Raw genomic sequence first — 144,179 nt, forward strand, 5'->3', positions numbered from 1 at the left:
TTCAGATGAAGTCTCTGCAGTATCTGATTCTGCACCGCGTCCATCACTCACTGCACTTTATTATATTTACATCATCACAGTGTGGGTTTGAATTTAAAGCTTCATTTATGACTTTTATCTTGTTTTTTTTTACAAATCTAATGTGTGTGTTGCTGCAGGTTTTCTCCCATATCTGCACAGTTCGTGTATGTGTGTTGCACAAGTTTGATTTCACACACAAACCTTTATTCAATGCTGTGTGTGTGTGCGCGTGTGTGTGTGTGTGCGCGCGCTCAGCTTTGCATTATTTTGAATTATTTATTGAATATTTCCTCACAGCAGATGAAGCCCTGGACTCAGTCCACTCCTGCAGTGTTTTTTTTTTTTTGAGTTATTTTCCAACAATAGAGCAGAATTTAAAAATCAAATAAAAACATTTAATTTGGAGTTTTTTGTGTGCTATTGCAGCACTTAAGTGTTTTATTTATTTATTTATTTATTCTCAGAAAACTTAGAACATTGTTAGCGCTCCTGCACCTTCCTTTGGTTTACTGTCATACTGCAGGTCAGCATCACCCGCAGTGACCGCCACTGCTGCTAGGGGGCGGAGTTACAACCAAACTCACCAGGAACCATCCAAAGTGTTGCAGTGTGAAATATTTCTTTTTTTTTACACACCAACTTTAGTCCGTTTGAAAACAAACAGCATTTGTGTGAGAATGCACTAAAAGTGCGTTTTATACCAGATGTTCTCAACTTGTGGGTCGGGACCCACAAGTAGGCCACTGACCCTTTTTTAATGGGTAGCTGTCTATGTCCTTGGCTCATTCAAAGAACAATATATAGGGTCCAAAATTGACTTTGGTCGTAGAAAATATAGCTAATGCTATGTTAATGTTTATGCTAATGCTATTGCTAGCCAATGCTGCATTAATTTTAAAGTTAGGCTAACATTAATGCTAGGTTAATGCTAATGCTAGTTAATGTTAATTTAGGCTAATGCTAATGCAAACGAACATTAATGCTAGCAAAATGCTAATTCTGGGTGAATGTTACCGATAGGCTAATGCTAGCGTTAACACTAGGCTAATGCTAACGTTTACATTAGGCTAATGCTAATGTTAACACTAGGCTAATGTTAACGTTAACACTAGGCTAATGCTATCGTTAACACTAGGCTAATGCTAGAGTTAACACTAGGCTAATGCTAGCGTTAACACTAGGTTAATGCTAACGTAGCTCATGTTTATGCTAATGTTAGCTAAAGCTTATGCTAATGTTAGATAAAGCTTATGTTAATATTAGGTTAATGCAAATGTTAGTCTAATGCTAGGCTCATGCCAATGTTAAACTAATGCTAGGTTAATACTAAGCTAATGTTCATGCTAATGTTTTCCGAGATGACGGAAAGTTGAAAGCCCAACGTTAGTTGTAATCTCTTAAATGTTTGGGTGAAGCAAAGCAGACTAACGGTCGGCCGTGCAAAACACAACTTTGGATTTCATTTCGCGAAAGGCGTCCAATGTACCGGTGCGACTTATAGTCTGAAAAATGCAGCACTAACTACCTACCGCCACCTACTGTTAAAAGTGTGAATTTATCTACATAAATACAGGAAATCTCCTTCAAAATAAAACACAAGCTCTTTTTATTTTTTGTTCTTTTCTTTGATAGCGAGAAAAAGAGGGAAAATACGAAATAAATGTTGTTTTTTTCAATTAAGAGTAAATTACTATCTGACAGCGAATATAGCCTCACATGCAGTTTATGGAACAATATCATTCATACACAAGCAATTATTGTTCATAAACAGGTGGACAGAGTAGCGCTAACTTCAATTCTAGCACACAATCTGATGTAAAATGAGGCAAGGTTAGATTTTTTGCCCAAGAATTGACATTTCCATGTCTCTGACCACCTGTGTATGAAGAATAATAGCAGAAGTTTTGCCAAAACATGAATGTGAGGCTATATTAAGTGTCGGATTTTAAGTTCTGCTAGATTTTGATAAAAAAAAAAAAATCATAAAAAAATAACGATATTGCCATTTTCATGTTTTCCGCAATTTTGCGCGAGAAGTGTTTCTGACCACCTGTTTACGAAGACTAATTCCATGTAAATGCGTGACATTTTTCCACATTGTAATTTCTGCTAGATTTTGATAAAAACAAAAGAAAAAAACAAAAAAAAACAAAACAATATTGCCATTTCTGTTTCAAGAAGTACATTTTCTTGTCTGTTTTCCAAAATGACAGAGTATCAAAGGCCCTGTGATGATTGTAATCTCACTGCTTAATATAAACAGTCGGTCGTGCAACATAACTTTAGAATTTACGACAAAAATCATACATTTCGTGAAAGGCGACCAATTTACCAGTACGACTTATAGTCTAGAAAATGCAGCACTAACAACCTACTGCCACCTACTGTTAGAAGTGTGAATTGATCTACATAAATACAGTAAATACAAGCTCTTTTTTTAGATTAATCTACGATCTACTTTCACGTTCTGACCCATGATTTGAGAACCTCTGCTTTAGCCAGAGCTAAAACATGCTGTGGAACATTGAGGCAGGAACGAGTGCGTGTTTATTTCCTCTCCACGCTGAGATGCTAATGAGGCCGAGGCTTTGTGTAACCATGTGACTCTCGTATCGATCACTTTCACGTGGATTCAGAACGACTTCGCCCCCCCCCCCCGTGGAGCGAACGCTCGTTCCGTCGAGACCCTCCTCGGTCTTGGCTCGTTGATCCCTGAGCAAGCAGATGGGATATGGGATGCGTTGCTGTCTTTGGACACAAAGCAGATGATGCCACAGCTGCACACGCCACCATCTGAGATGTAAACACAAAGTGAGAGATGGAGGCTGGAAACGGGAACGTGTTTCCTGTGGGTTTGAAGCTCGAAGACTCGCTAACAAAGCCTCAGGTTCGACACATTCCACGAAAGGAAGAAGAAGGAATTTTCTGTCTGCGCTGCTTCAACTAAGTTTTCTCAGCTCTCATACTGTACGGAAGAGGATTAGGGCCAATTCTGATGGAGAAAATCATTTTGGGCAAATAAAGTATGAAGTTGAAATTTTGAAAATAAACTGAAAAGACAATATTGTGATAAAAGTCAAAGGTGTGCTCATAAAGTTAAATCTACAGAAGGTGACTAGAGCCAACTCACCATATACGACAACAGTCTCCATCCAAAATGTCCCTAATGTGTTTCCGTAGCTCCTCAATAGCCACAAACGGACTGAATGCTCCACCTCTAACAAAGCACTGATTTTTCCATCTGAACAGATTAAGTTTTTGGCCAATATCTCTTTAAAGTCCTTTAAAAAATGACAACGCTGTGTTTATGAAAGAATCTCTTTGTAATTAAACCCCACTTCTAAGTTTAACGCATTCATTGATCTACGGCATTTTGTAGACGGCCACAATCTGCTGTTTGTTGTACTGTATATACTGAATTGGCCCTAGTCAGCTTCCGTAGATTTGACTTTATTAGCAAACCTTTGACTTTTATCACAATATTGGTTTTTGAGTTTATTTTGGAAATTTCAACTTTATTGTGGACATTTCAACTTTAATCTTGACATTTCGACTTTATTGTGGACATTTTAACTTTATTGTCGACATTTTGACTTTATTCTCAACATTTCAACTTTATTCTCAACGTTATTACTTTATTCTTGACATTTTGAGTTTATTGTCGACATTTCAACTTTATTCTTGACATTTCAACTTCATTCTCGATATTTCGACTTTATTCTTGACATTTCGACTTTATTCTTGATTTTCCCAAAATTATTTTCTCCATCAAAATTGTCCCTAATCCTCTTCCGTGCTCTAATCCAGATGCAGGTGCTTTAGTTTAATATTTTGGCTCATGATGCTACAAACGTTGAGTTTTCTCTGTAAACTTGTCCTCCATCTTTTTCTGAAACATTCCCACTGTGAAAGTCTTCCTCAGATACTTTGAGCTTTCTTGGCTTCGAATTCTGATGTAGTAATGATCGTTATAATTTCACAGAGAACATATTGGCTTATTATTTTACTTTTAAAATTTTACCAAATTGCCTCTGAGTAAAGCAAACTTTCATTCATTTCTCATTTGATTGTAGTTACAGAAAAACCAAATTTCCCCAAATCGTCATATCAAAAATTCTTTAAAAGGAATTAAGTTACATCTAAATAATTGCATTTTTGATGCTCCAGAAGTGAAAACTGAATGTGTAAATTGCACAACATCCTGCAAAATAAAGGCTAGAGTCGCCGATTTTCTGTTTTCAATTTTCCCAGTTTTTGCTTCAAGGATTTCTCAATTCCATTTTATTATTTGTATCCCTTATGTTCCTCAAAATCGTGCCAAAAATGCTTCGTGTAGTTAAAATCTTGTTTATAATTGTAAATATTTAAATAAATAAGTAATCAAAATAAATGTAATACAAACACAAAATATATAAAATAAAAAATTGGCCAAAAGAAAGAGATAAAAGCACCTTAAACAGTGACTGTAATGGTGCATTTAAAATACTTAGTGCCCACTTGCAACTATTTGTCGAAGTTGGTGTTACCAAATGTTTTTTTGTTTAATTTACAATCTTGGCGACTTCTCACTCAAAATGTTTGAGTAAAATGTACGGGACGCTAAAAACAAATGTAAACCAAAATTCTGCACTATTCTTTCTTGTCTGTCACGGCTGTAATGCCTCTATTTTTACTGCGACAATTCAGAATATCTTCAATGCTGACATCTTTCTTTCTGCTAAATGCACAGAAAGTCATTAAAACATGAGTGGGTAATGCATTATTCAACAGTGTACTGTTACATCACACTGCATCACTGCATGAGCGTCCACGTGTACATATGATTTGTTCGTCTCTATAACTCCTGCGTGTATCTGAAAAGCAGCTGCTAATTTTCCTCTCCATCAAATTCCATAAAAGTTTGTGGGGGCTTGTTCGGGATCTGAATTGAAATGTGTCATGCAGCAAATAGACACAAGAAAGAAACTTGAAAACAACAGTATTTTATCCAAAAACGTGTATTCTGTGTAATATTACTATTTCCAATTCAAGGAATTAAATTCCGTGAATTTCCTTTGTTCTGAATTCTGTTTAATTTCCGGATTACAGAAAATTGCAGGTGCTAATTGAGTAAAACTGTTTTCTATTACTGGAGAGGTTCGATGTTAGCCTTGTGCCGAAATGTTGTTTGCTCGCGTCATCACAACATCCTGTTTCGGGTGGCTTTTATCAGTGATTCGGGCGAAAACCGAAAATGCGCTTTTCGGCCATTTTGGGGTGAAAATTTTTGGTGGACGAAATTTCGATGCATCAGTATCAATGTTGTGCAACAAACATGACACATATTTTTCTTACATAGTTTGTGCACGAGGTCCATATCGATTGAGATAGCTTGCAAGTAAGCATTAGCTTAGCGGTTAGCCCGTGTGCTAGTTAAACTAGGATCTATTACTGAGTCAAAAGCCTGAAACACATCATCAACACTTTTAGACATTACACTAGCCACAGATTGGAGGTTAACAGGATCTTTTTTAGAAGGTATGAGTGCGTTGCCGGGATACGTTGCGGTACTTGGGGTTTTGACAGTAATGTGACCCGTATTGAAAGGTCAGGTGTTCCCTGCAGCATAGACACAAGAAGGAAACTTCAAAACAAAAACAAAAACTTGCATTCTGTCATGTTACCCTTTCCGTTTCAAGGAAGTGAATTCTGTGTTTTCCGTTTGTTCTGAATTCCAGAACATTCGCTTGTTTTCCATGATCAAGAAATATTGGCGGTGCTAATTAAGTAAAACTATTATCTATTAATAGAGACGTTCGATTTATAGCTTTTTGTCAAAATGCTGATACACTAAATTGGCGATTTCCGATGTTAACTGATACAGATGTATACAACTACCTCCCCCACCTAATTTTAGGTGACATTATATGTACTATACAGGTTAAGCCTACTTTTATTGTGATGCCCCACTGGATGATTTTCCCAAATAAACATCATGAGTGAAAATACTTATTTAACTTAACAAAAGGAAAACGTGCCACATTGTTTTTAATCTGTTGTTTCAATAAAAGAAACCTTTCAATATTGTGGAACAAACATTACGTGTATATTCTTATATATTTTGTGCCTAAGGTGCAGACCGATGGAGAAAGCTAGCGAGTTAGCATTAGCGTAGCGGTTAGACCGTGTGCTAGTTAAATGGGGTCTATATTTTTGCGTCAAAAGTCTGAAACACATCATAAATACCAACTGAAAACACTGACAGACATTACACTAGCCACGGTGTTGTAGCTAATCCCGGACAAACCCCCAAAATGATTAACGGACATTGTGAAACTACAACAAATAAAATGACCAGGCAACAATCAAATGCATCACTTCATAGACGACCAATCAGATTAAACGTAGTGCACTGCGCCAAAACAGCTTCGAATGGAGGTTATTTTCTTAGTTTTAGAGTTGATAAATGTAGCTAAACTTAGAGCCTGATCATTTTATTATTTTGAATTGAATTAATTTGTGTTGTTTTATTTGAAAATGAATTGTACATTTTGACAAACATTTTATTCTATATAGATGCCTTTGCGGAAAATAAAGAAGTTCCTTCTTAAGTTTATACATGAGATGTTTACCGTACGCAAGGAAACTGTGGCAAGATTTATTACCAAAAATAAATATGGGGTTAAAGTAATGAGTAACTTTTACTTTGAGTACTATTTAATTGAACTACTTTTTTACCTGTACTTGAGTATTTTATGTGTTACTTGTTCTAAAGTACAATTTTAATCAAGCAAGAGTACTTCTAGTAAGATATATCTATATCAGTTTATGATACTGATCTCTTTACACCTCTGTTTTCAACCGATATGACATTTTTTTGGCAAATATTGGCTGATAAAGTATAACGCACGGCTGAATCACTGTGGTCTATTCATCCACTGACCGTTATTACTTCTCACGTTATCGGACAGAGACCAGTTGAACCCATGACCCGGTGCATTCGCGTGTTTGAGTCCCGAGAGTCACGGGGATTTCTTCTCTGACGTGTGAGTATGGAAACGTTGATCCTCGGGCTGTGATTGGTACGTCGAGTGCTTCTGATCATGGATTCATTTCTACTGTAAAGATGAGCCCGGTTATTATCGGCCCTCCATGGACGGGCTAGGGTAGCGCTTTGACAGCCTGTCTCCTCCAGCTGAAGTCCTGTCACCCACTGCCTCATTTCCTCCTCTTTCTTCTCTCCAGCTCCTCTTCGCCCTCCCCTCCTCTTCCTCCCCATCCTCCTCCTCCTCCTCTCTTCAAAAGCACCACTGTATTCTCCTTAGCAACAAGCGCGAGGACTCACGCGTGCATGAGGCGGCGAGGGAGTAAAAGGAAAAAAAAAAAAGTGTAGGGATTGAAAGGAGTGTTCAGGGATGTTACGTAATCCGTGTTTGGCCGCGATAACGCTTCTCACATCTGGTTGCTGGGATGTATTTTAAATTGTTCTTTCTCTGAGCTTCAGATGGAGCGAACGTAGTCCCAGGAAAAGCTAGCACTCTCATTATGCTGGTAATTATCACCCCTCCAACCCCCCCAACACACACAAAAGCCCCCCGACTCCCAGCAAGCTGGCAGGGGATAATTATCCAGCTCCGAGTTTGAGCTCAAACTGGTGTAGTGACTCCAAGAAAGTCGTGGTTTTTCCTCTATTCCAATCTGTCTCCCTCCATCTGTCAGATCTCTTCTTCTCTTTTTCATCCCTTCCTCCCCATCCGTCCCCCACCTACAACATCTGGCGTGTCTGGAAATCACCGGCTTCCCCCTGCTCCTTCATGGAGGTATAATCCCTTTATTTTCGTCTATAAATACATTTCTGCTTGGCTTTTAGAAGCTTTCTCTGACAGCCACCACTTCACTAAGCCCAATGTGAGCCTTCAATGGAGATGCTTTACGCATCGTCTTTCCCATTGTCCCTCTGTGCCGCTTCCCGTTTCCGACTCTAATTTTCCCCATTGGGGTTTCATCGTTGACGTCATCACTGCTGTTCTGAGATTCACAGAAATCAGGCCACAAATGCAAGACCTTCAGATTTCGTAAGGTTTCATAGTATGAGATTTCATGGTATGAGGTTTCATAGTATGAGATTTCATGGTATGAGGTTTCATAGTATGAGTATAATCATGGTAGTAACCTCACGGTACGATAACTATTGTGATATTGTGTGGAAAGCTCAAGGTTTTTCAGGAAGCCACACAGTTGGCAGCAATGCTAACAATAACAAGAATGATGACCATTGAGAAAGTGTTTGTTCACTATTTTGACAGTATTTCTTGTCATACTTTTAGATTAAAAACATAAACGTAATACTGCTGACAAATACAGATTCTTTAGCTAAAGTGCAATCATTCTAATGGAGTCAGGAACACTGCAACACCGGCATAGAAACAGTAACAAGACATTAAATAATAATTAAAAAGGTTTCATAGTATGACATTTTATAGTTTGGGGTTTCGCAGTATGAGATTTTTTTACCACTTTTTAACTGTTTTCTAACTGTTCTGTAGCTTTGAGTAGTAGTAGTTATCTTAACTCTCTCAGCCTTCTCCATGGACTCTTTTACTTTAGCGGACCAAGTTCAGTCTTGATGAAGATCAGAGGATCTCTGTGAAACGTGCTGATGTGTAGGGATCTGTGTGTGGACAGGGGGCTGTGCGTCAATGTGACAGGAACATAAATGACGTGATCCGTCTCAATCTCTGCTTAGGAGAGGCTTTACTGCTCAGATGTGTTGAAATTTGGCCGCTCAACGGACACGTTGGCTTGTATCCAGTTAAGCGCACGCTGACCTCCATGTTTGTTCGCTCCCCGTTTTATCACTGCACACAACCAACTTACAAGTTGACAGAGCATCGGCGTTGTCCGCCATCTTGTAAACAATTATTTCGTCACCTATTGAGTTTCATATCGCCATTGTTTTAACATTCCTCTATCCATCTGTCCATTTTTGGCCACTCTAATTTGAAACTTTTAACCAATTTCTCTGGTTTTTAAAATCCCATTTCACCACATTTCCACCATTTTTGGTCACTTTTAACCCATTTTATTCTGATTAAAACAAGGATTTACATCTTTAATATTACTATATACTATGGAGCAAATAATACTGAACTTCCTGAATAACAGTGGATATTATTCAGATGAATAAATAAATGTGGTTATCACAGATTCATAGAACAATAGACCATCATTTTGCTGACTTTATGGATGGACCCCAAAAATCTCTCCCATTTATTCCCCCATATAGATGGTCCTTACATCTTTTTTTCCCTTCAACAAATGATCTTGGATTTATTGATTTATGTCTTTACTGGATAAAAATGATCATTTCCAGCAGCGTTAACAACAGAATGAATAAAACCCCTTTTTTTTCACTTTGTAACAGTAACACAGAGGCTGTGTGCGAAGCCTTGAAAGCACGAGTAAAGAGAATCATCCTTTACCGTGACTTTCCCTCCTAATGTTCCCTCTCAGTCCATCCACCCTCCGTTATCTCTTCATTCCTTCTGGAATTCCAACTATTCCTGAGCTCCTCTCAGCGCCGCTCTTTCTAACTCACTTATGTAAAGCCATTACGGACTATTTTTAGCGGACAGGTACAGCGTGTTTCTTCTCCGGAACAGAAGTGGAACAGATGGAGGAGCACGATCCGATCACGGAATGTGAGCCACGTTTTAACCGTTGGGATGAAAAAGATGAGGATTTAGCGTTAACAGGTCAAAGGGAGGTATTAGAGAAGAGATGGGCAACTTTTATCACAGCTGGGCCACAAATATGTAACTGTATCTGATCCGAGGGTCACATTATCAACGCTCACGCAATAATGACCAATCTAAGAATGAACACAAGAGAAAACCAGGCTTAATTTGTTCTGTTTTTGTGTAGTTTTGTTGTTTTCTGAGTTTTTAGTTATTTTGTGTATTTATCTGTCATTTTGGAAATTTCTGTTGGTATTTTGTGTATTTTACGAGTCTTTATGTGTTTTTGTTATTTTTTGTGTGCAATGTTTTGCATTTTGTTAATATTTGTTGTCAAACTGAGGCCGTTTTGTAGTTTTTTTCTGTACTTTTGGGTATTTTTTCTGTAATTTAGTGTAATTGTTAGCATTGTATGCGCCTTTGGAGTCATTTTGTATATTTCTTGTTGTTTTGTGTGTTTTACGAGTCTTTTTTTTTGTGTATTTTTGGAATCTTTTTTGTGTATATTTGGATTCTTTTTTTCTGTGTTTTTGTTACTCCTTTGTGTATTTTTCTTGACATTCTGTGCATTTTGTTGTCATCTTGAGTATTATTTGAGGATTATTTCGTGTATGATGTTGGGCTTCTTGTTAGTTCAATTTTTGGTGTATTTGTCTTGGGGGCCGCACAGAATTAGACGGAGTTATGTGGCCCCTGTGCTGCCAGTTGACCACGTCTAGATTAGAGTCAAGGGTTCAGAACTTCATTGTGCTGCTCGTTTTACAAAGCAGGTCATTGCTAGTAAGAAGATAAGCTTTGCTTTGTGATCAAACCTCATCAGGGTCACTTACAGCTAAAAGCTCAGACTGTATTTACATTACGTGTCATCACCACTCATCCGTCACAAGTTGGAAGAAGTGAAAACCTGAGTGTAGGCGAGGACAGGAGTGAGGAGAAGAGAATAGATGAAATCAGCCTTGGTTCGTTACATAAGGAAAGGAGGCAAAACGAGGCCGGAGATGGACGTGGAGACAAAGGAAGCCCCGGCTAACGCTGGCGTCCTTTTATACCTCAGCACAAGAAGAAAACTCGTAAACAATGGAGCCGCCCACGCGTGATGCTGCGTCATCCTCATCCTCGTCCTCCAGGCCCTGGAAAACCACGTGAGTGCACAACTGTAGAGTTTTAAAGAGGCTCCTCGGACCTTCACCATCTCCTAAGAAGACACACGGGGGGTCCAACACCGTTGCGACGTTAGCTTCTTCAGCTCAGTGTGTGTATATGAATAAAGTTTACTTACTGACTTACTTAGTTAGGGAACGCATTTCAAACTTGAGGCTCGAGGTAAAGTAGGGGTGTAACAAAATAGTCACCTCACGGTATTAAGATACAAAATACTCACGATACAATATAAACAAGAAGACATAGTCATCAACATCCCCCGCCAGATTGGTTGTCATTATAACTCTCAACTTTTTCCTAAATGTCCTTAATCTAAGAACTTAGATGTATAAATTTTATCACATCAGAATCTAAAATTACTAACTATCTTAAATGGTTTCTAAGAAAAGCTGTCCCCAATGAAAATGCCTCAGGTTAAAAAAAAAAAAAATGCAAAAAGGTCAATAACTCCGGAAAAAATAATAGCGCGCTTCTCATTTTCGAACTTCATCAAGGTATTGATACTTATATCCCCCTTCACCCTTTGTGGCGGGGGATAAAAATGCAAAAAAATTCCCAATGAAGTGTAAGAAATGTACAACAAATGTTTGTTGATGGAAAAACTACTTGACTGCTAAAGTGTGAGACCGTGTGTAGGAGTGTTTCGCTATACAAACAAAGAATGAAAATACATTTCCCAATCTAACTGTTTTATTCTTATTATTTCTCATTTCTGTAACATAAAAGTTGGTAAAGCTTTTGTCTTTGGGCCTTTTTTCATTGTCTTTCAGTACTGCACCGATGTTTAGGCCTGTGTGTGATTCAAATATGGTTCGTGTTTGGGGCACCAAGCTTTTAAATTCCCACTCATGGGTATGGTGGGGGTGTGGGCTCTTACTGTTCTGTAGCTTTGAGTAGTAGTAGTTATCTTAACTCTCTCAGCCTTCTCCATGGACTCTTTTACTTAAGCAGACCAAGTTGAGTCTTGATGAAGATCAGAGGATCTCTGTGAAACGTGCTGATGTGTAGGGATTTGTGTGTGGACAGGGGGCTGTGCGTCAATGTGACAGGAACATAAATGACGTGATCCGTCTCAATCTCTGCTTAGGAGAGGCTTTACTGATCAGATGTGTTGAAATTTGGCCGCTCAACGGACACGTTGGCTTGTATCCAGTTAAGCGCACGCTGACCTCCATGTTTGTTTGCTCCCCGTTTTATCACTGCACACAACCAACTTACAAGTTGACAGAGCATCAGCGTTGTCCGCCATCTTGTAAACAATTATTTCATCACCTATTGAGTTTAATATCGCCATTGTTTTAACATTCCTCTATCCATCTGTCCATTTTTATCCACTCTAATTTAAAACTTTGAACCAATTTCTGTGGTTTTTAAAAACTATTTCACCCCCTCTTCCACCATTTTTGGTCACTTTTAACCCATTATTTCTGATTAAAACAAGGATTTACATCTTTAAGATGACTATAATAATAATACACTTTCTGGATAACAGTGAATATTATTCATATAAATAAATAAATGTGGTTATCACAGATTCATAGAACAATAGACCATCATTTTACTGACTTTATGGATGGACCCCAAAAATCTCTCCCCTTTATTCCCCCATATAGATGGTCCTGTCTCCACATGACTGTTCTTCAATGTTCATGTTCAACCACCTTCAGCTACAGTGGGGGTCCCTGGTTTCTGGATCCTTTATTTTGGGGGTCGTGGGTTGAAAAGGTTGAGAACCTCTGGTTTAAGGGACAATAAAGTCATCCAGACGAGGAAACGGAAACGTCCATTTTGGGATGAACATTTTTTAAAAGCCACAGGAAAAGGAGACAGAGGCTCCGCCCACCTCTGGGCCCTGATTGGAGTAATTGAACGTGTGTTTATTTTTGGCTGTGAGACCAGTTGGGAATGAAGACGTGTGAAGAAAACAGCTCAGAGGTGTGTTCTTCAAAGACTGGCCTTGTAGATGAAGTGAGGAAGAGGATGGGGGGGAGGGGGGTGGGTGTTGCTCAGTGTTTCCTCAGTCCTGTGTACGGCATGTTCCACTTTCCTGTTTGTCTTTATTAAGGCGAGCTGTGGCTGCAGTGCAGTGTGTGTCTTCCTCTCTCTTTCTATCACCTCCTCAGGCTCCCCAGGGCGCTCGCTAAACGCTGCAATCTGTCTCTGTCCCCCCTCCACCCCCGCTGCCCCCCTGCCTTCACGTTCATACTCTCAGCTTCTCTTCCAGGCTCGCCGCTCTTGAATCACACGCTAACAACCTTGTGTGAAGGAGGGGAAACCCCTCCACTGAAAGTAGGGCGAGAACAACCTCCCCCTTCAGGGTGTGAGAGTCCAGGAAGGAGGGTGGGGGGAGGGGGGCAGCTCCCACTGTTAGGGATCCAATCAGATACGTACGATCTCGATCAGATTTCAATGACACAAGAACATCTCCGCTCTGTGGATTTGTGTTCTGGATTTGTGTTCTTTCTATAGTAACATAATGTCTACGATGTCACATGATCAACATTCATGTCAGCATTAGAATATTGACTGATCAGAGCATTAACACATGAAACAACAAATGGTTTGTGTGTTTTTTTTCATTTTTGTTGTTTTGTGTATTTTTGTTTCATTGGTTTTTGGTATAATTTTGTGTGGTTTTGAATTCATTTTTCACACGTGTGTTTTTGTGGCATTTTTATGATTTTAGTCTTGGTGTATTGTTATTAGTTTTTTGCATTATTGGAGTCATTTTGTGTGTTTTCTGAGTTGATTTGTGTGTTTTGAATTCATTTTGTTTGTTTTGTATTGTTTTGTGTGTTCTTAGGAGTCATTTGTGTTTTCTTTCGATAAGTTTGTGTTTGTTTTTGAAGTCAGTTTTAGCTTTTTTTATATCGTTTTGTTTGTTTTTGGTGACATTTTGTGTTCTTGGTGTCTTTTTGTGTGTTCTTGGTGTTATAGTATGTTTTTTGGGTTCATTTTGTGTATTTTCTGAGACATTTTGTGCAGTTTTTTGCGAGCTGCACAAAAAACTCCAAATTGAGACTGAGGGCCTGATGTGGCCCCTAGGCCATCAGTTGTTCATGTCTGGTCTCGACTGATTCAATGACAAATGAAAAAACACTGACGTTACAGCTAAAAGAGAAAGTAGTATTGGTGTTTCAGGTCCAAGGTTCACCTCTAATCAGATTCCAGTCCACTCTGGTTCCATTAGAGCTGGTTCCAGGAAGCTACCGTAGCATTAGCATTAGTCCAGTGTCTGTCACTGGAGCAGAAGTGGGTTAAGTGGCCTTCAGAGCTAATGGTGGAGAAAGGAGGGGAAGTGTCTCCAACCACAGCTTTGAAATCCTTTTCTACACATGCTCAGCGACACATTCATGATAGTTACACTTTTTCTGTTCAACCTAAAACCATTCAATTACCAACATTTGGGGTCACGAGACACAAGGAGGGGGTCGCCAGAGCCCATTTTTGCTTATTTTCACCATTTTTCTGCAACTACACCAAACTTTCCATATTTTAACCTATTTTCATCTCTTTTTCTTGCCATATTTTTGCTCATTTTATTGCATTTTTGCTACATTACTCCCATTTCTGCCACTTCTACGTCACCTTTCAATGCCTTTTCTGCACATTTTTTTCCACTTTCAAGACATTTTTCAGCTCTTTTAAACCCTTTCCACCACTTTTTTCACCTAATGTCACATATGTTGATCAATTGTCACTTTTAACTTCTTTTCACCATATTTCATGATTATCTTTTGTCAATTTAACCACATTCACCATTTGTAATAACCATTATTTTCCAGTTTAAAACTAATTATTTCAATTTTGACGCTTTGAACCCATTTTAACCACTTTTTCTGTCCGTTTTTTTGGCCACTCTATTTGTAACTTTTAACCAATTTCTGTGGTTTTAAAATCCCATTTCACCACCTTTTCCATCATTTTTGGTCACTTTGAACCCATTTTATTTCTGATTAAATCAAGGATTTACATCTTTAAGATGACTTACTATGAATACTATAAATAATAATAAACTTCCTGGATGACAGTGGATGTTATTCAGATCAATAATGTTAGTAGATGGGGACAATTTTGTAACTTTTAATAAGAATTAATGAGCACAAATCGAATTGGATTCAACCAAAGGATGTCGTTAGTAGTTTATGTTCAGTGTTGGAATTTAAATGTATACTGGTTGGTTTTTAAGGGTTGCATGCCCCTCATTTTGTGTTTATACATGTAGAGCTGGATCATTACAGATATTCTCATTACTGTTGCCTTTCTGTCGTCCAGTACAGTTCATTGATTTAAAGACAATAGGCATGGTCTGAATTATGGATTTAAATTTTTCATATTTTTAAAGAAATATTTCTAAATTGTGACGTAAATTGCTCTACACGGTTTCTCCGTGCTTGGGATTGGTCTGATACTGTAATAATCTCCACCTGTTTCACATGAACTTATTCTGGCTGAAATCCTCTCGCTCAGGTGAACGTGTTTAAATCCTTCTTCGTAGTACAGCTGCGTTGTGACAGAGAATGTTTGATTAGGTGAAGCTAACGGAGAGATATTAGAATACACTTATCTGGCCTGCATAGTACAGGCCGCTAAAAACACAAAACAACAAAAAACACACAAAAGGGACAACATAAATACACAAACGTGACTCCAAAATCACAGAAAATGCTATGAAATATACCAAAGGATGACAAATTATACATTAATTCTCCAACACAAAACGACAACAAAAACATGCTAAAATGACTCCAAAACCACACAAAAAAATACATAAAAAACACCAAAAGCACATAAAATGATTAAAAGCACACATATGAATGAAAAAAATACCCAAACATGACTTAAAATGCAAAACACACAACAAAAACAGACAAGAGAGGACAACTTAAACACGTGGAAATTACTCCAAAAACACAACAAATGATAGAAAATAAACAAAACGATGACAAAATACAGACAGGAATTGTAAAACACAAAACAACAACAAAACACATGACAACATAATTACTCACAAAAGACAACAAAAAACCCACACCAAATGATAGAAAATAAACAAAAAGACAAGAAAAATACAGGAAAAGGAATTTTACAAACACAAAAACACAAGAAGGACAAGTTAGACACACCAAATGATAATAAACAAAAGGATGACAAAACACAAATAATTGTATAACACAAAACAAAACACACACACAAAGTACTCCCAAAGCTGATAAAATGAAAGAAAAAGACACCAAAGGTCAACATAAACACACTAAACGTCTCTAAACACACAGTTCCTTTGATGTTGCCTGTGCTGTGCTCTGATTGGTCAATATTCTAAACGTAAAGCGTTGTTGACTGAGTTTCTTCGTTGCTCAGTAGTAGTGATGTGATTTTCTGTCCCGTTTTGTGGGGTCGACTCATTAAGCGTTGTCGGCTCATCACGTCTGTGAGACGGACTAGAGGTCAGGTCAAGGTCGCTCTCACTTCTTCTTCTTCTCTCTCTGTGTGACTCCTTCAATTATCTGTCATTCAATCTCAGTTTGCAGCAGAGCAACGACACACACACACACACACACACACACACTGCAGTGTTTCAGCCGCAGACACACTCACTCATTCCTCTGCAGCTCTTTCTTCATCCTATTAGAAGTGTTTCCGTCCCATGTTGTCACTGCTCAGTGTGAGATGTTTGCATCAACGTTAAATGCAAAACACTTTCATCCGTGTTTTCCATATAAGTGAGTGAATTTCAAAGGGAATCAGGGATGTTTATTCACTAGATTATATTTCAACCCTGTGAAGTTTAAAGAAGGAATAAAGGAGACGCTAAACAACACCTGATGATAAAATATGGAGTCCTTGTAAAAATGATTAAAAACAAACCATTTACAAATAAACATAAATCAAAAGCAAACAGCCAGAAAATGTGTTTTTTTTTCTAAATGCAAAAAAAGAAACAAATTAAAAGTATTCTTCAAAAATACTTTTCTCTCTTTTTTTATACAAAGAAAGGCAAGTAAAACAATAACATATATATTGATATATCTTGTGGGCGCTTCACCTGCCCCTCCTGTACAGTAGCTTGCGGGGAGGGAGGTCGACAGAGGGCCAACGAAGGCGTTGAAAATATAATGCCTTCACTTTATTCTGATACAGTCAGATGACGTGTGACGACATTGAGTAGATCTGGGTCAGAAAACAAAGTTCCAGGTGGCGGTGGGGGAGGAGGAGGAGGGTGACGTAGCGTCTTTCTGCACAAACATCCTGGTGAATAGATGAGACGACTTTGATGGCTGGTTTTGGGAGCCAATGATAAGCGATTTGTTTTCAACTCAGGCTAGCACAATTTTTATATCCTTGAGTCCTGGTCTCCAGCAGTAATCCAATACGGCGGCCTTTAACTTTCAAGCTGAGCATTAAGAGAATTTAAATTAAAATATGCACATTTTTATTGAATCAAGAAAATATATGAGCCAACAAACAGACTTGTCTATAAAATGTAGGGGCGGGAGGGAAGGTTTTGAAGTTTCCTTCTTGCCATATTTGTGCTTCACAGACAGAGGTCTGAGAAATGACAGCGAGCATTGTTTTATTTCTTTGTGTTGTTGAGCTTTCACATCTCATTAGTTCCTCCTGGTCTCAGTGAGGATGAGGATGAGGAGCATCTTCCTCTACCTCACCCGTCTCTCCTGTCACATCCATTCCTAGTGTGTCCGCCTCTCTGTCGCAGCACCTTTATCCTACATCCTCGTCTTCCTCCGTCCTCTTCATCCTCTTCATCCTCTTCCACAGTCCATGCTAAATGTAGTTCCTTTTGGTTGGTGACCACGTGCTGCCAAACTCCCACTTAAATTTGTCACATTAATACACACACACACACACACACACACCACACACACACACACACACACACACACACACGCACACACAGGACGGTCCATGTTTATCTAAGAAAATGAACAAAATGACTCCAAAACGACAGAAAAGGACCACAAAAATACACAAACATGTCTTAAAGCTTGAAACAACAACAACAGCACACAAAATGACAGGGAAATATACTACAGGACAACACAAATACACAAAATGACTCCAAAAACACCAAAACTTACAGAAAAATACATAAATGGACAACAAAAATACACAAACATGACTTCTAAAACAAAAAAAAAACAACAAAATACCCAAAAGTACTTAAAAAAAACACCAACAAAATGATGTAAGAAAGAAAAACACACACGGAATGGAAGAAAATTAACAAAAGGACAACAAAATCCACAGAAATGTCTTCTAAAACACATAACAAAAATGATTAACACAATGATTAACAAAACACACTTAATGAAAGGACAACAAAAAAACCCAAACATGACTTCTGACACAGCAGCAGATTCACAGACACACACACACCGGAAGCTTGTTTACTTCTGAATCCCAGAGCGTCTGTTCCCCAAAACCTTTTGACATAATAAACCCTGTGTCAGCATCTGACCAGCAACCCTAAAGCTGGACACCGTCTCATTCATCAAAAAGCACCATAACAAACGAAAAGAAGGAATGTTGGTCATTTTTGTGCTGCGAGACACAAATATCAAACTTGTGTGTTTTGATTGTAAGTTATCTTGTTATTACATTTAATTCATGTTTTGGGTTATGATTTAACGTGCAAATGTGTCGTGCAGCACGAAAAGTAGGAGAAAATTGTGCTAAAAATGACACAATCCATTTTTTTTGTGACTTTTTCACCAACTCTGTGAGACTGGCCTGATATTGTCTACGGTGCAAACTACCTCCCCTTCTTTAATGTCAAACATATTCATCATCTGTGGCTTCTGTTCGTTTGGTGGGCGGGGCTTAAGTGGCTCTTATGATGATGAAGACTGAACGATAATTGGTCAAATGTCCTCGTGTCTTTACTTTTTTTTAGAGGTGTTTGATGTTGAATAATGTCCTCAATGTTATGAAAATGAGTATACACACACACACACTCTGACACACTGACAGGCCTCTCTTCACCAACTCGTTCACGGTCCGTTAAATTCGGCCCATTTCCCTCGCGCATCATAAAGCGCGACGAGGTCGGCATTAAACACAGCGCGCTAACGCTAGCTCTGACACATGCCGACTCCTTAGCTTTAATATTTCATGGCTCTGCTGTCAGAAGCCATTTTTAATTATTTTTTTAAAAAAAATGAAGTTAAATTTTAAATATTTTTTATTACAGTAAATACATGAAACAAGTTGAAAAAAATAGCAAAAAAATGGGAAAAATAATTGTATTTTTAAACATTCTTTGAAATCCACCCCCCCCCCCCCAAGAAAAACAAAACAAACAAACCCAGATTAAGTTAAACTTAAAAAAAAAAAAAAAAGCTAAATGATTTCTTGCATATATTTATTAAAAAAAAAAACACCAAAAAAGAAAAAAAAAAGCTAGGAAACAACAAATATTTATTTCGAAGGCGACATTCACATTTTGAAACGTTTGGAAACAACAAAATAAGAGCAGGGACGAAGCTGTTGGCTGCAGACAGACCTAATGCTAAATGTAGCGCCATCGCCCGTGTGAACACCAGTAGCCATAGTGGAAGCGTATGCCAGCAGCAGACTTTCAGAGGCGAGACGCTTTGGCAGGATGTGAGCAGAACAGATTTTTCCACAGTGGGAGTCGTTATTAATAAAAAGACTCTGAGAGGTTGATTCCCCCACGTTAAAGCGTCTGAACGCTCACATGTTGTTGGACTGATACTTATTATTATTAATATTAATAAACTGTTCCTCTTCTTCTCCTCCTCAGCTGACCTCCACTAACTCTGCCAACAGCAGCCAGACGACCACGTCCGACAACAAAGGTAACAATACTAACCTACAATTTCTTGTTTTCTTGTTTTATTAGTCAGTTTTTTTTCTTTTTTGCAACTTCTAACGCCACCAAATCACGTCTCAACTTCAGCATTTAAAATCCAAGATGAATGCATTATTTTTCTCCACTGCATTTAATCATTTCATTGTTGATTTAAAGTTTTTACTGTTGATAGAAGTGTCACGATTCGTTTTAATGATTCAGTTCAAATTACGATTCGTTGTTGCCGACTCGATATTGGTTAATTTAGAACAATTCGATTCAAATCAATTCAATGACTTAAAATGGATTCTGGAACTTTCATCCAAAATAATAATGCAACCAGTGTGATTGTGCAATAATTCAGATTCAGAATACTTTATTCCCAAGGGGAAATTCAGTTTCAGTTACATCCCGTCTAAAAAAACATGAAAAGACAATCACATATAACATGGGAGTACAGGAGCGGAAGTACTGTGGGTCACAAGCCATGAAGGCAGCGCCCCGTATCTTAGATGAGAAGTGGAAAACATGAGGTAAGGAGAGGGAAAAAGGCAGGTCCCACACTGTGCTCCTTTATGGATCCCACACTGTGCTCCTTTATGGGGCACAGTGTGGGATTAGAAAACAAAAAACCTCGGCACACACAGAAGCGCGAAAAAGACACAAATACAACAAAATTCAAAGACAGCAAAGAAGGCGTTGAAACGTGATGTTGTTTGTACTTTACATACTTCATATGTCATTTACAGATGAATTTTTACTTTTACTCTTTACTTTTTTAAACAAATATCGCTACTTTCTACGTTACTTTTAAGACCTTCGTAGATGACGTCACGATATAAAAAAACGCAAACATTTTCAAGTTCTTAAAAATGTTAAATCAAAGCTGTTTTGGGTTTTATTGAGCATTTACACTTGTTTTTTCTTGACACATTTTATTTATTATGAGTGCTAAATTCTCCAGGTGTTCAAAGGTAACACATTCCTTAAAACATGAAATGTTTACATAAAAATGTACTTTTTTACTTTTACTCAAGTAAGGGAGAAACTCGTACTAGTACGTTTGCCACTTCTGGCAATTGGTCACAAAATGAAGGACATTTAAATGTAGATATGTGACACTTTATATTGTTGGTACTTTACAAACTTCACATACTTTAAATGTCATTTATACCTGGAAGTGCAAACTAGTGTTAAAACAGCTTGTTTTCTTCACTGATGGGCCCAATTTGTGCCCCACTTTAGTTAAAACTGCTCCGTATTTGGCCCCTGTTCTAAAATGAGTTTGACAGATACCCCTGGTCTAAAACATGCAGGACAGGAGCTCTCCAGGACCGGACCTCATGGGTACTATCATGGATCTCTTGCGTCGCTCTGCACCAAATTGGAGCTGATAAATTGGCTCCGGCTCAACTTTGGTGCAGTTCATTAATAACTCAATACGCAGCCCGAGTATTTCCCATCACTGAGCCACTGGACCTGCACGTGGAGGCAGTCTCCCCCCCGCCTCTTCTATGGTTCACATTATCCAGAATATCCTCGCTCTCTGTGCACGGATCGGCCAATAAGCAGCTGTGCGACGAGAGTTTCCCCGAGGCGAGGCTCACCAGCTGCATCTCGCCATGAAACCACAAACGTGCAGTGAGAAGTAGCCCGAGGTTATTCACCGTACCGCACTGTGCTGTGACTCACACCTGGCACATCCACTCTGTGCTGTGCTTACATAAAGTGATGATGACGCAGCCCAGGTCAGAGCTGACCCGCTTCTCTGTAGCAGATGGATCGAAAAATAGAGACGAGAGGCTTCATCAGTTCTGGAGAAAAATGGGAAACTCGAGGACCTTGGTTTAATTTTATGCGGCCCAAAAAGTAAATCTCCCAAAAATTATATTTCAAGACATTGAACGGAATATGAAACACACAAAATAACTCCAAAAACACTCAAAGAAACAATGAAAAACAAACAAAGTACAACAAATATATTGTTAATATTATTAAAAACACACAAAAACATTCTGAAAATACACAAAATTACAATAACATTGAATAAAATAACAACAAATGTACAAAACAAAAACAATTTTACAGAATAGCTCCAAAAAACACTGAAAGAAACAACGAAAAACAAAACAAAACTATTGTTGTTATTATTAAAAACACACAAAAAGACACAGAAAAAACACAAAATTCCAAAAAAAACATAAACAAAACTAGAAAAGCACTCGGAGAGCGCAGATCTCCGCCAAGCAGCTCATTTCCACCCATATTGTGATTTCCACTCTATGTTTGTAGTCATGTATTGATTTATAGACTCAGATTCATTGATAATCGAAACAGACCTTTAGCATTTAAAATAACAATGATTGAAATATTACAACCTTGTTACAAATCATGTTCTGTGAGGCCCAGTTATGTTCTTCTTTTTCTAATTGGAACACTGATCACATCATCAGTGAGAACCTATGACCTCAACTACAAGAAGTTCCACAATGTGGATTGGAAACGTAGTGGGATATATATCTATCTATATATTTTCTTTTGGTAGCCAGAACATCACCAAAATACAATCACCTGTTCCTTGTCCCATTTATCGATTTTCCTGAACATTCCATCCAAATCCGTTCATAACTGACAGACAGACAGAGGGTTAAACATAACCTCACCGCTCTGTGCTTCGCACATGGCAGAGGTAATTACAACAAACACACAATTCAAAAAACAAACATACAAAATGGCTCCAAAAACGCACAACGAAACGACAAAAAAAAAAAAACTATTGTTATTATTATTAAAAAATCCACAAAAAGATTCCGAAAACACACAAAATTACAAAAAACATGAAGAAAATACCAACAAACACTCAAGACAAAAGCAATTATACGAATAGCTCCAAAACACTCAAAACGCTCAAAGAAACAAACAAAATGCAACAAAACTATTATTATTGTTAAAAACACACAAAAAAGATGCACAAATTACAAAACATTGAACAAAATTACAACAAAGACAATAACAAAAAAACTACAGGGGGAAGACGGAATAACAACAAAAAGTAAACAAAATGACTGCATAAAACACACAAAATAACCAGAGACAAACAGAACACAGAAAATATATGAAACAACAAAAGTTACTCAAACAATTCCAAAGAAATACACAAATACCCACATAGAGAAATACACACAACAACAACAAATACACACAAAACCCTTGTTGTCAATTTCATTTCCCAAATCCGTATTATTTCTGTTTTATCGGCTTTCCCTAATTAGATGTAATTACTGACAACTTAAAAGTTCCACAATCACGCTTAATATGGATCAATTTGGTTAAACCCTGTAAATATTTGTATTTTTTAATTTTTCAGAAGTAGACATTCAAATCTTGCAAGATCAAACGTGATCTCACAAGATTTTGTTTCTCAACATCTTGCGCAGCATTTGACAAGTTTGTTGTCTTTCAAACTTGCGATACATTCATCCACTCATGTACTAGAAACATGGTGAACATGTGTGATATTCTCCTAAAGGCTAGAGTATATTCTGTGTCATAGCCATTTCCATTTCAGGAAGTTGATTCCGTGCTTTTTCATAATCGCAGAAAAACGGAGAAGTTCTAGAAGTAACTTTCATACTTCTAGCAAATGTGAAGCATTTCATTTCACACATCTACAGACCAACAGAGAGAAATGTAGGCGTGTGGGTTTCAGCTTCAAAGAAAGTAGTTTTTATAGATGATCGAGTCTCAAAAATACAACTGAGCCAATCAAGCAAATTCTTCGATCCGATATGAGGAGAGTTCAGGCCTTTGCAACAGAAGTTCTTGAGACTCTGACGGTTCTCTGTTGTCCTAGTTACATTGGTTTGTGAGGAGAGGTTTCACTTCTCATCCAAGAAGCTCCTTCACTTCTGAAACCGACGAGTTGTGAATCCTAAATCCCAGTACAAAGCCAAACTAGTCAGTTCCAGAACGTAATGAGTCTCTTCGATGAGCGGTGAAACGCCTTCAATCAAAACGTCAAGTCCCGCCCTAGAATCTACTGAAATCTTGTTTCTACCTCTCCATCTTTGCTTTTCCAGAGAAGGGTTGTTTTTTTATATACTTTTCAGAAGTCGACACTCAAATCACACCAAGATTTGCCAAATCAAAACGCGATCTCACAAGATTTTGTTTCTCAAGATCTTGCGTCATTTGACAAGTCTGTCGTTTGTCTCTTCCACACACTTGTTACACAATTATCCACCTGTTTAATAGAAAACATGGTGAGAATGTGTGATTAGCATTTAGCCTGTGTTAACTGACATGATCATGCATTATCAAATTCAAGTTACCTTTTGTAGCTTTTCAAATACATTAAATTAAAAAAATTATCTTCTTTATATAACGTGTTCATGTAAACTGAGATGCGTAAGAATTTGAAGATGCAAGACACTGTTTTGTTATTATTTTTTATGTTCATTTATTTTATTTTAAACTGTTTTTAAGTTGCCATTTACATGATCAATACAAATTAAATTAAATCAAACATTATTCTATATAATTTTAACTGTATAGAATTCAATACACTGTATTGTCTTCATTGAGAAGGTATTTTTTCATCTCAGGAAGGACTTTAATCCAGGTGAGATGAGACAAAATGACACCTTTGATAGTAAAGGTCGCTGTTTTATGCCATAGTTTTTTTTCTTTCAGGAAGTCGATTCCGTGCTTCTTCATAGTCGCAGAAAATCGGAGACCCTACATTATAAATATAAAATTCACAAAACTTCTGGCCAATGTGCAGCATTTATTTTTAAAAAACATCTACAGAACAAGAGAGAGCAACGTAGGTGTTCGTATTTTAGCTAAAAAGAAAGTAGCTTTTATAGATGATCTAGCCTCAAAGTTTGCAAAATGAGGAGAGTTCAGGCCTTTGTATCAGAGGTTTTTGAGTTCTCTGTTGTCCTAGTTATGTTAGTTTGTGAGGAGATGTTTCACTTCTCGTCCAAGTAGCACCTTCAGTTCTGAAACTGACTAGTCGTGAATCTTAAATCCCAATACAAAGCCAAACTAGTCGCTTTCAGAAAAGAAAGACTCTTTTCGCCTTAAATCAAAACATCAACTCTTGTCCTAAAATCCACTGAAATCTTGTTTCTACCTCCCCCCCTTTGCTCCTCCAGAGAAGGCATCGGCAGTGAAGCCCCAGGACCCAGAGGAGGAGGTCGACATTGACTTGGAGGCGCCGGAGACGGAGAAGGCGGCGCTCGCCATCCAGAATCAGTTCAGGCGTTTCCAGAAGAAAAAGAAGTAGAGCGATGGACTGAAATGAACAAAAAAAGAAAATATTCAAAAAAAGAACAAAAAGATGTACAAAATGCAGTAAGTGATTGTGGGTGGGCGGGGCAAAGGGTTTGGATCCTTCGGGGTTTGTCGACACCATATGCAAAAGTGAAGTAGTTAAAGGCCTTTTTGCATGAGGCGGATACCCAACGACGACAGAACGGAAAAAAGGCACTGATTTGGGATTTATTAACTAGCATGATGAAATACTGTAACATTAACCTTTGCAAACGTCCCCCACCCCACCCTCACCCCACCTCACCTCCCCAAACCCCCCGAACCCAAACATGACCCCATGAAGAAGCACACATCCTCTAACCAAGCGCACAAACCACGGAACACATTCCTGCGGCTGCACAGAGACAACAGCCCGGGTGTGAAAGCCCCCCACCCCCACCCCAGCACACATATCAGATAGCGGCTGCTCGTCTGATCCCACGGGTGACGGAGGTGCGTGGTGGTCATGGAAACTGGCTCGACTGTAATCAATGTGGGACAGGAAGTAGCACTTAGTGTTTAAGCCGTCTCGATTTGAATCCCTGTGAAGAAACTGGTTTACCAGGCAAATCAAAAGAGGCATCACCAATGGTAGCCATGCTAACTGCTAGCTTCTAGAGCTTGCTAACTAGCACTTATGCTATCTGACAAAAATTACAAAAACTAACACATTAAACATCTAAGAACATGACATGTGAAACTATTCAAAGATTGTCTTTACAATGTTAGGAACAATAAACAACATTCTTCAAATGAGTGAGTACAAGACTTCAAAACTCTTTAAATCGTAGAGCGTGGGAAGCACACTCCAACATAGCCACAACTATGTCCATGTAGTCTATACTGTAAATCCCTTAGGTCATCTCTTCTAATAAAACACCTGTAATAACAAAAACCAAAATATGGTTTGCTAACTGCTAACTCCTAGAGCGTACTAGCACTCATGCTATCTGACAAGCATTACAAAAAACAACACTTTAAACATCTGAAGCTACTCAAAAACGTCATCTCTCCTAATAAAGCAACACCTGTAGTAACAAGGAACTAAGAAAGCTAACATACTAGTGCTTATGCTACGTACAAGATATTCGGAAAATGTGTTCAGACATCTAACAACGGTTTTAAACTTGTTGCAGATTAACTTTACAATGTTAAGAACAAGTGTGAACCAGAATTTAAAGAGTGTTGTGACGCTTACGTCAACAGACCCATTCAGACACAAGGCATGAACTGAAACTGTAAAAATTGAATGAATGACACACCCGGCGCTCGCTCTGCGACATACGATCCATCCAAGGACGTGGTGGAAATGTCGTCAAATATTCACAGCCTACTGCTATAGAAGGTTTAAGGTCCTTTTGGTGTCATCGGATCTGTAGCAGGTTTGGTGTCGCCTGAGGACACAGACCTGTGATGGATTACTCTCAGTAAGAGTTTTGAGTTGATTAAGGTACAACACCTGGTGTAAGTGAAGCTAACCGTTACAGGACCCGATGAACGGCGTGACTTGATATCTAAAGTGGTTACTCGATGTTGGCGGCTCGTTTCAAAGTCTAGATCACTTTTTTTTTTGTGGTTTGAAGCAAGTTTTTCGATGTATGAAAAAACACAGTTACGTCTCCTCTTTCAATGTGATCACATTCGTGTATCGTGAACCATTTCAAGGTGAGACGTAAGGAGAAATAATCTCCTTTCTAGCCTTGAGTTGTGTTGTTTGGGTAAACCTTCAAAGTGGGAAGAAATAACTCTTATTTTTTGATTCAAAGCAATAATTAAGGTGTGAAATGTTACGACGTACAAAGAGGACATATTTTACGTCTTCTTATTTCTAAGAAAACAATGCAAAGAAAAGAAATGTAGGTTCAATTTTTGCCGTAATTTTGCTTCTGTCATATTTTGAAAAAATGTTTAAAATCAAAATACAATCCCATACAATTGTGTAGTTCCCATATAGCCAAATGGTTTTGCACCCAAACCCTTTAACATCCTCATCAAAGGTGGCCAGCTACAGGGCTTGATCACCCTGTAGCTGGCCACCTTTGATGAGGGTGTCTAGTGTTTAAAGGGATCCTACACTGTTTTACAAATGTGGCCTAAAACTTTAGACATATATCTTCTAGTAAGGACATTTAAAATAAAACGCATTATTTTGCACCATATTCGTTTTATTAACTTTTAAAACTAAGACTATTTTACCCTGTGCACCGCCATGTTGAAATGATGTCATCGGTGATGTAAATCAACCCTTTTAGTCCATTGAGTTCTATAGGAGGAAGCATTCAAGATCATTTAGCAGCTTTTTCAGTCAAAATAACAACTTGTGCTGCTTTGGGTTGCTCTAAAAATCAGTAAAAGTTGATGTAAACCTCTTTGTTTACCGTAATTTGATAAACAAAATCTGTGAGCTGAAAAAATCTGTGACCGCAGGGGGCGACAGTTCCAACTCTGCTGTTTTATAGACGCCATGAAGAAGAGAAGCAAAAAAAAAATCTAGACTTAAACCATTAAACCATACCTTCAACCATTTCTTTGCAACAGACAGATTCTACTTGGGTCAGCATTAATGAGCATTGGATCCTGGTTACCTGTATTTACATGCGCGGAGCTCTTCTTCTCTGCTTCATGGCGTCTACGAAACAGCAGAGCTGGAACTGTCGCCCCCTCTGGTCACAGATTGTTTTGACTCACGGATTTTGTTTATCAAATTTCGGTAAACAAAGAGGTTTACATCGACTTTTACTGATTTTTAGAGTAACTCAAAGCAGCACAAGTTGTTATTTTGACTGAAAAAGCTGCTAAATGATCCTGAATGCTTCACCTCCTTTAGAACTCAATGGACTAAAAGGGTCGATTTACGTCATCAATGACGTCATTTCAACATGGTGGCACACAGGCTCTCAAACGGTAAAATAGATTCCATTTTTAAAAATTAATTAAATGAAAATGGTGCAAAATAGCGTGTTTTGTTAGGCATAGATCTTCTAATAGGTACATTTTACAGGTTTTAGGCCACATTTGTAAAAACAGTGGAGGATCTCTTTAAAAGGCCGAAACACCCCCTGATTGAAAGGAACACTACTCATGATGAGTCCCGATATTAACATTCTTCCCATATCAGATACAAAGCTCCCACGCCACTAAGTCTCAAATGGTAAATCTCATGTTACTACCATTTTTGGCACAAAAAGGGTTTAACATCACGCCATGAGTAGGATATTCATTATGTGACCTTTTGGCCAATTTCTAACCAACTGCTTTTAAGGCTGATTAATTTATTTATTTTGCAACGGTTAAAAATAGGATGATGTTAGAGTATAATAGTCGGTCTGAAACTGTAAAAAAAAAAAAAAAAAAATGTATCTCTTAAAGTTGAACATATCTCCAGAATTAGACTTGTTAACAAACAAAGAGAGGAAGTTAGCAGCTGTGCCGACCTTGCCACCTTAAAGTAGACCTTGTCCTTGTGTCCTCGCCACCTTTCTGCTATCTTTACCTTTCTGCAACCTTACCCGGCCGAGGTCGTATAGGCCGTGTCTGAAGTCGCGGGCAGGCGTCTCCACCACGTCACGTGTGTCCGCTGTGAGCCGGTGTTTGGTTACATTTGACTTCTGTCGGTAACTCAAACCTTCACACCCTTAAATAAACACTTGACGGAGAAAGAGCCGTGAACCTGAGCTCCCTCAGACTGCACGGGGACGGATAAAAGCACCCTCTACGTACAAGAAAATTGTACAAATGGAATAATAATACGTACTCACCCTTCTCCTTTCTTCTCCCGACGTATGTAGCACAGAAACCCAGACTCCTCCTCTCCATAACTTCAATAACAATCTCACTAATTACTAGAATTATTAAAGGAATGTAACCTAGTTTCTATTTCGAGGGCGGGAGGCGACTCCGTATCCTCCCTCCGTCCCATCGGGCCTGGGTTTGTTAACGAACTGCTCTCTCCCACTAACTAAACCTCATATTTAACCACAGTATGAATTTGATTTGGTGCACGAAGCTTAAAAGATATCTGTTCTGCCTTGTCCAGTTGGCTCACTGTGGTGGGATTCCATCTGTATACGGTAAGCGTGACACAAAATAGAGCTAAGCTAACAAGCTAACTCAGCTAAAGGCAATTCTTCTTTCTTCTCATAAAGCACAGTGCTTTCTGTGAAGGCTCTAAACACATTTCACATCACAAATATGTTACGTTTTGTTGAATTTAACCCATACAAACCAGCAGTGGTCATGTGACACTCCAAGGACTACTTGTTGCTACATTAGCATGTGCAGCCGAGCTAGCCTGGATTAAATGCTGTTTTTCTGTTGATTAATGAAAAATATTATGTTATAGATAAATGTTACTTTTCACGTAAACATCTTTTTTCAACCTTTGTTTTAATATAGATTAGAATAGAAAAATATTTTTTGGACGTGGTGCAGAAAATAGTGTGATTTAGCTTAAGTTAGCGGTAGATGTATATTTTAACTGTAATGCTTGTTTATTATTGTGTTTCAAAACTAAATAAAAACCCCTTAATCCCTAATACAGTACTGTACAGTACTCCTCTGTAAAATGAAGGAAAATGTATTCTATCTATGATTCAACACAGTTAAAACCTATTGATGTTTTTGCTAACCGTGAAGCTAATCAGTTCATGTCTGCTAACAATCGCGACAACTGAACCAGGGTACATTGTGGCAAGTGAGTCACCAACATTATTAACAAGTGACAAATTGACATTTATATTTGGAACTAACAAAGTAAAATTGGACCATTTTTCCAGGCACACTGTACGCTAGCTTCTAGCTACAAATTTAGATCACTACCTTTCCGTTTTTGATCTGCCCAAGCTTAAAAATGCCCATTTTGCTAAAGCCTGATTGAGTTTTCCAGTTGACTGTGATGTTTAGCCCTTCTTCCATTGTGCTAAAGTTGGTCCGATTTAGCTCTGTTTAGTTCAACCGCTGTCTTTACTGAAGGCAAAGTTCTCGCTGTAAATGATATAAAGTCTCCCTGCTGTGATCTCTAGTGGTTTTGAACTTTTCTGGTTTCAGGACCCACAACAACCCGTTTGTAACAAGCTGTGAACCAAGTTTCAAATTTGAAAAGACGAAGCAGTCAAAATATAGAATGATGAAGGTTTTAGTTTTGTGTCAAACTCAAGGCCCTTTAGAGCAGGGATGGGCAACTCTATCACAGCGGGGGCCACAAAAATATGTGATTGTATCTGATTCAAGGGCCACATGATTAACATTCATGTCAGCATTTAGAATATTGACCAATCAGAGTATTATTACAGGGGGAAAAAAATTTTTTTATGCTTTGTCAGTTTTTTTTATCATTTTGTGTGTTTTTGGAGTCATTGTGTGTTTCTGTAATTTTTTGTGATCTTGTTGTAGTTTTGTGTATTTTTCTGTCATTTACTGCATTTTTCTGTCATTTACTGCATTTTTGCTGTCGATTTGTGCAACTTTGGGCTCACTTTCTGTATTTTTGTTTTCGCTTTCTGTATTTTCCCGTCATTTTGTGTCTGGATATGTTGTTTTGTGTGTTTTTGTAGACATTTTGTTGAAGTGGTTGTTGTCTCATTTTATGTTCTATGAGTTATTTGTGTAGTTTTTGAATTTTTTATGCAATTTGCTGACATTTTGTGTTATGGAAGTTATTTTGTGTATCATGATGGGGTTCATATTCTTTTCAACTTCTTGAATTACGATTTTTGAGGATTTGATTTGGGGCCCACAAAAAATTAGCGAGGGCCTTATGTGGCCCCCGGTTGCCCATGTCTGCTTTAGAGCATCCAATTCGACCCACAGGAGGAATTAAAAATGACCAAGAAAAAAAACCATGAATAATTGTGTAAATGACCAACTAGTTCCGTTGTAGATATCTCAGTTCCTCTAAATACACAAATTCAATGAAACTCCACAATATTTGCACAACTTTTTCCAAAATCCTGTAGTTTTCCCTCAAAATATTCCACAAAATTTCCCCAATTTAAAGATGTGGTCATTAAAATCAATTTAAGTGAAGATCCTGGATCCTTCACTAGAACAAGTACAAACTAGGGAACATTATTGTTGAAATGACTGTTTCCCGCCTAAAATCTGTGGCCCACTTGAGATCAAACTGGTCCAAATTTGGCCCCTGAGCTAAAAAGAGTTGGACACCCCTGGTTTAGAGAGTGTGTTAGAAAAAAGGGTTCATAGTAAACATTTATAAACATACCCATCTGTTTTGGCCAGGACAATGCTTGGAACATTAAGAACCTACATTCGGGTCCTGAACCACAAGATGAGAACTGCTGGCTTAATATAGAATCTCAATATCCTCCAAAAAAGCTCCCGTGACTGATGTTTGGCGAATGTGCAGCCTTGGCTTTTGTACGTAACCATTCTCCCAGGCTTCTGATCTCCATTCACTTCTTTTCCTGCTTGACTAAAGTGATTGAAAGGACTACTCAGAGCCGTGAGCTCAGCTTTACAGCCTAGAAGTGACATCAAAGCCATACTTTAGAGAAGAGAAAAACAAAAGAAAGCATATATTTAGATATTTTCTCCTTGTACATCAACTGTTTCGTTGTCTGTAGTGTTCGCAAAGCAAACGTGAAGCTACCCAGAAGAAGACTTAAAACCATTAGTTTGTCTTTGAGATGATTGTACGTCCACAGTGTGGCATTGAGGCTTTCGCTGCGTGGCCAATCAGTGACCACCGTTGTTTCAGGGAGGCATCTGCCAATCAGGAAGCTCTACAGGGCCCCCATCCCACAACCCACCAATGGTTATTCCTCGTTATACTCAATGTTTTATTTCTTTCTTGTCGATCGGTTCACGTTTCTACGAATCTTTGTGTGAAACTTTTTCCGATTTGTTTTATGTTGTGACGGCATGTGAAATGTGTAGACGATGAATTCCCCCCCTTTGTGTATTTTTGGACATTTTCAGTCTTATGATGTGTTGTTGGACTATCAGAAATGGTGGCAGAGGTGGGAATGCACAAAAAAAACACTCCCTGTATTGTGTTTTCTGCACTGAATAAAATTTGCTGCGTACTGCTTTAAACTCCATCTGCTTCGTTGCTCCTGTTTATCTCAATTTTTTTAATCAGAATTTATATTTTTATTTTACACTTCAACTTCACATAAAACTACAACATTTTTCACCCTTAACCCTCTTATCCACTGACCCAAAACAATGACTTCCACCTATAGTTTCGACATTTGACTTTCGACTTTTGAACTTTGGACTTTAGAGACAAGTCTGATGTCCAAAGATCTAAAGTCCAAAGTCTAAAGTTTAGACTTTGGACTTTTGAATTTTGGGCTTTAGACTTTAGACTTTAGACTTTAGATTTTGGATTTTGGAATTTGAACTTTGGACTTAAGACTTTGGTGTATTAAATTTAATATAAATATTTAAAAAGTCTAAAGTTTACACTTTTAAACTTTAGACTTTAGACTTTAGATTTTGGATTTTGGAATTTGAACTTTGGACTTAAGACTTTGGTGTATTAAATTTAATATAAATATTTAAAAAGTCTAAAGTTTACACTTTTAAACTTTAGACTTTAGACTTTGGAATTTGGACTTTAGACAATACACTTTAGATTTATATGAATATATAAGAATAGGTACAAAATCTATATAAACCAGTGTAAATGAGCAATGCCTATCAGCTTTACGGTGACATTTATATTGACACGTTATGATAACAATGAAAACAAACCATACAGTTATAGATTACTGCAAAATATAACAAAGATAATAAGAAATATTCAGCTGAGATGAGACTTGGTTGAGTTTCCTTGGTGCCTGTAAATCAATCGTTGTAGACATCCGGTCTTTTTTCACTGAGACGGAACAATCAATGGGTTGTATCTGTTTCCCCCAAGAATAAAAGAAAACTAACTCCCATGATGCTGTCCTACACTAGTTGATTTCGTCTAATGCAATATGTGATCCGTGCTAATGGAAAAGTTACAGATATCTCTGAAAACCAACCCCTGATTCTTTGTCTCGATTCCTTTTTTGTTTTTGATCCATGAGCACTGACTTTAATTTGAAAAAGTTTCACAAGAATAGCCAATCACCAAGTCTATTGATTTATAATGATGTGTTTAGTTACTTTAAACATAAAGCTCCATTCTAATGCTTCAAACTGATATATTGAACCCTGAAAATGTTTTGGTTCATCTATCAGGTCCCAGGAGAAGCTACTCTCAGTCTGGTTCCCCTTTGGGTGCTGGTCCAGTTTAAACGGGATCGCAGAGGACGCTCATTACGGTGCAAGAATTCAGAAAAGCGAGAACACGCAGTTACATGTTGAGTAAATAGGACGCCATGCTTTTGCTTATCCCCTTGACACAAATGATTAGACTCGCAGGTTTCCAGAAAAACAAAACCTTTGGATTATTTAACAGAATAAGCTAAACTCATTGAAACTATGTGGAATGGGTGGACCAAAGAGGGGTGTAATGGCAATGTCCAAATTTTGTTCCTCTGTTCCAATGATTTCCATTAACCCACAGGTAGGAGGATTGGGACTCTTTGTTCAAGACTCTGCTTTAGTTCAAGAATCTTCTTCAGTTCAAGACTCTTATTTTGTTCAAGACTCTTCTTTAGTTCAAGACTCTGCTTGAGTTAAAGACTCTTCTTTAGTACAAGACTCTCTTTAATTCAAGACTCTTCTTTAGGTCAAGACTCTTATTTAGTTCAAAACTGCTTTAGTTCAAGACTCTTATTTAGTTCAAGACTCTACTTTAGTTTAAGACTCTTATTTAGTTCAAAACTGCTTTAGTTCAAGACTCACTTTACTTCAAAACTGCTTTAGTTCAAGACTCTTATTTTGTTCAAGACTCTTCTTTAGTTCAAGACTCTCTTTAATTCAAGACTCTGCTTTAGTTCAAGACTCTTATTTAGTTCAAAACTGCTTTAGTTCAAGACTCTTATTTAGTTCAAGACTCTACTTTAGTTTAAGACTCTTATTTAGTTCAAAACTGCTTTAGTTCAAGACTCTTATTTAGTTCAAGACTCTACTTTAGTTTAAGACTCTTATATAGTTCAAAACTCTGCTTTAGTTCAAGTCAAGATAAGGCAAATTTATTTGTACAGCACTTTTCATACACAAGGCAACTCAATGTGCTTTACGTAATCAAAAAGTGCAACAGAAAACATTCAACAGCTTAAAATCAATAAAAACATTTAAAATCATCAGTAAAATTAATTAAAATCATCAACAAACACATGACATCAACAACATGACTAAAAGTCTCTCTCTCAATCATACGCAGTAGAGAAAAAAGTGCCTTTAACTTTGATTTAAAAATGTTCACATGTGATGCTGACTTCAGCTCTGCTGCAGTTTGTTCTTCTTTGCAGCATAACAACTAAAAGCAGCATCACCATGTTTACTATGAGTTCTGGGCTCCACTATCTGACCTGTGTCCATAGATCTGAGAGACCTGCTGGGTTCATACCTGACTAACATGTCACTGATGTATTCTGGACCAAACCCATTCACAGATTTATACACCAGCAGCAGAACTTTACAGTCTCCTCTGAGGTTGACTGGAAGCCACTGTAAAGACTTTAAAACTGGACTAATGTGTTCTGACCTCTTTGTTCTGGTTCAGACCTGAGCTGCAGCGTTCTGAACCAGCTGTAGATGTTTGATGAAGACCATTACAATAGTCCAGTCTGCTGGAGATAATGTCAGATCAGAACACCAAGGTTTTTGACTTGGTCTTTAGCTTTTAAAGATCGAGACTCAAGATAATTGCTGACAGCGGTCCTCTTTTCCTTGTTACCAAAGACAATCACCTCCATCTTGTCATGGTTTAGTTGAAGGAAGTTTTCACTCATCCAGCAGTTTACTTTTTCTAAACAGTCACACAACACCTCAATGGGACCATAGTCATCTGGGTTCAGTGATAGATATAGTTGTGTGTCATCTGCGTAGCTCTGATAATTAACCTTACAGTTCTGTAAAATTTGTCCTAAAGGAAGCATATAAAGGCTAAACAGAAGAGGTCCAAGAACAGATCCCTGAGGAACCCCACAGGACATTGGTAATCTGTCAGATTCAAAGTTTCCAATGCTTACAAAATAGCTTCGCTCCTTCAAGTAGAACTTAAACCATTGCATTACTTTTCCATTTAGTCCAACCCATGTTTGCAATCTGTGCAACAAAATTGTATGATCTACAGTGTCAAATGCAGCACTTAGATCCAATAGAATGAGAACAGATACTTTTCCTGAATCAGTGTTCAACCTTATGTCATTGATCACTTTGATCAGAGCAGTTTCTGTGCTGTGATGAGAACCAAAACCTGACTGAAATGTATCAAATATTTTGTTGAATGTTAAGAATTGACTCAATTAGTTGAAGACCACCTTCTCAATGATCTTGGCCATGAATGGAAGGTTGCTGATTGAGTCTATAGTTAGCCAGTATCACTAGACTGCTTTAGTTCAAGACTCTCTTTAATTCAAGACTCTGTCTCAGTTCAAGAATCTACTTTAATCCAACAAGACTCACCTGATTGACCGAGGGCAGAGTTTTAGTGTATCTGTCCCTCACCTTGCTGCTACCTTTCAACATCCAACCCTCTGGGAATGTGTTTGAAATATTTATGCATGAAAGTTGCGAATCAAAAATATTTTATGATCCCCGTGAAAGTACAAATGTATGACAACAAAACACAAATATTTCTATTTGAGAACCACAGGGATAAAAGTTTGCCACATTGTGGTTGTTGTGTATCAGTCTTTGTGCTCTCTAACCCCACTTATTCCTGTACGCAGTTCTGCGGGTGTTGGAGTTCACATTGGACAAACCTATGACAGGAAGGCAGTCTATCTCATGGCCAACACGCAGAGACAAAGAACCATTTGTCAGTGCACCTGACACCAGGACAATCCTGGTAGGGCCTCCGATATTCCATGATCACAGAAAACAGGTGGAAAATGTGGAATTCACACATGTGAGAGCTGGGGTTTAAAAAGGCAAAGGAAGAATTAGCATGTCATTGAAATGTAGAGAATCAACTTCTAGCTCTTTTTCATGAGGCGCAGAATCCTCTGTGTTTAACTCTAGCAGGGCTCTATATACTACAGCATGAGATGGAGAGAGATGGTGAGTGCAGAGAGACTGCAGAACAAAAAAAGAGGAAAAGCACAGGAAGCAAAAAAAAAGAGAGGGGATATATCTTCTATTTTTAAAGCTTGGACGAGCTTATGGAAAATAAAACAATAAGAGGAAGAACAAAAAGGGAGAGAGAGAGAGAGGGAGTGGAAGATGGAGGAAAAGCTGCCATAGAGAAGAAAACGGGGGAGGAGGAGGAATACATTTACCTTGACTGACACTGCGACAACCAGAAAAAGCAGAGCCACCCCCCCCCCTCCCCACAACGCCCCCACTCCAAGAAAACTGTAGCTCCATATCATCATGTGACATCATCTCTGCAGTGCCGTGGGGTCGATGCACACACAAGCAAATATAAGCCTAGGTGCATAAGACTGTCTCCACTGAGACGTTTTAAAAGTCCTGCAGGGAGCGCTACTCTAATGCTAATTATCAAACCCTGGAGGACGACAACTGCGATATGACACATTGAATATTTCAGTTAACAGACAATCTCAAGAGTCCAAGGACCCCAATGAGATGGCGAGATGACTGCGTCGGAGCATCGGTTTCAAACAAACGTGGCCTAAGAAGTGAGGAGATGAAGAAAATTTCATTAAAGAATACCTTCAAAGCATACGTGGAGTTTGCGGGGGCAGGAGGAGCATTACTCAAAATTTTTCAATACAGTTTTCCCCAATTAATTAAAAAAATATATAAAACAGTTTTCTGCTGCTTTGATTCGAGCTTATTACTGTTACTTTCATGTCACAGATGTTAGTTCTACCTAAATTTTCAATGAAATGGTCCCAGACTTTTGAGACTTCAGGTTGGTTCATAAAGTAAATGGTGAACTGGCACTGCACTCTAGCATTAGCATGTTTATCATTAGCTCTTACCTTCTTTCATTGACTTTCCATGTTCTTTACTATTTTTTTTCATTTCTTACTATGAACAACACTAAGATGTGTGTCGGAGCTTCTTCTGACGACGATATGCACACGTGACGACTGCTGTAGATCGCTCTGTGCGACAGGAGTGAGATCGGACGTCGCGATGGAAGAGACGGTGGGAGTACACTCGTGATTCCCGTGAGAAGATTTCCACTGGATACGAGCCTGATGGCATATTCTTAACAAAGTTGGGGTGTCACTCCCAGCCTGTGAAGGAGGTAAGATGGCGCTGAGCGCTTGAGCACCTGACGCTGCTTCTAAAGGAACTGTTATGTATTTACAGAACTCTCTCCTGGTCAGACTGCTCTAAGCAGGCCAGATACCGTCGTAGACTGATAGCATTCACCAAGGCCTCTGCCTGAGGAGGCTGCGCTCTGTTATCACGACCACTACAATGATCTTTGGATAGAGCTTGTAATTTGTTACCCTTTCAAGAGCACCTGTTTCTAAACCAAGACACATTTTCAAAGGCGCAAATTTCAGTGCGTGTGTCTCAGTGAATCTGCTGCTGTTCAGTGTTCTCAGCGTTATGTATGTTGCTGATAGCTGTAGTCATAACATAGCAAAGCCTCCTCAAGCAGAGACCTTGGTGAATGCTGTCAGTGTACGTTGCTATCTGGTCTGTTTAGGGCAGGAGAGAGTTCTGTAATTCCATATCAGCTGACATCTGATTTGATTAAGTGTTCAGCCTCTGTTGATTAATTTAATGCAAATATAGTTTATACATTTAAGATTCAAGACGTCTTTATTTGCTGGGTTGAGGTAAGAAATAAATCTTGTGTAGGGTTACATCAGACATCAAGTTTTAAGAAGTTATGAAAGGAACTAGTGATCGAAAATTACAGTTTTCTGGTCTTTTTTTGTGTGTATTTCTAATGTTTTGTGTATTTTTGTTGTTTTGTGATTTTGTTTAATGTTTTGTGTAAATTGTCTTGTTATTTTTTGTATATTTCTGTTTTGTTGTTTTGTTTATTTCTTTTTGTCAGTTTTGTGTATTTCTGTTGTTTTTTGTATTTTTGTTATAGTTTTTTGTATTTTATGTAGTATTTTGTGTGATTTGGCTAGTCATTTTTAGTGTATTTCTGTTGTTGCTTTGTGTATTTTTGTTGGATGTTTTGTGTGATTTTCTTGTCATTTGTTTTTAGTGTATTTCTGTTGTGGTGTTGTGTATTTTTGTTATGGCATTGTGTGTCATCATTGGATGCTTAATGTGTGTTTTTTCAGTCCTTTTGCATGTTTTTGTTGTCCTCCGTGTGTAGATTTTTGTAACTGCATATGTTTTTGTTTTTCTTGTATTTTTCTATAATTTTTTTGTGTCTCTGGAATCATTTTGTGCATTTTTACTGTTGATATTTGTGTGTTTTTTTTTGTAATTCTGTGTGTTTGTTTACCTTGGGGGATGAACTAAAATTGTCAGTTGCCCATGTGTGATCTAGAACATGCAGGACAGGGGCTATCCAGGACCAGGGTGAATAAATCCACAGGTTCCTGTAGCATTAGTTCCAGCCAGTGTTAGACTGCCTACTAGTGGTGGAAGGACAACACAGCAGCTGTATTTACCTTAAAGCTCCACTCACTCTTTGCCTTGATTCTAACATTTATAAACACATGTTTACTCAGTATTTGGTACTAAAGGTCAAAGACAAAAGTCTAGGATGCATTGATCTGAAAATAGGCTGAACTTTAAAGGTGTGCTGTGGTATCTGCAGCAGATCCCCTGCTTCTCCTGAAGTCAATCTTGTGTGGTGGATACAAGAGATGGAACAATTTTATGCACACAACAATTAAAATGCTTTTTTTTTTTTTTTTTTTAATCTTTTGACCTTCAAAATAAAATACTGCATCATATTGAATCCAACATCTTGCAGCTGATGTATCGTGAATTCAAAAATAAATGCACAGAATGACAGACAAATACACACAACAGCAAAAATACACAAATTGAAAAACAAAAATACACACAAATGAAAAGACAACTAGACGAAAGGATCTAGAAAATAACTGAAAAATATACAAGAACAGAAAAGAAGACTCGCAAAACTCCAAAACAACAAAAATGCAGAGAATGACAAAAACTATACGACAAACCGGACTCGAAAAAGACCAAATAAAAAAACAAAAATACACAGAATGAGACTCGTAAACATAAACAAAACTAGAAAAGCACTCGGAGAGCGCAGACCTCCGCCAAGCAGCTCATTTCCACCCATATTGTGATTTCCACTCTATGTTGTAGTTCTACATTGATTTTATATACACTATTATATTCATTGATAATCAAAACATACCATTATCATTTGAAATAACAATGACATTATTAATTGTCAAATAGTTATTAAAATATTGCAACCTTGATACAAATCATGTTCCGTGAGGGCCAGTTCTATTTTTTTATTTATTTTTTATTTAAAAAGTAAAACAAACAACTTCAATATATTTGCAAACAATGACAATATATATATATATATATATACAAATAGATAAATGCTGTATCATAGTCTAAAAAATAGCAGTCTGCAACAGTGATGTCAGGACGCTGATAGTTGTTGACATAAAAACATCCAATAGAGTACAGTACTGAAACCAAACTGGTGCACGATTGTCATGATTTGGTGTTGTGGGGACTCTATAAGGTCAACATTGAAATCGCCCAAGACGACAGTCGGAACATTGTTTGAAGATTTAAAAAGCGTCTGGGTGAACGCCGCTGCGTGCGAAGCGTAAGATTCTGTCTTTGTACAATTGGTTTTTGGCATGTTTACATCCACAGGCTTATTTAGAAGAGTTAATGTTTGACATCAGACATGTTCTAATATACCAGTGTCATTACTGTATCGGTAGGACTGATGACATCATCAACAGTGATGATGTCAGAATTTTACAGAAGTTCCACAGTGTGGATGGGAAATTAATTTTGGTTGCCAGAACATCACCAAAATGTTATCACCTGTTCCTTTTCCTATTTATCAGTTTTCTCTTTTTTTAAGTTATCTTGCTAACAGACAGATAAACGCAGACTGATAAACGCGGACAGATAAACGCGGACTGATAAACGCGGACTGATAAACGCGGACTGATAAACGCGGACTGATAAACGCGGACTGATAAACGCAGGGTAAAACATACCAGAAATACACTATATAAGATATACATAAATTCAATGATGACTTAAATACACAAAGTGACTACCAAAAAAATACACAAAATTACAGAAAAATGCACAAAAGGAAAACATAAATATACAAAAATGAAATGATAAATAGACAAAAGGATCTAAAAAAAATTAATGATAAATAAGATTAAAAATGGACAGAAAAAACACACAACAAAAATGCAGAGAATGACAGAAAATATTTTTAAAAAATGGTATAAAATGACACCAAACAGACATAAAACTACAACAGAAATCCGATATAAAAATGACTCCAAAAACAACAGAAATACACAGAATGAAATCTGAATAAATCAAATAAGTCAATGCAGAAGAACAAAGAAGTATTTTTATGATCAGGTGTGTGTGTCTCTGTCACTTTGACTCTTCTGTTTCTCACAGGGTTTCTGTAAGACCATCCAACACATCCAACACATCCAACAGGCAGTGATGAAGTACGACTGAAGGTGACGTGAACAGTTCCTGTTCATCCATCCACATCCATCAATGCACCAAACATCTCCTCTGTTGATTTATCTTCTCTGCTCCACCACAGGCTTCAGAACAGACGTAAGGAACTCTGCACAGTTGCTCTTTGAGAAGTTAGTGGCAGAAATCACTGGGTGGAAAAAGTGAAGGACAAACTCAGCACTGCAGTTTTCTCTGTTGGTCTCTGAGACCAAAGGAAAGGAAATAATCTATAGTAATTAACCTTCCTCTGTGTGTGGAGGTGTTTAGCTTCATCTGATTGTGTCTGAAAAAACAGAAATGGCATGTATAGACACAACCACGTGTGTAACATGTACAACGAGAATGTTTGCATTTCCTGAAGGAAACGTAAGTGTGGATGCAGATGCTAACTGCGTCGCAGAACCTGCATTATCTTAGCATTCGCCTAGCATTAGTCTTAGCCTAGTATTAACATTAGCAAGCATTAGCATTAACCTAGCATTAGCATTAATTAGCTTTAGCACTTTACCTCGTGTGAGCATTCGCTTAGCATAAACATTAGCTAGCATTAGTATTAACCTCATATTAGTATTAGCATAACATTAGAGTTAGCTTTAGTATCAACTTTAACCTAGCATGAACTTAGCATTAACATTATCTTAGTATTAGCCTAGTATTAGCATTAGCCTAGCAATAACATTAGCCTAGTATTAACATTAACTAGCACTAGCACTAGCTTAATAATAGTGTTAGCATAGCATTAGCTAGCTTTAGCATTAACATTAGCCTAGCAATAGCATTAGCCTAGCATTAGCACTGTCAGTGCCCAATACTTTCACGGGCCGAATCGTTTCAGATCCTTTCAACGCATTAGCATAGTCTACGTCACTTCCTTTACTCGCAATCCTTACGACAGAGCTACTGGGACGTGATATTTGAATATAAACCACCCATGCAATGTTTGTTAAATATTTTAATAGTACACATTTAAATATGTGACTGTTTTGTGGTGTTTTTAATTGTTAATTTAAAAAAGAAAAGGGATAAAAACACAATACAAAACATTGACAATAAAAAACCAAACGAAAAATAAAGTAAAAGCCAAAATCAGTCGTAATTCACTCAAAACATAAATTTCTACTTCTTTTTAAAAAGCAGGGTTTCAACCTTGTAAATAGTACCAAACTGACGTGTAATAGTCCAACCAGATGGAGGCGGCTTTTGCGCATACGTTGGAAGGATCTGAAAGCACTAACCTAGCATTAGCCGAGCAATGTTTTTAAGTGTTGCTGATTTAGTTGCATTACTCAACAACAACAAAATACACACAATAAGATGTATTTCACATGAACAATTCTATTTGACAATTTTCAATTCACGTATTCACCATGTGATACAGGTCTTGTCTGGTTTTATGATTAGTTAAAAGTTGTTTGTTGGTAACTAGTAAAATAGGAAGATGGCGATTTGGAATAGAATATATTTATTTATTGATCAAATGTTTCAGCAATAATATTAAAACTACAGGACAGGCATAAATGAGAGAAAACTGAATCAAAAATATCTAAACAAAACAAATCTGCAAATGACAAACAGTTATTCAGTTTTATTTTATTTATACATACATTAGTTTACATGTTTTAAAATGAACCCCGCATTCAAAATGTTGTGTTCTGGTAATGTACAACAATGACAACCAATGAATCTTTTTTTTTTTTTTTGTTTTTTTTTAAATATTAGTCCTTTTAAAACTCTTTATTTCCTAATTTAAAGAATGTTTGAATCATTAAAATAATGATACTTTACTCAAATATACCGTTAAATGTCAAAATAAAATACAGTTAAGCTTTGGTTTTCCAAATAGACGGTCGTATCTAGGCAACGCGGTGACGTCACTATCGTGTTTCTTTCTGGTTGCCATGGTAACGAATAGTGCCGGCTCTCCGTTCCTGTGGCGCCTTAAAAACACAGTTTTTATATAAGTTAGAAACGCGTTTTTAAAGCTTGAAGTTAAAGATAAACACAGAGTTTGTTCAAAAATCTGTGTTTGTTACAAACTTTAGCAACTGGCAGCAGAAAAATACACAAAATCATAATAAAACACACACAAGCGCTGAAAAATACACAAAATGACAACAACAAAAATGTGGCTTTTCCAAAACACACAAATGAAAACAAAGTGACTAATGAAAAGCACAAAACAAAAATTACTCTGAATTAAATTACAGAAAATTAATCAAAATGATAACAAAAATACACAAAAGAATAAAAAAAAAACATACAATTCACCAAATTAAAGAATTTCTTGTTGTCATTTTACATTTTGTTGTAATAAATCTGTACGTTATTCAAAATGAGAACAAGAATACAAGAAATTAGTCATTACTAAAACACACACACACACACACACACACACACACACACACACACACACTATGAGATTACTTAAAAAAGACACAAATCAAAAACATAAAAATGAACAAACAAAAAAAAAAAACAAAATACAAAAATTCTTTCCAAAAACACAAAAACACAACATATCATAAAACGACTCAAACAACAATTTAAACAAACCAAATGAGAGAAAAATATACACAATGACAACAATATTACATAAAACGACTCCAAAAACACAAAAAAATCATCAAAACACACAAAATCTGAGAAAAACACATAAATCGACAACAAAAAAATACTACACTACAAAAATACACCGAATGATTGAAAATTATACATAATGACAACAACAACAAAATCACACAAAGTTACAGAAAAACATACAAATTGACAACAAAAAAGAAGAAATATTTTCAACACACAAAATACAACAAAAAACTGCAAAAATAAACACATAAAATGAGAGAAAAATATACAAAATTACAAGATTACACGACTTTAAAAACACACAAAATAAGAGAAAAACATACAAAATAAAAATAAATATTTTCAAAAACACAAAATACAACAAAAACAACAAAAAACTGCAAAAAAAAAAAAAGACGAGAGAAAAATGTACAAAATTACAACAAAATTACGTAAAACGACTCCAAAAACACAAAAAATTACATCAAAAACACACAAAATGAGAGAAAAACATATAAATCAACAACAAAAAATACAATAAATCTTTTCAAAACACAAAAATACAACAAAAACAAACAAAATGAGGGAAAAATATACGAATGACCAGAAAAATACACAGATTGATTGAAAATTATACAAAATGACATTACATAAAATGACTCGGAAAAACAACAACAAAATTACAGAAAAACATACCAATTGACAACAAAAAAAGAAGAAATATTTTCAAAAACACAAAATACAACAAAAAACTGCAAAAACAAACACACAGGAAGAGAAAAATATACAAAATTACAACAAGATTACATAAAACGACTTTAAAAACACACAAAATGAGAGAAAAATATAGAAATGACAAAAAACAAACACGCAAAACAATTGATATGATTCCATTTTTGTGCTCTCTCTCTCTCTCTCTGTCTCTCTCTCTCTCTCTCTCTCTCTCTCTTTCTTTCTCTCTCTCTCTGTGTACTTTGGGCGCGCCACGCTGAGATTGTAAGCCCCACCTACTGCGGAAGCCCCGCCCACTGCAGGTTTCAGGAAGTCTTTGAACACCTGTCGTCAGCTTCAGATTCAAAGTTCAGTGTTTGAGAAGAAGAAGAAGAAGAGCTTTGACTTCAGAGGAAAACATGCAGAGTGAGTTTTTATTATCTTTCCTTTATTTCTCCTCCACACCAGTTCATAGCAGTAGTTTCACCACTAAAGACACTAAAAGCTCTGGAATGTCACTTTGTAGCTCTTTTAGGATAAAACTTCATTTCTAACATTGAAAACTAACACCACCACAAACTGTTTTTATAGGTTTTCATCCAGAAACTCCCAAAATAATCCATTTTATAGTGAAAAAACCTTTATTTCAGCAGTAGTGAGAGTTAAAACCTGTGATAGCCCCCTCTGGTGGTGGATGTTAGATTACAACTCATTGAAAATACTTCCTGAAAACATTTCTACTTTTGTTTACATCGTATAATGACCATTAAATTACATTTTAATCTAATAATTAATTCATTAAGTTTCAATATCGCAATAATATCAGAGTTTTAAGATTTACTGTTTGGCGAAAAACTAAAAAATATCTCTGTTCGATATTGATTATTTATTGTTTTGCACTAAAATATGTGTTTCCCCTTTGGTCACAAAGCAAAACTGCATGAAATTGAATTAAATGTGTGTTTTATGTTTTAAAATCAACTGTTATGTTGTTGTTTTATTAGAATTTTTCGGGGATTTGCATTAAAAAAAAATTAAAAATATCAGTTTTGAACATTTATTGCTCGACGGAAAACTAAAAATATCACTGTTAAATAATTATTATTTATTGTTTTGCACCTAAACAATGAAAAAGGTGTTTTTTTTTATTTCTAAAACTGTTTTTATAAACTGTCATTTTTTTTTGAACAGATGAACACAAGTGAAATGAATTGTGTGTTTATTGTTTTAACTGTTCTGTTATTATTCACAGTTTTTCGGGGGATTAGTTTTAGAACAAAAATAGAAGAAATGACTCATTACTAAAAAAAACACACAATATACAACACAACGACTTATGACACACAAATATCAAAATGACTCAAAAAACCCCGCACAAAATTACAGAACATAGAAAAAACAACAACAAAAAGACAAATGATATTCCCGAAAACAGACAAAATACAAGAAAATGATTTATTACACACAAATAAAAAAGAAAAGTACAAAAAATGACTAAAAATTGATACACAATTACAGAACAGCATACAAAATACAAGAAATTACATAAAAAAACCCCCACAAAATACTAGAACATTTCACAAAATGCAACCTACAAAATATAACAAAAACACACAAAACGACTCACGGATACGAAAAGACACAAAATCACTCTAAGAAACACACAAAATTACAGACACATAAATCAAATGACAACAGAACATAAAGAAATGACACAAAAAAAACACAAAATACAAGAACATTTCACAAAATGATTCATGACACAAAAAACAACAACCAAATCACACAAAATTACAAAATAACAAACAAAAATAATACACAAAATACAACAAAATGACTTATGACACACAGATGAAAAACAAAAGTACAAAAAATGACTAAAAAACAATACAAAATTACAGAACAACATACTAAATCACAACAGAATGCAAGAAATCTTTTAAAAAACACAGCAAAACGACACAATACAACAAAAACACACAAAATGACTAAAAAACATTCAAAATACAACAAAATGACACAGATAGAAAACCAAAGTACAAAAAATGACTAAATACATACAAAATGACAACAGAATGCAAGAAATCTTTTAGATAACACAGCAAAATGACTCAAAAAAACCCACAAAAATTATAAAACAACATACAAAAAACAAACAACCTTTCCATAAACACAAAATATAACAAAAACACACAAAATGACCAAGGAAAAAAACACACAAAAAACCACAAAATGACTTATGACACACAAATAAACAAAAGTAGTAAAAATGACTAAAAAACTAATACAAATTGACAACAAAAAAACAACAGTAAAAGTTTGACTGTTTTCTGTGGGCGTGTGCGTGCGTGTGTGTGTGAGCAGGTTGTGTGTCATTCATAGCTCAGGCAGGTCTGGTGGACTTTCAGCATTCCTGGGATAGTTTGTGCACCACCTTTAAAAAGCCCCTCCCACTTCTATTCCATAATGTGTCCCTTGTGTTCCTGCTGTGTCATTTTGTGTTAAACTACTGTTGTTTTTATGTGTTACGAAATGAGTCGAAATGATTTCACCAAATTAGTTGACTGTAAATAAGTAATTAAAACTCAATGAAACACCATTTAAATCACAACATGTAATCATTTGTTAACAGTATTTAAGCACATAGAAAATGTAATAATAATTTAATAAACCTTTTACTTTATTTTTTCTTTTTTTTCTTCTTTTATGATCATGTGACCTTTGTTTGTTTATTTTGTCTTTATGACGTAGTTTGAACTGGACGTTAAAAGTGAGCCGTTAAACGTTTTTCCAACAAACAACAAATTCCTACATTTTTCTTTTAAAATCAAAAAAAGGGCAAATGCTGTTTTTTCAAACTAATAAACTGATATTATTTATCCTCCGTGATTGTGGGAAAAAGACAACAGATATGATAGATAGAGAGAAACAGAAATGGAAATAGTTATTATCAGTATTATTTTTGAATTTGTATTTGTTTTTTTGTTTTGTTTCTCGGAAAATATTAGGGAAATTTTCTGGTTCCTGGTTCCAACGTCACTGTATTAACTGTTTTCTAGGGAAAAATACCGTAATTCTTCATTTTCTGTCATTTTTCCTTGAATTATTTAAAAAAATTATATATTTACTTTTGTTTGAATTGTTTAGTGTTAAAAAAAGAAGAAAAAAAAAAGTCCACTGGGTTCTCACCAGGAGGGTTCTTGGGTTCCAAAACAAGAGTAAAGGGGTACTTGGGTTCCGTAATAAGAAAGAGGGGTTACTTTGTTTCTAAATAAGGAGAGGGGTACTTCGGTTATGAAATACGAGAAAGGGGGTTCTTGGGTTCAGAATAAAAAGCTTGAGAAACACTGATTGAAGATACGTAAACTTCACGCTTTGATCCTAAATGATCAGATCTTCCTTCTGATTCCAGGCGTGGCCTCTCCAGGAGCCGGCCAAGGCCTCACAGAGGACCAGTTCACCTGCTCCATCTGTCTGGAGATCTTTGTGGAGCCCATCTCCACGCCATGCGGCCACAGCTTCTGCAAGGCGTGTCTTCAGGGCTACTGGAACCACAGCAAGAAGATCCTCTGCCCCATGTGCAAGAAGACCTTCTCCAGAAAGCCGGAGATGAGCGTCAACCGCGTCCTGGCCGAGATCTCCTCCCAGTTCCAGGGTCTGATGTCGTCGGGCGGCGCCGAGGGGATGGGGTCCCCGGGCTCCACCCTAAACCTGAGCGCGGTCGGGACCCCCGGCAGCGTCAGCACCCAGGACACGGGGGAGTTCGCCCGGCCCGGAGACGTCCCGTGTGACGCCTGCATTGGGAGGAAACTGAAAGCTCACAAGTCCTGCATCAACTGTCCTGGATCGTTCTGCGAGTCTCACCTCAGGCACCACAAGAAGGTCTGAGAACGTTGGCTTTTCACTCGCTGTGTCACTTCAGCTGTGCAGAAAACGCTGAGTCATTAGTGGCTTTACATCCTTATTGTGCTGTTTTTAACAAAAAACTAGACTACAGTAAGATAGACTAAAATAAATTGATAGACTGAATAAAATTAATAGAATTAAAGATGGTAGATGAGAATAAAATAATAGACTAAAATAAAAATGATAGACTAAAATAAAGATAGTACACTAGAACAAAATAAGACTAAAACAAAATAAAATGAAATATTAAACTAAAATTAAATTAAAAGACTAACATAAAAATAATAGACTAAAAAAATAGTAGACAAGAATAAAATAATAGAGTAAAATAAAAAATAATGGACTAAAATGAATAGAGTTAAAATAAAAATAGACTAAAATAAAACAATAGACTAAAAATAAAATCTGACTAATATTATTAATCATTCAAATTATTTATTATATACATATGTTTATACTATATTTGTTTATTCTTTCATCTATTCTACCTCCTATATATCTCTATTGTTTCTTCTCTTGGCCATCCCTCTCCATACTCTGCCCTCTGTGGTAATTTAAGCTCCGCCCCCTCTGATTTTGCTCTAATTATACCATTTGTTTTGCACATTGTGCTGTTGTGGTGCTGCAGGTGAAGACCCTGACGTCCCACCGTCTGATCGAACCCACGTTCCACCTGGAGGAGAAAATCTGTAAGAAACACGAGCGTCTGCTGGACGTTTACTGTCGCTCTGACCACGTGTGCATCTGCTCCGCCTGCGCTGAAGCCAACCACAAGTCCCACGACATCGTCTCCGTCAACCACGAGTTCAAGAAAAAGGCGGTGAGTTAACCAGAGCTTTGATCTGGTTTTGGTTCTGGTTCTGATGGTGGACTGATGTGGTTCACAGAGCACTCTGGGAAAGAAGAGGTCTGAGCTGAAGATCCTGATCAAAGAGAGATCAAAGAAACTGGAGGAGATCAAACAGTCCATCAAAGTCATCAAGGTACCATCAACACACAGTTAGCCACTGTTAGCAAGGTAGCATCAACATACTGTTAGCCACTGTTAGCATGGTACCATCAACACACAGTTAGCCACTGTTAGCAAGGTAGCATCAACACACTATTAGCCACTGTTAGCATGGTAGCATCAACACACAGTTAGCCACTGTTAGCATGGTACCATCAACACACTGTTAGCCACTGTTAGCATGGCAGCATCAACACACAGTTAGCCACTGTTAGCAAGGTAGCATCAACACACTGTTGGCCACTGTTAGCATGGTAGCATCAACACACAGTTAGCCACTGTTAGCAAGGTAGCATCAACACACTGTTAGCCACCGTTAGCATGGTAGCATCAACACACTGTTAGCCACCGTTAGCATGGTAGCATCAACACACTGTTAGCCACCGTTAGCATGGTAGCATCAACACACTGTTAGCCACCGTTAGCATGGTAGCATCAACACACTGTTAGCCACCGTTAGCATGGTAGCATCAACACACTGTTAGCCACCGTTAGCATGGTAGCATCAACACACTGTTAGCCACTGTTAGCATGGTAGCATCAACACACTGTTAGCCACTGTTAGCATGGTAGCATCAACACACTGTTAGCCACCGTCAGCATGGTGCCATCAACACACTGTTAGCCACTGTCAGCATGGTACCATCAACACACTGTTAGCCACTGTTAGCATGTTAGCATCAACACACAGTTAGCCACTGTTAGCATGGTACCATCAACACACTGTTAGCCACTGTTAGCAACTATTTACTAAGACTTAGAGCAGGGATCCTCAACCTGTGGGTCATGAGCCTAAACTGGAGCACAAACACATTATTAGATTGTTGCAGACTTATATTTTGAAGGGGTGAACTACTGTATTTTCTATGGTTATGATACTTGTTTTTAGTTTGAAATCAAATTTTCATTGCAGAACTAAACAAAAAAAGAAAGAAATATTAATGGAAAATAACGGATTTAAATTTAGTACGATTCATTTATGTACTCATCTATTAATTCATTTATTTATTCGTTCATTCAAGTATTTGTTTACCTATTTATTCAGTTCTTCATTTACTCATCTATTTACATATTTATTTATTCATCTATTAATTCATATATTTATTTATCCATCTATATATTAATTTATTTAGTCATGTTTCATAACCACTTATTTTTACAGGTATACATATGTTTTTTTTTCTATTTTTAATGTTAATATTATACAAAATTATTACTATGTTCCTTAGAAGTCACTGATTATTCTTTTTTTTATTTATTAAAAATCTCTAAAAATCTAATATTGGCGTGCGTGCGTATGTCACATACTGGTCCAACCGGTGAGATCGCCGCGAGCTCACCGATTTTCTCACATAGTGAGACACGCCTCAAGGCCAGTCTTTCAAAGGACCTGTGTGTGTGTGTGTGTGTGTCTGTGTGTTAACGTTAAACAGGAACCCTGACGTTCCAGTTCAGTTACATTTTCTCCTCAACCATGATTACACAGTGTTAGATTGCAGCTGTGTGTGTGTGTGTGTGTGTGTGTGTGTGTGTGTGTGTGTGTGTGTGTGTGTGTGTGTGTGTGCGTGTGCGTGTGCGTGTGCGTGTAAACACTGAAACACACACACTGATGGACACACATTGGATCATGTGGACAAACAGTTCTCATTGTGTTTGTGTTGTCATTTTGTGTGTATTTGTTGTTTTATGTAATTCTCTTTGTGTGTTTGTGTTGTCATTTTGTGTGTATTTGTTGTTTTATGTAATTCTCTTTGTGTGTTTGTGTTGTCATTTTGTGTGTATTTGTTGTTTTATGTAATTCTCTTTGTGTGTTTGTGTTGTCATTTTGTGTGTATTTGTTGTTTTATGTAATTCTCTTTGTGTGTTTGTGTTGTCATTTTGTGTGTATTTGTTGTTTTATGTAATTCTCTTTGTGTGTTTGTGTTGTCATTTTGTGTGTATTTGTTGTTTTATGTAATTCTCTTTGTGTGTTTGTGTTGTCATTTTGTGTGTATTTGTTGTTTTATGTAATTCTCTTTGTGTGTTTGTGTTGTCATTTTGTGTGTATTTGTTGTTTTATGTAATTCTCTTTGTGTGTTTGTGTTGTCATTTTGTGTGTATTTGTTGTTTTATGTAATTCTCTTTGTGTGTTTGTGTTGTCATTTTGTGTGTATTTGTTGTTTTATGTAATTCTCTTTGTGTGTTTGTTGTGTGTGTATTATTTGTTATTGTTGTCTTTGTGTGTATTTTTGGTCTTGTTTTGTTTGTATTTGGTTTAATCTGTTGTGCTTTTGTTGTTTTGTTTGTCTAGAGTCTTTTGTGTCAGTTTGTGTATTTTTGTGGTTTTGTGTTATTTTAATATTTTTTTCTGGGATTTTATTTGTTTCATGCGTTGTTGTTCACTTGTGACTTTGTGTTGTGGTGTTTTTTGGAGTTGTGTATTTTTTTCGTAATTTTTTTTTTTGTATTTTAAGTAATTTTACATCTTTATAGTCTTTGGTGACAATTTGCGTATTTTTGTTTTTTGTGTATTTGTGTCGTCTTGTGTGTTTTGAGTAATTTTGTGTTTGTCATTTTTTGTATTTAAGTTGTTTTGTGCTTTTTTATGCTTTTGTTGTTGTGTGTTTTGTTTGTTTTGGTGTTTTATGGAGTCTTGAGTCATTTCATGTAATTTTGTTATTTTTTGTTTTTATTTAAAAAAATTTATTTTTTTGTTGGCTCGTGTGTTTTTGAAGTCATTTAGTGTATTTTTGTTGTGTTTTGAGTCATATTTTGTATTTTTCTTGTCAATTTGTGTGTTTTGTTGGACTTGTATGTATTGTCATTTTTTTGTACTTTAGTTTTTATGTTTTTGTTGACTCGTGTGTTTGAGTTTTGTGTGTTATTGGTTGCATTTTGTGTATATTTGTTGCTTTTGTTGTTGTTTTGTGTGTTCTTGAGTATTTTGTGTCAATTTGTGTATTTTTGTTTATTTATTATTAATTTGTGTTTTGTGTTTTGAGTAATTTTGTGTTTTTGTTATTTTTTTGTATTTAAATTGTTTTGTGCATTTTTGTTGGCCCGGGAGTTGTTTCTTTTGTTTTGTCATTTGATGTATTTTTAGTGAAATTTCTCACATGTTTTTTTTTTTTTTTAGGCTTTCAATGTTGTAATTTTGTGTTTCATGTATTTTTGTTATTTTTTCTGTATTTTTGTTGCCTTGTGAGTTTTTGTTTTCATTTTGTGTGTTTTGTTTTTGTTTGTATTAAACAATTGTGTATTTTTGTTATTTGGTGTATATTTGTTTGTGTATTTTTGTTGTCATTTTTTTTTGTTCTTTTGTATTTTTGTTTGCTCGTGTTTTTAAGTCATTTTGTTTGTATTTGGAATACTAATGCCTATTTTTGTCGTTTTGTCTCTTTATAGTCTTTGGTATGAAGTGTTTTTGAGAGTTTTGAGTCATTTTTTTGTATTTCTGTTGTGTATTTTGTGTGGTGAGCAGTCCCACGTGTTTTTGTTACCTTAGCACGTGGCGACGCTGGCCGAGCAGGGTATAAAGGTGAAGGGGCGGGGCTATGTGATCAAACATGAAACCATTGATGTAATGGTTCCAAAGGTTGATAAATGTGATGGTGATGGTGCTGTGTGGCCCCTACAGGCCAGTTCTCAGAAGGAGCTGGAGGAGAGCTGGCAGGTTTACGCTGAGCTCCAGCGTCTGGTGGAGCAGAGCCAGGCGGAGCTGGTGGAGCTAATCTCTGTGAGGCAGCGAGAGGCCGAGCGCCATGCCCAGGAAGTGGCCCGAGGTCTGGAAAATGAGCTCAACCAGCTGAGGAGGCGGAGCCACGAGCTGGAGGTGCACGCCCAGACCCAGGACAAAGTGCTCTTCCTGCAGGTACGGCATATTCATTAATTCATTAATCATTTATTGTGGAGAGAAAGAACAATGTTAAAGAACGCAGTTTGATTTACTCGCCCTTATAACGCGCACATTCAACTGGAGGCTCGGGGGCCACATGCGGCCCTCGGTCTTATTCTGTGTGGACCCCAACGTAAATTATTCCAAAAACACACAAAATGACAAAAAAACATACCAAACACAGCAAAAATACACAAAAAAATGACAAACACTACGAAAATCCAGAAAAATTACTTTAAAGACACACAAAACAACAACAAATATACAAAAAACCCAACAAAAAAAAATACACAACAATTACTTACAATGAAATCGTACAAAAAATACATTGAACAGCAAGAAAATAATACACAAAATGACAACAGAAATGCACAAAAATGACTTTAATAACACAAATGAACTAAAACAACAAATACATTTACAAAATGTCAATATACAAAATGGCAGCAAGAATGCACTAAACAAAAAAAACACAAAACGGCAACAAAATTACATAAAATGGAAACAGAAATACACAACAATGACTTCAACAAAACATAGAAAATGACTGAAAAACTACACAAAACCATCAATGAAAACATGCAAAAAACCCAACAAAAATATCCCAAAATAACAAATATACGAAATAACAGCTAAAACACACAAAAATGACTCTAAAAACGTACAAGTCAATGAAGATAACTGAAAAAATACACAAAACAACGAAAACATACAAAAAACAAGAAAGATACTGAAAAATCACTCAAAAAACATCATCAAACGTAGAAAATGAGAGAAAAAGCACACAAAACAAAAAAGCAACAAAAATACATAAGATGGAAATACACAAAATGACAAAAAAATACAGAAAGATTACTTTAAGCATAACATAAATACACAAAACTACAAAAAAAAAACCAATGACCTTAATGATGGGAAAACACATCAAACAACAATAAAAACACACACAAACCCATTGTTGTGTCCTACGGTAACGCACAGATTGGTCATTATTCTAACATGAATATTGATCATGTGGCCCTCAGATCAGAGACGATCACATGTCTGGCCCTCGCTGTGATAATTGGAGGAACCATCTCTGTGTTCTTTGAGCTGCTGTGATGTGCACACTCAGCTGTTTGAGCAGCGTGTGGCCTACATACGCACAACAATTAATATGCATCGAGGACACACGGGAAGAGCTCACTCAAATATTTCCAAGTTGGATTTATTTCACTCGCCTTTGAAAAACAATCTTTCTGAAGTTCCGACATTTGGAAAAGAGCAGGAAAAGTCCCTGAAGATATTTATCGTTCTACTTTATAAAATGAAAATAACAATAAATACTTAAATGAATATGAGATGGGATTAAACCCATGTTCAATAACATTGAACGTTGATTTATTTTTTAAATCAAAAGCAATGATTTAACATTACCATTAAATATTATCTTATATATTATGTATATATTACGTTATTATTTTTTCAGGAAGTTTACTTTGATCTCCTGAAATGTTTGGACTGACAACTGCCCATAAATTTCTTTTTAAAAAAAGTTGTCCAATAAAATGAAATCTTATATTATTAAAAATAATTTTCCTGGAATTATTAGGTGAAAGTCAAGACAATATCTAAGTAATCAGGAGACGCCTCTGAAGAAGTCTGGCAGTTGAAAGTATCAAAAACATCATGAGATCAAAGTAAACTAGGCAAGACCTGTATTCGCAAGGCGAATACCTTTTTTGGCACTTGAAAATTGAAAAAATTTACAAAAATGACAACCTGTGTCTGGATTTGTTGACAAGTTTGTTCTTTTTACGAATGAAATTGAAAGTAATAATGCAGGATAACCAGAAGACTGACCTTGACCTTAAATATGACCTTAAGTGGAGGCCAAGGTCACACATTGGAAAGAAAATGTTGTTCAATGGTACCAGTCTGAACACTATCTCAATTTGTGGCCAAGTTATTATTTTTTATTTTTTTGTGACATCATGAACTTTGACCCCTATCGATCTTTTTACTGGTAGGTCGTACAGCTTTGGTCCAATTAAATAAAATATTCCACTTGAGATGAGCTTTTTATAAATGTAAGAATAAAACTTATAAATATTCATAGAGATATAGAAAATGTTGGTTTTTGATACCTGACGCAACCCTGACCTTGACCTTGACATTTTGGCTCCAAAAAACGTTGACTGCACATCCTTGACATTGTCCTATGAGACAACACACGTACCATTAGTTCAGCATTAATGGCCTAGGAGGAGTTGAGGAACAAAAATAATAACAATGTATTTGTCAATTTTCAATTGCCAAATACAATTTTCTGAAAAAATTTGTCTGAATAAATGAAACCTTAACATATTATTCATGAACTTACTGGAATTATATGCTCTATTGTCATTTTTTATATTTGTTTCAAAATGAAGATTTTGTGTATTTTAGTTTTAGGTTTGGTGTATTTTTATATTATTGTGGTTGTTTTCAGGGTTTTTGTCGTGTAATCTGGATGTGGTTTTGTGTGTTGTTGTATTTTTGTTGTCATTTTATATCAGTTTGGTGTATTTTTGGAAGGAACTTCATACCAGAGACTAGTCCCACATGTTTTGGTTAGCTTAGCTTAGCATCACTGGCTAAGCAGGGCCAAAGAGTAAATGGGCGTGGCCATCCTTTTGTGTCTGGTGCATCTGTAAAAACAACAAAAACACACAAAACGGCAACAAAAACTGACAAATTACTCAAAAACAACCACTAATATACAAAATGACAGCAAAAATAACATAAAAAAACATTTAAAAAATACACAAATCAACAAAAACATATAAAATGACTGGAACATTACACAAAACAATGATGAAAACTACCAAAAATATATTAAACAGTAACATAAATACACAAAAATGAATCAGCATAAATGCGTAACAAAAATACACAAAATGACAATAAACATACACAGAAATATCTCCAAAAACAACAAATATACACAAAACATCATCATCAATCTTTTTGTAGTTATATTGTATCAGTAACTAATGTACTTCCTCTGAGACTGGTAAGGAACTTCATACCAGAGACTAGTCCCACATGTTTTGGTTAGCTTAGCATGTAGCATCACTGGCTAAGCAGGGCCAAAGGGTAAGTGGGCGTGGCCATGCTGTTGTGTCTGGTGCATCTTTAAGCCACGCCCTTTGCTGTTGGATGTTTATTTATAGGCAGGAGTGAGTCCTGTTTTTCTTTTTTCAAACTGAGTTTAAAAACTGGTGTTTTTTCCTATTTTCTGGTAGAACCTCACTGCTCTGTCACCGCCACCGGAGCCTGCTGATTGGTCAGGAGTTAGCATTAACACAGACATCTACCTGGAGACCATTCGCTCGTCTGTTAGTGGCCTCATCGACAAGTTCCAGGACGAGCTGAAGAGGCTGTACGGAAAAGGTGAGATACTGTTTGATTAGCAATACTTAAGCCAGTTTTATTTATCTATCAACATTCATATCTGTTCGCTAGTTAGCTTGTAAGCTAGTTATTTACTTTGTTTGGTGGCTAGGTAGCTAGCTGGATATCAAGGTAGCTAGGTGGTTAGGTAGTTATGTAAGAAAGAAACACTGGAGCTAAGAAAACAACGATACATTCTAAATCAAGCAAGGTTCATTAATAATTGATGTATTTAAATGTAATCAGCCTGTTTTACCCAAGCAATACAATCATTAATTTAGCTTGTTGTAATAAATCTTTCAGATTATTTTACATTATTTTACTTTTGTTCTATTTAGTTCTTTGTAACTTATTTGCTGTTCCTAATTTATTACTAGTTTTTTTTGTTGTCTTGCCAATTTTTGTGTGTGATCAATTTGTTTAAACAATATTCAAAAAATAAAATATAAAATGAAAGGATAACAATCATAATATTAATATCAATAATAAAAATTGTCAAACAAAAGGTCAAAGGTGAAATGATGGCATATGGAGGATACGTCCTGTTGCAGTTCGTTATTGTTATTATTTAAAAGTGACAAGGCTGAAAAAAGATTGGATTTTTTTTATTTTTTTATTTTTTTTATCATCCCCACAGGGACCTATAGTGTAAATTATATATTATTTATATCATCGAATCACAAAGTTTGTTTTCCACGATTTACTTTTGTTGAACTTTTTCCAAATCCAAGTTGTAAGAAATCAGATCTAAACCATTTGTTTGTTTGTTTGTTTTATCCAGTGAACAACATCTAAATCAGACATATGTAGGACAGTGTGGGAGCACTCAGGAATAGAGGAGTGACTCACCCTCACACACACACACACACACACTGCAGTTCATCCACATTAACGTTAACATCTATGGATCGTAGCGACGCGTTGACGGCCGACACGTGTCGTCTGCTCTGTGTTTTTTGACTCGTGAGTCGAGCGACTCGTTGACTTCTCTCTGATTTTGTGTCTTTGTCCTTTTCCTGACCCGCAGAGCTCCGGAAGGTGCAGAACTACTCAAGTGAGTGACAACTTATCACTGATCTTTGTTTTCTTGTTTAGATGTTGAAGAAAACTCAAGTTTTTATCATTTGATGCAGTAGGTCAGTGATTCCCTACTATGGGCCAACAAAATAATATCAACATTTATATATTCTGAGTCCTACATTCTCTGCATTTATATTTAAATGTAATATTTAGATTTAGATTTAACATTGACATGTTTTTACGAGGAAAAAAAAAACACATTTTTATGCACAAATAAACAATTTGTAAGAGATGGATAAACAAATTAACTTCCTCATTGTTTATGGGGTACCGATTGAAAAAGTTGCGCATGCTAAAATAAATAGCAACTTTTTTTGCAACATTTAAAGAAACGTGAATTCTTTTTTTCACATTACTTTTGACCAGATTTACTGCAATATTTGTGAAATTTGTGGTGTTTTTTTTCTTATAAAATTATTATATCAATGTTAAATATAATTCTGGCTTGTTCACATTAATGAGCCTTTTTTTTTGGTACTTCTGGTGAATTTGCATATTAGCTAAATATTTTGTGACATTTAGATTTAACATTTAGACTTAGATTTAACATTTAGAATGAACATTTAGATTGAACATTTAGATTTAAATGTAGCATTTAGATTAAATATTTAACATTTAGATTTAGATTTTAGACAGACCCCCACGACTCTGAAATAGGACAAAGCAGGTCTCAAAACGGATGGATAGATTTTTGATTTAACGTTGATATTATACTTTTACGAGAAATCACAAATTTCACAAATGTTGCTGTAAATCTGGTCAAAAGTAACATAAAAAAAAATTCACATACGCTTTTGCAAAAAGTGGCTGTTTATTTTAGAATGTGTAATAGGCACCTCATAATTGTTGGTGCGTTACAAACCGGTTCAGATGCGTCTGCTGACGCGTATAAACACAAAAGAAAAGCTAATGAGTAATCATGACTTGACAAAAGAACATAAACGACACTGAAATGACAAAAGCTGTCTCTGTTTTCCAATATTTTTACTCATTTTGTCAAAACATTGCACCTTTTGTTATTTCATACGTACCTTCCCGATGAATATGGAACCAATGAGCAGCCATTTTTTAATCTAGTCGTTTACATTGTAGCTCGGCAATAGGAACCAAAAATCATATCACAGTATTTGTTTCTTAGTACAGTCTTACCAGAATGAGGATTCTGGGTCAAAGTCCCTGGTGAAATGATATCCTAGCAAAATAACTGGAAAGCTTAAACAGTTAGCTTGAACCTCTGGTTGGGAATCACTGCTGTAACTAAGGCTACGTTCACACTGCAGGAAAATGTGACCCAAATCCGATCTTTTTGCACGTATACGACATGTATTTGATCTGTTAAAGACACCCCACATTTTTTGCAATACGACTGCATTCTGCACGGCCGAGGCACTTTCTGTCCGACTCCTTCATCACCACCATGTGAAAACGTTAATTCTGAGTCCCAGGAGAAGCCTCGTGGAAAAACAACAGAGTCCGTTGTACAGATGTAGCAGCATCACAGCAAACGGCTGGAGCGATGAACCTGGCTCTCTTCTTTTTCACTCTCCTTAAAGTTATGAAGTGCTGACTTCTGTTGGAAAGAAACTTTCTCAGCGCGACACATTTTTACTTCAGTTGTGTGTCACCTTATGACCTCTCCTGCGCATGTGGATCACTTCAAGGTCGCATTCCGTTCATACTCCAAAATGATGGAATACGCATTTTATAATATGTAGTACGAAACGATCTCCAAAAAAATGTACATTAAGACCTGCAGTGTCAACGTAGCCTTACTGTGTGATTGTGGCCTCAAGAGGGCGCTCTTCTAGTCTGGTGAGGTCCTTTTTGTCTTTTAGGAATGAGGTTTACTCGAGCTTAAATCTGTTGAATCTTTGGCGTTATACTTGGTCTGCGTATTTGACTCTGCCCTGTCGGGTTCAGGTGAGGTGATCTTGGACGCCTCCACAGCCCAGAGGAACCTGGCCGTGTCTGACGATGGCCGTCAGGTGAGGTACGAAGAGCACAGAACCTCGCACACGGAGGCCCCGAAGCGCTTCAGCCCGGCGCTCTTCGTCCTGGCCCTGGAGGGTCTTCGGTCCGGCCGACACTACTGGGAGGTGGACGTCACACGGAAGACAGCCTGGACGCTGGGCGTGGCCCGCGCCTCGGCCCGTCGCAAGGGTGAGATCCGGCTGAGTCCGGAGGGCGGGTACTGGTGCCTGTGGCTGAAGAGCGGAGAAGTGAAGGCCTTGGCCTCGCCTCGTCTGCCCCTTATGTTGCCGACACAACCCAGTAAAGTTGGAGTCTTCGTGGATTACGAAGCTGGCCTGATCTCATTCTACGACGTGAAGACACGTCTGCACCTCTACAGTTTTAAGGATAAGTTCACAGAGAGCCTGTATCCCATCTTCAGCCCGTGCCTCAACCAAGACGGGAAGAACTCTTGTCCACTCGTTATCACCCCGGTCAAACACAGCTAAGGCCGCCAATCAACATCAACTCAAAATCAACAATAGTTGGACTTGTTTACAAAGACTTTTACTCCCCAAAGAATTCTTTTGAAATTACGGGAGGTTGAAGTAATCCTTTTTTGATGCGCGTTTTGGTCCCTCCTTGGATCTACGAATACTAAATAAAGAATAACGTTTTGTTATAAGTTTTGCACCTTTAAAACCATGTGAAGGAAAAGTTGTTCTGTAGTTTGACAAATGTGATACCTTGGGATTTTCTACTCTCATGTTGTTACTAAGAGAATTCGAGCAGAAATTCTCAAGGTTTTTGCGCGACGGCCACACATTCGGCATTTGAAATTTGAGGATAATTGACTTGTTTTTAAATTAGTTCCTGTTTTTAGATCTTATTTTTTGTGCCGCTAGGTTTGTCTTGTTTACAAAGTTTTTCACCTTGAAGAAATTTCATTTAGTCAATTCAGAAACTAGCGGAGATTAAAGTAAACGCAGAGTTTGTAGATGTTGGCGCATCATTGGAACTGTAATTTCTAAATGAAGATGAGATTTCACATTTGAAACCATGTGAAGGTAATGTAGGATCTTAGCTTAAGGCGATACCGCAAAATCATCTACTGCCACGATTTTAGTTTGAAGATCTAACAAAGTCAAAAATAACTATGAGAACAAACTAAATCAACAATAAGGAAGGTTTGGTTCATTTTCTAAATTATCGTTTTTCCCTGACTGTGGCTGCGTTAAAGTTGTTTGCTAAACCGTTATTGCAAATACTAGTTCGCAATCAAAAACTGCTCAATCACCATTTGAACTCTGTGACTCATTTGAAAGCCTTGACGAACCACGTTTAATGATCTATTCACAATTATAATTCTAAATGAAGACAAAATGTTCCATGTTTTGCACGTTGAAACCATGTGAATTAAAAACAGTTCCTTAATTTGACCAAAGCAAAACCTGGTGGCCACTGTTGGTTGTTCCTTAATCTGTAACTTGGACCATTGAATTAAACAGATTATCCTACATTTTAGGTGTTTGTTGCCTACATTGAGCTGTCGTTTTCCAGCAGCCTGGGTGGAGTCATACCGGCATTCCTTACAGTTTTGTAATTGCTTACATTTGTGATGTCTAAACAGTAACGTCGTCATGTTGTTTTATTCACCACGATGAGTTACAGTAGTTGTGCCAAGAAAGATTGTCTGAGATAACAGAAGGAAAGAGACCTGCTTCCTAGATGTGTAAACACCATCTCTGTGAGTATGCTGCCATCTAGTGGTATAAACAGCTGCTTTATAACCTACATATATGTTATCTTTAAGCTTGGGGCAAAGCAGTTTTTTTTCAAGGGATTTTTTTTCCATGTTTCAGAATTTATATCAAGAGCTGTAACTTCATTATTCCTGTTGTACTATATATATATTTTAAAGTCCTTTCTTTATATTAGGCTTCAGCCTTTTTATAGCCTTGTTTAATAAAGAGTTTTACTCACACATACTGTCTATGCATTCACTTACCCTACACAGAGTTTTACCTTTTCTTCAACATTGATTCTGGATGGATCCTTTAGAAAAAGCAACTTTTATTACAGCAGGGCCACAAAAATAGGTTTGTATTTGATCTCAAGGTCACATGATCAACATTCATGTCTGCATTTAGAGAATGATGGCGATACAGGAAAGACTTTTGTGGTTGTTTTGTAATTTTTGGCCTTTTCTATGATTTCCTGTCTTTTTTGTGTTATGTGTTTTTGTTTTTTATGGTTTTGTTATTTTTGAATATTTTTATTGTAGTTTTGGTGTAATTTTGCATAGTTTTGTTGTGTTTTTCTGTTATTCTTTATTCTTTAATTTTGTTCTTTAATCATTTTGATTTGTTTTGTATAATTTTCATTTTTTATTTGTCATCTTGGGTGTTTTTGGCTTAATTTTGTGTATTTATTGTCCTTTTAGTGTACACATATATATGTATTGTAATTTACGAGTCATTGTGTATTTTTGTTGTCCCTATTTTTTATTTTATTTTTTGGTAATTTTGGATGTTTTTTTTAGTAATTTTTTATTGTTTTGTTTGAGTAATTTTGTGTGTTTTTGGAGTGATTTTCAACGGCGAGTCGCACAAAACTAGAGCGAAGTAACCAACATGATAATACAGTATTCCCGGTTTCCTCGGCATGCTTTAGCGTTGTGGTTTTCAGGTGGTCGTGCTCCAGGAGCCACAATTGGGATGAGCTATGATGACAAGTGCTTCTGATTGAGGTGAGTTTGAATAAAAATGTTTTATTTACTCTGCTATTAACTGTAGATGCCGATATTACATGTGGTTTCAGATTAATTTAATCAATTGTTCTAATGATTTTCTTCATCTTTCCCATAAAGAGTGGGAATTTTGTCCATTTGGATCATGTTTATGTTTCTATAAAGGGGTACAGATTTTGTCCGTTGGGATTATGTTCATTTTTCTAATAACGAGTTGGGATTTTCTTAATTTTCTGATAAGGAGTAAAAATTTTGACACTTTTTCTAAAATGTGGGATTTTGTCACTTAAAGCGGAAAAAAAAGTTTGGAACTTTGTCTGTTGAGATTTTTTCTAAAAGTAAGTTCAGATGAACTACGGCCGGGACCGCGGAACATCTCCGCACCGAATAGCACGTACTACGTATCCTAGAAATTAGTCAAATGACTCAGTTCCAAGGACCCCGTGGCACATACGGAGTATGGGCCCCATTCATATATTGGTATGTGTCAATGATTGGGTGTCACCAACTCTTGCAATATTTGACTCACAAATAAATGAGAAAACAAATGTATTTGAAATTTCTGGAAAAAGGGGGGGTGGGCCCCAGTGGGCCCCTGGATGAATTGTGCAAGGTATAATCGTAATCTATGTTGAACTACCTTTGAAATGATATCTCACGACTATGTTCCCATACATTTGTAAATTACTGGAAATGAGGGGTAAACAAAAAAAAAATAGCGTTTAATCATACTGTATTCATTCATAGAGTATTCATACCAAACTGCATTCCGATCTAACAAGAACTAATGGAGCAGTCGTCATTTGAAAAATGGGGCCCCAAATCAAAAATTGGGCCCTGATCGTTGATGTGTCCACATCCATAGATTATAGCTACCAAATTTCAGCCCGATTTGTTAACGAGTAACAGAGGAGTAGTGAGTCCGGTAGCTCAGCTTAAAAAAGTGGTTGGTATTTTTTTTCCACTTTTTCTAAAACACAGTTGGGATTTGGTCACTTTAAAAAAAAAAAAAAAAGTTGAGATTTTGTCATTTTTCTAAAAAGGGGTTGGGATTTTATCTTTCTGTTTTTAATGATTTTGTTCATTTTTCTAATTAAGAAAGCTGCATTTCTGCTCGATAGTGGAGGGCTAATCTGTAACCAGTGAAAAATGCTGAGTTGCTGTCTTTTAGCTCCTCCTGGTGGTTATATTACGATATAGATTCAATAATTTCAACCTGTATTACAAGGTTTACAGCATGTTTGTAGATTAATATATATATATATATATATATATCGTTACATTTCACATAACGGTTCTTTCATGTGATGGATTTGATAGTACATGGACAGGAGCTGGCTGCTACGTTTCTTCTTATATCTTTTTATACAAACCAGGCCTACATCAGATCTCTGACTCTCGTCTCTGTAAACCATGGGTGTCAAACTCATTTGAGTTCAGAGGCCAAATACGGACCATTTATATCCCAGGTGGGCTGCAGGTTTTAGACAGAAAAACGAACAATTTCAACAATAATGTGCCCAACTTTGCACTTCTATTCATAAATTAGACAAAGTCTGGAAGGCATCAGCAATATCTAAGAAATAAGTGACAGATATTTCAATGTCCTTTTTAGACCCATTTTTATTTCATTTGGGGAGGTTTTTTTTTGAAAAATTTGAGGAAAAATGTCAGGATTTAGGAAACATTTAAAGTTTTTTCAACAATTTACAACTGAATTATTTGTGATTAATTTTCACTTTCTCCTGCAGGCTGAATCAGATGCTCTAAAGCAGTGGTTCCCGTGTAGCGCCTTCGTATATTTGTCAAATCATGTGTACCCCTCTTCATATCATAAGTACCTCTCTAGAATTTCATATGCTTTTTCATTTGTGGAACAACGGGCTCTCCTAAACCCCTAAATGTGTCTCGTTGGTTCACAACATTGGTTCCCTAAGGCCTAATCTACAAATTTAAAACAATGAGTGGAATTTATTTTAAATAAATACCATGCAACTTTTATGTGATTACTTTAATTGTAAAATTCAGTTAATTATCAGAAGTGTGATAAAATGGTCTCTACATAAAATAATCACGTTTCAATAAATGACACGAAAATGTAGTATTTTTTTTAAGCAAAAGTAATGTTTGTGGTGAATTTGTCCAAAAATAGCTTAAAAAGGAACTATGAACATTTCATTTCCCAATTATTTTTAAATTAATTGTTAAATCTTTCGGAGTACCGCCTGCATTGTGCTCCTGTACCCCTAGGGGTACACGTACCCCTGTTTGGGAACCAATGCTCTAAAGGGCCAGATTTGGCCCCCGGGCCTTGAGTTTGACACACATCTTGTAAACGGATTCAGTTGTTTAGGGCATGATTTGAGTTTGTGAAAAACCCTTTCCATGTCTCTGTGGATGGATCAGCTGTTGGGACAAACAAAGCTGCTCTGAGGGTCAGAGCCAGGAGCTGGAAATGTGTATCTGGGCTAAAAGAAGAGGTTATATTTTGGGTCTGGTGTGTGTGTGTTAGAGGGGGCAGCTTAGAAAGCCTGTCTCATATGTCAGTGTTCAGCAGAGTGTCGAGGCAGCTGCTCCCTGGTGAGTGTCTCCAAATCATTGAATTGTGGTGTTTTTGTTGGAATTTTAGCTTCTTTCCATGGTTGCGTTTACCAAAAGTCTGACTAACGGTTGTTGTACACACTGCGTCAACTTTATTACAAAGTTCAGTGACAAATCAGGAGGATTTCATCCTGGCTCATGTTTTGATTGATTTGTTGGTTCGGCACAGTTGAGCTTTTAATAAAAAGTAAGAAATCTTGGTTTAGAGAGATCGTAAGTTGGGGCAACCTTGATGACCCTTTGCCATTCACTCTATCCAGGGCAAGGGTTCACAACTATTCTGTCCTTGGGACTCAAAAACCTTACTAAATGCCAGCTGTAACCCGAAACCAAAAGACGTTGATGAGATTTAAACTGTAAGGAAATAGAAAATCTATGTAGGGAATGCTGGGTTGCCAGATATGTAGTTGGCGAAGACCGGCGTCTACAAACAAGCAGCTTTAAGAGTCAATCCTGTGTCTTAAGCAAGTATCTCATCGTTTTGTTTTTTAAAAAAAATAATTTTGTTGTTTTTTTTTTTTTTTCTGGAGTATTTTTTTTTCTTTTAAAATTTTGTTATACTTCTTTGTATTTGAGTGTGTTTTTATGGTCATTTTGTTTGTTTGGAATTTTGTCCGTTGGGATTTTGTTCATTTTTCAAATAAGGAGTTGCAATTTTGTTTATTTTTTAATAAGGAGTAAGGATTTTGTCACTTTTTCTAAAAAGGGGGTTGAGATTTTGTCTTTGTTTTTAGAGATGTTCATTTTTTTCGAGTTTTAATTTTGTCCTTTAGGTTTTAGGTTTAGTTTTTTGTTGTTGTTAATTTTGTATATTTTTCTGGAGTAATTTTCTGTTTTTTTTTGGTAATTTTGTTCTACTTTTTTTGTATTTTAGTGTGTTTTTATAAACATTTTGTTTGTTTACTTTGGGAGCAACACAAAATTAGACCGAAGGCTGCAAGTGGCCACCAGGTCACCAGTTGCCCATGTCTAATATAACTGGTTACATTTCTTTTAGTCTGAGAAATACTTTTATGTACTTTGGAAATAAACTCTTGGAAAATGGCAAGTAAATGTCATTCATGACAATAAAATGTGAAATATAACTCCTAAACCGTCTAACCGCAGCAGGTTTGATGCCCCCTCCAAAGGCTGGTAGCTTTGGCTGACCAAAATGACGCTGCCTCTCCGCCGTGCAGGAATGGCCTCGGCTGGGAACCTCTCCGAAGAGCAGGTTCACTGCTCCATCTGCCTGGACGTCTTCACCAACCCCGTGTCCATTCCCTGCGGACACAACTTCTGCCAGAGCTGCATCCTGGGCTATGGGAAAACCAGCCCTCTGTACCAGTGTCCCATGTGCAAGAAGTCCTTCTACAAACGACCAGACATCAGCGTCAACACCGTGCTGAGGGAGATCGCCGAGCAGTTCAAGGAGATCAGGATGAAAAGTGCAGAGGCGAAGGGGAAGAGCGACGATAGGAGGTGGACGATGGAGAGGAGGAAGGACGAGGATGAGGAGAGGCTTCTGGAGAAAGACCAGAAGCAGCTTCTCCTGGAGGAGTTGAAGCAGAAGCAAGAAGAGGAGAGAAGAAGGAGAAACATGAGTTACCCCCATTAATCCCTCCTTCAACCCAAACTCCCGCTGATAGTCCACCTTCCCCCCAAATCCCCAACTCTCCTCTTCCTCAATCCTCCTCCTCTTTGTCACTTTCCTCCTCGCTCTCCTCTCCGGCGTGGGAGGAAGTTCTCTGCGATGTGTGCTTGGGCGACGGCCGGCCTCCGGCAGTCAAATCCTGTCTGGTGTGTCTGACCTCGTACTGCGAGGAGCACCTGAAGTCGCACGCCGCCCGTTTCACCAAGCACAAGCTGATGGAGCCAGTGGCCAACATGGAGGACCGCATGTGCCCCAAGCACGAGAGGCTGCTGGAGCTCTTCTGCAAAAAAGATCAGATCTGCGTGTGTGTCCTTTGCACCGAGACCGACCATCGGGCGCACTACACCGTCCCGGTGGAGAGAGAGTGGATGGAGAAGAAGGTAAGCAGTACACTCCAGTACAACCTTTGACCAAAAACAAACACACCTTCAAGCGTTCAAGTCCATTCAGCCAATACATTTTTACTTGATTTCCCTTACTTTCCATGTTGTGTTACCTGGAAGATGGTTATTGCTTTATTGGTAGGATGTAGTTGCTTTCCGGACCTGATACGCAAAACTGCCAGATTCCGCGGATCCCAGTTTTTTGCTGCCATCCTCACAAGATTGCCAACAAAAATCAATGATGGTCAAATGCTTCCTCTCTGTGCGTGAGTTGATGACTCTACGCTGTGATGATTCTCTAAACCAGTCAGTGTCTGCTTTATGCCTACGTCACATTTTCAGACCCGGGCTGCTTTTTTTGGAACCTCAACAAAGAAGAAGGCACTAAAAAAGGCGGCACCAGATACCACGGAGGAGGTACTTTTTCCCAGTGGAAACGGGAAAAAGGAGAGTAGAGCCAAGCCGAGTAGAACTGATATTGCCAGTGGAAACACACCACTATGACATTTTCGTCATGTTTTTTCGTCATGTGGCGAAACTCTTGACCAGCGGTTCTCAAACTTTTTTGGCTCAAGTACCCGCTTTGTCCGACTAGATCAATTTGCTTAGAAAACTAATTAAAAACAACTATAGAGCACAATGATGAAATGAACACATTTTAAAGAATCTCATTTTGTAAATAAGTGGAATAAATAGTATTTATGGCAGTGGTTCCCAACCTTTTTTGGATCGTGACCCCTTTTTGATATCAATAATTTCTGGCAACCCCAAAGACATATTCTCTCTAGAATTAGTTTTTGATCATATATGTATATACAGTATATATTACTGCGTTTTAGTTTAACTAGATTTATATTTTACAAAGTTAAAGTATAGTAATACAGCTTTTCAAGATAATTAAAAACCCAACATGGGGTCCTGACCCTAAGGTTGTACTATTACATGGAAGTAATTTGAACTTCAAAGGAACATGAGTGTAAACAGAAATGAGTTAAACATCAATTTTAGTTTCAGGGTTGGTTTTTTTCCATGTTGTGTAGTCTCAGAATCCGGTCTGACATCTAGTGTTGGCGAACCAATGACTTTATGATGATCTTCAGGCATTGCTGAAGCGGACCGGCATAGATGTCCATCAAATGATCCAGGACAGAGTGACCAAGGTGGAGGAGATCAAAAAGTCCCTGGAGCTGAACAAGGTGAGATCAAATTGGAAGGAATGTCCAACTTTGGTCGTCCTTAAGTTGAATACTTAGCACCAGTTTGTTCTCTTCTTATAGGCCAGTGCTAAAAGAGAGGTGGAGGAGAGCACGCAGGTCTTCCAGGAGTTGGTTCATGCCATCCAGAGGACGCAAGCCGAGCTGGTTCTGGTCATTGAGGAGAAGCAGAATGAAACGTCGAGGAGGGCTGAAGGTCTGATCTCTGAGCTGGAGCTGGAGATCGCAGAGCTGAGGAAGAGGAACGCAGACCTGGAGAATGTAGCCCGGGCCGACCACATCCACTTCTTGAAGGTAGAACGAGGCTGCTTAGCTTTTAGCTGTTACACTGTTTTACACTTTGAGACGGTTTGACTTTGCCCATTCTCTAACTTTTCAATGCAAGTACCCTCTTATGTCTGACTACTACATTTTGCTCAGAATTCTGTGAAAAAACAACTCTAGAATATAATGATGGAATGAATGAGTGATAACACACAAGAATCTCATTTTGTAAATAAGTGAATGAAACAGTATTTAGTGCCACCTGAGTAGATTTATTTCTACAGTTTTGATCATTTTCTGTCATCTCCCTCATGATGTGAGACCAAGACTGACTCTATTTTTAGTTCATGTTCTAATCAATATCATTTCCATAATAATTTTGTGTTTTTTGTGACATTTTGTGTATTTTGTTGTTGTTTAGCTGTCCTTCTTCTTATTCAGTATATTTTTTTAATCTTATTTTGTGTTTTTGTTGTCGTTTTGTTTGTTTCTCTGTTATTTTTTTGTGTATTTTCTTGTGATCTTGTGTATTTTTCTCTCATTTAGTGTGTCTTTGTTGTCGTTTTGTGTGTTGCTGGTAATATTTCGTGTGATTATCATTTTTAACTAAAATAAACATATTTCTCTCCCTCCAGAGCTACCCGTCCCTCAGCACCTCTCCATCAGTCAAAGACTGGACAGACGTCAGCGTTCCCACAGACACGTGTGTCGGGATGATCAGGAGATCTGTGTCCAAACTGGAGGAAATTTTGAATGAAATGATTGACAAACTTTCGGAAAATGGTGAGAGAAGTCCTCATGAGGTTTTTGTGTTTCTAAATGACGCTGACGGCAGCATCCCTGAAGCTTCTCTTTTTGTTGCAGAGCTGAAGAAGATTGCAAAGCACACAGGTAACGTTGAATTTTCTAATCCATCCTCTTTCAAGAAGCTGAATTTACAGATCCTGGCTTTGTTGAGGCTAAGGCTTGCTTGTCACTTAATCTTTCAAGATTGTAAATTCAAGATGGATGCCAACTATTAGCTTTGAGAGTTCCAAAGTTTTAGACATTTTTATTATCACAGAGAAAGTGTTCCATCTTCTCGTAGGACAAAACGGGAAGAGCATTCCAAATAAGTATCCAACGCCTTAACAGAAACTTTCATCAGGAGAATGGAATTGGAAGTTTCATACATTTCTTTGAACAAAAGTTACACAGTGTTGGAGAAAATTCGCTATTGACGGTCCATGAAGTCGCTAGAAGAGTATGTATCTATTGCGAGTTGACGACTACTGGAGGTTGATGATGGGAATTTGCTGTATGGTGCAGAGGTTCTCAACCTTGGGGTCAGGAGACACTGGGAGGGGGTCACCAGATGCCTTCAAGAAACAATTTGAGCTCATTTTTGCTTATTTTTACCTTTTTTCTGCAACTACACCAAACTTGCCTATTTTTATCGCTTTTTTTGCCATACATACTTTTGCTACTTTTAATGCATTTTTGCTACATTACTCCCATTTCTGACACTTCCACATCACATTTCAATGCCTTTTCTGCACCTTTCCTCCACTTTCAATACAATTTCGGCACTTTTAAACCATTTCCACCACTTTCCAACCGATTGTTGCATATGTTTACCCAATTATTGTCACTTTTAACCTCTTTTCATCATATTTCAAGCTTATTTTTGCCAATTTAACCACATTCATGGTTTGTTACACCCATTTCTGCCACTTTTTAGCCAATATTGACACTTTCCACTATGGACGTAATGATTAATTGTAAGGCAGTTAAAAATCAATTCATAGGTATCACGGTTCATATCGATACTCTGAAAATTGAATCGCATTATTTTTTTTGACAGCAGGGGGGAATTGCCTACTACTCTTAAACATGTTCATAAATGATTCCTTACCTTTTTAGCGCCGACAGAATATCTGTAATATTACGTGAATATCTGTAAAGCTCTGTCTGCTAGCATAGCATCTCTTCTTCACTGCTAGAATAGCTCCATGCCAACCGACCACTGGGTTACCAGTTTCCTCTGCTGATCCAGACAAATATTTGATGTAAATACAATGCAATGACTTTTTTTTTTTTTTTTTTTTTTTAAGTCCAATTGTTAAGGCACAAAATACATTTTCAGTTGCACTTTTAAAAAGAAAAGGAACTATTATGCAGTTTTGCATTGTTTACTATAGAACCAGAATTTAAATTAATAGACTTCTTCTTCATTTGTATTATTTCTTTATTTTTTTTATTCAGGATTTAATTTTAGTTAAATGTCATTGTTTTGAATAGTTTATCAAGGGATTCTTTTGACAATGAAAGATAAAGGAAAATAGTACAGTTCTAGTTTATTTCCCAATAAAAATGAAGGAATAATTTTCAGTCATTTGTCTACAGTCCCATTTTGTAAAATAAATCGTGAGAGAATCGTATCGCGAACCCAGTATCGCGAGTCGAATTGTATCGGGAGTTGAGTGAATCGTTACATCCCTACTTTCCACCTTTGCTGACTTTATAGGTGGACCCCAAAAATCTCTCCCCTTTATTCCCCCTTATAGATGGTCCTGTCTCCACATGACTGTTCTTCAATGTTCATGTCTGTGTTCAACCACCTTCAGCTACAGTGGGGGTCCCTGGTCTCTGGAACCTTTATTTTGGGGGTCGTGGAGCTGAAAAGGTTGAGAACCACTGCTTGTAGTACATACTGTAGTCCTTCTACAGATAAACTAATGCTGGTATACAAAAACATCATGAAGTAATTCTGAAATTGGAGTATGTTTTACATTAGTTCCCCACCTTCTTGAAATAAATAAATGTTCTTTTCTATCTTGAGGCTGTTTGTCGTCCTGAATCTGTTGAATGTTTCTGTGTAGTGGACGTGACCCTGGACCCTGACTCAGCCAACCCGTGGCTGCAGCTGTCTCAGGACAGGCATCAGGTGAGACACCTCGGGGCCTGGCAGGACCTCCCCGACCACCCGGACCGCTTCGACACGGTGGTCATTGTTCTGGGCCGAGAGGGCTTCACCTCAGGCAGACACTACTGGGAGGTACAGGTGGGGGAGAAAGATGACTGGTATGTGGGTGTGGCCCGGGCCTCTGTCAACAGGAAGGGCCGGATCTCGGTCAGTGCCACCCAGGGCTACTGGGCTCTGGCCATGAAGAAAGGCCAAGGCTACCGGGTGTCCACGTCCCCACCGTTACTGCTCTCCCTCGAGCCAAAGCCCAAGAGGGTCGGGGTGTACGTTGACTTTGAAGAGGGCCACTTGTCATTTTATGACGTGAAAGCTCGGACCCATATTTACACGTTTGAGGACACCTTCACTGAGAAGATCCTGCCCTTTTTCTACCTGTACTGCTGCGACAAAGCCTCGGACACTATGGTGATCTGCCCCGTCAATGAGAAAAGTGTCATCAAGCAAAGCTAAAGAACAAAGTTAGGCCTCAATGAAGGTTTCCTTTTCCGCCAAGGTTCTAGACCAGTCATGGGCAACTGGTAGCTCTCTAATTTTGTGCAACCCCCAAAGTAAATGCACAAAAGGACTTCAAAAACACAGAAAATTAAAAGACATCAAAGGACGACAAAAATACACCAAAGTGACTCCATGTTCCCAAAACAACACCAAAAATGACTCCAAAAACACAAAGAATCACAGATGAAAATATACTCCAAAACAAAAACAAAAATGCTCAAAAAATACACAAAAGAACAATAACAGTGTTGTTACCCCTTTTTTTTCCCGATGGCGATACCCAGCTGCATAGTATTGGCTGATACCAATACATTCCAATACTGCAGTGTTTAAAAAAAGATATGACCTGTTTTTTGCCGAAAATCAGGTCTTCCAAATCGCTGACATTTTCTCTAGGTGTAGGGAGGGAAGTTTGTTTTTCGACATTAAAATGTGTTCTCGCGATTGGTTTAGGCTGACAGATCCGGGCCAATAGCGATAACTTACCTCGGTATCCACTGAACACGTTACTATACACGTTTCTGTGATCAGGAGTCAGAGCAGCACTTAGAAAAACACATTGGTCATATACTGTATGTTATTACAGATATGAAATTTGTCCTCTGCATCTAACCCATCTCTGAGGATTAGTGAGCAGCCATTTTTGCAGTGCCTGGGGATCAGTTAGGGGTTAAGGGACTTGCTCAACATCACACAGGGATGGTCCGGGTGAGATTCGAACTGGCAACCCGTCGATTACAAGCCCAGCGGGATCCCTCCCGATACTAGTGTCGCTATCTGCACAACATTAATAAAAATACAAAGAAAGGGCTCCACAAACCCAAAAAGACTCCAAAAACACACAAACTCTTTGTTCTTTCCCCTATTAATGCTCTGAATGTTGGTAACATTTCCCTCAGTTAAGAAAACCACATTTTTCTGTTTCTCACTGTGATAAAAGTTGCCCATCTCTGCTCTAGATGATACACCTTGACCTGAAGGCCTGAGGAACTTGAGATACTGGATACCTTAAATGTGGAAACACTCTTTATTCACGAGTTATTAAGGAGTTAATAAGAAGATGTCTAGCTCTCCTACGTGTGTGTTAGACACAAACCTTAAGTTCCAGTTACGTTACTACTGATGAATCTCTGTTTTACTCAATTTTTTTGGTTTGTCTAGATTTTTGCAGGTTTTCTGAAAGCTTACAGATACAGACCTAATGGTGCAATACTATCACTGACCTGTCTGGCTAATTGATGCATCATTCTCCTTGGATAACCACAAAATACTTTGTGGATTAACAGGTTTTTTAGGCTTTGTTGGCACTTTTGAGGCTGGGTTTTCTGTCACTCTTGTTTCTCCCAACCGTGGTAGAAGTTGGATTCAAGTGAGATAGTTTGATACTGGCGCTCTATTTTTGTATTGTAACTGCGTATAAGCCTTGAATAACTGTTTCTTGTCTTTCAGTCATCAGGTTTGCTTTAAATTAAGTTACTTTGATTGGAAACACTTGTTCAAAACAATATTTGAAGTACTTTTTTGAGTCAAAGTGTAGAGATTGAAGTGTCTTGGTAACTTATGTCGATAGCAGATTGCTAACAGCCTGCTAGCTTTGTGTAACGTAAGGCAACAGTGGTCATTTAATGGTATGTAAGAAACCTAAGGATGTTTAATTTTTTTTTTTTTTGTGACCTAATTAAAGGCCTCACTTGAAAAATCAAGAATAATGTAGCCTTAATTAAAAGTAATCCTTGCTTTGTTGCTACCAATGCTAAATGATTAGCATCATTCAGGATGTATCTTGTCATGTTGAATTTGAATATAAATGTGCAATAAACATGGTTTGTGCTTCTCGCACAACTCTATTGTCATTTTTTATAATTTCAAACTATTTTGTGCCACTGCATGCATGAGTTAGCGATTAGGTTCAATAGTTAGCCACTATCACACCCGCTAACGACTACTCCATCACAGAAACATCATCTATAGCACATGTGTCAAACTCAAGGCCGGGGGCCAAATCTGGCCCTTTGGACCATCCAATTTGACCCGCAGGGGAAAGTTAAAAAGACAGAAAAAACAAATTGTGTAAATTGTCAAATATTTCAGCCCTTCTAAATACACAAATTCAATGAAACTCCACAATATTTGGAGGATCACAATGTTCCCATGCTTTTATCACTTGACTGCAGTCATTTTAAAAGTCAAATTGTCCAAATAACTCAATTTTACTGAAACAATTTCAGATAATTTCCCCAAATTAAATACAAATTTCTCACAAAATCAATGAACGGGAAAATCCTGCAGGGATATTGTCGGTGCTTTATATACTGTACATTATGTATAATTCATACGTTGTGTAAAGTGCCAACTTTTTAAAATCTGCAGCCCACTTAAAGTCAAACTAGTTCGTATTTGGCCCCTGAACTAAAATGAGTTTGACACCCCTGAACTATGACATTATCTGATGCGATCAAACATCTTTTTCAGGTCAAGCAACACATTTCCGGTGAAAATAGTTCCTAGTTAGCAGTTCCAAGCCTGAGATGCTAACTCTCAGTTGGAGAATGACAACATTGCCAATAAATTACAACCTTTTTTTCTGTTTTTATTTCATGTAAATTAATAAATTGTATGAAATTTTGGGATAAATAGCATTTGGAAATCACATCATACGATGTCATTTCCTGCTGGTTCTGGAAATACCCACGATACTGAGATTGCAACGTTAGCATCTCTGGATGTGAAATAACATGCAGGGTTAAAGTTTAAATATTACCTGATGTTACGACATTTTATTTTATTTTTTTTAACCATAACATGGAGTTTAGCTTCGTCTTTAGTCTGTGGTTGATGCACTTTTATCCGAACACTACAATGAAAAGGCAAAGATTCGTTAGAACTTAAAGAGGGCTTCAAATTAATTCATATCCAGATATTCTAACATCTGCAAACGTGTCAAAATAAAAGCACACAAGTCTTTAGAATTTAAAAAATGCCTTTAAAATGAATTCGATGCAGAATAGCTTCTTTTTTAGTTCATTCTGACACCAAGCTTTGTTCCCCTATGGGGCAACGATTGTAAAGTTGTGCATGCGAAAATAAACAGCAACGTTTAGCAACAAATCACGTTTAGAAAAACGTGATTTTTTATTTATTTTTTTACGTTACTTTTGACCAGATTTAAAGCAATATATGTGAAATTTGTGATATTTACTTTTACCATAAAAATATGTCAAGGATTAATTATTTAAGTCTGAAGGTTAAATCTAAATGTTAGTAGTAGGAGTATCAAAATAAAAGCTCATTGACGAGAACGAGCGCTTTCTAGTGTGGTTTGTCGCTAAATGTTGCGAAAATTTGATGTTTATTTTAGCGTGTGCAACTTTACAAATGGTACCCCATATAAGCTAATGCGCTCATTGCATTAATATTTTCACCATGTGAATGATTTTATATTAACTAGAGTTAATTTTACAAAAAACGTTTTCTACATTCGCCCTTTAATGGGTTTCTCTTGTTCATATTGTGATAATTACTCAGTTCCAACCATTTAATGGTTTGAGTTTTACTCAGTCTGATAACCACTGTACCGCAGATGTTCATGAACACACCCACAGAGATTAAAAACGAGTTCGTCGTGGTTTGTTTGTTTAGTTTGGAATTTATTCCACACCCTGCATAGTTTTTCTGAGCTTTTGTTTTTTGTGATATTGTATCGTGTTTTTAAGAGAAGCACTCGTCACACTGAAAAGTACAAAGGTAAGAAACGTTTTCATTCCTTCTTTTTTTTAAGTCTAGCTTTTGCTTTGATGTTCATCTTTAAATGTAAATGTGGTAGCGTGTTGTAGATATGTGGAATGTGAATGTGACACAGGAATGTTTGTTACAGACTGTGGATGAACAAGGAAATGTCTTTTAGTTTGTATCTGTCGGTAGAGTTTATATCACAGTTCATATGTAAAAAGTTTAAGATTATGGTTTGTTTTCCAGAGTTTCCAGAGAACAACCTCCAACACAGTAGACGGTTCATCATCACTGAAAGGTAAGAATATCATTACAGTATCACTTTTCATCGAGTTTCATCTTTTGTCTTGTCGTTTCGTCTTGCCTCATCTCACCTTGTTTCATCCTACGTCATGTCATCTTGCCTTATTTGATTTCTGTAGCAACTTTGACTGAACTAAATTTACTTTTATAGCCTCTAAAGACGATAAAATGGCCTCTGATCCTAAACTCCCAGATGTAAATGTGGTAGCGTGTTGTAGATTTGTGGAATGTGAATGTGACACAGGAATGTCTGTTACAGACTGTGGATGAACAAGGAAATGTCTTTTAGTTTGTATCTGTCGGTAGAGTTTATATCACAGTTCATATGTAAAAAGTTTAAGATTATGGTTTGTTTTCCAAAGTTCCATCATGGCAGAGATGAGCGGCGTCATTTCTGTCTCTCAGAATCTCAACCAAATGTTCAAACTACCCTGTGGCCACAAGTTCTGCAAAACTTGCCAGGAGAAGAACTCGTCCGACCGTTGCCAGATCTGTCATAACAGATTCAAAAGGCCGCTGCCTGGTGCCTCCAATGACACCGCCATCGCTGAGAAATCCCACCAAAAGAAGAACAAGATGAAGAAAGAAGAAGAAGAAGAGTGTTCCCCGGTGCAAGTGCGATGCCACATGTGCCTCGACCAGAACGCGATGGCCTCCAAGTCGTGCCTGGTGTGCGTGACTTCGTTCTGTGAGGCTCACTTGGTGCGTCACCGCGCGGTGGCCAACCTGAGGCGACACCGTCTGATTGACCCCGTGGAGGACCTCGGGCAGCCCACCAGGGTCCTTGGCTTTTTCTGCAAGGATGATAAGATGTTTGCCTGTCAACGGTGCAAAGAGACGATCCACAAAGACCACGAAACTGTGCCCGTAGAAGAAGAAGAAGAAGCAGCAGCAGCAGCAGCTGAGGATGGTAGTGTTGAATAGATAACATTTAAACTTTCAGATATTATCAGAATAAGTTCATATAAAGTGTATTAATGCTTAAATAACCAAAGATCTGCTTTCAATATTGTACGTTTAGGGCAGAGCGTTAAATTAGAATGGAATGACGGTCAATTTATCAAGTTATAGGAAGTTGACATGATATACTGTATTTATACTGTATTTAGTTTTTACTTGTTATATTCTTATAATTCATGTTTTGTTGCTGTGATAGAGTTATATCTCTGCCTTAGGCTAAGGAAGATTCCATTAAATTTTGGTGCGCATCCTTGTTTTAATCAGAATGGGTTAAAAGTGACCAAAAATGGTAGAAAAGGTTGTGAAATGTGGTTTAAAAAACCACAGAAATTGGTTAAATGTTGCAAATTAGAGTGGCCAAAAACTGACAGAAAAAGTGGTAAAAAGGGTTCAAAGTGTCAATATTGAAACTGTTACTTAAAAATGGCAAACGATGACAAATCGTAAATGTGGTTAAAATGGCAAAAATAAGTATGAAATATGGTGAAAAGAGGTTAAAAGGGACAATAATGGGTCAACATATGTGACATTAAGTGGAAAAGTGGTGGAAAGGGTTTATAAGTGCTGAAAATGTGTTGAAAGTGGAAAAAATGTACCTAAAAGAAAATTTGATGGAGAAGTGTCAACAATGGGAGTAATGTTGCAAAAATGCATCAAAATGAGCAAAAATATGGCAAATAAGTGATGAAAATAGGTTAAAATATGGAAAGTTTGGCGTAGGTTAAAAAATAAGCAAAAATGAGCTCAAATTGTTAAAAAAAAATCCTTAGTTTCTTGAAGGCATCTGGTGACCCCTACCAGTGTCTTGAGAACCATGGGGTCCCGACCCCAATGTTGAGAACCTCTGATCTAGAAAACTGCCAATATTAGGCTCTTGCGAAGGTTTCTGCTCTCTGAGTGCTGTGGTTTAAAGATATTTTTAAATTATCTTTATAATATTTGCATTACGTTATGTTAACACACACAAGCCGTCTGTGTATCGTCCTGTCTTGTTGTTCCTTTGTCTTGCTTGTTGCAAAATAAAAAACATAAAAAAATATGATTTTCCAGTGTATCTTTAAGTATGTTTGAATGTGAATGCAGGTTTTCTAAAGGTGTGCAGTAAGTAAATCACCCTTATTGGTGCATCAAGTTATGATGAAACATATTTATTGTCCACACGTCACAGAGAGTAAAATTATTTACAGGCATCCAGGAAGAGCCAGAGTCCAGAGGAACGTTCCCAGCAGTGTTTCCACCTTCACAAACACAACCAGGAGATAAGGAGAAGATGAGTATTACAGCGAGCAGGAGAAAGGTGTGTACACAACCTTCTAACTTTAACACTTTCATATTGTTTTTGTTGTGATGATTATGGATTGCATTTGCACATACAAACTCCGATTTATGCCAAATGTGAATCAGTTGTTAAACCCCCGACCCTAAACCAGCTCAATGTAGAAATAACATACTAAAATTGGCTCGTTAGTGCCCTCTAGAGTGAAGATCATTTAATAGAGGAAAAAAAAAAATCTAAAATGTTTTGAATTTTTCACAAATTCCGTTTTGGCCTCTCGATCAAAAAAGCCAATGACACGCATGCTTTATTTTTTATCGTGTTATTTTGTATCAAGATTCTCTCCATTTTGTGTTAATAGGAAATTGGCCAAATCTTGAAAATCATCTGGTCAAACTTTAACACACTCCTCCTGGAGCTACTATTACTACTAGTACTACTACTAGTACAACTCCAGCATTGTTCTTGGATGTTAGTACAACAACAAAAATCATAAATATGTCTAAGTTTATATCTCAATAGTACATTTCTGTCTAAACAAATCAATAATAGCGCATTGATAGTATAAAATTCACTGTAAATTTTGTCTTTGTATGAACTTGAGGCGGCACGGCAAAGGCGGCGCAGATTGCTGAAGGCGGTGCAATTTAGCGATGGCAGCGTGGCAAAGGCGGCGCGGCAAATGCGAGGGCCGTTTATCGCCGCTTGCGGCTATATTTCTTATTTATTTGTGGTTTGTTTCCAAGCCGTCAAGAATGCACACTAGCGTCATTTGACGTCGCGCCGGCAGAACTGTGCGGGAAATTTGCGCCTAGAACAGCAGTACAATATGTATCACACAATCTTTTCAAGGCAATAGGTATAAATTAGTGTGGGCTCATTCTCTCATCAACCAATAGCATTCAAAATCATCTCAGAACAGCATTTGTGATTCTGGCAACAGATGACGACTAAAACGTGATTGGATGTTAACTCCACGAAGAAGCAAAACTAGCAGGAGAAAAGACCAGTGAAGGATTGAACTCTTTCCTTGATTCCACACTGAATAATCTAAGAAAATTAAACGCGTTCCTGGCGCTCCATCACTGGTTATTTTTAACAACAAATTCTGATCTAGTTTTAGTCGTAGTCTTTTCACTAAAATTAAATTTTGTTTTAGTCAAAATTTTGTCATCAGAACTATTTTAGTTACAGTCTAGTCTTAGTCAACTAAATGAGATTAAGGCTGCATTCACACCGGTTTAATACCAGACTTGGTCACAATGGGCACATAATAATTTTATCATCTTTGTTTGGCTTGGTTTGTGTTCAGAAACAAACTTCTGAATCAGCCTCTGGTGCAGATCCATGAGCTAATCAGTTGAAGGTGACATTACTAGAGTAGAGACTTCTCTAGACAGAGAAACAGAAACTTGAAGAAGAGGCTCTTGTGGTGGGTTCCCCTTTTTCTACATGTTGATGTGATGATGTGAAGAAAACTCAGCGGACACCTTCTTGATATAAACATAACATTTTATTAATACAAACTGAAGATGAGTGTCCGAGTTAGACCTCCATTGCAAAGTCTGAGTGCAGCAGAGCCAAACACTACACTGAGGAACATACAGCCAAAAAAACACATATATGGATCTGATGAGAAACCTGAAACCCAACAGGTGGAGTTTAAAGCTTTAACTTTAAGACAAAGAAGGGAAGCAACAAATGTTTATTACAGTGGTAAACCCCCATGCAACAACAGAGAAACACGGGAACAGGCAACTTCCATTATTCACAGGCAATAAACATTCCAACAGCAGAGCTTGCTGGGTTTGATTGTAAAAACATTTGTTCGGGCAGCCTGACGAAAGCAATACTTAACTTTAAGTGAAAAAGTATATTGCATAAAATGAATATCATATGGCGCAGTCAATACACCTCACTCTCATCTATGGGTCAAAGCCAGCGCTATAGAGTGCTCAGAAACTTCTTCCTTTTCCGTTTGATCTTTACCAACATTCAACAACAGAGCAGCAACAAGTTGTCATGCTTTTTTGTGGTTTTAAAACCCGGTTCTCCTGATCACCCACAATGCTGTGTGCTTTACGTCATCACCGATACTTCCTGCATGTGCCGAATGCGTAATGCGTTCACAGTGAACCTAATCGCTCTAGACTTCAATTAGAAGAGGCTCCGAGACCAGGAAAATCCATCGTTCTAGAATTTGCCTATTTGATCTGCTCTAGATTTTTTTTTTTTCAAACATCTGTTTATTGAAATTTACATCACATCAACATTTCTTACACAAATATGCATGTTTCTTTTTTGTTCTCTTTTTTAACAATGAAAAGTACAAAGTATACCCCCCTCCCCCCAAAGAAAAAAAAAAAAATAAATAAAAAAAATAAAAATAATAGAAGAAAATACAATAAAAAATTTGAATCACTGTCATTTACAATTTGGATTTTTCAAAATAGTCGATAAAGGGTTGCCATATCTCCTGAAATTTTGATATGTTACCTCTGACTGAGAATTTGATCTTTTCTAATTGTAACAGATTCATCACCTCCCTAAGTAGCGCTGGATGTGCTGGTGGGTTTTTCTGCTTCCAATTTAGTAATATCATCCTTCGGGCTAACAGCGTCACATAGCGTATCACATTGTATTGGTTCTTTGATAAAATTGTTGTTGTAGCTTTAACCCCAAATACAGCCAACACTGGGTCTGGCTCGAGTCGAATATTAAGAACGCTAGATAAAGTTTTAAAAACATTAACCCAGTAGTTACAAAGTCTCGGGCAGTTCCAGAACATATGTGCCAAGGAAGCTGGGGCCTGTCCACATCTGTCACACAGAGGATCGACTGTAGGGAACATCTTTGACAGTCGTAGCTTAGATAAGTGTAGTCTGTGTAGAATTTTGAACTGTATCAGTCCATGTCTGGCACATACAGAAGAAGAGTGGACAAATTCTTGTGCTCTTTTCCATTGATTCTCTGTGATTTCCACTCCCAGATCCTCCATCCAAGCCTCTCTTAGGTGGTCTAGTGTTGTTGTGCAGTCCATTTGTGTTAAATTATCGTGAATCTTAGAGATCGCCTTTTTAGTCTGTGGTTCAGGCAATAACAGTGAGTCCATTGGAGAAACCAAAGGTTTGTTTGGGAAGGATGGAAATGTCTTTTTAATAAAATTTCGGATTTGTAAATACCTAAAGTGGTCTGTGTTGGGGATATTAAATTTCTCTTTTATTTGCTGGAATGAGGCAAAAATGTTGTCGATATATAAGTCATTGATTGTCCGAAGACCCTGTAAATACCATTTGTGAAACGACTTATCGGAAAGTGAGGGGGGGAATGAATGATTATTTATTATTGGCATTAGTGGCGAACATTTCTGCCAGCCAAAGTGCTTCCGGATTTGGGACCAAATTTTTATAGAGTGTGAAATAATTGGGTTTTTCATCTTTATTTTTGGCGTTGGCAGAGTAGAAAAAAGTACTGCTGCTAAAGAGGAAGGGGAGTCATTTAGATTTTCCATCTTAGCCCATTCAGCCCCCTCTGTGTGGAACCAAAAAGACATAGAGCGAATGTTACCAGACCAGTAATAGAGGCGAAAGCAAGGCAATCCCATACCCCCAAATGTTTTAGGTCTCTGTAGAAATGTTTTTTTAATTCTTGGAGGTTTCTTATTCCAGATAAATTTAGATATGGCTGCATCTAATTTGTCAAAAAATGATTTGTTAATAAAAATAGGGATACACTGAAAGAGAAATAAATATCTTGGTAAAATAGTCATTCTCACAATATTAATTCGACCCGCAAGGGAGATTGGAAGATTAGCCCACTTGTCAAAGTTACATATTGTATGGTCATACAGCTTCAAAAAATTATGTTTAAATAGGTCAGGATGATTTTCAGTAATATTTATCCCTAGATATTTAAATCGGTCTGATATTTTAAATGGCAGGGAGTTGAGAGTATGTATGTTCTGTTTGGCTTTTAAGTTAATTGGGAACAGTGTACTCTTTGAGAAGTTGATCTTGTATCCGGATATTGTGCCAAAGTTTTCCAAAATTGACAATATACCAGGCATCGATTTCGCAGGGTTAGAGATGAACAAGAGTAAATCGTCTGCGTATAAGGCTACTTTGTGCTCCGATCCTGCTCTCTCAATACCTTTATAATCTTTCTCTGTACGTAGAGAGATAGCGAGGGGTTCAATGGCAAGTGCAAATAGCAGTGGTGAAAGGGGACACCCCTGCCTTGTAGAGCGACCAAGTGGAAAGTAGTTTGAATTGATATTATTCGTTTTTACGGAAGCCTGAGGCTGAGCATACAATAATTTAACTAGGGAGATGAATTTTGAGCCAATTCCAAACTTAGACAGGGTTGAGAAGAGGTAATCCCATTGAACCCTGTCAAAGGCTTTTTCCGCGTCTAAGGAGATTAATATTTCAGGGTGTTCATTATTTGTGGACTGTGTGTAAATAATGTTAAGTAGTCTCCGTATGTTAAAAAATAGCTGCCTATCCTTGATAAATCCTGTCTGATCTTGTGAAATTACAGTTGGGAGAATTTCCTCCAGACGTGTGGCCAAAATTTTTGCAAATATTTTGTAATCTACATTCAGCAGGCTTATTGGTCTGTAAGACCCAGGGTCCAGGGGGTCCCTATCTTTTTTATGTATTAAAGATATATTTGCTAAATAAAAGGTTGGTGGTAGGCAACCCTTAATAAGTGCGTCATTGAGTACGTCAAGGAGAAGAGGAGAGATTTGACTTTTAAACATTTTATAAAATTCAGAGGTGTAACCGTCAGGGCCCGGGGTTTTTGAATTTTGCATATTTTGTATAGCCTGTTCTATTTCTGACGTAGTTATGGGTTTATCTAATAATTCTTTGTAGCTTAACCCTATTTTAGGGACATCTAATTTTTCAAAGAAAGTTTCAATCAGTGACATATCTCCCAGGGATTCTGAGGTATATAATTTAGTGTAAAAAATTTTAAAAACATTATTTATTTCTTCTGGGTCAATGGTAGTCTGACCGGAGTCAGTTTTTATTTCTGTTATTGTTCTTGATGCAGCCTGTTCTTTTATTTGGCGTGCAAGAATTCTACCAGTTTTCTCCCCATGTTCATAGTATTTATGTTTTGTTTGAGTTAGGAGTTTGGCTGTTTCTGTAGAGTAGATTAGATTAAGTTCAGTCTGGAGGGCTATCTTTTTTTTATGAAGTTCTGGGGAGGGATTGAGTGCATACTGTTGGTCTATGGCCATAATCTCATCACTTATTTTGCTTTCTCTCTCTCTACGTTGTTTATTTATTGCACTTTTATAAGAAATAATATGCCCACGTATGTAAGCTTTCAATGCCTCCCATAATGTAGATCTTGAAGTGTCAGGTGTGTCATTAAATGACATATAGATATTTATTTCGTTTTTTAGTTTATCAACCATTTTTTTATCTGATAGTACGTTATTATCGAAACGCCATACTTTTGAAGCATGTTTATGTCCAAATACTAATTGCAGTGTTAGTGGGCCATGGTCAGATATTACAATTGGTTTATAATCACAGGTTTTCATCAGGGGCAAAAGTTCTTTATCAATTAAAAATAGATCTATCCTGGAATAAGTGTGATGGACTGATGAAAAGTAAGAGTACTGACGTGCGTTGGGAAATTGGGTTCTCCATGGGTCTGCCAATTTATATGTATTAAGAAACGTATGGATTTTCCTTGCGGATTTAGATAAAGCTGTAGATCTGTTTGACGATCTATCAAGGTTGGGGTCTAAGACCAAATTGAAGTCTCCACCAATTATCAATCGGTGAGAATTCATGTTAGGCAGTTTGGCCAAAAACATTGATACAAAATGTTCATCGTCAACGTTGGGTGCGTAGATATTAGCCAAAGTAATTGGGTAGCCGTATAGTTTACCTGTCACAATCACAAATCTCCCCTGCGGGTCAGCTATAACCTCAGACATTGCGAAAGGTATTGAGTTTTTGATTATTATGGCGGTGCCTCTATTTTTAAAGTTAAACGAAGAGTGGAATATTTGTCCTGTCCATTTGCAACGTAACCTATGGTGATCTTTATCCCTTAGGTGTGTTTCCTGTAAGAATGCTATATCTGTCTTTAGTTTTTTGAGGTGGGCCAATACGTTTCCGCGTTTTATAGCTCCATTTAATCCTTTACAGTTCCATGTGACAAACTGAACCAGGTTTCCAGATATATCAAAGTTATTGATCTTATCAACCATTATCCACCATTATATAGTTTGAAAAACATATTTTTGCAGTGATATCTAAAATAAAAAATACATTAAAAAATAAACCCTGTACCGGGAACAAAACTTTCCCTTCAGAACCCCTTGCTACAATTCCCCTAACGGGGGACAAGCTTTCTAACATTTGTCGCTTGACTTACCACTAAGCTCCCATGTTAAGTGTACTTATTTGTTTTCCCTAGACCATTTTTCTTTCATGCCCTAACTTTACTCCCTGATAACTTTGTTCGTAAATTATATTAATAAGAAATGAAATGGCTGTGATAAAGTAAATAAAGTGACTTATAAGCACTAGTCATTTGTAATACTAGAATAGAAATAGAGTAACATGCACCTATAATATATATACAATATAATGATATTAATAAAAAATGAAATGGCTCTGCCTCAATAGTGATAAAGTAATAAGGTGACATATAAGCACTAAACATTTGTAGTACTAGAATAAAAATACAGTAACATGTACCTATAATATATATAAATTATAATTATATTAATAAGAAATTAAATGGCTCTGCCTCAATAATGATAAAGTAATGAAATGGCTTATAGGCACTAAACATGTGTAATACTAGAATAGAAATACAGTAATATGTACTTATAATATCTGTCAAACTAGTATTAAATAATTGTCCGTATATTTAACAATAACAAGGATGTATAATATATAACAAATAATAATATTTTAACCAGTATAACAACAGATAAACAGGCAATGTGGAGCGGCCACACATTCGTCTTTAATATCGTTTTTCTTTTTTTTTTTTTTTGTTTAAAGAGTTATAGTTACTCAGGTGTTTCAGGTAGGCACAGAGGGGCTCCGTTCTTCAGATGTCCTCAGGCGGGTGTGTGATGTTAGCCCTGATGAACGTGTCTGCGTCTTGTGGATTGGTGAAGGAGTGCCTGATGTTGTCCAGGGTGAATGTCAGCTTTGCTGGGTAGTACATACTGTATGGGATCTTTGCCTGGCGCAGCCCCGCCTTCACCTGGTTGAACGCTGCTCGCTGTTTGCCGACTTCTGGGCTCATATCAGGGAATATGTGCACAGGAGAGCCTTTGTAGATCAGACGGCCCTTCTCTCTGGATAATTTCAGAATTTTTTCTTTATCTGCATAGTAGTGCAGCCTTACAATAAGCGCCCGTGGTCTCTCTCCGTCCCGTGGTTTCGGCGCCAGGCTCCGGTGTGCCCTGTCAATCAGCAGCGGTGTGTCAAAACTTCCAGCTCCCAGCACGTCAGGGAAAAATTCCGCCACAAAGCGACTCGGGTTTCCCGCCTCGATGCCTTCCGCGATACCGACCACCCGGAGGTTCTGTCTACGGCTTCTGTTTTCGAGGTCAGTGCACTTCTCCTGCAGCTTTTTGTGATCCTTCGTCAGCATGTCGTGGTTTTTTTCCAAGATCACCAACCTGTCCGTTACATCGCTGAGTGCACCGCCCATTTCTTTCTGTTCTTTCGCCGTCTGTGCGTGTGCGTTACGCAGGCTGTCCATCTTGTGCAGAATGTCTTCCCGGAGCGCGCCGACCTCTGCCTTTGTTTCTGCACGGAGATTTAGAGCTCTAGATTTTGTCTGCGCGTTCACATGAACTAAACGAGGCAAATTATCAGAGTAAACAAACCCTAGAGTGTTTCAAATGCAATGTAAGATTTTAAAACCACAAACAAAATCAGCTTCCTTCCTATTGGATCACTAACTGGCTTGTCCCACTTTCTACGACTTAAGCATCAATGGCGGTCACGGACGAGCCGATTTTCATCCTCCTGACTGCTCTACAAGAACTTTCAAAGAGTAACAAATTTCAAATGTTTTGACTTGCATTTCTTGATTATGGGCGGGGCTCCTGGAACAGCTAAGACACGCCCATCACTCTCTGACAGCAGCCTACTAGCTACTAGCGAGTCGACAGATGCTAATTTTTAAAGGGGGGCGGGGCTAACCAAAATATCACAAACCATCATTCTCAGCCAAGAGGAAAATTCGATCATAATAGCAGTGTTTCAACCCATAGAGGACAGTCACTCAACAAAATAGGCCAAATTTAAAAACTTTGACTAAAATGTCAAGAGTTGGACAAGAAAGAATCAGCAACACTACTTCATGCCAAATACATTGGTTTTTCTGTAGCTCTAGTTAGTATTATAACATATTTAGATAGAGCTTGTAAGTGAAATTCCAAACAAGTATTCTTTCACTTTTCCGTATTTTTCAGACTGGTAGAGAGGATCCAAATGTCGTTGGCCAGTCCTCTGTGTTCCATCTGCCTGGACAGGTTCTCCCACCCCGCCTCTCTCCCCTGTGGTCACTGCTTCTGCCTGAGTTGTATTGGTGAATACTGGAGAATCCATGAGTCCTGCCAGTGTCCTCTCTGTAAAGCGGTATTCCCCGTGAGGCCACGCCTGGAAACGGCACCGACTCGTAGGGAAAGTGCACGTGCGAAGGCCGGGGAGGTGTCCTGTGACTTCTGCAGTGGTTCGGCAGCAATGTCCTGCCTGGTGTGTGTGGCTTCCTACTGTGGAGACCACCTGGAGCCACATTACCAGAGCGGAGACCTGGGGCGCCACCGTCTGCTCAGCGTGGTGAAGAACCTGGAGGAGCCTCGTTGCAGACTGCACGGGAAGATGCTAGAACGCTTCTGCAGCACGGACCAGACGTGTGTGTGTGCCACGTGTGTTCAGACGGAGCACAGAGGTCACCGACTTATTCCTATCAACAGGGCAGCGGCCAAGAAGAAGGTAAGACCTGTTTCTTATCTTTTATCTCTACTACTTTTGGGGCGGCAGTGGCTTAGTCCGTAGGGACATGGGTTTGGAACCGCAGGGTGGCCTGTTCAAGTCCCAGTACGGACTAAAAGAACAGAAGTTGTTCTGGTGGCTGGAGAGGTGCCAGGGCACTTCTCAAGCACTGCCGAGGTACCCTTGAGCAAGGCACCGACCCCAACACTGCTCCCTTCATTGTAAAGCGACTTTGAGTACCCAGAAAAGCGCTATATAAAATTGATGTATAATAATAATAATAATAATAATAATCTCGTCTTATTTAGATATTTGTCCTTTGTCACCATTTGTTTTCTTACTATTTAATTTGATCAATAATATCATGCAATTATTCCAAAAGAAATATACCAAACAACGCACAGTTTGACAATAATTGTTAATTAATAAAGATCCAGTTTTTGCAAAGGTGGAAAGAGTACTAAAAATTTGTATTCAAGTACAAATACTGTTACATTGCTTAAATTGTACACAATTACAAGTAAAAGTACTGGTGTTAAAGTAAAAGTACAAAGTACGCTTCTCAAAAACAACTCAGAGTATTAATTACTTTTTAACCAATGGATGTTTTATGGCGTCAAATAACATGCATTCGACTCAATTCAAAGTCAAAAATCATGTTATGCTTTTTATTTAGTATATGGTTGCAGTAAATACCCTAAACTAACTTTTGTGATGTTTTCTGGTATTCTAAGCCCTTTTTAAATGATCAAACGTCAAAAATAGCATTCTGTTATGGATAGAATCACCTGAAAAGAGTGGCATTGAACAGACAATATTTGCAATTTCAATTTCTGCAGGAACCATTCCGATAATGTTTTCTTTTGTGACTTTTCAAACATAGTAACAGTTTCTTTATTCTCATTTGGTTTGGAAAATTACTAGTATTTCTCCACCCAGTCTCTTAGGGGAGGCCTGGCATGTGTCCTTGTGTGACAGTTCACCACAGGTGGTCAGGGACCAATAGGACAAGTTTTGTCATCTTACAGTGTGCCAAAAGTATCTGTTTGTGAAAGGGGAGAAGACAGGGGTTTTACCCCCTGTGTGGAGTCGTAAAAAGAGTTTGTACTGAAAAGTTCAAAGTGTTAGAGCCAGTCTTCTTGGCTCTGTATAGTGGGGTTAGATATGCACCTCAAAGTTCCTGGGACAGCATTCTGTAAACAGTTTGTGGTAAACAAACAGGCTCCTTGGTTAATCCTGGTCAACATATGCTAAATGCTAATTTCTTGCGACACATCAAGTATGCATATTAAGCATGTTAAATAAATATTTCCATACACAAATAAATTAAATTAAATTAAAGCTCTGCTTTTAATACAATAATCCCAGCTCTCCTTCAGGACAAGCTTTCCCAGCTGAACGTGCCAGACTCCACCTGCAGGTGGATCACAGACTTCCTGTCTGACAGGAAGCAGCACGTGAAGCTGGGAAAAACCATCTCTGCTCCCCGGACCATCAGCACTGGATCTCCTCAGGGCTGTGTTCTTTCTCCTCTGCTCTTCTCCCTGTACACCAACAGCTGCACCTCCTCTCACCAGTCGGTCAAACTCCTGAAGTTTGCAGACGACACGACCATCATCGGTCTCATCGCTGATGGAGACGAGTCCGACTACAGGTGGGAGACAGACCGGCTGGTGTCCTGGTGCAGCCAGAACAACCTGGAGCTCAATGCTTTAAAGACAGTGGAGATGATAGCAGACTTCAGGAAGAACCCAGCCCCCCTCACCCCCCTCACCCTGGGAGACTCTACAGTGAGCTCTGTAGAGTACTTCTGCTTCCTGGGGACCATCATCACTCAGGACCTCAAGTGGGAGCTGAACATCAGCTCCCTTATCAAAAAAGCTCAGCAGAGGATGTACTTTCTGCGGCAGCTGAGGAAGTTCAGTCTGCCAACAAAGATGATGGTGAACTTCTACAGATCCATCATCCAGTCCATCCTCTGCTCCTCCATCACCATCTGGTACGCTGCAGCTACGGCCAAGGACAAGGCCAGACTGCAGCGTATCATCCACTCTGCAGAGAAGGTCATCGGCTGCAATCTGCCCTCCCTCCAGGACCTGTACGCCTCCAGGATTTTGAGGCGTGCAGGAAAGATTGTGGCCGACCCCTCCCACCCCGGTCATAAACTGTTTCAATCTCTCCCTTCTGGTAGGAGGTTTCGGTCCATCAGGACCAGAACCTCCAGACACAAAAACAGCTTCTTTCCCTCTGCCACCATCCACATGAACACACCCCAAGTCACCCACTGAACCCCCCCCCCCCCCCCCCACCCGATCACCACCTCCACCAGCTTGATACCTGCTGCACTGTATATATATATTTATATTTATCCTATTTATCCTTTATTCTCTATCTATCCTTTATTTATCCCTCATCCTTTATATTTATCATTATTATTATTATTATTGTTGCTGGGTTGTTCTTTGTTGTGTTGTTTTTAGTTGTTTTTATTTCTTTTATTTCTTTTTGTTGCTTGTTTTGTGCACCAACCACCAAGTCAAATTCCTTGTACTGTCCTCAAAACTGTACATGGCAAATAAAACATTTCTGATTCTGATTCTGATTCTGAAATCTCTATTTTCTTCCAGAATAGTCTTTTTGTTAGTTTAGTTATCCTTCCAGAGATTTAAAATGTAAGGTTTACCACAGGTGAAAGGAAAGTTGATGGTCTGTAGATGTTGCAGGAGGTGAAGTTGGTTAACAAATTAGTTTATCATAATTTTATTTGAAGTTAATGTCAATAATCATCATTATCCTCTTTAAGAAATAACAATTCATTATTATTATTATTATTTTTTATCAGAATCAGAATTCCTTTATTTCTCCCAGGGGGAAATTGCTTTCGTTACAGCTGCTCAAGAAAAAATCACAAATAAAAGACTGAACGTTAAACAAAAATGAAAGAAAGAATAAACATTAAATAAGTGTATAATTAAGTATAAAAGACTGTTTAAAATAAGGATTAGATACACACACATTACAGCAGTAAAAAAAAAAGTAAGATAGTGAAGGTTCTAAATAATCAACTGGGAGTTGATCTAACTATATAATCATTGCTAAAAACCAATGTTACATGTCCTGTTTCAACATTCTGTTGTAATTTTCCACTCGCAGCTTCTGCAACTACTCACTCCTTTCCTTGGAATGGTCAAGGTCAATGCCATATATGGCATTATTGAAATATTTGTGTAAACAGTAAAAAACTCACTTTCTGAATTACTTGAGATGTCATTTGTAACATTGTGATGTTGTTGACTAACATGTTGAGAAGATTATAACGCTAACCACACTTTATGTCTGTATTAGTTATTGGAGTCAGGTTACACACTATCACAGTAACTGAGAAATGGATGACGTAAGTGAAAAGCATAAATCAGCCTTGGACAGGCTCCTCCTCTCTATCACCACTGTCAGAGAGTCCAGTTTAATCCCCACAACATCACTGGCCATCTGTTGGCGTCTGCGAATTTAGAAATATTGCTTTTGTTTTGTGAAAATTTGTAATGGAAACCCAGCTACGCTAACGGACTTCTGTCCTTTAACGATTGGTAATCTCACCTGTGGTTTCTCCACAGGACAAACTAAAGCGACGTCTCCTCAAACTGCAGCAGAACATCCAGGAGCGACTGTGTGAGGTGGAGAAAGACCAGCTCTCAGTGGCCGTGAGTGGAAACCATCGTCAGGAGGAAGAGGAAGCGCTCAGAACGCTGGAGGGAGAAATCCTGGAGCTGAAGAGGAAGCGCTCCGAGCTGGAGCTGCTTTCACACATCGAGGACGACCTACGCTTCTTACAGGTTCTCACTACGCTTACTTCAGATTCATTCACTGAAGCTTCGTCTGTCATCATCTGATCACCGTCTGCTTCCTACAGGCTTTTCTACGAACTGCCTGAACGAAGATGAGACATCGTAATCGTCCTGAACAATTCTATCCTGGGACTCTAACCTGTTCAGTGGAACCGATGTGAATGTATTTCTATGTGAAAGGAAAAGTAGTTTAAGATAACTGTTGTAAATGTCATACTACATATACTACTCATACTGAATGAACATTTTTACAACTTTCTAGACATCCCCAAAAAGACAAAACTAGAAAGATGGCCTATGGTGGGTTCAATCCCAAGACCTTACGCTTTCTAGCGCACGTCCTTATCTATTCAGCTACCGTAACCACATGAATACCATGAGATCTCAGCATGTCACATCAAATTAACACACATCGACAAACTACAGCATTAAAATACATTTTAATAACTGTGTTGCACTGTTGTGTTGCGGGAGTGTATTGTGAAGGGCAGCTCGTCCACCTGCCATGACCGCACGCTTGATCTCGATACGGAGAGTACCAGCCATGGATATCACCCAGGCAAGCATCGGTGACGGGTAAAAAGGTGGGTGGGATCGGCTGTGTGTGTCTCTGCTTGTGTATTAGTTGAGGTTACAAGGGGCGGGGTCAATTAGCATATGTGCAAAACATTTAAGTTCAACATTTAGATTTATATTTAACATTTAACATTTATATTTAACATTTAACATTTAGATATAAGATGAAGCATTTAGATATGATATATAACATTTAGATTTAGATTTAAATATTTAGATTTAACATATATTATTTAGATTAAAACATTTAGATTTAAATTTAATATATAGATTTAAACATTTAGATTTAGATTTAACATGTAGATATAACATATAACATTTAGATTTAGATTTAAAATTTAGATTTAATCCTTTTTTATCTCTATATATGTGGTTAAATGTAGGAAAATGTGCTAAATATGAGAAAAGTGAGTGTGTGTTAGCTAAAACTTTTATACAAAATTTTTACACTTGGTACCCCATAGCTTTCTCACTTGGAAGTATACTTCAGTGGGAATTCTTATCCTAATCATACTTTCTCACTTTCCCCAGTGTTTCCCATTTTTTCCTTTTCTTTTTACCCCCCTTTTTTCTTCTTTTGTTTACTTAGTTCCTTCCCCCATTTTTCTTTTTTTTTGTTTTTTCACATTTACAGAAAAGTGTGTGCGCGCGTGTGTGTGGAGCAAATATCTCCCCGACGTGGTGTGAGTTCGACCTGAAAGGCTTCCAAATACCCCAAGTGTGTGTATGTTATTTTGGTGTAGTTTGGTAATTTCCAAATGTTTATTTTAATTTTATTTCACTTCTGGACGGTACGACAAGTGAAACCTATTCAGCTTATGACCTCAGAGTGTGAGGGGGCGCTAGCGCACCATCCGTTGAGAGACGACTTCCGGTATCCATCTTGATCACAGTTGAGACGACTTCCGGCATCCATTTTGATGACCGAAACAAATGAACTGTGATCAACTACGACACATCTATCGCCATCCATGTTAATCAATCGGCAGGGAATGTTTTAAGTTTGTTATTGTCACTTTATATCTGTATATAATAACATATAATTTACTATTTTTTTAGTATTGTTTGTTTAACTACGTGTTTGTTGAAGATGAACCAGCTACATATAACCAGCATTTGTATTGTGTGTCACTCTTTGCTAGAGCGGAAACATGAGACGTACTATTCTGGTAAGTAAACATGCATGTTTATCCATGAACAACGCTCATATCTTCACCACGTAAGCAAAACAAAAGCATTATGGCGCACAAGGAGAATTTTCAGAAATGCCTGCAAAATCCTTTCTTGAATTATGTCATCGACTGCTGCAGCCCAGAGAGAGAGATGAATGATGTGCTTACATATTAGTCTTTCTGATTATTGTTTCATCTTATAGTTTCTGGATTCTCATTCTCAAATACACAAAATAACAATAGAAATGCACAAAACTTCACCAAAAAAAGATACAAAAATACACAAAATGACTCCAGAATAACACTACAATGACAACAAAAACAATAACAGAAGCCACATGGCATAAGGTATAACTTTCAGCCTTTTGTAGCAATGCAAGCAGGCTTTTTCCACTGCTCTCTGCATTGGCTTCTTTCTTCATCCGCCAGTTGGCATGCACTATGTTCAGCATGATGCTGCGTTTACCCCGGATGTGTCACAAAATGTCGGTACGTCCAGTTTACATACAAAGTCAATGGCTAGATGTGTCCCAGATGCAAAATCTTTCCTGTGCGGCGATGCGGTGCGATCCGCACGTCAAGTGCGTTGACTGTGCGAGCGTGCTCCGGATTTTACGCATATTCGCAGGAGCTGAAAATATTGAACTCCTGCGGCCGTTTCGCATGACGAAAGCCAATCAGAGTCTTTGTTTGACGATGACATCAGGCCGCCAACATGGACACCGGTCTGTTCACCCATTCAACCATGGAGTAGAGACTGTGTGTGACCACTTGGAGCTGTAGGACATGGCCTTTAGAACCGGACTAGGAAGAATTTGGCATGGAGGAGAATCAGCGAGGAGGTGGTAGTAGCAGGTAAAAGTTCTCTCTGTAGTTTTCCTCTTTGAAAGTCAGCACTGAGCTAGGATAGCATTAGCCGCTAATCACACCAGCTTTTTTCACTGGTCGGTCATGTTTCTGAGAGGAGAAAAAGGAGTACAGCTCCTCGCTTCAGCAGGCAGTGAAACTCACCGAGTTGGATGTGTCACAGGTGGGCGGAGCTTCGCTTCACGCGCATATGGTGTGTATGATGCGTATTGGGGGCATTTTTTGAATCTGTGGACCCTGTGGTACGTTTCGTGTGGCAGATGCGTCCGCTGCCGCAGAAGAGACATTCGGTGTGAACGCAGCATAAGCGTGGTGTTGACACGCAACTATCTCAGCCGCAGTGGTCGTTACGTCACACGATTTGTAGAAAAAAGAAAAGAATAACATTTGTAGTAATCTCATTTATAGTGTAAACACCCTCAAGTTTGTCTCCGAAGTTGAGAACAAAGAGAAACCAGCAGTTCATTAGGTCAAAAATGTGACTTTTCATTACTGTTTTAATTGTTAAAAAAGCATTACACGTCATCATATCTGCATAGATAGTGTATGCTGGCACCTGTCAGCACCCAGTACAAACATTAGCTGAAGAAACTAGATTTGAGAAAAAACAACTTGTCTGTACTTCTTGTAAATATAACTTGTAGGAAACATCTTGATTGGAAAATCTAATCGGTTTTATCATAAAGTATAGTTTTCTCTACTTTAGATTGTTTAAATATAATGTTCTACAACTAATTCTAATGCTCTTACTGCTTTCTACATTGTTTCATTATTTCCAGTGACCATTAGGAATGTGCGATATTTTATCGTTTATGATTTATCTTCAAAAATATTCTCACTGATAAGAATATGTCATCCCACTATATAAACGATGAATTCCCATGTCGGAAATTAGCGAGGGTCACGGGTCATTTGTCCCTCAATTTAGCCAAGAATGCCCCTAAAAACCTTGTTCCACAGGCCAAAACTGCCCCTGTTTGATGTCACCTTATTATTCTCTGGAGCGGAACGCTGTTCATGGAACGCTGTTCACGGAACGCTGTTCACGGAATGCTGTTCACAGAACGCTGTTCACGGAACGCTGTTCACGGAAGCTCCGTAGCGAAGCCTCCGCAGCAGCGGTGTGCACCACCGCCGCTTCCGCCCCTCAACCCTCACACACCCACAGACTACGTCACGGCTACCTGAAGCTGCAGAGCTGCGATACATCATTGATCTCTACTTGGTTAAAACCAGAAAACCATTCAACAAAGTGAACCAGTCCAAGTTCCTCCGTCAGATCCACCCAAAGTTCCACAAACACGGGGAGAGAGATGAACCCGCAGCAACGATTATGGACTGGAAACTCAACTGAAGCTAACTATGCTAAGCTAACTCACGACACAGAGACAGGACTAAGAGCTAATGCTAACCACTCCATATAAAGAATAGACCAAGTAAAAAGTACACGTTTTACTGTCATAAAGCCACCGATTTGTTTTATGGTCAGATTTAACACTTATATGGAAGGATAAAAGCTAAACATGTCACACATTGTGTGAAATAAAAATGAGCATAAATAATAATGTCACTATTCATCTGTCCAAACATTTTTTAATTATATTTCACGTGTTCACAGACAAAGCTGGTTCCATTAGACTAATGTAACTATTGTTATTATTACACCTAAATATAGTGAATGATTACATCATCAGCTTGATCTGGTTTAATTATAGGAAATCTCAGTTATTTATCAACCATAACTTTATGTAACTCATAAGATAAATGAAATAAGATTCAGCAACAGTAAAAACACTTGAGTTATTTTTGCTTTTCATGTGTTTTTTTTTTTTTTAGAAAATAGTTTAATTTTAAGTGAGGAAATAAATGAATTACATACAGTAATACTAATAGTGATGCACTAATATATTCCATAAAATATCAGCTCATGAACTCTGAGTCAGCAGTCTATTGTTGATGTATTCAGATTTATTTGTGTTTGTAAGGAATCTGTTTACACTTTCAGTTGGGAATTATTTTATTTATTTATAATTTTTTTTATTTATGGTGGTGTTTATCGTGATAAATACCAGAAATTATCAAGATAATTTGTTTTTAGTCCATATCGCCCATCCCTAGTGACCATTCTATACCTGTAGAACACTAATTGGCATCGCAGATTGTTATATAATTAGGTTTAGCTTATATTATCATTATGGAGTTCATTATTTGAAAGTATATGTTATATGTGACACTGTCTTTATTTTAACCTGTGATTAGGAGTGGTGTATAGGATTATCAAAGGGGTTAGATTTATTTTTAAAAAGCTTTTGTAATGCATTTTGGGCTGTTTTCATTGTATTAAGTTCCTTTGATGTCTAAAGATTGATTGGTTGAATATATTTTGTTAATGAAAGAAGGTAGTATACATATGGTTTATTCATACAGTAATTATTCTGAGCGCTTGTTAATCTAGCTGGTTTGGAGTCACTGCTTCAGACTGTGCTTGAAGGCTGTCTTCACAAGTTGATTATCTGCTTTGTTCGAAATCATTGTCATCTGTTGTTTTAGAACTAACTGTCCTCCTCAGGATCAGACTCAGGAAATGTTTGGCACCATTTCCACCAGTTGTCTGGCATATGCTGACCCATTATTGTCACTTGCGTGTGTGTGTGTGTGTGTACAGCTTGTCCATCCAATCATCCTGGATTGCATCCCTGATGAGCTGGAACTTATCATGAGACGGGTTCCTTCAGGATTGGTCAAGCCTCTGTGTACTGACCAGTGAATAGAAGAGATAACGCTACATGTGCCCCGCTGGGCAGAGAGAGGTGTGTACCAGTGCCATCCTTCATTGTGTCTCAACCAGGATCAGTATGGAAATAGTGGGACAATTTGTTTGTCAGAAACATCCTGAGGGCCGTATTGGTTTGTTTGGTCTACAGCTCCTCCTTCAGTTGATCTTTATTCTTCACGTATGTAAATATTAAAGAAATAATTGCAAATTGTAGATTCGTGTTCGTGTGTCTGCTTAAGATCTGCAGGGAAGGTGGCACACCTTCATGTTACGCTCCAGTAACTAGGCCGAGGCTAGGCCGTAACATGAATTGAGGGATTGTCCCTTTAAGTTGTTTTTTTTTAGCGCAGTGGTGAGATTTTTTCTTGTTTGTTTTTTTCTTTAGTGTGTGAGGGATTTAGGAAGGGGAAATGTCAGATATTTCTTTGATGAGAATTCTTCCTGGGAAAAATTTGATAAATAACTTTCCACCATATTTCATGCTTATTTTTGCCAATTTAACCATATTCACCATTTGTCATACCCATTATTTGCCAGTTTAAACTAATTGTTCCTATTTTATTCTACCACTTTTAGGCCTTGAACCCTTTTTTTTTTTTTTCTACTTTTTCTGTCAATTTTTACCCACTCTAAATTGCAACTTTTAACCAATTTCTGTGGTTTTTAAAATCCCATTTCACCAACCTTTCCCAACATTTTTTTTGTCACTTTTTACTTCATTTTATTTCTGATTAAAACAAGGATTTACAACTTTAAGATGACTATATACTACACACAAATAATAATAAACGTCCTGGATAACAGTGGATATTAGAGATGTAACGATTCACTCGACTCCCGATACGATACGATTCCCGATACTTGGTTCACGATACGATTCTCTCACGATTTATTTTACAAAATAGGACTGTAGTCAAATGATGACTGAAAAATATTCCTTTTTTTTCTTGGAGAAAAAAACTAGAAAATACTGTATTATTTTCCTTTTATTATTCATTGTCAAAAGAATCCCTTGATAAACTATTCAAAACAATGCAATTTAACTAGTAATAAATCTTAAATGAAATAAATAAAGGAATAATACAAATGAAGAAGAAGCCTATTAATTTAAATTCTGGTTCTATAGTAAACAATGAAAAACTGCATAATAGTTTTTTTTCTTTTAAAAGTACAACTGAAAATGTATTTTGTGCCTTAACAATTGGACATTAAAAAAAAAATTTCACTGTCATTTCACTGATTTACGTCAGATATTTGTTTGGACCAGCAGAGGGCGCTGGTAACCCAGTGGTCGGTTGGCATGCAGAAATTCTTGCAGTGAAGAAGAGATGCTATGCACTAGCAGACAGAGCTAATAGAAAAACGTGACTTTTACAGATATTCACGTAATATTACAGATATTCTTTCGGTGCTAAAGGGGTAAGAAATAATTTATAAACATGTTTAGGAGTAGAAGGCGGCCAGAAAGAAAGTAGTAGCAGATTCCGCCCGCAGCGTACACTGCTGACTAAGTATAATTTCTAGAAAAGTTAAAGAGCTGAACCAGTTCATCACTACTGGCTCTGTTTATTTTAAAAACATTTTTTATTATTCTTTCAGTGTTTTTTTTTGTTTTGTTGTTGTTTTTTCAGTGGCCCTGATCCTCTTCTGTAACAACTTTCTATACTTTCACTTTATGAAATATAAATCTAGTTCAACTAAAATGCAGTAATAAAAAAAAATCTCAAACATGATCAAAAACTAGTTATTTGCGGTCGGCAGAAGTTCTTGATAATAAAATGTGGTCACGATCCAAAAAAGGTCAGGAACCACTGCACTAAACACTGTTTCTTTCCATGTATTTACAAAATCTTTAAACATTTCTTTAAAATGTGTGTTATCACTCGTTCATTCCATCATTATGATCTATAGTGGTGTTTATCGTGTCTTCTCTAATCCCAGTGGTTGTTTGAATGTGACCCCATTTTTATATCACAAATTACTGGTGAGCACAGAACCTTTTTTCTTTCTTCTTTTTTTTCTCTTAGTTCAACTAAAATACAGTAGAAAAAATAAATAAACAAACGTGTGTTATCACTCCATCATTATGATCTAGAGTTGTTTTAAAATAGTTTTCTAAGAAAAATGTTGTAGAAACAAAGGGGAACTTACTTAGGTTCATAAATATGAGAAATGGGGTAGTTTGAGAACCACTGATCTATACCACTATTTTGAGAGGAAAGGGACGTACATACATGTCTTGCCTGAGGCGTGTTGGTAAGGCAGTGGGTGTGGTTTTAAATTCTGTTTTACATAAATGGTAGAGGCGGAGCCTTTAAACCAAATTGAAACTGATCAGAGGGATAAAGGTGAAAAGGAAGAACAACCTCCAACACAGTAGACGGTTCATCATCACTGAAAGGTAAGAATATCATTACATTATCACTGTAAACTTATTACTGTCATCCATTCTGTTGTTGTTGTTATTCATGTTAATATTGGTACATTTTTATAGTTTGTTAAAAAAAAATAAATGCAATTGTTCTTTTAAATGTTTTAATTTTAGGCTAATTTTGTCTTATCTTGTGTTAACTTGCTTTCTCTTATCCCTTTGATTTTTTTAATCCTTTCTTTCTTTCTTTCTTTCTTTCTTTCTTTCTTTCTTTCTTTCTTTCTTTCTTTCTTTCTTTCTTTTTGTCTTTTTTTTAGATGACCTTGTTTATTCAAAGCTGAAACTTGACACTGGACAAACAATGTCTCATGATGAATCGTCACATTGTTGACATTGGCTATCTGAGTAAATTTAATATTAATATTTATTTTGCGAAGCACAGTTACAATTTATACATGCTTTTAACAATACAAACTGTTCATACTACTACTAATAATACTAATGTATAGTTTATTCATCACCGTAGTGAAATTCTTCTGCATTTTTACCCATTTTCACTGAGGGGTACATGTAAATATAAATACATTTATAACATTTGGTATATAATACTCTGATATTTTGGCGATGAAGAGATGTCTGTCACTTCTGGTTTTAATGAGAACTAATGTCAACTTGTCAGAAAAGATCAGATACGATAAGATAAAAAATGCAATATTAGAGATTATGTTGAACTTCACCTTTTCTCATCTCATTGAGTTTTCTCTGGACTTTTCTTATCTTGCTTAATCCGACTTTTCATGATCTCATATCATCTTGTTCTCATCTAATCTTGTAATTATTTCATCTAAGTTTGTCTTGACTCACTGCATTTCACCTTGCCACGTCTCATCTTGTCTCCTCTCTTTTCATCTTACCTCATCTCGTTTAGTCTTGTCTCCTCTCACCGCTATTGACTTTTGCCTTAGAAAATAAGTTGAGTCAGTACTTCAGCTTTACCACAGGTATTGTAGCTACTCTCACTGAATTAAATATACTTTCACAGCCTCTAAAGAAGATAAAATGGCCTCCAACCTTGAACTCAATGATCTGCTCGTCTCTCTGAAGGACAAGCTGACCTGCTCCATCTGTACACAGCTGTTCACATGTGGCCACTTTTTCTGCAAGACATGCTTCGTTAACCAATCTGGCAACCAGTGTCCAGAGTGCCAGACCCCCGTGGAGAGAGTGCCCGAGGTGAACGTTGTCCTGTGTGAGATGATCAGGTTCTTCCAGAGGCTGCAGTGCCACGAGCTGGTGACCCCCGTGACAGACTTGGATCAGAGAGCCTGTCAGAAACATGGCCATCCTTTGGTGTTCTACAACACTAACCAGCAGGTCTGTATGTGTGTCCGCTGTGTGAGCATCTCTGAGGACATCGTCTTCATCGAGGAGGAAGCAAAGAAGAAAAAGGTGAAGTGTTGTATTTTAAAGCTATTCTTATCATAAAATCATTAACATGTTGAAAAAAAATACGTATGACCTCACATATTTAGGAAAATACATTTACTATTGTATGTTTTGAAATTCATTTTAATTATCATTATTTAGATCTATTATTATTATTATTATTATTATTATTATTATTATTATTATTAATAATTTTATTTAGTGCTTTTCTGGGTACTCAAAGTCGCTTTACAATGAACGGAGCCATGTTGGGGTTCAGTGCCTTGCTCAAGGGCACCTACCTTTTCTTAATTTATTTGTATTAATTATCGTATAATATTTAACTTTTGTACCTTTTCATTTTTTCTGTTTCAGATTTTTTTTAATCAATCACCTACTGCACCACATTTTTTATAAATCTTTATATTTTTCCATACTGCTCTAAAGGACTCTCTCTGTGTCAGAGGCAATGTAATTTTTTTTAAAATTTGTGACCTGTTAGAGAATTTACCAAGATATTGATAAACCAATATAATGAAACATCATTAATTACATTTAAACATGTTTATTATGTTCATAATCTACTTTTCTCTGCTCCAGACCCAAATAAATGAAGTGTTGGCCAACTGGAAAAATGAAATCACCCACCGAGAAAATAAAAGAGAGGAATTTTCTCATGATCTGCACAGCTGTAAGGTAAGTTAAGATAGAAAACAACCAGGTCATGGATGTTAAAGATAAAGTTTGAACACAAACCAATGTAAAGGACTAGGAATGTCTGATAATATCACAAAATGATGATCAGATATGTGCTTACACAAGCTGTTCATACAGTATGTATGTTTCTTTATTATAATATGTTAGTTCTCTTACAAATGTAGTGGATGTTGGTCCCATGCTTTCCCATCATGCATCAGTAATGTCTCTACCAAACGTTTCCAGGAGGAGCTGAATGGTGAGATCCAAGAAATTAAAAAGGTCTTCAACAACATGATGACTGTGGTGAAGAAAACCATGGACAAAGTCCTTCAGCCAATGTTGGAGAAGAAAAGGAGTTTGGAACAAGAGACAAAAACACTTCAATACAATCTGAGAACAGAAGTCGATCAAATCCATCAGACTATCTCTGAGTTAGAGAACATTTCTGACATTGAGGATTCTGTCATTTTCCTCATGGTGAGAACGTAGCTTTGGGCTAAACGTCCCTTTAGCTTTGCTCATAGTTGATTTTTAGACATAGGTTGGATCCCTTCTGTTTTGATCAGATAACAATTTAAAAAAAAAAAAGAGCTAGCACCATGTTGGTTAGCTTGTCTGTAGACGATACTCTTCTTCTACGTAACTTTATCAAAGTCTCTTTATTGGACTCATTGGTTCTGATGACTAAGACTCAGTAGACGTAGTCATATTCTGTTTATTTTCCACACCCACATTTATTAACACAAGTTATTTATGCTCATAAAGCCAGTGTGCTAGTTGGGTATGAAGAGCTAGGAGTTTGATCCGGGGCGTGGTCAGCCATAATATCCAATTTCACTGGCGTTCTGTTCCAATCACTCACTGCAAACACGTATATAAGCAGATAGAATGAATAAACAGCCTGGCACACCTGTGTATTATCATCCATCAGAGATATTCTCTTGAACCACCATCCCTGCCTTCTCTCTCCACAACAGTCATACAGAAAATAGGAAAATATCATCATGCAAAAAACTGGCAACACATCAGATAATGGTCTCTGTTCTGTTCTCTAGTTCTGTGATCTGCAAAATGATACATTAGCAAGAAGATAATCACACTATTGCTGTTGTTTTTGAATTAATAGAACGTAAAATATATTCTGCAAATATAAAGACTTTTCTGCAGTAAGGCTGCCAGTTCCAGAGAGACTAATCTAGATGTCAATAGTAAAGATGGTAATGGTATCAAGGTCTAAGGTTAATGTCAAAGTATTCTACACTATCTACAATTTATTTTGCATTGAACAGATTTTTTAATGCACATCAAACTTTGGTTAGAATTGGTAAAATTTTAAATTCTTTGTCTTTCTCAGACGTACTCGTCTGATCAAGTGAATCCTAACCTCACAGACTGGACAGACGTCAAACTGGACACAGACCTGCTTTTTGGCAGCATGAGAACCATCACGACCCAAATGATGGAAAACATCCAACTAGAGGTGGAGAAACTGACCCCTATAGGTAAGAATCTACCTCACAAGGATTTAATGCAAACAAACTCCACTTTTCTGATCCAAATTATTTTAATTTGCAGAAATTTGGCGAGTCTCAAAGTTTCCTGGTACGTTACCACAAAGTCCATGATCTTAAATGTCTCCTAATTGTCTCTCAGCCAAATTTTGTGGTTTGTGCTTCACAGTGGACATAAAGCTGGATCCAACCACAGCACACAGGCGCCTTAAAGTCTCTGAGGATTGCAAAACTGTGGCAGATGGAGGAGAAAACCAGGAAGTGGAGAAATCTCCACAGAGATTCGATAAATTTGGTAGCATCTTGGGGGATAAAGGTATAAAATCTGGAAAGTCTTACTTGGAGGTGGAGGTCAGCAATAAAACGGGGTGGGAACTGGGGGTAGCAAGGGTGGATGCCAATCGGCAAGGGAATCTAAACCTGAATCCAGAGAGTGGGTATTGGGTTGTTGCGCATTATGATGACAAGAAGTTTTCTGCTCTGAAGGCACCGCCGCTGCGTCTCCTTTTGAGTGAGAAACCTGAAAAGGTGGGGATGTTTGTGGACTACGAGGAAGGTCTCGTGTCTTTTTATAACGTTGGAGCAGCGTCTCACATCTACTCCTTCACTGAGGGATCATTCAGTGGTGAGATCTTACCGTATTTTAGCCCTCACGCTAAGAAAGACGAGGCAAACTCAGAGTCTTTGACCATTTCTCCACTAAAACCTAGAAATGACCTTTAACCATTCTAGTTTGGTTTTCAAACATCTTCCTTTAAAGCAGCGTAAATGTTGGCCTCCATTATAGATTTAATCTTAGTTCTTGTTGTAAGACTTTAAAACTATTGGTTTTAGTCACATTTTATCCATTTTTATCCTTAACAGTTTTCTAGTTTTCAGAGATCTTTATTAACCATTGGCTGGTAATCAGGTCATCCCTAAGGATGAAAAGTTATTTCCTTTTAAGTCGACTTTAAATGTCTTTGGACAACAGCAATGGTTCCCAAAACATGACAGAAATCTCAAATAGTGCTGATTAATGTGATTAATGGTGTGTGTGAGTGAACAACAATAATGACAAAAGGCTTTTGTCATAAATTTACTCAGGCCTGCGGCTTCAGGCGTTTAAAGACCTAATAAAATAAAGCATCTGCGTAATATGAGATTGTCTGAACAAAAGACACCACGCAGATGCTCACCACGGGAGAAAACAAGTCTGTGTTTTGAAAGACCGGACGATAATGTCTAAAATTTTAGTACGTTTTTTAATCTCGTAAACAAAAAGCAATGAAAAATGTCCTCTTGTTTTTAATATCAAAAATCTATTTTTAGCACGTTTTCGTACCGTGTTCTTAATAGAAATAAAGATTAACAAACATATTTCGTCATTATTTTAAATAGCACTGTTTACACTGTTTAAATAACGCTAAAATAATAAAAGATATTAAAAGTGTAATTGTATCATGCTATGTTACCATCCACCTGCTAAGGAACATGTTGAGGACTTTGAAAAAAATAATATTTTACTTCTAATTAAGTCTGAGCGACTTTATCATAATTTCTGTGTAAAAATCTCCACCTTTTACTGCTTGAAATGGTTTGTTTTAACTCTAAAATAATTGTAACTTTATCAGCCTCTTTGCTAGTGTGCAGTGACATTTTTATGTCAAAAAGAGTTTTCCTGCTTTGTCATCACTTTATATTTATTTATATATTGTGTGTGTGTGACTTTATTTAACTTGGTGTGTCGACTTAATGAAGGTTGATGGAATTTTAACTTATGATTATAGAAATCATTACGATGATTAACCTTAGATTTTCTTCACACTTTCGTTTGGAAAATTAGCTATTTGTTAGCATTACGTGGCTAACCATTAATCTGTTTACTTGTATCCTAGAAAATATATTACATTTAAAATATATTTTTACATCCTTTTTAAGGCTCAAAGTTCTTAAGCTTCTGGTCGTCGTAGAAGAAAACCTTTTTAACTTGTTTTTGCCTATTTTCATCAGGCACATTTAGCTAGCATCACGTGGCTAACAGAAACCGTCAATCATTTGTCTTAAAAACCCCAAAATAAATTAAAAATGACTCAAGTACTCAATATAGATTAGTTTTCAATCTTCTAAAAAATAAATAACCTTTTTCATTTTTTTTGTTTTACATGCTTTTATCTGAAACATCAACTTTTTTGATTGCATCACGTGGCTAACATTTTACGTCTAATTCTATCCTAAAAAAAAAATAAAACTTTTTTGAATTCATATTTCCTAGCCCTGAGTTAGTTTTCCAACATTTGAGAAATAACTTTTTAAACCTTTGTGTTTTATCCACTTTAATCAGGATCATCAGCTTTTTCGTCAGCACCATCTGGCTAACATTTTCATGACAATATTTTATCGTAACTAGCATAAAATACACTAGGAAAATAAAAAAAAAAAAAAAAAAAAATGTATATTCCTCAATGTAGTTTTCCTGACAATCTTCAAATTTTATAGTCATTTTTTTTTAAAACACTCTTTTTTTTGGAACATGGTTTAGCTAGCAAAAAGTGGCTAACACCGGTTTTTGAAAAACAACCCAAGGATATTAACATTAAAAAAATGTAATATTAGTACTTCTATTGGAATTGGCAACCTTGTTTATAACCTTTTAAATTCTATTTTCAGGGTTTGGTTTTAATATTTTATAAAAATGCTTATTTTCATGGTTTTATATGAGATAGTTTTTAATTAAGTTTTAATACTGTTTTAATTGTTTTAGAAATATTTCTGCACAATAATCAATCATTTATCAGGGCAACTATTAAACAGGGAATTTTCAATGATTGCTATGAGAAATTATTGATAAGTTAATTTTCTCATACAGATCTACTTTCTGCTAAATAAAAATGTAATTGTGCTGATTTTAAACTTAAGTGTATTTACAGGAACGATTTATCACATTTGATATGATTAATCTGTGGTTTCCTGTCTTTATTTTATTTTCTATGTACTTTTACATATTGGATTGTGTTACAAAATGGAAATAAAGAGACCTTCCACTTTCAGATATGATGTTCTGAAATATTTATTGTATTTAGCTGTAAGAACATTAGCGTCATAATTTACCCATTGTTCATGTTTTGATTTATCAAGAATCACAGGTTTGTTTTCACAGGTTGCCATGGATACAAGGTTTTATACTGTACACCACACCATCAAATATTGTTGATTGATATGTCTTATGTGACAATAAGAAAGATTATTTACCTACAAGTGTAATTGGTGTTAGTTGTGTGTGTGTGTGTGTGTGTGTGTGTGTGTGTGTGTGTGTGTGTGTGTGTGTGTGCGTGTGCGTGTGCGTGTGCGTGTGCGTGTGCGTGTGCGTGTGCGTGTGCGTGCGCGTGCGCGTGCGTGTGTGTCTACCAGCCCTTTTTCAGAATTAGTCCCTGTTGTATCAATGGCATTACCTGTGTTAGTAAATAAATAAACGCAAGGCAAATTTATTTGTATAGCGCATTTCATACACAAGGCAACTCAATGTGCTTTACATGATAAAACATTCAATTGTTTAAAATCAACAAGAACATTTAAAATCATCAGTAAAATCAATTAAAATCATCAACAAACACATTACATCAACAACATGACCAAAAATCTCTCTCTCAATCATACGCAGTAGAGAAAAAATTTCTTTTAACTTTGATTTAAAAATGTTCACATGTGATGCTGACTTCAGCTCTGCTGCAGTTTGTTCCACTTCTTTGCAGCATAACAACTAAAAGCAGCATCACCATGTTTACTGTGAGCTCTGGGCTCCACTATCTGACCTGTGTCCATAGATCTGAGAGACCTGCTGGGTTCATACCTGACTAACATCTCACTGATGTATTCTGGACCAAACCCATTCACAGATTTATAACCAGCAGCAGAACTTTAAAGTCTATTCTGAGGCTGACTGGGAGCCAGTGTAAAGACTTTAAAACTGGAGTAATGTGTTCTGACCTCTTTGTTCTGGTTCAGACCTGAGCTGCAGCGTTCTGAACCAGCTGTAGATGTTTGATGAAGACCATTACAATAGTCCAGTCTGCTGGAGATAAAAGCATGGACCAGTTTCTCCTGATCTTTCTGAGTCATTAAACCTTTCACTCTGGAGATGTTCTTTAGGTGGTAGAAGCTGTTTTTGTGATAAATTTGATCTGATGCTGAATGTAAGATCTGAGTCAATCAGAACACCAAGGTTTTTGACTTGGTCTTTAGCTTTTAAACATCCAGACTCAAGATAATTACTTTTCCTTGTTACCAAAGACAATCACCTCCATCTTGTCATGGTTTAGTTGAAGGAAGTTTTCACTCATCCAGCAGTTTACTTTTTCTAAACAGTCACACAACACCTCAATGGGACCATGGTCATCTGGGTTCAGTGATAGATATAGTTGTGTGTCATCTGCATAGCTCTGATCATCAACCTTACAGTTGTGTAAAATTTGTCCTAAAGGAAGCATATAAAGGCTAAACAGAAGAGGTCCAAGAACAGATCCCTGAGGAACCCCACAGGACATTGGTAATCTGTCAGATTCAAAGTTTCCAATGCTTACAAAATAGCTTTGCTCCTTCAAGTATGACTTAAACCATTGCATTACTTTTCCATTTAGTCCAACCCATGTTTGCAATCTGTGCAACAAAATTGTATGATCTACAGTGTCAAATGCAGACTTAGATCCAATAGAATGAGAACAGATACTTTTCCTGAATCAGTGTTCAACCTTATGTCATTGATCACTTTGATCAGAGCAGTTTCTGTGCTGTGATGAGAACCAAAACCTGACTGAAATGTATCAAATATTTTGTTGAATGTTAATAATTGACTCAGTTGGTTGAAGACCACCTTCTCAATGATCTTGGCCATGAATGGAAGGTTCTGATTGGTCTATAGTTAGCCAGTATAGAGGCATCCAGTGTTCTCTTTTTTAACAGAGGTTTCACAGCAGCTACTTTCAGGGATTTTGGTACGGTGCCTGATTGGAATGATCAGTTCATTATCTGACACAAATCAGTGACAATTGACTTTACAACAGTTTTAAAGAAGTTTGAGGGTATTGTGTCAAGGCAACACGTTGATGGATTCAGCTGCTGAACAGTTTCCTCTATTGTTTTTGGGTTCACTGTAATAAACTCTAACATTGTAGTTGACTCATCCCTCAGTGGTTGAAGCTGTTCAAGCTTTTTGTGATTTTGCTGGTTTGTTCTGATGTTTGACCTTATTGATTGTGTTTTTTCATTGAAATATACAGAAAATTCATTGCATTTTCCAGCTGACAGTAATTCAGGGGCTATCTGATCTGGGGGGGTTGTGAGCTTTTCAATTACAGAAAACAAGGTGCGAGAGTTGTTGACATTTTTGGCAATAATTTCAGAAAAGTATTGCTGCCTTGCTTTGAACAAGCCATCATTGAATTTTTGCAGACTTATTTTGCTTAATCAGTATTTGCAGAAAGTTTTTCAAAGGGATTCAAACAATGATACCAGTATCAAGACATCTGGTGGCCTCAATCTTAGGTTTACGGAAGCGGATTAGGGCCAATTTTGATGGAGAAAATAATTTTGAGAAAATAAAGAATAATTTAGGAATGTCGAAATTTTGAAAATAAACTCAAAATTAACTGATTTGCTAAGAAAGTCAAATCTACTGAAGTGGATTAATAAAGTTGAAATTTCGAGATTAAAGTTGAAATTTCGAGATTAAAGTTGAAATTTTGAGAAAACTTGAAACATATTGTGGGGATTCTAGTCGAATTTTTATTTTAAAAACTTCAAAATACAATATTGTGATCAAAGTTGAAGGTTTGCTAATAAAGTTATATCTACAGAAGCAAATTAGGGCCAATTTTGATGAAGACAATAATTTCGAGTAAATCAAGTAAAAAAATGAAATTTTCGAGAATAAAGTTGAAACTAAATGTGGAGATTAAAGTCAAAAAGACGAGTTTAAATTCTAATTTTCAAAAATAAACTGGCCCTCGTCAGTTTCTGTAGATATGACTTTGACTTTTATTGAGATATTGTATTTGGAGTTTTTTTTTCAAAATTTTGACTTTAATCTCCACATTATGTTTCTCGTTTATTCTCAAAATTTCGACTTTATTCTTGATTTGCCCGAAATTATTTCCTCCATCAAAATCTGCCCTAATCCACTTCCGTAGAAGGCCGTAGGCGGGGTACTACCGGTGCTGCTTCTGTTCCGGTTCCTTCTGGCCTGGGGTCTGGTCCCTGCTGGCTCTGGGCCCGCTGGCTGCCCTTTCGGCGCGGCTCTGGCCGTCTGCTGGGAGTGGGCTTTGGCTCCTTTACTAGGGTCTTTAGTGGGGGGTTCTCTGGGCCCTCTCCTCGTGGGGGTGGGGGATGTTGGTGGGGGGCTTTAGGGGTTGGTGGTTTTGGTCGGTGACGGGGTGCGCTGGGTTTTTGTCTCCTTGGGGCTTTCTCGGATGTGTATTTGGGGGCGGTGGCCGCCTCTCGGTTTGGGATCTGGGGGGCTGCTCGGCTCTTGGGTTTACAGTAGCGGTTCTTGCGCATACATTGGTCGACGATGCACTGGCATGCCTTGGACTGTGAGATAGAACAAGTGGGCTTGACTTTAGACACGTTGATTCTAAATACCTGTTTTAGGTATTACCACTCACTCCTTCCCTCTGTCCACAGCCACCACCATTATAGCTAAACTTCACACTTGTCACCAGACTGGTTTGATTACACAACACAATATGCACAACTACAACTTCACATCTCACTCTCACTTTAAAATAATCAACTCTTCCCCTCCCTTCCATTTTCTACCTTGAGTCTCTCCTCCCTGCACCCTTCCCTCTACCCCTCCCCCTCCACCTAGGTGTAACACTGCTCTCCCTTTTTATATCCTCCCCATAATAAAAAGTTTCTTACCCTTCCTTAGGGAGGGCTGGTGATTGTCACAATTATGCAAAACATGCATTGCTGTGTTAAAAAGATTGCATTTCTTGTAGTGTTGACCTTTGACAGCATGTAAAGCAAGTAAAAAAAAAGAGCATCCAAGGATGATTTTAGGTACCCAGTCCCCCGTGAACTGACTGCCATGGCTAAGCGTCTAGTAGAATACTACCCAATGCTGTGAGACAAGTCTATGCTCAGCACACCTGAATGGGTCAATCTCTCATTTTGTAAAATAATTATTTTTTGATCAGTTACCAATAGTAATAGTTTGTTATTGTTGTTTTAGGAAATGGTGTGGAAGTAACACAACTCCATAAAAGAAACAAGGTGCAACTCCATCAAGAAGAAGGCCCAGAAGCCTTAAATTCCAAAATGGAGCTGAAGAAACGTTAACTGAGATGTTTTAAGCAGCGTAGTTTTATGGGGATATTTTAAAAAATGACAGGACCACGATTGCAAGACTAAGATAAGAATGATTTATTTGCTGTTACAGATGTTCCCACATACTCTCAAGGCCTAAAACAATTGTGATTTCTTCTTATGTTTAAATAGTAAAGAATGCACTTACTATCCTGAAAGTACTGCCTCAGATGTTTCTGTCGCATGTTGCTCTTCTGAAAAAGTTGGGACACCCAAGTGATGCTTTGATTCACATTTTGGAGGTCAGATTAATTGTTTTTTTATGTAGTTTGTCTCAGTTGTTAATTATTTTTTCTATAATGATGTATTTTATTCAAACTTCTATATTTGGGTGAAGATTTAATGAATTGTTTATTTTAGTCAACAGAGGACCCCAACACTTGCCTTCAATCAAGACCCTTGATGAGCCCTGTGGTGTGTGTATGTGAGACAAACTGCATCAAACTTTTACATCAACATCAAGATTTTAAGCATATTTTTCTTGTTAAAAAATAAATAAGTGAAATGTGCTTGTTTTTAGAATATCTGTTCCTATTTCAAGTTTTATTACTAAGCTACTTTTTCTTATTTACCTTTGTCAAGTTTAAATGAGACAAAAATAAGTGAATATTTCTGTATTTTAAGAAAATTGTTCTGAACATTACTGATTAAAAAAAGAAAATATTACTTGTTTTTAGTCTAAAAATACTAATTTCAAGATTGCTGTGGGTCATATGAGGCTAGTATTATTTTGTTATTTTTGAAAATTTTACCAAGTAAAATGTTCTTGTTCTGTTGGCAGATATTTTTGCTCATTTTAAATGTTATTTTTCTTTATTTTTTAAGTGGACTTTTTTCAGTGTAACACTTTAGTGAAAACAGTGTAACAAAGATATATATAGTGTGTCAAACTATGTTGAAAAGTAGGACTTGATAATGATGTTGAAATTTCAACATTGATTAAATATACAACATCTAAACAAAATTCAATGGTTTTCCTACACTGGCACCTGACATTGATTCAACAGTGACTCAATGTTAAAATACCAGCTGGAAAGGTAGAGTTTTGAAATTGATCTGTAATTAGTAAGTCTTTAGTTTAGTAAAGGTTTTATTTTTTAGCAGAAGTTGAACGATTGTAAAACTTTAAAACAAAAAGATGGAAAGTAGCCAAAGCTGCCATCTTTGCATCTTTATATCCTGGTTTTACAAGATTTAGAATTGATGTACATACATGTCTTGCCTGAGGCGCGTTGGTAAGGCAGTGGGTGTGGTTTTAAATCCTGTTTTACATAAATGGTAGAGGCGGAGCCTTTAAACCAAATTGAAACTGATCAGAGGGATAAAGGTGAAAAGGAAGAACAACCTCCAACACAGTAGACGGTTCATCATCACTGAAAGGTAAGAATATCATTACATTATCACTGTAAACTTATTACTGTCATCCATTCTGTTGTTGTTGTCATTCATGTTAATATTGGTACATTTTTAGAGTTTGTTAAAAAAAAATGCATTTTTTTCTTTTAATTTAAACTAATTTCATCTTATTGTGGTAACTTGCTTTCTATTATCCCAGTTCTTTCTTTTCTTTTCTTTTTTTCCTTTCTTTCTTTCTTTCTTTCTTAATTTCTCTCTGTCTCTCTCTCTCTCTCTCTCTCTTTGTCTCTCTCTCTCTCTCTTTCTCTTACTTTCTTTCTCTCTTTTTCTTTTTTTCTTTTCTTCTCTTTTTCTTTCTGTGACCTTGTTTATTCAAAGCTGAAACTTTACACTGGACAAACAATGTTTCATAATGAAATATCACATTGTTGACATTGGGAGTATATTTAATGCCAATATTATTTATTTTGCTGAGCAAAGTTACAACTTGTAAATTTTTTTACAAAACAAACTGTTCATACTACTACTAATAATACTAATGTATAGTTTATTCATCACCGTAGTGAAATTCTTCTGCATTTTTACCCATTTTCACTGAGGGGTACATGTAAATATAAATACATTTATAACATTTGGTATATAATACTCTGATATTTTGGCGATGAAGAGATGTCTGTCACTTCTGGTTTTAATGAGAACTAATGTCAACTTGTCAGAAAAGATCAGATACGATAAGATAAAGAATGCAATATTAGAGATTATGTTGAACTTCACCTTATCTCACCTCATTGAGTTTTCTCTGGCCTTTTCTTATCTTGCTTAATCCGACTTTTCATGATCTCATATCATCTTGTTCTCATCTAATCTTGTAATTATTTCATCTAAGTTTGTTTTGCCTCACGTCTCATCTTGTCTCATTTAACTTTGTCTCCTCTCTTTTCATCGAGTTTCATCTTTTGTCTTGTCGTTTCGTCTTGCCTCATCTCACCTTGTTTCATCCTACGTAATGTCATCTTGCCTTATTTGATTTCTGTAGCAACTTTGACTGAACTAAATTTACTTTCACACCCTCTAAAGACGATAAAATGGCCTCTGATCCTAAACTCCCAGATCTGCTCGTCTCTCTGATGGACAAGCTGACCTGCTCCGTCTGTACACAGCTGTTCACAGACCCCGTCACCATCACATGTGGCCACTCTTTCTGCAAGACATGCTTAGAAGACCAATCTGGCAACCAGTGTCCAAAGTGCCAGGCGCCCGTGGAGAGAGTGCCCGAGGTGAACGTTGTCCTGTGTGAGATGATCCAGCAGGTGAACGGCCAAGGTGGAAATGAGTCTCAGGGAGCGTCTGGGGAGGTGCAGTGTGACGTCTGCACCCTGAAGGCTGAGAAGTCCTGCCTCGTGTGTCTATCCTCCTACTGTTCCGTCCACATCAGGAAACACTTGCACAATAGGAGGCTGCAGCGCCACGAGCTGAAGGATTTGGATCAGAGAGCCTGTCAGAAACATGGCCGTCCTTTGGTGTTCTACAACACTAACCAGCAGGTCTTCATGTGTGTCCACTGTGTGAGCATCTCTGAGGACATCGTCTTCATCGAGGAGGAAGCAAAGAAGAAAAAGGTGAAGTGTTGTATTTTAAAGCTATTCTTATCATAAAATCATTAACATGTTGAAAAAAAAAACGTATTACCTCCACATATTTAGGAAAATACATTTACTATTCATTTTATTTATCATTATTTATCATTATTTATTGAGATCTACCTTTTCTTAATTTATTTGTATTATTTAATGTATAATATTTTGCTTTTGTATCTTTTCATATTTTCTGTTTCAGATTTTGTTTTAATCATGTACCTACTGCGCCACATTTTATTTATATATTTAATGAATTTTGTAACTTTATATTTTTCCATGCTGCTCTAATGGACTCTGTGTCAGAGGCGATGCAATTTTTTTTTTTCATTTTGTGACCTGTTACAGAATGCACCAAGATAATGAAGCATCATTAATTACATTTAAACATGTTCATTATGTTCATAATCTACTTTTCTCTGCTCCAGACCCAAATAAATGAAGTGTTGGCCAAATGGAAAAATGAAATCACCCACCGAGAAAATAAAAGAGAGGAATTCTCTAATGATCTGCACAGCTGTAAGGTAAGTTAAGATAGAAAACAACCAGGTCGTGGATATGTTAGTTCTCTTTCAAATGTAGTGGATGTTGGTCCCATGCTTTCCCATCATGCATCAGTAATGTCTCTACCAAACGTTTCCAGGAGGAGCTGAATGGTGAGATCCAAGAAATTAAAAAGGTCTTCAACAACATGATGACTGTGGTGAAGAAAACCATGAACAAAGTCCTTCAGCCAATGTTGGAGAAGAAAAGGAGTTTGGAACAAGAGACAAAAACACTTCAATACAATCTGGGAACAGAAGTCGATCAAATCCATCAGACTATCTCTGAGTTGGAGAACATTTCTAACATTGAGGATTCTGTCATTTTCCTACTGGTGAGAACGTAGCTTTGGGCTAAACGTCCCTTTAGCTTTGCTCATAGTTGCATTTTTAGACATAGGTTGGATCCCTTCTGTTTTGAGCAGATAATTTAAAAAAAGAGCTAGCACCATGTTGGTTAGCTTGTCTGTAGATGATACTCTTCTTCTACGTAACTTCATCAAAGTCTCTTTATTGGGCTCATTGGTTCTGATGACTAAGACTCAGTAGACGTAGTCGTATTCTGTTTATTTTCCACACCCACATTTATTAACACAAGTTATTTATGCTCATAAAGCCAGTGTGCTAGTTGGGTATGAAGAGCTAGGAGTTTGATCTGGGGCGTAGTCAGCCATAATATCCATTGGATGTGTGGCTACTTGTACTTTTTTCTTAATAATGATTCAGTTAAAGTGCTATATGAATTAAGTTTAATTTTAAACAATCCCTGTTTGTAACAACAGAAATAACAGAACTTTATCATTATCAGCATGTAATTATTTATAATATGAAGTTGTTCTTAGGTTGTTTTTTAAGTTATGCTTACTTATAAACAAATATAGTTCCATTTACTCAACAAACATTAAAGTAACACAAAAATAAAGAACATGTTACACCAACTTGACATAATTAATTAAGTAGAACTTTTTCTATAACTTTGAATTTAAACTAATTTCTTAATCCAATTATGCAAGATACAATTAGCAATTCTTCGTTCGACCTACTGAAATGACATTAAAAAAAACCACTGCGCAAAACACATCAGAAAATGGTCGCTAGCTAGTTCTGTGATCTGCAAAATAATTTGAGAGGAAACCAGCTAATGAAATTATATGGCTTTGTAATCAACGCTGTTGTATTTACATGCTGGAGGTGTGCTGAGTATAATATACAGTAAGAAAGGAGTGCAATGGGAGACATTCTTGTTTTCCTATTAATGAAACTTGAAGTCTGTCAAATCATACAATTTCCCACAGATATTCAAACATGAAATTAATTCTGCAAATATAAAGACTTTTCTGCAGTAAGGCTGCCAGTTCAAGAGGGACTAATCTAGATATCAAGAGTATAGATGGTAATGGTACCAAGGTCGAAAGTTGAAGTCAAAGTATTCTACACCATTTATGAAATAATTTTGCATATAAAATGTTTTTGAATGCACATCAAACTTGGGTTTGTAATTGGTTTTAAATTCTTTGTCTTTCTCAGACGTACTCATCCAGTCAAGTGAAACCTAACCTCACAGACTGGACAAACATCAAACTGGACACAGACCTGCTTTTTGGCAGCATGAGAACCGCCACGACCCAAATGATGGAAAACATCAAACTAGAGGTGGAGAAACTGACCCCTATAGGTAAGAATCTACCTCACAAGGATTTAATGCAAACAAACTCCACTTTTCTGATCCAAATTATTTTAATTTGCAGAAATCCGGCGAGTCTCAAAGTTTCCTGGTACGTTACCACAAAGTCCATGATCTTAAATGTCTCTGAATCTGTCGACCAATTTTTAAATTTGTGCTTCACAGTGGATGTAAAGCTGGATCCAACCACAGCACACAGGCACCTTAAAGTCTCTAAGGATTGCAAAACTGTGAAATATGGCAGAAAAAACCAAAAAGTGGAGAAATCTCCACAGAGATTTGATAAATTTGGTAGCGTCTTGGGGGATAAAGGTATAAAATCTGGAAAGTCTTACTTGGAGGTGGAGGTCAGCAATAAAACAGGGTGGGAACTGGGGGTAGCAAGGGTGGATGCCAATCGGCAAGGGAATCTAAACCTGAATCCAGAGAGTGGGTATTGGGTTGTTGCGCATTATGATGACAAGAAGTTTTCTGCTCTGAAGGCACCACCGCTGCGTCTCCTTTTGAGTGAGAAACCTGAAAAGGTGGGGATGTTTGTGGACTACGAGGAAGGTCTCGTGTCTTTTTATAACGTTGGAGCAGCGTCTCACATCTACTCCTTCACTGAGGGATCATTCAGTGGTGAGATCTTACCGTATTTTAGCCCTCACGCTAAGAAAGACGAGGCAAACTCAGAGTCTTTGACCATTTCTCCACTAAAACCTAGAAAATATGGACGGAACCTATTCTTTTTGTTTTCATCCTTAACAGTTCTGGCAATTCTTCTTTTTTTTTTTTCATCCTTAACAGTTTTCTAGTTTTCAGAGATCCGTGATCTCCATCACATCTTTATTAACCATTGGCTGGTAATCAGGTCATCCCTAAGGATGAAAAGTTATTTCCTTTTAAGTCGACTTTAAATGTCTTTGGACAACAGCAATGGTTCCCAAAACATGACAGAAATCTCAAATAGTGCTGATTAATGTGATTAATGGTGTGTGTGAGTGAACAACAATAATGACAAAAGGCTTTTGTCATAAATTTACTCAGGCCTGCGGCTTCAGGTGTTTAAAGCCCTAATAAAATAAAACATCTGCGTAATATGAGATTGTCTGAATAAAAGACACCACGCAGATGTTCACCACGGGAGAAAACAAGTCTGTGTTTTTAGTCAATTTTTTAATCTCGTAAACAAAAAACAATGAAAATTGTCATCGTTTTTATTATGAAAAATTTATTTTTAGCACATTTTCATCCCGTGTTCTTCATAGAAATAAAGGTTCACAAACATCTTTTGTTGTTATTTAAAGTAGCAAAATTTACACTGTTTAAATAACGCTAAAAAGCAACGTTGTTTGTAATAAAAGATTTTAAAAGTGTAATCGTATCATGCTATGTTACCATCCACCTGCTAAGTAACATGTTGAGGACTTTGAAAAAAATTATATTTTACTTCTAATTAAGTCTGAGCGACTTTATCATAATTTCTGTGTAAAAATCTCCACCATTTACTGCTTGAAATGGTTTGTTTTAACTCTAAAATAATTGTAACTTTATCAGCCTCTTTGCTAGTGTGCAGTGACATTTTTATGTCAAAAAGAGTTTTCCTGCTTTGTCATCACTTTATATTTATTTATATATTGTGTGTGTGTGACTTTATTTAACTTGGTGTGTCGACTTATGACTGTAGAAAGAAGAACTTGCTGTGATTAGAAATCGTTTCGATGATTAACCTTAGATTTTTTTTTTTTTAATACTTTTGTTTCGGAAAATTAGCTATTTGTTAGCATTATGTGGCTAACCATTAATCTGTCTACTTGTATCCTAAAATATATATATATTACATTTAAAATGTACATATTTTACATCCTTTTTAAGTTTTTAAGCTTCTGGTCGTCGTAGAAGAAAACTTTTTTAACTTGTTTTTGCCTATTTTCATCAGGCACATCAGACACATTTAGCTAGCATTACGTGGCTAACACAAAAACCATCAATCCTTTGTCTTACAAACCCCAAAATAAATTAAAAACGACTCAAGTACTCAATATTGATTATTTTTCAATCTTCTAAAAAATAAATAACCTTTTTCATTTTTTTGTTTTACATGCTTTTATCTGAAACATCAGCTATTTTGATAGCATCACGTGGCTAACACAAAAAATAAAAAAACAACTTTTTTTTTTTGTCACACTTCTAAGCGCTGAGTTAGTTTCACAACATTTGAGAAAGAACTTTTTAAACCTTCGTGTTAAAAAAGAGATATACCTTTATGTCAAAATGTCAATCAACTTGATTTATTACCCTAAGCCCCACCCACTTCCCCCGCCCCCACTAACTAAGCCTTACTCCCTTTATATCAATCAGTTAATCAAAATTGTTTATTGACCTAAGTCTCGCCCCTTTATTTCTAAGCCCCACCCATCATATTTTATTAAAAAAAAAAAACATTAATATTATCATTTTTTAAATGATTAATATTTAACATTTATCATTATCATTATTATTATTAATATTATTATTATTATTATTATTATTATTATTATTATTATTTAAATAAGAAAACATTTACGTTCATCTCGCGGGTATTTATTGATATTTAAAAAAATAAAGGAAAAGCTTTTGATGACCTCTACTGTTCATGTTTGGATATAACAAGTAATGACATATTTTAAATCTTTTGGCGTTCTCTGTTGTACAATTGTGGCTATGACATTTAACAGAGTGCTTTTTTTCTGGGAATTAAAAAAAAAAAAAGAAGAAGTTTTATGTCCTACAAGATTTTTTGAGTGTAGTTTCTTTTAGGACTTGCATGTATAAAAAAAAAAAAAGTGCTGATAAATAAACTTTATTGTACACGATTGCTTGATGTATTTCTGTATAAGTTTGCTGACCCCCCCCCCCCAAAAAAAAAAAAAAGCTCAGCCTTATCTGTAAAAGTTGGGTGTGTGTAGACTGATGGGGGGAGAGACTCGGAGGAACACCAAAATACAGTAAGAAATCCATTCAACTCTGACCCAGATAGCAAAATAATAATAATTTTGCCATCAAAAGCTCAGTCTCTGTGTTGTTTTTGTAGTTTTATAGAAGGAAACCAATGTTGAGGTGTCACTAAAGCAAAAAAAATAATAATTCTTCAAAGTCACTAATAGATTTTTTCAGAAAAAAACATTTTTCTCAGCTTTTTGTCACAAACTGGTGATTGGTGTGAAACTTGCCGCTATTCAACTGCTGATTACAGAAGAACGAAACAAAAAAGTGGGTGGAGTCAAACAAAAGGTGCTTTGTCCTGAGCTGTTTAACACATCTAGATATAAATACCATGAAATAAAAGCTGGAATTCAGAACTTTTGTCTCATATTCATGTTTTGATCTGTAACCGAAATGTCTTGAGTATACAACAAAAACAAAGGAATTAACCTTGGCGTTTCAATACTTTTGGAGGGAACTGTATATTAACATAACTAATCAGCACTCTATTGATCACCTCATTCTATGATCTAACTTTGTGTTTCATTACCTATACACAGTTTCTTCCTTCCCTCTTCTCTTTTTCTCCTGGCTTTTCTATTCTTCTTCCTTCATGGTTTTCTTTACATCTTATTCATACATACGCTATATGCATATCATATCTCATTCAACATGCATGGTTTGGTATGTGCATGATCATTTTATAAAGCCATCTGCTAGTAGTGCTGCACCGAACAATATTTTTGTAAACAATTATTTTTTTGTTTATTCAAACAATGTTTTTTAATCACTTCATTGTGAGAATGAAAATCTAAACTCATCTTATTCAGCTTTTCCCTTCAAACAAACAACAACATAATAAATTGTTCTGCAGGGCATTACTTTGGAAATTACTGCTTTTTCAAAAGACTTCTTATGTAACATTTCATAGTAAATTTGTCAGGATGGGGTTTTATTTTGGAGGGCAGGCAGGAACTCTTGGCCTCCCTCCCAGCAGCTTTCTCCTGCTGGTCACCAGCTGTCATTGATGAAGTGATGTGTATAAATGTGGAGGCTTTGGTCCAGCTCAGTGCTGGGACATACTACGTTATTCACTTGTGACGTGGGCTCAGTTTCATGCCAGTAATTCCTGGATCGACGACAAGTGTTTTTTGCTTTCGGACATTGTTCTTGTTTAGTCTCGCTCCGTTGTTCTTGGTTTTTGTGTTTTTGAATGCGCTGAATCCCTGCTTGCCTGACCATGCCTTAAAAAACAATAAATATTGGTTTAATGCACCTGAGCGCCGCCTCCATCCATGCATTTGGGTCTACACCTACACCTGCATGTGACAAAATGACATCACACTTTTTCACTAAACACTTACAGTTTTTAACTAAACATGAACTATGTTTTTCCATGTTGGGACAAGTTGTAAATAATTCTTATTTTAATCAAATTAAATTCTTTTCGATTTTTGGATAAATCCTATTACATTTGTAACACAGTGGTTTGACCTGGACTCATTAGCGAGTCTCATTATAATGATAAATGTTCCATAAATAGAAGTAGTCACATGTTCTGGTTGGTTTTTAAACATGGTTTCCAGTCTAAGCCAACAGTTTGCTCCATTAGAAAGGCTGAACGTGTCTCAGGTGAGCAGCAGTGCAGACAGAAGCAGTTTCTCTGATCGATGACTGATACTCGCCACTCCACCAAAGTGCGGGAGTCCCTATCTTTAACACTGCGTATTCACGTAATTGATTAGGCCAATAAATCGTTCCAGCCTGACTAGCTAATAAGTAGAATAACTTACCGGCTCTTCAACTCCCCACAATGGCATTAAGTTGTCAATTAGGGGCAAAGAAGCTGAAATGCAACCTGGGCTCTCCACTGGGTCCTCAGCAGGTTGTGGTGGCAATGGGCAGCCAGATTGGCGAGGGGCGGAGGTCTACAGGTCTTCGAGGATAGAGCTCAAGTCATGTGATGCCACAGTAGTAAAGACGATACGCTATTTATTTCTAAATATTATTTTTTATACCATTTATTATATGAATTGGGATCTTTACATGTGATTTATACAGTGGGGCAAAAAAAAGTATTCAGTCAACCACCAATTGTGCAAGTTCTCCCTCTTAAAGAGATGAGAGGCCTGTAATTTTCATCATAGGTAAACCTCAACTATGAGAGACTAAATGAAAAAAAAACATCCAGAAAATCACATTGTAGGATTTTTAATGAATTTATTTGTTAATTATGAGGACACTTGCTGGGACAAGCAGGAAGGGTGGGTGTGAAGGGAACGCCAAAGAGTGAGGGGAGAGAAATGATTGTTTCAAGTCCATCATCAGAAGAAAACAAAGACAAAGATTTATCCTCACTGAGGATTGATTTGAGTCTGCCACTCAGGTTATTTCCTCAATTATTCCTCCAGGTTTCATTCAGATCAGAGCTGCCCATACATTGTGACGTACTGTATGATTATTAGTGGGATATAAATTTGTTCCAAGCCTTTAAAGTGTGAATTATCCTGGTAGTTAGCATTATTATTTTTAGTGAGTCAGTAATAATTCATATTTGTGAGCTCATTTATGATGAATTTTACTTTGTCTATATCTACCTATAAAAGCAAGGGACGTGTGTGTGCGCGCGTGTGTGTGTGTGTGTGTGTGTGTGTGTGTGTGTGTGTGTGTGTGTGTGTGTGTGTGTGTGTGTGTGGAGCAAATATCTCCCTGACGTGGTGCGAGTCAACGGGTTCCAAATACCCCGAGTGTGTGTATCTGTTATTTTGGAGTGATTTGGTCATTTCAAAATGTTTATTTTCATTTTATTTCACTTCTGGACAGCCTCGAAATGAAACCTATTCAGCTTTTGACCTCAGGGTGTGAGGGGGCGCTAGCGCACCATCTATATCTATTTCACTGCACAGCTCCTCACACGAGCAAGAGTCACGTGTGCGGCCACTCCTCCACTTCCTGCTGTGTCATGCTATCGTTAGCTTCTCAAACACGGGAGCTCTCTGAATTGGTCATTTGAAACCGTGAGCCACTGGTGAGTCTTTTATAGACACGTTTCCCATTGTTTAAACCATAGAACTGATGTTCAATAACGCGCTGTTTCACCAGAGTCGGTTTTGACCTCAACCCGTTCAATTCTCCATCTGGAAACCTGGAGATTCTCTGTGGTGCCGTGCATGGAAGCTATGCTCTGACCACTCGGTTCTAAGGTAAAAAATGATTTTTGTTTTTTTTTAAAAGACAGCCGAATTGTAGATAATACTTTAATTTACTTACTCACTCGTGTAGTTTGGAGCTTTACGTTTTGTTTTGCGCAGTTTGGTTGTTTTTCTGATTGGCGCTACAATCACTATGGAGTTTGGTTATCAGCGTCTCAAACAATTCACGGAACACACACACAAGGTATTTATTTATTTATATTAAAAATATACTAAATGAGTAAAATAAAACAAAACTAAGCAATATTTATACTAAAAGTACACACAATTACAACAGAAATGCGTAACAATACACAAAATTAAATATTTATACAAAAATACACAAAATGACAACAGAATCACACTACAATGGCAACAAAAAACTATAATTATACAAAAGCACAACAGGAACATTCACAAATACACATAATGACTCCAAAAAACATACACTACAGAAAAATACACCAAACGAAAAAATATAAGTGAGTTAAAAAAACAAACACATTCATCATGTTCATGTTCCATAGAATTAAACCAGGGAAATGGCACACAATGTTTTTTTTTTTGCAGTCGAAAATAAACCCTTTATAACACTCCAGAGTACAGAGTATGTACACCTTTTTGTACATCCAACCTTCAAACACATACTCATTTGGACATAATTAACTCTACTGAAGCTCATGAATGCATACTTCTGACGGGCACTGTACTAGTAATAATAATAATAATAATAATAAATAAACACGTGCTTAATATATCCATTTATGTTTTAATTTAGGCTGTTTTATAATTTAGGAATTAGGGCTGGGCGATACATCAAGATGTATCGAGTTTTCTATTATATATAATAGCTTATTTTGTATCAAAATACTAGTTTTAAGAGTCACTGCTTTTACTTCTCAGAACAGAGTCCTAACTCAGAGCTTCTCCATAACAAGCCATATTACAGATTACATGTCACTCACACATGCTGTCCCTTACAGGAGAAAAAACCAAAAGTGGCACATATTGATCAGCTGTTTGTTAATAAATGAGCCTGTGTAGCATTTAGCATCAGCAAATTTAACCCAGAATTCTCTTTTTTCTCAGACTTCATTCGAAATAAAATTATCTATATTTATATCATATATCACCATTTTGAGAAAATATATTGAGATATGAGTTTTGGTCCATATCGTCCAGCCCTGGTAGGAATGTTCACAGCACTTCAATGTTAATAAAGGACGACCTACCAGATTCTAATCACATAATTGTATTTAGCAAGTGATTGATAAGTGGGTATTTTAGATTTCTTGTACACCTGTCTTATAATATAAGGGATACTGGAGCTTGGTTGGGCGAGTGGGACGGCTCTTCGTGGGCGCCAGAAAATTTCCCTTATTTTTAAATCCAAAACTTGACAGATATGGATTAATCTGTTTCTTTCGTTTCCACCGATCTGGATCATGCTAAGCTAAGTTTATCAATTTAAGCTAATCAGGATTGTCGTCTTAAATGTTTCTGATTCTTTTGCTCATTCGTGTTAAATCACCCATGATGCTCCTGTGAAACATCATGCTCTAACAAACGTGTCCATATCATCTCCTTGTGTGAGAATATAAACAGTCAAAGTTAACCTGAGCTCAAAAAGTCAAATTAGAACATAGACCATGTTTGATCCAAAGTCTTACGTCACATTAACATTCCTGAGCGCTAACACATCATTCCAATTAAAGAGGAAAGAAAGAAGCAAAAAGATGTTGATACATGTGCGTCAAATATGAGACTGTTTTACCTTTGTAGATGAGAGTTATAGCGGTTTTCTATTATGGTGTGCTCCATCTGAGAATTCAAAGCATGATGGGTAATTTTCCCATTGATTCTTGTTTAGGGCTGGAGAGTCATGTGTATCAAATATGAGGCTGTTTGAACGTTGTGTATTAGAGTTATAGCGGTTTTTCTATTGTGGCGTGCAAAATGGTGACAGTCGAAAAAACCCAGTATGAAGAGAAAACCAGTTAAAAATCACTCTCAGTGAATTTGATGCAAATCCATTGAAAAATAGCCAAGACACAGCATTTAGAATGTGATGGCGAAGGATTTTCTGGTGACATTTTAGGCCCCTCCCACTGATCACAGCCTGTTATTTCTTCATCAGCGACCTGCTCCCATCTTATAAGATTCATCCAACACTATTTTGAAGTCAACATGACATATCGTCTTACGCTACAGCTGTTGGCATTTGACGCCACTAAAAGCGGTGCCCTCTGAGAATGCAAAGCATGATGGGTAATTTTGAGAGTGAGTCTTTTTTAATGATGTACAGTCATCATGTGTATCAAATATGAGGCGGTTTGAACTTTGTATATTAGAGTTATAAGCATTTTTCTATTATGGCGCAACATAGGTGCTAACAGTGAACATGATCGTAAATGGCGCCAGTCGACAACGCAAGGCATGATGGGAATTGTTTCAAGGCAGTCATGATTAGGCTTAGACAATTGCTATTTGTGTGAAATTTGAGGCTGATTGAACTTTGTGTGTCAGAGTTATGAGTTTTTTTAAATTTAAAATCAGGTCATTAAATCTTTCTTATTTATGTGTTTGTCTGTAAACAGAAAAACATCAAAAGTGATTCACGGATTTTGACAAAATTTGAACCAAAGATAGACTTTACTCTATGGAAAATTTCATAACATTTTAGAGGGGATCTGGATCAATCCACTGATTCTGGATCACGTTCAAAAATTGAAAAATCCATAATTCTCATCATTGGTGAAATTTCAAAAATTCATATTTCCGTTTGTCAGCTTTAAGAAATTTGACTCATTTATGTCAGGTTATTCCCTCAATTATTCCTCCAGGTTTCATTCAGATCAGAGCTGCCCATACATTGTGACGTACTGTATGATAATTAGTGGGATATAAATTTGTTCCAAGCCTTTAAAGTGTGAATGATCCTGGTAGTTAGCATTATTATTTTTAGTGAGTCAGTAATAATTCATATTTGTGAGCTCATTTATAATGAATTTTACTTTGTCTATATGATCATTAATCAGCATTAATCTTTGTTAATGTGTTTTCATGAAAATATCACTTCATCTGTTTTGTTTTGCAGATTTTATTCTTTTTTTCAAACAATAAATGGGACTTTTTTACAAAGTGATTGTACTCAGGTTGTAACATTAAGTCAATGTTTTCATTTTTTTTTTTTTGTTCAAATAATGTTAAACAGTTTGTCACTGAGGCTGGAAGCAGGTGAAGATCCTCTTCTGCATCCACCTGGTGATTCTGTTCATCCGTCTTTTTTTCTTCTTTGGAGATTCCTCCACCTTCACTGCTGACTCTGGAACAGGATGATTGTCCTCTAGATCACAGCTGACCTGGACCTCATGCTCTTCACGGAGACATGTGGGCTTCTCAGGGGGAGGCATGAGCTCTTCAGAAAGAGACTTGAGCTCTTCACGTCTCAGAAAGAGACGTGGGCTCTTCAGAAAGAGACGTGGGCTCTTCAGAAAGAGACGTGGGCTCTTCAGAAAGAGACGTGGGCTCTTCAGAAAGAGACGTGAGATCTTCAGAAAGAGACGTGAGATCTTCAGAAAGAGACGTGGGCTCTTCAGAAAGAGACGTGGGCTCTTCAGAAAGAGACGTGGGCTCTTCAGAAAGAGACGTGGGCTCCTCAGAAAGAGACGTGGGCTCCTCAGGATGAGGCGTGAGCTCCTCAGAGAGGGATGTGGACTCCTCAGGGTGGAAGCAGGTGAAGATCCTCTTCTGCATCCACCTGGTGATTCGGTTCATCCATCTTTTTTTCTTCTTTGGAGATTCCTCCACCTTCACTGCTGACTCTGGAACAGGATGATTGTCCTCTAGATCACAGCTGACCTGGACCTCATGCTCTTCACAGAGACATGTGGGCTTCTCAGGGGGAGGCATGAGCTCTTCAGAAAGAGACGTGGTCTCCTCAGGTTGAGGCATGAGCTCCTCAGAGAGGGACGTGGACTCCTCAGGCTGGCAGCAGGTGAAGACCCTCTTCTGCATCCACCTGGTGATTCGGTTCATCCGTCTCTTTTTCTTCTTTGGAGATTCCTCCACCTTCACTGCTGACTCTGGAACAGGATGATTGTCCTCTAGATCACAGCTGACCTGGACCTCATGCTCTTCACAGAGACTTGTGGGCTTCTCAGGGGGAGGCATGAGCTCTTCAGAAAGAGACGTGGACTCCTCAGGCTGGCAGCAGGTGAAGACCCTCTTCTGCATCCACCTGGTGATTCGGTTCATCCGTCTCTTTTTCTTCTTTGGAGATTCCTCCACCTTCACTGCTGACACTGGAACAGGATGATTGTCCTCTAGATCACAGCTGACCTGGGCCTCATGCTCCTCACGGAGAGACGTAGAACCCAGTAGTGATGTTGAGTGGTGGCTGATGGCTCCAATGGTCTTTGCCTCTTCCATCATCTTTGCTGATCTATGAAATGAAATCATAAAATTATCTTCAAAACAGCCCAAAGAAGCAGAATAGATTCTAATTCATCGTTTTACAGGATTTTTTTCCCCATCAATACTTCTAAATTGAGCGGGAAAAAATACTTTTGAAATGATTGATTATGAATGATTTACTTACTTGATGTAGAACAGAACATAGGCCTGATGGTTGAGGACAGTATCGATGTCTTTTATAGACACTCTAGAGTCGTTCATCTTATACCACTGGCCGTCACTAGCCTGTAAAACACACACACACTCAGCTATAGCTCTCAAATGACGTTTACACAAGCCAGGGTTGAGGTCAATTATCAATGATGATTAATTACATTTATGGCGTAATTATATCTTGTAATTTAGTTTAGATAACTAACTTTGTAACTGTAATTGCCATGAAAATTCCAGAAAAATTGTCAATTGTAATTTAACACAAAACTGGGGAACCATGTTACAGTTCTATATGTACAGTTTTACACATATGTACTTATTAATTAATTAAAAATGCTGGTCACTGTAATCATGTTGAATTGTAATTGAACATGGGTAATTGAGAATGTAATTGTAACTGAAAAATGTAATTGACCCCAACCCTGACACAATTTTCAGCACAGAGCGTAATGATCATCTGGTAAACAAGTGGAATGAAACAGTTTTAGAGCTTCAATAGATTTATTTCTATAGTTTTGATGAATTCCAGTCATCTCCACCTGGTGTAGGACCAAGATTGAGTCTTAATTTTTCAGTTCATGTTTTAATCAAAATCATTTCTATCACCATTTTGTTTTTTTCTGTTATTTTGCGTATTTTGTCTGTTATTTTTATTAATCGGTATATTTGTCTCTTACTTTGTGTGTTTTTGTTGTTGTTTTATGAGAAAAGTGTCTATTTGTACGTTTGCCGTACAGACAACCCCCGGTGCTATTGGTACGGTTGCCGAAGTACAACCACATAGCATCTTAGGTTTAGTCTTAGTCACGTGACCTAAACTGGTCAAAAAGGGGCACTGCGTACAGATAGAATGTCGGTATATTGATACGGCAACCGTACAAATAGCCACTGCTTATTTAGTATGATTATCATTTTTAACTGCAAATAATGATTTCATTTGTTCATTTTCCTCAATCTCTCTTTCTCAAGTACCCCCTGTAGGGCCATTACGTACCCCCATTTTAGAAACACTGGCTTAGCAGGTAAAAAGCACTACCTTAACACAGCAGAAGTAGTGTCCTGAATCAACGCTCTTTCCAGAGTGAACCAGTACAGCGTACAGGCTGTAGATCTGAGGCTCTCCTTCAGTCTGAGACATGAAGGGACGTAGGTCCAAGGACTCTGAGTATTGCACGTGCTGATTAACGAACAAAACAGGAATTAAAAGCAGTCACAAAGCAACAGAATACATGAGATCATCTTCTATTTGCACATAGTGAGGATACCTTTGTGATCTTTCTTCCAGTGAAAGGATCAAATCTCTTGAGACAGAGGCGGAGCACGTTGGAGTTCTGGTCAATTGTGAATGTCTTTGTGGCAGTGACCATGTGTTCACATCTAATGGAAGGAAATCATTGTTTCATTAGTTTGCTGGAAAACTACTATGATTATAAGAAGAAAAAAAGCAGACATTTGGTAAAGAATCATTCACTGACTTTGAGCACTTGTAAGCATTATCACCACCCAGCTGGTCTGGCTTAACAAACTGCTCCATTGCCTCAGACACACTGGAAGCTGTCTGCATGGGAAGAAAAATAACACTTTTTAACTCATCACGTTCCGATGAACAAATCTTTAAACGTTCATCAGATAAAATGGAACAATCCAACTAATTACCTGAATTTCCAGATTCATATCCAGAAATTGATCAAATGTGTCTGAAACTGCTTCACATTTGAAACATTTCACTGAAAAAGGAAAAAAAAAACCATCAATCAATGCCATGTATGTAGTTGAGTCAAGTTATGAAAACACAAACAATATGTTGGAGTATAAAAAAGTCACAAATATTTTACCTCTGGAGCGCAAATAGCCTCCAAATACTTGCTCGATGAACGTGTTTTCCTGCGTTTGCCCGTCCAGTCTATCAGAAGCACAAAACATGGTGTCAAACAACAATTAACATGTGTCTTAATATCAACGTTAGGGTCAATTATAATTATCATCACGTAATTGCTAATTAAGTTTAGATAATTGACTTTGTAATTGTAAATACCATGAAAATTTGACACAGATGTTTCATATCAAGTTTTCCCACATTTTACCAAATAAAATGTGTATTAAAACCTATATTTTTATTGATTAGGAAGCCGAACAAGGTCGTCAATAGATAAGTAAGAAATTAGATGATAGATGTTTGTTTTTAGTGTATTTTACAGATGATTCATGACCTGTTAGCATAAAAGATGCTAACAGGTCAGATTATTTATTACAGGCTCAGTAATTGTAATTGAGAACACAATTGTAATTGACTTTCTGAGGATGAAAAATGATTGTAATTCAATTGGAATTGTAAAAAAGTGCTGGTCTCAGTCATCGTAATTGAATTATGTATTTGAACATCGATAATTGAAAAGATAATTGTAACTGAAAAATGTAATTGAGCCCAACCCTGCTTGATAGACTTTCTCACAGATAATTAGTCTCCTAAAATGTTCACTGTTACAGTGCAAGTGAGAAAAGGAGGACGTACAGACAAACTGAAAACTATGGTAGATAAAATAACCGTACACATGCACAAACACACCCTTAAAAGTACAATCTATGTTCTTCTGTTGCCATGGCGACAGACGTTTGTTTTTATTGACTTTCCAAAGTAATGACTTTATGTGACTCAACTGTAATGTTAAACCTTGTTATGTCCCAGCTCTATGCTGGACAGCTGAATGAAACTTACTTGGTTCCAGGTAAACAGGACTGTTGCATAGCATTCACTATGTGTCTCACAAACTCATGGGAATCCTCCTGTTCATGATACTGGATGTGTTTTACAATCCCTGCAATTAAAAAAACAACACATCTTAGTAAACTAAACACAAGAAAAGTTGAGTTTGATGTCGTCTTAGTAAAAACTTTACCTGAAAGGAAAAGCTTCAATATTCTAGCTTTGCTGGAGTCACTTACCTTTGAGTGCCTTGAACACACCAGTAGGCTGGATGACTTTCCCAGAGTTTTCAAAAACCTGTAGGATGTGGTTCTGCATGGTGCACGTCATACAGAACCCTGGCTTGTGATGACCTACAAAAATAAAAGATGAGCAATTAGAGGAATTAGCCTGGAAAGGAGCACATAGATATACCAAAAGTGATCAACAATGGTGTAGAAGTTGTTAAAAAGAGTGAAAACAGATGAGTAAATCAGAAACGTACACGTCGTGGAGCGCTGCCTGGTCAGCATGTAATTAGCCAATGGAGGCGTGTAGGTGAGGCATTGCAGAGCTGAGTTGAGATAGCAGGTGTTCCCCATGTTCTGCAGACCTGCACCGATGTCATGGACCTGGGTCCAGTTTAGGATGAGCTGGTCAGGAGAGAACTGGACCGTCTGGGGCAATTCAATGTCAGATCCACTGTTCATAGCTGAACACACAAAGCACATGTAATTACAATACAATTACATTCCACTTTTTCAACCTGATTTAAGTGCATAGCACCATCTATATTTAGCTATAATTGAAAGCAGTTACATGCAGGTTTGGGCTCAATTATAATTATTTTAAATAATCTTGTTGCTGTCATGATCGTAGTTAAATAGTAATTGATTTAGATAATTGACTTTGCAATTGTAATTGCCATGAAAATTATATAAAAAATTGTCAGTTTTAATTTAGTGCATGTTTTATATCAAGCTTTCCCACAGTTTACCATTAAAAAAACAATATAAATGTAGGGGTATACTGACACTACAAAGGCTCAGACGCCCACACCAAAAATATTAAAACCTATCTTTTCATTGATTAATAAGCCTAACAAGGTAATCAATAAATAGGAAATAAATGAGATGATAAATAATTGTTATTAGTGTATTTTACAGCTGATTTAAGAGTCATTATCATAAGAGATGCTAACAGGAAGGTTAACGTTTATTAGGTTATTTATTTCAGGCTCAGTAATTGTGATTAATTGTAATTGAACTTTAGTAATTGAGAACGTAATTGTAATGGATTTTATGTGGATAAAAAAATGAAATTATAACTGAAAAATGTAATTGACCTCAACCCTGGTTGTTGCTATTAATAGTATTTTTTCTCTCTCAGTGCATTTGTTTTCAGTGTCATTTTGTTTATTTTGTTGTTGTATTTCTGTTATTTTTATTATCCAGAATATTTTTCTCTGAATTTGTCATTTTGAGTTGTTGGTAATATTTTGTACGATTATCATTTTTAACTAAAATAAACATTACAAAACCCCATATTTTTTTATACTTTTTTGTGTTAATTTTCCTCTCTTTCTATTTCTCAAGTACCCCCCTGTAGTGCCATTGCGTACCCTTAGGGGTACACGTACCCCCATTTGAGAAACACTGCCATAGAGCATGTACAGAGAAACTCCTTCTTTAAAAGTTTATACCAACCAGTCAAGACACCTCCATAAAAACAGTAGAAAAAGCACAGACATAGCAGCTGTAAGAGAAAGAAATGTTACTAACTTTTAGGAGCCACTTCTTTCAAACTCCACTAAGAAAGGACCAAGTGTTTAGTCCATGAACCCAGGACCTTCTTGTTAGGCAGAAGTGCTAACCAAAACACCACTGTGCTCCCAAATGTGTAGACAATATTAGACAATTTTATGTTAAAAATAGACTAGATTTAAATAGTGATTTTATGACAAAGTAGTTCCCACGCACTTTAAATATTATAATTATTACTCACTTTAGCTACAAATGTTGTTCACTGAGGACACTTGCTTTGTAGAAAATTAGATCCACTTTAGTTGTTTTTAAAAGTCTTTTGGGCACTCACTGCTGAAGATACTTCCCTTTCAACTTGTATGAGCTGGTCTGCAAAGCTTCTATGCTGCTTTCATCTTGTCTGAGTTACCATGACTACCTGTCAACAATGAGCTGTACTGCAAAGCTTCTATGCAGCTTTCATCTTATCTGAGTTACCATGACTACCTGTCAACAATGAGCTGTACTGCAAAGCTTCTATGCAGCTTTCATCTTATCTGAGTTACCATGACGACCCAGAGTCAACGCCAGGCAGCATTAACCAGGGGGGGCATTAAGAAAATTGTGGGTGGGGGCAATCTGAAAATGCGGGGGGCACAAAAACCAAAAACACTCAGTTCAGGGTAGCGCCCCCCCCCCTCCAAACCCGGGAACATTGAATAAACGTTTATCTGTTTAAAGAATAAACAGGTCAAAACAAGCTTTTTTCTGTTTTAAAATTAAATCTGGTTCTGTTTGTATTATATTTGGATATTTAAGGGAAACTATGACGACAGCTTCATGTTTTAATCTCACCACACAGAACGACCAACAGACGGACTTTTATTCTGCTGCGTTTATTAAAAATGATCTTGTATCATATTGTCCTCCTCACACTGATGACAGAGGTGTCATTTGTTAAATAGTTATTGATGCTGGAAATCTGAATCTGTGAATATTATATTATATTATATATATATATTATTATATAGTTTTATTAAAAAAATTAAATGTTTGTATAGTTTTGACATTTTGTAATTGTTTGTGTAGTTTTAATGGAGTTTAATGATATTTTATTTATGTTTTTGTAGATTTAATGTAGTTTTATGACATTTTGTTAATGTTTGTGTAGTTTTAATGTAGTTTTATGACATTTTATAATAGTTTGTATAGTTTTAATGTAGTTTTATGATATTTTGTAATAGTTTTTGTAGTTTTAATGTAGTTTTATAATATTTTATTAATGTTTGTATAGTTTTAATGTAGTTTTATGAGATTTTAATAATGTTTGTATAGTTTTAATGGAGTTTTATGACATTTTATTAATGTTTGTATAGTTTTAATGTAATTTTATGATATTTTATTAATGTTTGTATAGTTTTAATCGAGTTTTATGACATTTTATTAATAGTTTGTGTAGTTGTAATGTAGTTTTATGATATTTTATTAATGTTTGTATAGTTTTAATATAGTTTTATGATATTTTATATATGTTTGTATAGTTTTAATGTAGTTTTATGACATTTTATTAATGTTTGTTTAGTTTTAATGTAGTTTTATGACATTTTATTAATGTTTGTATAGTTTTAATGGAGTTTTATGACATTTTATTAATGTTTGTATAGTTTTAATGTAGTTTTATGACATTTTATTAATAGTTTGTGTAGTTGTAATGTAGTTTTATGATATTTTATTAATGTTTGTATAGTTTTAATGTAGTTTTATGACATTTTATTAATGTTTGTATAGTTTTAATGGAGTTTTATGACATTTTATTAATGTTTGTATAGTTTTAATGTAGTTTTATGATATTTTTTAATGTTTGTATAGTTTTAATGTAGTTTTATGATATTTTATATATGTTTGTGTAGTTTTATGATATTTTATGTTTGTATAGTTTTAATGTAGTTTTATGATATTTTATATATGTTTGTATAGTTTTAATGTAGTTTTATGAGATTTTAATAATTTTTTTTTATAGTTTTAATGTAGTTTTATGACATTTTGTAATAGTTTGTATAGTTTTAATGTAGTTTTATGACATTTTGTAATAGTTTGTATAGTTTTAATGTAGTTTTATGATATTTTGTAATAGTTTGTATAGTTTTAATGTAGTTTTATGATGTTTTATTATTGTTTGTATAGTTTTAATGTAGTTTTATGATATTTTGTAATAGTTTGTATAGTTTTAATGTAGTTTTATGACATTTTGTAATAGTTTGTATAGTTTCAATGTAGTTTTATGATATTTTGTAATAGTTTGTATAGTTTTAATGTAGTTTTATGATGTTTTATTATTGTTTGTATAGTTTTAATGTAGTTTAATGATATTTTGTAATAGTTTGTATAGTTTTAATGTAGTTTTATCATATTTTATATATGTTTGTATAGTTATAATGTAGTTTTATGATATTTTATTAATGTTTGTATAGTTTTAATATAGTTTTATGATATTTTATTAATGTTTGTATAGTTTTAATGTAGTTTTATGACATTTTATTAATGTTTGTATAGTTTTAATGGAGTTTTATGACATTTTATTAATGTTTGTATAGTTTTAATGTAGTTTTATGATATTTTATTAATGTTTGTATAGTTTTAATGTAGTTTTATGACATTTTATTAATGTTTGTATAGTTTTAATGGAGTTTTGACATTTTATTAATAGTTTGTGTAGTTGTAATGTAGTTTTATGACATTTTATTAATAGTTTGTGTAGTTGTAATGTAGTTTTATGATATTTTATTAATGTTTGTATAGTTTTAATATAGTTTTATGATATTTTATATATGTTTGTATAGTTTTAATGTAGTTTTATGACATTTTATTAATGTTTGTTTAGTTTTAATGTAGTTTTATGACATTTTATTAATGTTTGTGTAGTTGTAATGGAGTTTTATGATATTTTATTAATGTTTGTATAGTTTTAATGTAGTTTTATGACATTTTATTAATGTTTGTATAGTTTTAATGGAGTTTTATGACATTTTATGAATGTTTGTATAGTTTTAATGGAGTTTTATGACACTTTGTCATAGTTTGTGTAGTTGTTTTGTAGTTTTATGACATTTTGTAATAGTTTGTGTAGTTTTAATGTAGTTTTATATTTTATATATGTTTGTATAGTTTTAATGTAGTTTTATGACATTTTATATATGTTTGTATAGTTTTAATGTAGTTTTATGATATTTTATATATGTTTGCATAGTTTTAATGTAGTTTTATGATATTTTATATATGTTTGTATAGTTTTAATGTAGCTTTATGACATTTTATTAATGTTTGTACAGTTTAAATGTAGTTTTATGACATTTTATTAATAGTTTGTGTAGTTGTAATGTAGTTTTATGATATTTTATTGATGTTTGTATAGTTTTAATGCAGTTTTATGATATTTTTGTAATAGTGTGTGTAGTTGTAATGTAGTTTTATGATATTTTGTAATAGTTTGTGTAGTTGTAATGTAGTTTTATGATATTTTATTAATGTTTGTATAGTTTTAATGTAATTTTATGATGTTTTGTAATAGTAGCATCCAAGGTGTCCACTCCATTCCATGCTCCAGGTGGTCTCGTCGCGTGGGCTGTCAGGCTCGGACTGGGCATCGGGGTCGCAGCAGCACTCGCAGACGGGATAGAATTGTACGGGTAAGTTTGTTGCTGAGATGTGTAATACGATGTGCATAGTGTGCATACCTGTAGGTTAGCGGTGGTGCTCTTGCTGTTTGATGTGTTGACATTGCGTCCCTCTGTCGTCGGTATGTTGTCTGGACCGGGACACTGGTGAATGTCTCCAGATAGCAATAAGGAAATGTCCACAATAAACAAAAGACTTTGTTGTTGTTTTAGTCCTGTCTTGGTTGGTTGTAAAGGAACGGGTGAATAGATGTTGCTAGTAGAGCATGCTTTACCAAACCAAAGTGTTTATCTGCTTCTATCAGAATCAGAAACAACTTTATTGACCAAGTAATGTATTGAATACACACGAGGAATTTGTCTTGGTGAACTGTGCTCTCTCTGATAGTGTAAACATTAAATAATAACAATCAACTAGAATAAAGAAAATAAATAAAAAAGAAGTATAACATAAATATAAAGAGTAGTTAGACTAATATGTGCAAACTAAATAAAATAACAAGATAATAATAATAGTAATAATAATGAAATGAAATAAAAATACAATAATAATAATAAGATAATAGTGCAGTAGTACATTGATGAGTAGTGCAGGTGAACATTTAAATGAAAATATTATGTCCATGAACATTCTCAGTGACAGGTTGATCCAGGGTTGTTATGTTTAGTTCCAGGTTATTTCACAGTAACAGAAACAGGTCTGACACTCAATGACTGTGTAGTGTTGATCACAGCGACAGCCTGGGGGAAGAAACTGTGTTTATGGCGGGTAGTTTTGGCGTACAGTGATCTGTAGCGTCTGCCGGAGGGGAGGAGTTTAAACAGATTGTGTGCAGGGTGTGAGGGGTCTGCAGTGATGCTACCTGCCCGTTTCCTGACCCTGGACAGGTATAAGTCTTGGATGGAGGACAGATCAACAACAATGATCTTTTCTGCAGTCCTGATTATCCTTTGTAGTCTGTGTTTGTCTAGTTTGGTTGTAGATCCAAACCAGACAGTGATGGAGGTGCACAGAACAGACTGAATGATGGAGGTGTAGAACATGATCAGCAGCTTCTGGAGCAGATTGAACTTCCTCAGCTGACACAGGAAGTACATCCTCTGCTGTGCCTTTTTTCTGGTTGTGTCTATGTGGGAGGTCCACTTCAGGTCCTGTGAGATTGTGGATCCCAGGAACCAGAAGGAGTCCACGGTAGCCACTTTGCTATTCAGAATGGTAAGGGCGGGGGAGTGGAGGGGGATTTCTCCTGAAGTCCACTGTCATCTCCACAGTGTTGAGCGGGTTCAGTTCCAGATGGTTCTGCCTGCACCAGAGAGCCAGCTGTTCCACCTCACGCCTGAAGGCAGACTCGTCCCCATCCCTGATGAGACCGATGACGGTGGTGTCGTCTGCAAACTTCAGGAGTTTCACAGAGGGGTCCCCTGAGGTGCAGTCATTGATGTAGAGGGAGAATAGAAGTGGGGAGAGAACACACCCCTGGGGGGCACCAGTGCTGAGTGACCGGGTGCTAGATGTGATGCTTCCTAGCCTTACTTGCTGCTTCCTGTCAGACAGGAAGTTGGTGATCCACTGACAGGTGGAGGCCGGCACTCTTAAAAGGGTCAGCCAAGAGGGTCAGTGACATCCATGCTCTCTGTTTACCCGTTGTGTGCTCAGCTTTTCCAGGTGATGTGAGAATCATTCTGAGACCCAACGTGGTCTTTGTGCTGAAGGTGGTGGGCTCATGTTCTCCCATTGACCTTTTGGCCTTTTCTGCCTCACAGGGTGAGCTGTGGCTGAATGTTATGTCCAGTTCATGCAGTCCACACTTATATGGATATGATGAGGAGCCTCAGGAGGAGCGATCAGCTGTTCATCTTCTGGGCCAATCCCCACAAAGGGCAGCCTGTTACTAAGCAATGCCTGTCACAATGGGTGGTGGAGGCTATTGCTTTGGCTTACTCGAGAAGGGTCTGCAGCCGCCTACGGGTCTTCGTGCACACTCGACTCGGGGTCTTGCCACATCCTGGGCTTTGTTCAGGGGAGTGTCTGTCCAGGACATCTGTGCGGTGGTGAGTTGGACCTCGCCCCTCACGTTTGTCTGCTTTTACATGCTGGACATTTTACTGTCTTGATGTTATCAGACTTCAGCACTGGGGGCTATACTGCTCGATAAGCATGTCTGCACTGCGGGAGTTTCCATATTCATTAGTGAGACATCTCACTAAATATTATGAAATAGAACTTTGGGTTATGTACAGTATATAACCCCGGTTCTATGAAAATATGAGTGAGATGACTCCCCAGACAATCCTTCTTGCTCGAACAAAGGCTTATATTGAATGGTGCGTATCTGTTCATGTCCTCCTTTTATAGGAGGTGGGTGGATCCCTAGAGGACGGACGCACTTCACCGGCCAATCAGGATTGGCAGATTGAAATAATGCTTCTGAGGAATGCAGACAGAGGTTGCATCCCATAGTGAGACATCTCACTCATATTACTCCTAGAACCAGGGTTCTATACATAAGCTACAGTTTTCTTCCAGCCTTAACCTCTCACTGTCTCTTATAGGGTGCTGTCACTCATTTTTGGGAGCCTGCCGTGGTTTCCTCTATGTAAGTACTGTATAAAATACATGATCAACTATTTTTCTAGAGTGAAAATACCAGAACCTTGATCATGTGATCAAGTCCATCAGGTGTAATTCTTTGTCTCCTTTCACTTTTTAAAGGTTGCCATGTTTGATGAAATGTTGTGTGTTGCTGTGCTGAGTGTTGCTGCTGTGGAGGTCTAAGGTGACTGTTTATTGATGTGGTGAGTACATAGTCTGTGAAAATATCACTTCATCACAATCTGTTATTTACACATTTTATTACATCGTGACAAGCACCGCAGAACAAAACTATGCTGCAGGGTTGGGGCTCAATTACATTTTTCACTTACAATTACAATTCAATTACCATTACAGTGACTGATGATTATATATCCTCAGGAAGTCAATTACAATTATATTCTGAATTTACTAAAGTTAAATTACAATGAATCACAATTACTAAGGCTGAAATAAATAAGCTAATAAAAGGTAGCCTTCCTCTTGTGTTAGCCTTCTGTTAGCATCTCTTATGACAACAGGTCCTAAATCAGCTGTAAAATACACTAAAAACACATATCTATCATCTCATTTATTTCATATTTATTGGTTACCTTGTTAGGCTTCCTAATCATTGTAAATACATGTTTTAATATTTTTGGTGCATCTGAGCCTTTATTGTGTCCCTAGATTTTTATATTTCCCCAGATTTTAATTCATTTTAATGATAAAATGTGGGACAGTTTGATATGAAACACATTTTAATAATTGTTTATTACAGTTGTGTAAATTTTTACATAGAACTGTTAATTACAATTACACCATGATTGTAATTTATTGTCAATTACATGATTACAATTATAATTGACCCCAACCCTGCAATGCTGATCACCATTACTTTGCTTCAAATTATTATTATTATTATTTTTTTTCACACTTACCAATTAGTTGGTGTCATATTGGTTCCATTAAAGCAGTCATTGTTAAATATGGACACGTTTACCACGAGAATAGGAAGCTACTGCAGATTCTAGACTTAAAATATACAATCCTAATTATTTTAGTCTTTAATGACTTTACAATTTTAAAGTGTAAAATGATAAATATTCACTGCTCAGCACAGCTAACAGTGCTATATTGGCAGAGCTACAGTATGACCTTTGAACTGTTTGAATTGGGATCTTTACATGTGATTTATACAGTGGGGCAAAAAAAAAGTATTCAGTCAACCACCAATTGTGCAAGTTCTCCCTCTTAAAGAGATGAGAGGCCTGTAATTTTCATCATAGGTAAACCTCAACTATGAGAGACTAAATGAAAAAAAAACATCCAGAAAATCACATTGTAGGATTTTTAATGAATTTATTTGTTAATTATGAGGACACTTGCTGGGACAAGCAGGAAGGGTGGGTGTGAAGGGAACGCCAAAGAGTGAGGGGAGAGAAATGATTGTTTCATGTTTTATGTAGTTTTATGACATTTTATTAATGTTTGTATAGTTTTAATGTAGTTTTATGATAATTTGTAATAGTTTGTGTAGTTTTTTGATGTGAGTTACTTTTACATAGTTCTGTTCTATAGACATCCCATAGTGAGACATCTCACTCATATTACTCCTAGAACCAGGGTTCTATACATAAGCTACAGTTTTCTTCCAGCCTTAACCTCTCACTGTCTCTTATAGGATGCTGTCACTCATTTTTGGGAGCCTGCCGTGGTTTCCTCTATGTAAGTACTGTATAAAATACATGATCAACTAATTTTTTAGAGTGAAAATACCAGAACCTTGATCATGTGATCAAGTCCATCAGGTGTAATTCTTTGTCTCCTTTCACTTTTTAAAGGTTGCCAAGTTTGATGAAATGTTGTGTGTTGCTGTGCTGAGTGTTGCTGCTGTGGAGGTCTAAGGTGACTGTTTATTGATGTGGTGAGTACATAGTCTGTGAAAATATCACTTCATCACAATCTGTTATTTACACATTTTATTACATCATGACAAGCACTGCAGAACAAAACTATGCTGCAGGGTTGGAAATGATTGAGAAATGATTGTTTCAAGTCCATCCATCAGAAGAAAACAAAGACAAAGATTTATCCTCACTGAGGATTGATTTGAGTCTGCCACTCGGGCGTTATTGTTCAAACAGCCGCACTGCAGAAGCACCTGCTTTGCCAAACGGGGGCAGAAACGTTGACTTCAGAGTCATTTGTCTTTTAAACATTATTCCTTGTCAGACTCCTCCTCAGGCTCACGGAGCCAGGTGAAGAAAGCTGTGACCGACTTCAACACGACACCTCTTCCTGTTTGCTCCGCAGGGTCTTTACTCGTCTCCCACTTGTAGAAGGCCTCCTCTTTAATAATGTCCTCATCGTACAAGGTGTCGAAGAACATACACAGCAGATCTGCAGAAACAAGATGCAAAGGTCAGTTGTTAGGAGCAGAACTGTGGATTTCTGTCAGTAAGTCCACTTTGTACCAATAAAGTCCTTAGAAATCTACAGACATTTTAAATGTAAATGAACAAACATATGTACAACGGCGTATTAGGGCCACATTAAAATAAAATACAATAAAAATCTGGGCACTACAGGATTAAAGTCAGAATATTTCAAGAATAAAGTTTTATGAGTAAAGTGGTATTTTAATAAAATGGTAATAGTATTTTTCCTCCTGGTAAATAATAAAAGAACACTTACTAGCAGGCTCCTCCATGTGTACCATCATGGCCTGCAGGGCATACAGAGCCTGCAGCTCCTTCTCCTCGTCATTCAGGTATTTCTGCAGCAGCTCGGCTCTTACCATGATCTGCTCAGCAATGGCCTTGTACGGGTGTTCACCTTGGTTTTTAAGAAGAAACAAACAACACGTTAACATGGGGGGAGCACCATTTAGTTTGCCATTAGAGTTTGAAGCTTATGTTATGCTTACATATGATAGCGATCCCGCACACTGAGGCCATCAGTGATCGTACAAAGTGATTAGAAGCAGCCTGCTCCTCATCCAAATTAGCCTGAAAATGAGCAAGAAATGTTTCAAACACTTGATCAAATAGTGTTTACATTTAGATGAATTCCAGAGTCTGAGCAACGGTCACACACCTCAACCCAGTCCATGATGTGCTTGTTATCAGCCTTGTCTTGAAGCAGTCTGTCCAGCTGTTTGCTGAGTTCTTCTCCACTGAGGAGCTGCTTCTTCACCACTTCCTTTGGCCCCAGCTCCTCTCCTGTGGTGAACTCCACTTTCTGAAAGTTACAAGTCCACATTTAAACCAGGGTTCTACAGTGCAAACCATTGACTCACATTTACACCTAATGGTTCCATAACGTTTTGAATACCTGCTCAGTGACAAACTTGTTCACATCTTTGTCCTCAGGAAGAAAGTCATTCCAATTCAGGCCAGCTTCAATCCACAGATCCCCAACTTTCTTGGGAGTCTAATAAATGAGTAAATAAACAAGTTCAGATGATTAAAAAAACAAGATCAAGTTGAAATATGACCTATTCTTAAAAGCGTTGAGACAATGCAACACATTTTATTTTAGACAAATTCAACCCAGAAACCTTTGTGTACATACCATTCCTTTGCACAGCAGCTGGAGGATCTGTGCCAGCAGCACGCCAGCCTTTCCCAGAGGCACCAGAGGCTTTGAGATCTCCCTGGAACAAACAAAACATTTTTGTTAAGAAAGGGACATTTTGTATTATATTGATTATATTAAAACAGTCGGATTGCAAATGTTTTTCAACTTTTCTCACCTGAAGAGCTGTCCCATAGGGATCCCTCCTTCATGGAGCATAGGGGTGATGAGTTCAGCCAGGTACAGCCACATGTAAGGTATATCAATGGCCATGTCTTCTGTTACCTCCAAGATCTCATGTAGCCTATGACAGCACAGTCAACAATTCAGTGTCAGCCGTTGAGCATCTTTAGTGTGACCCAGGCTTTAAATACATTGTTCTTTGACAGATGCTCACCCTTTGTAGTATTGTTCAGTGGGTAACGTCCCAACTTTCACAAGTTGATGCAGCAACAGGCTCAAGTGTTCCCTGACAGTTGTGCTGCGTTCAAGTGTGGACTCCAGGCCTTGCCGCACAAACACATAAAGCATTGAGGCACTGTTGAGCTCTGCCACGCACTGCAGCGCCTCCTACAGGACCAGGAGAAGACAAACGTTAGTCATGTTCACACTCAACGTGCAGGTAAATGTCCTGCTGTTGTATGTTGGTCAAATTCTTTGAACCTTCAAGTCAGTAATGTGGAGGTATTCATCAATGATGGCTTTGGACTTCTTCTCCATCTCCTCTTCGCTAAGGGAAGGTTTGGGGAGAGAAGGAGGGGGGGTGGGAGCGCTCTCACGCTTAGCTGCAGGAGATACAATTACACACATTAAAGCCAAGGCTCTTTCAATCATATTCATTCCTACAGCAACTTTGGGTCACACACCTGGGAGGTCTTTAACAGGAGCTCTGTCCCTACTTCCTTGGTCTCTGCTGCCTCTGTCCTGGCTGTCTGTCATGCTAGCGACACGAAGCAGAGGTTCATTTGAGACTGGGTTGTCCCCACTTCTGCCACCACGCTCCTGGGACTCCCTGCTGAAGCTTCTCTTGGTGATTGGGTTTCCTTCCCGTCCATCAACACGGCCAGATCTGTCAAAGTGATCCCTGTCTCTGTGATCAGTGTCTGATGAAGACAACAGTGATGAAGTCTGCTGAAGGGCTGAGAAGTGGTTCAGAGTGCTGGTAGCAGGAAGCCCTGACTCTAAAAGGAAGAAGAAAAATAGGACAGATCAGGAGCCAATCTTCCAACCCAAGTCAGTCAACGTATTTGACATTGTTTACCTTGATCTGCACTTGCTGGTTTAGCTTCAGTGCCTCCACTGCAGCCTTTTTCCCAGCTGCGCCACACGCCCTTGCACCCGGCTTTGCCACCAGGAGCCAGCACCAGATTGTTTAAGTCCATACCACCGGACTAGAAGGCAACAGAGAACAGTACATTTTTGAACCAACAACATCCCTATAGAACAAATCAAATGATCTACTTTTTAACAGTTGACTCATTGACGTCACTAGCTTTGCTGACCTTTATGATCTTGTAAAGGCGATTGGTATCGATGGGTCTGTCCTTGGAGATGGGCACCGTGTTCCCACATCCATCATCCTGAGGCTGGCTATTTGGTCCACCGCCCGGTGTATGAGACCCTGGACCTCCCATGCCCCCCCCACAGATTCTACCACCTCCTCCAGAGCTTTCCTTCTTTGACAGGAGCTGCTGGTGGACTTTGATCTGTTCTTGATGCTCTTCCAACTCTGCCTCCTTATGAATCTGGTCAATAGTCTTGGGACCTTGGTCTCCTCTACGGGGCACCCAGCTATTCTGTGATTGGGAAACACAATTAAATAGCAGATATTACAAATGATTGAAAATGGTTTAGTTTCTGGACACGTCACCTTTATTGAGAGCAATAAGTAGGTGTTCAAGATCCAACTTTTTCACTACTGATACAATACTGATATTTCAGCCTGTATTCTGACTCCATATCAGCACAAATTATACATACTCATCATTATCTGATCAGGACACCCCAAGCAATAAGTTTGACATAACTGCTTTTTTTTTATTAGATCTGCAAATAGAAAGAAGCTAAACCATTTACCTTTCTGAGGTCTAGAACATCTTGCAGCATAAAGCGGATTCTGGAAGAGGTCATCTTTTCCTTGATGATTTTGTTCATCTGATTGAAATACTCGTCCATTTGAGGCTGTTGGGGAAATACAACAGACTTAGCAATGACAACTAAGGTATAAACTAGGGCTGGGTATCGCCAGGTACATCGCGATACGGTGCATGTAGATGCTTCATTATTGTACTTACCTTGGCCTTTTCAAAGTCCAGGTCTTTGCCAATGGTGGAGAGAAGTCTGCAGAGACACTCCAGAGACTTTTCGTCATGGTTCTTCAGTAGTTTAACTACACAGGCATGCATAATGGCCTCGGTCAGCATCTTCAGCTTGAAGAGCTCACCAACGAACTTGATGTTGCCCAGTGAGCGGCGGCGGGCAATAACCCTGGCGTTCTCCAGCTCAACCCGCAGACGTTCACGCTCCTCATCCTAACAGGTGACACAAATGATTAAATCTGGGACCCACTCTTGAGGTACAAACCCACTCTTGAGGTACAAACAAATGTGTCATCTTACATCTTTGGCAGCCTCCAGCTCCTTCTGTTTCTTTTCAAAGATCTCATCATCATCCTGGTCTTTCTCAAACTCCTTCTGGCAACGATTGAGTAGGAGATAGAGGAAGTTTGCAGTTTTACCTGGTTTGTCGGCGCTGGGGACTTTCAACTGTTGATGGAATATGGAAGAATATTACTAAAGCTGATTTTATTAGTGGATATGAAACATATTATATATGATTACTTCATCAGTTCCTCATCACCATCATTGACATTCAGTGGCCCAGACCCGTGACACTTAAGAACAATCATCAATGAAGCCAATAGAGACAAAATACCCAAAGACACGCACTCACCCCCATTAGGCCGCGGCACATGTTGGCATAGGCCACAGAGAAGTTTGGTTCCAAGATGGCCTTCTCAGATATCAGGTCAATGGCACCTTTCAGCCTTTCCTCCGTGTCTATTGTTAGTTCAGACACCTGCTTCATTAGCTCTGGAAACTTTTGTGGGGTGAGCTTGTTCAGGATGCTACGCAAATGCTTGAACAGCTCCCCAGTTTTGGCCACCTCAGGATCATTATCCACAACCTCCTCAACACCACGGCTGCAAGAGCTCTTCTTCACCGTAGGTTTCCAGGCTTTGTCAGCTTTGTTTAGTTGCACGTCATAATTTAGAGACATGCTGTGGATGATGATTTTCCTGGGCTCTTTGCGCTGGCCCTGCTGGGAGCGACTGAAACCAGGAGGCTGAAAGAGAGCAAGGGACAAATGTTATTTTAAAGAACTTAACTAAAACATTATCGTCACCAACTGGTCATTCTAATGTTCTTATTTTACTGAATACGGCCCTATTTGGTAACAATTGTGCAATAAAGTCATAAAAAGATCTCATACAGAGTAACAGTTTACAACAGGACAATTGAAACTGGTTTCCCCAAAGTTTTTATTTTCCATAATAAAGATCTAAGATTTGTAAACTATAAAATGAGTGTGAAAAAATAGAGCTGATGCTCACCTCTGTGAAGTCATCCAGAAGGTCCCCAATGGCCTCCTTCTTGTTAAGTTCCTTCATGTTTTTCTTTGGCACAGACATAGCAGCTGTAAGAGAAAGAAATGTTACTACCTTTTAGGAGCCACTTCTTTCAAACTCCACAAAGTAGTTCCAACGCACATTAAATATTATAATTATTACTCACTTTAGCTACAAATGTTGTTCACTGAGGACACCTGCTTTGTAGAAAATTAGATCCACTTTAGTTGTTTTTAAAAGTCTTTTGGGCACTCACTGCTGAAGATACTTCACTTTCAACTTGTATGAGCTGATCTGCAAAGCTTCTATGCTGCTTTCATCTTATCTGAGTTACCATGACTACCTGTCAACAATGAGCTGTTCTGCAAAGCTTTTATGCGGCTTTCATCTTTTCTGAGTTACCATGACGACCCAGAGTCAACGCCAGGCAGCATTAACTGGGGGGGCATTAAGAAAACTGTGGGGGGCACAAAAACACTCAGTTCTGAGTAGCATCCCCCCCCCCCCCCCCCCAAAAAAAATCTGAAAAAATTAGTTGGTTTTTCGGCTTAAAAACCAAACAAGCAGCGTTTTTCTGTTTTAAAATTAAATCTGGTTGTGTTTGTATTATATTTGGATATTTAAGGGAAACTATGACGACAGCTTCATGTTTTAATCTCACCACACAGAACGACAGACAGACGGACTTTTATTCTGATGCGTTTATTAAAAATGATCTTGTATCATATTGTCCTCCTCACACTGATGACAGAGGTGTCATTTGTTAAATAGTTATTGATGCTGGAAATCTGAATCTGTGAATATTATATTATATGTATATATATTATTTTTTATTATTTTATTATAGTTTTATTAAAAAAATTAAATGTTTGTATAGTTTTATGACATTTTGTAATAGTTTGTGTAGGTTCATAGTTTATTAATATTTGTA

The 144,179-nt window shown here is 37.2% G+C and overlaps 8 protein-coding genes, 1 long non-coding RNA gene and 1 other non-coding gene across 16 annotated transcripts; 7 read left to right on the forward strand and 3 right to left on the reverse strand.

Annotated features, from left to right (window-relative positions):
- The first annotated feature begins 27,424 nt into the window (after nt 1-27,424).
- LOC114480550 (uncharacterized) lies at nt 27,425-41,682 on the forward strand. 3 transcript variants are annotated; one of them, XR_003676125.1, is made up of 4 exons: nt 27,425-29,114; nt 37,122-37,327; nt 40,663-40,727; nt 40,817-41,682. It is a non-coding gene; the product is annotated as an uncharacterized LOC114480550 (long non-coding RNA). The 3 variants fall into 3 exon arrangements; XR_003676126.1 differs by having other exon boundaries at nt 40,663-40,715; XR_003676124.1 differs by having other exon boundaries at nt 27,426-29,114; nt 40,663-41,682.
- A 2,468-nt stretch (nt 41,683-44,150) lies between these two features.
- Nucleotides 44,151-61,221, forward strand: LOC114480524 (E3 ubiquitin-protein ligase TRIM39-like). Its single transcript, XM_028474745.1, has 8 exons — nt 44,151-44,430; nt 47,417-47,886; nt 48,539-48,730; nt 48,798-48,893; nt 52,536-52,769; nt 56,060-56,207; nt 57,235-57,261; nt 59,208-61,221. Exons 1-8 carry the CDS (start codon nt 44,424-44,426, stop codon nt 59,744-59,746), a joined length of 1,713 nt encoding a protein of 570 aa, XP_028330546.1. The 5' UTR covers nt 44,151-44,423; the 3' UTR covers nt 59,747-61,221.
- A 3,237-nt stretch (nt 61,222-64,458) lies between these two features.
- Nucleotides 64,459-71,881, forward strand: LOC114480548 (E3 ubiquitin-protein ligase TRIM39-like). The gene is made up of 8 exons (XM_028474782.1): nt 64,459-64,566; nt 65,766-66,022; nt 66,307-66,600; nt 67,704-67,799; nt 67,881-68,111; nt 68,717-68,864; nt 68,946-68,972; nt 70,943-71,881. Exons 1-8 carry the CDS (start codon nt 64,527-64,529, stop codon nt 71,494-71,496), a joined length of 1,647 nt encoding a protein of 548 aa, XP_028330583.1. The 5' UTR covers nt 64,459-64,526; the 3' UTR covers nt 71,497-71,881.
- Nucleotides 71,882-75,061: 3,180 nt separating this feature from the next.
- Nucleotides 75,062-77,082, forward strand: LOC114480544 (E3 ubiquitin-protein ligase TRIM47-like). The gene is made up of 3 exons (XM_028474778.1): nt 75,062-75,285; nt 75,517-75,568; nt 75,936-77,082. The coding sequence occupies exon 3, from the start codon at nt 75,943-75,945 to the stop codon at nt 76,495-76,497; it is 555 nt and encodes a 184-aa protein (XP_028330579.1). The 5' UTR covers nt 75,062-75,285; nt 75,517-75,568; nt 75,936-75,942; the 3' UTR covers nt 76,498-77,082.
- LOC114480788 (E3 ubiquitin/ISG15 ligase TRIM25-like) lies at nt 76,957-91,094 on the forward strand. The gene is made up of 5 exons (XM_028475212.1): nt 76,957-76,976; nt 77,729-77,803; nt 86,280-86,802; nt 90,417-90,635; nt 90,713-91,094. Exons 1-5 carry the CDS (start codon nt 76,957-76,959, stop codon nt 90,731-90,733), a joined length of 858 nt encoding a protein of 285 aa, XP_028331013.1. The 3' UTR covers nt 90,734-91,094.
- A 4,836-nt stretch (nt 91,095-95,930) lies between these two features.
- Nucleotides 95,931-110,212, forward strand: LOC114480533 (nuclear factor 7, brain-like). 3 transcript variants are annotated; one of them, XR_003676123.1, is made up of 10 exons: nt 95,931-96,072; nt 98,342-98,439; nt 99,452-99,858; nt 100,435-100,530; nt 100,777-101,010; nt 101,888-102,035; nt 102,109-102,135; nt 102,214-102,360; nt 109,255-109,630; nt 109,749-110,212. XR_003676123.1 is itself a non-coding variant. In XM_028474764.1 (9 exons), exons 3-9 carry the CDS (start codon nt 99,469-99,471, stop codon nt 109,359-109,361), a joined length of 1,149 nt encoding a protein of 382 aa, XP_028330565.1. In that variant the 5' UTR covers nt 95,931-96,072; nt 98,342-98,439; nt 99,452-99,468; the 3' UTR covers nt 109,362-110,212. The 3 variants fall into 3 exon arrangements, 2 of the variants coding, with proteins under 2 accessions (XP_028330565.1, XP_028330564.1); XM_028474764.1 differs by having other exon boundaries at nt 109,255-110,212; XM_028474763.1 differs by lacking the exons at nt 109,255-109,630; nt 109,749-110,212 and having other exon boundaries at nt 102,214-104,936.
- Nucleotides 110,213-110,433: 221 nt separating this feature from the next.
- Nucleotides 110,434-116,301, forward strand: LOC114480525 (E3 ubiquitin-protein ligase TRIM21-like). Of its 3 annotated transcripts, none has more exons than XM_028474746.1 (7): nt 110,434-110,768; nt 111,822-112,365; nt 112,809-112,902; nt 113,022-113,255; nt 114,448-114,595; nt 114,669-114,695; nt 114,770-116,301. In XM_028474746.1, the coding sequence occupies exons 2-7, from the start codon at nt 111,830-111,832 to the stop codon at nt 115,399-115,401; spliced, it is 1,671 nt and encodes a 556-aa protein (XP_028330547.1). In that variant the 5' UTR covers nt 110,434-110,768; nt 111,822-111,829; the 3' UTR covers nt 115,402-116,301. The 3 variants fall into 3 exon arrangements, with proteins under 3 accessions (XP_028330547.1, XP_028330549.1, XP_028330548.1); XM_028474748.1 differs by having other exon boundaries at nt 111,855-112,365; XM_028474747.1 differs by lacking the exon at nt 110,434-110,768 and having other exon boundaries at nt 111,575-112,363; nt 112,807-112,902.
- Nucleotides 116,302-125,337: 9,036 nt separating this feature from the next.
- Nucleotides 125,338-130,165, reverse strand: LOC114480549 (ubiquitin carboxyl-terminal hydrolase 42-like). The gene is made up of 10 exons (XM_028474783.1): nt 130,058-130,165; nt 128,559-128,765; nt 128,314-128,427; nt 128,087-128,186; nt 127,206-127,273; nt 127,027-127,097; nt 126,846-126,928; nt 126,636-126,747; nt 126,407-126,547; nt 125,338-125,442 (listed from the first exon to the last, which is right to left on the reverse strand). Exons 2-10 carry the CDS (start codon nt 128,761-128,763, stop codon nt 125,338-125,340), a joined length of 999 nt encoding a protein of 332 aa, XP_028330584.1. The 5' UTR covers nt 128,764-128,765; nt 130,058-130,165.
- Nucleotides 130,166-138,067: 7,902 nt separating this feature from the next.
- Nucleotides 138,068-143,572, reverse strand: LOC114480519 (eukaryotic translation initiation factor 4 gamma 1-like). Its single transcript, XM_028474734.1, has 18 exons — nt 143,415-143,572; nt 143,234-143,316; nt 142,573-142,965; nt 142,239-142,385; nt 141,915-142,151; nt 141,697-141,801; nt 141,123-141,416; nt 140,882-141,011; nt 140,487-140,801; nt 140,284-140,405; nt 140,018-140,190; nt 139,799-139,924; nt 139,618-139,699; nt 139,378-139,476; nt 139,141-139,284; nt 138,971-139,052; nt 138,739-138,879; nt 138,068-138,444 (listed from the first exon to the last, which is right to left on the reverse strand). Exons 2-18 carry the CDS (start codon nt 143,309-143,311, stop codon nt 138,263-138,265), a joined length of 2,850 nt encoding a protein of 949 aa, XP_028330535.1. The 5' UTR covers nt 143,312-143,316; nt 143,415-143,572; the 3' UTR covers nt 138,068-138,262.
- Nucleotides 142,460-142,536, reverse strand: LOC114480899 (small nucleolar RNA SNORD66). The gene has a single exon (XR_003676187.1). It is a non-coding gene; the product is annotated as a small nucleolar RNA SNORD66 (small nucleolar RNA).
- Nucleotides 143,573-144,179: the final 607 nt, after the last annotated feature.

The sequence above is a fragment of the Gouania willdenowi genome, chromosome 18 (genome assembly GCF_900634775.1).
Source record: "Gouania willdenowi chromosome 18, fGouWil2.1, whole genome shotgun sequence".
In the NCBI taxonomy this organism is placed as follows: Eukaryota; Metazoa; Chordata; class Actinopteri; order Blenniiformes; family Gobiesocidae; genus Gouania; species Gouania willdenowi.

Coding starts and splice junctions, on each gene's coding strand:
- LOC114480525 (XM_028474746.1), top strand. CDS start 111,830: ATGGCCTCTGATCCTAAACTCCCAGATCTGCTCGTCTCTCTGATGGAC. Junction 112,903..113,021: donor ATGATCTGCACAGCTGTAAG/GTAAGTTAAGAT, acceptor AAACGTTTCCAG/GAGGAGCTGAATGGTGAGAT. Junction 113,256..114,447: donor ATTCTGTCATTTTCCTACTG/GTGAGAACGTAG, acceptor TGTCTTTCTCAG/ACGTACTCATCCAGTCAAGT.
- LOC114480524 (XM_028474745.1), top strand. Junction 48,731..48,797: donor ACGAGTTCAAGAAAAAGGCG/GTGAGTTAACCA, acceptor TGTGGTTCACAG/AGCACTCTGGGAAAGAAGAG. Junction 56,208..57,234: donor GAAGAGGCTGTACGGAAAAG/GTGAGATACTGT, acceptor CCTGACCCGCAG/AGCTCCGGAAGGTGCAGAAC.
- LOC114480788 (XM_028475212.1), top strand. CDS start 76,957: ATGGCAAACGATGACAAATC. Junction 77,804..86,279: donor AACCAGGAGATAAGGAGAAG/ATGAGTATTACA, acceptor CGTATTTTTCAG/ACTGGTAGAGAGGATCCAAA. Junction 90,636..90,712: donor ACGACCTACGCTTCTTACAG/GTTCTCACTACG, acceptor TGCTTCCTACAG/GCTTTTCTACGAACTGCCTG.
- LOC114480549 (XM_028474783.1), bottom strand. CDS start 128,763: ATGAACAGTGGATCTGACATTGAATTGCCCCAGACGGTCCAGTTCTCT. Junction 127,274..128,086: donor TCCTGTTTACCTGGAACCAA/GTAAGTTTCATT, acceptor TGCTTCTGATAG/ACTGGACGGGCAAACGCAGG. Junction 126,548..126,635: donor CTGGAAGAAAGATCACAAAG/GTATCCTCACTA, acceptor TTCGTTAATCAG/CACGTGCAATACTCAGAGTC.
- LOC114480533 (XM_028474763.1), top strand. CDS start 99,469: ATGGCCTCCAACCTTGAACTCAATGATCTGCTCGTCTCTCTGAAGGAC. Junction 101,011..101,887: donor ATTCTGTCATTTTCCTCATG/GTGAGAACGTAG, acceptor TGTCTTTCTCAG/ACGTACTCGTCTGATCAAGT. Junction 102,136..102,213: donor GCGAGTCTCAAAGTTTCCTG/GTACGTTACCAC, acceptor TGTGCTTCACAG/TGGACATAAAGCTGGATCCA.
- LOC114480548 (XM_028474782.1), top strand. CDS start 64,527: ATGTCAGTGTTCAGCAGAGTGTCGAGGCAGCTGCTCCCTG. Junction 64,567..65,765: donor GTCGAGGCAGCTGCTCCCTG/GTGAGTGTCTCC, acceptor TCCGCCGTGCAG/GAATGGCCTCGGCTGGGAAC. Junction 66,601..67,703: donor GAGAGTGGATGGAGAAGAAG/GTAAGCAGTACA, acceptor GATGATCTTCAG/GCATTGCTGAAGCGGACCGG.
- LOC114480544 (XM_028474778.1), top strand. CDS start 75,943: ATGGCAGAGATGAGCGGCGTCATTTCTGTCTCTCAGAATCTCAACCAA.
- LOC114480519 (XM_028474734.1), bottom strand. CDS start 143,311: ATGTCTGTGCCAAAGAAAAACATGAAGGAACTTAACAAGAAGGAGGCC. Junction 141,417..141,696: donor ATGTTCTAGACCTCAGAAAG/GTAAATGGTTTA, acceptor TCCCAATCACAG/AATAGCTGGGTGCCCCGTAG. Junction 138,880..138,970: donor GTGCGGGATCGCTATCATAT/GTAAGCATAACA, acceptor TTAAAAACCAAG/GTGAACACCCGTACAAGGCC.